Consider the following 110455-nt stretch of genomic DNA (forward strand, 5'->3'; position numbering starts at 1 on the left):
TGCCGCGTTATTCGAAAATTTGATGGAACAATTGTGAAAAGTTGAATGAACTTTCTTCTAATACTCTGTGTTTTTAACGTCCTTAATGTCCTCTAATGCTCTAGCAACCATGAAAGCAGCATAAAGATGACATAATAATATCGTTCCACAGTAACATTTACAATATTCATCCATTAAAACTTTGCAACAAAAATTATTTACAACACAACGATCCAATCGCTACTTCCTTCGACCGTAACCGAAACCAAAACCACCCATTAGATCGGATGCATAATAGCAGGCTGCTCCTGTGGCTGGGTTCATTCCATATAGGGTGCTCAAAATTTCGCATTTGAACGTGAACTCGCCCAATTGGAACAGGTTCACGCCAGCACAATCGAACTGTCGGCATGCTTCCTTGCATTGTTCAATGTCCTGAACGGAGAATATATGTAGATGTACAGAAGCGAAGTAGTAATGTGGGATTGACTGATCATTTCAGTCAAAAAAGGACAACACCGTTTGAACGGTAACCTTTTATTTTTATTTTTCTCTTAACCGAAAAATAGATCAGCTTTCGAATTTGCGATATATCCGTCAAAAAATAAAATGAACGAAAAATCACAATGGCATATCTACTAAAAACTAAAAAGGCAGAACTTTAAAAAACTTTGAAAAAGGAGATATTGGAACATGGTGGGACTTTTAAGCTCGGATAGGGTTGGAGTCCACCCATTTTTCACAGTATTTAAGCAATTACAATATTAGAATAATGCCAATTCTCTTTTTACATTTTTTTCTCTCAAAATTAAGCATTTCAAGTTTATAACACACATACACAAGAACTATCTTGCAGTTAAAATTAGAGAGGAAATATTCAAATTCATAAGAAGCAATACATAATTGTTTTAAAAATGTTTAGAAAAAAAGCCTTACATCACTTACATCCTTTCCCTTTCACGTTTCTGAAAGATTTTTGGTTTATTGCAGTGGAATTCAGATATCTTTATCCGTACAGAATTCGCATAATTAGAATATGCAAAGATTTCAAGTGGGTAGAAAAACTTTGAATGCTCACGAAATTTGAAACAGCAGGAGAATTCAGAAGTTCGAGCAACCAAAAAATGAAGTGAAAGTATTTTGGGACTTCCGGAATCAGATCATCCAGGAAGTAATTTTTCAAACTTAAATTTTTCATTTTCAATTTTCCAGAGAAATTTTTGCAAGTATCCATCTAAAGAATGATAAAAAGTTGTAATCCAGAAAAAAAAACGTCTAAAGAAATGCAACTTTATTGCTCCGAAAGACGATTGAATACATAAATAAGAACGATTGCAAAATTTCAGAAATCGGAAACCAAAGTCCGGTTATCCATAAGCTGTTAACAAAAGATTTACAATTTTATGAAACAAAAACCCCTCTAGGAATAGAAAATGACACTACTCTCAAAAAGGTCGGATCAACCACATAACGGCAAGGCTATGCAGTCCCTATTAGCATCCCTAGCCTTTGCTCTTTGCGATCATCACATGACCGTCTCCAATGATCTAATACAATGTACGGGAATAAGCTCGTATCAATGAAACAGTGGTCGTACGCTTGGCGATCCAAAATCAAGGCAACATGAGTTCTCGGCAAAGATTAGGTGATTGCTGGCTGACTGTTGCAGTTTTGTGAAAATGGACGTTTTTCATCTCTTTCGAAACAATTTGAAACATTCCGGTCACATATAGCTATTGTCGGATCCAAACGACCTGAAGCTTAATGCAGTTGCGAAAGGAGTCGCTCAACTACGTTCTGGCGAGGAACATTCCCCAGTTAAATATCCGAAAATCTAGAGCTGTTTGGGACGTCGCGTTCGACTCTGACCGCCCAGTTCTTCTCAGCTTCAAGATACGCTTGCACAAGAGAAACCGAGGAGTTCTTCTCCAACCAAAAATCGACATGGCAGGTCTGAAAGACGATGAATGCAGAACAAAGTTCCGCCAACGTGTGTCTATTCATGTTGGAGTACGGACCAAGAAGAAGCTTAGCGATGCGGATTCCTTAACAAAGTGCATCCAGGACTCTGCAAGGGAAACGCTTCCGGTTGTATTGCCGCGGAAGAAATTTGCCTTTGCATCTGCGGAAACAAATTCCAGGTACAATTCTATATGTGTCGCAGCACTGGTGAATTCAACCGAGAAAAAGCGTCTTAGAAGAAAGTTGCGTCGTCAACTGCAACAAGACCGCGATAACGGGTTGACGTCAAAAGTAAAGCAGTTTGAAAAGGCGTGGGAGGACAAGGACCCGCGGAAAGCCTATACTTTACTAAAACAGTATAGCGGCAAAATGAAAATATGTTCTCCTGTCCTCAACACTGTCAATGGAGTAGCTGTTGGTGAGGCAACCCTTCCAGTTTAGAGGGAGCACCTCAAGACCTCGCTGAACCGGCTGGCACCGTTAGCTCCTGAACTCGAGCACGTTCATAGACCGACATACGCGGTTAACGAGGGGCCACCGACCGAGTCGGAGGTTCTAGTCTGTATTCAAAAATTGAAGAATGGAAAATCTGGTGGAGACGACGGGATTAGTGCAGAAATGCTGAAATATCTTCCTCCGTCTGGAATTCGTGAGATGACAAAGATCATCCGTTCAGTATGGATAGACGAAAGGATACCTGATTCGTGGAGACACGTCATTATAATTCCCATTCACAAGAAGTTATCCGTCACGGACTCTAGGAATTATCAAAGAATCTCTTTGCTGCGTGTTATGTGCAAAGCATTGGAGCGGATTATCCTGGACCGACTCATTAGCGAAGACATCGCGAAGAAACAACGCGCGACGAGCAAGCTGGCTTTCGCCTTTCCTATCTACGATTGACCAGGTGTTCGTCGTCAGAAGAGTGATCGAAAAAGCGGTATTCGATGCCAATGCAACCAGCGTTTCTGGACTTTGAAGCCGCTAGATGTACAACACCTTTTGAGGTGGTAACTGGAGTAAGACAAGGGGCAGTTGCAGAACCATTCCTGTTCAATTTCGCCATCAACGACATTATGCGAGGAACAGCAGATCAGTGTCCTGCCGATATCATTCTAGCACCATCAGAACACCCCTTGATCGATCACTGACTGAGTACGCTGACGATGTTGTTATATTCGTGGAAAGTAGTACGAAACTTCAACATGTTGTCAACCTTGAGAAAGATATTCAGCAAAGATGAGCTAAGGCCGTTTCCGCATTCAACTCCTTAACGAAATGCCTGTGGTTGACCACCATCACCAACGAAGTTAAGCTTCGAGTCTACCTATCCGCAATTCGCCCCATCATGATGTACTGATCGGAGACTTGGGCAGCACCATTTGCAGTGATGGAGAAGCTTGATTGCACGGAACGAAAGCTGCTTAGATGACTGCTTGGCTACTTTTGGCCTAGGGTATGTCACAGTGAAGATCTTTACGCAGAAATTGATGTGGTATAGCAGCGAATGACACGTGGAAGACATCAACATCTTGCACTTGCATCTTTCAATTCGCCCCATCATGATGAGCGGATCGGAGACTGGGGCAGCACCATCTACGGTGATAGAAACAAGTAACAGAATAAGAATATTATAGAGCATGATAGGTTTTTCCTGAGTAGATCTACTTTTATAGAATGAAATTATGCCCTTCTAAAGAAATCTTCTTGCTGCGGTATGGGCACTCTCAATGTCTCACTAAAATCACTATGTCTGACAACTTCTTTTTAAACTGTCAAGTATATTAAACTTTAGAGAGATCGCTTACTATAAAGAACGGATTACTATTGACTTGATGGTCTAATACTATACGATGGCAAGATTGCTATAGGCAGCGTATCACGAAGCTGGCTTAATTTAGAAACAAGTGGGGAAATATAGAGTTCGGAGTGTAAATTACGAGCTTGAGCGCGGCCCCGCCTAATTTTGTTAATCGTTCTTCAAAAGTTCTCGTGAGGACGGCTAAAACGCACTCCTGCGCACGCGCCGCGTCCAAGGGAGCGCGGTCGATGATCAATGAGAGCACCAGCCTATTCTAGTAAAACCAATGAATACTCTGCTGGGGAAAACTCATGTCCAAAAGGGTGAAGGATTTTCACGTCGATTGTGAGAACAAGCACCCTTTCCCATGCTGTTTTTCAAAACGATTAGAAGGTATTGAGCGAGGGAACGTTTCTACTCGTAATCAATACTTTGACTTCTATATTCCTGCACAGGTTTCCTAAATATGTCAATTTCCTCATACGCTGCCTTTGAGGTACCTTGAGGAAACAATAGGACTCGGAGACCATTTCTCGTCTTATATTAAAAGTCGTAATAAGTATAAAGCTCTGAAATTGATGTAGATGCCTCCGAATCTATTCAGTAGTAAGTCACCTGTACATTGTCGATATCGTACACTTTCAACCCTCGACATTCCATTCGTTGCTGTAGCATGTAAGCTCTGGATCCAACGTATTGCGTTAGTGGAAGGTCTGAAAGCAGTCTAAGCGGACATCAGGATGTGTTCACGAAACTGTTCGGACCCACTACTACCCACTATCCAATCGCTCAACTCTGCGTTCTTCATACATGCTGTCAGTTCTGCACCACCACTTTTCCTCTGCTAAGCTACGATACAAAGGGATGGAGATAGGAAAGAAAGGAACTGACGGTTAGTGTGAAGAGCGTAGGGGTTGGTTAATCGGTTAGTGACTCACTCTGACACGCACCGGCAATGCATGCCAAAACCGTGATCGACAAACAAATTGACGCAAACGACGACGTCATCTTCTTCTACTTTTTCTTCTAAAATAAAGTTTTTTTTCGACGATAAAGATCCTATCGTCTGCTGATCCCGAAGGTGATGACAATACCCGACATAGGTGAACATTACAACCTCGTCACTAACAGTTCCAAATATCAATTCGGGAGTAATTGGGACTGGACCGGATATGGGCGTGGTCTGCGTTGAGTCTCGAGATCAAATTGTACGCATGGATTGTCGTGGATACTTCGCAATTGCGCGATAGGACCGGGAACGGATGCTCTTTTGCACTTATGCTTGATACACGAGATCAATTTTTTTGCACTTGATACGCGAGGTTAAATTGCATCCATATTTCGGTAGTATCGGTTACTTTTTGACAACGAAAATATACAGGAGGGATATTTCTTGTCAGTAGGAAGATGTACATAGGTCCGTGGAGGGAAAAATAGAGGAAAGGAGATTTTAAAGGGCGCAAATAAGTGCCGAAATTTTCTTTTACAGGCCAATTAGTAAACCCAATTAGTTACAGTTCAATTTAATGAGAAGACAAAAAAAAAAACAGAACGAGAAAATAGACACAACACTAATGATTTATATCTACTTTAGTTTTCTTTTTTTTCTTTTCTTTCCTTGATTAACACGCGGCAGTAATGATCGAATAACTGATTGAGAAATATCTCAACCTATTTATGTGCCGAGAGAAAACACAATGATTGCCAAAATTTTTTGAGAAAGTAGGAAAAAATAGAAAACCCGAATAAGAAGCATATTTTATAAACAACGACACTTATTAACGAAACACTATTTCCAGGACAAAAAATCCAGCACGAAAAAAATCCTTGCTAACTATCAGTAGGATCCCTTTTCTTATCCAATGGAGAAGTACCAAAGTACGGAAAACGGAACGAAATCGCTCTCGTTCTCCAAGATTTTCTTTTTCGAAAACCTCCTATCCCTTTCCTAAATGGTCAGACTTGAAATTCACTTAACTTTTAAGGTCCTAACCTAAGCCCGTAAAGAAAAATCAGATTTTGAAACAAATTAAAATCAAATTTAAATCCAACCCCTTCTTCGCACTCCTGCTTTGCCTCTAGGTAACGCACGAGTACTCGCTTACAATCGCCAGTACTCTTGCGTCGATAAAACAACACTAGTAGTGTTTTGCACGTAAGTGCAGAATATCAAAACACTTCGAGGATTAGCATATTATCCAGTCGTGACATTCGTTTGCATTTGACATTTCATCCAAACTAAGATCGTTTATTGATCTATCGAATTTGGGCAAAAAAAAATCAAGAATCTACACTACCCATCAAGAAATCCTAGACTTGCTGAGATCTCTTGGATTTCTCAAACAGTGTTCATAATATGTTTTGTCATGCTGCGTCGCCCAAATACGCCGAAATTGTGTACGTGAGTGTTTTCGAGCGATTACGCATGTTTTTGACTGTTTAAGGATTATTTTTATAAGTGGTGACTCACTTTTGAAACAGTTATTCCGCAAAATATCAATTTTTGAATGTTTCCTCCGTCTACGGGAAAAATTCGCCTAAAATCCGTCCCGAATTAGTTTTGTATCATCGATACATGAAGAAGTACTATTGAACCGCAAAGTAGTACGGAATCACGATCCTTAATCCCCGCGATCGCTTGATCGCACGTAAATCACATGTGGCACTGTGTGAAACTGTTCAATAATTGTAACTTTTTATAAATCCACATCGATTCTCAGTGATGGTTAACGATGTGCGAATAATTTTGATGCCGATTTATTTTTCCAGATATATTCCCACATGTTATTGAATTAGCACAAGGATTTGTTACATTACTTCGAATCGATATTAATTGAGTGATCTAGAGATCAGATGATCTGTCAGATCAAGCGATAACTCATCACCTTGATCCGTAGAAGTGGAGAAACATGACTGATGCGAACGATGTCTTCTGTTAGCATTCTTTATTTCTGCTCAGAAGAAGCTTCCACGATCAAAGAGAACAATTAGGGAAAAGAAAAAAATTAAAAGATATGATATTTAACAAGTACGTATAGTACATGGACTAGTATAGAAATCTGTGCGAGCGGCAAAATGGCTAGGATAAAATCCTACAAAAAGTATTAATGCATCGTTCCATTGTTCTCGTTAACATTCAAAACATAATTCAGCTGCTGTTCGTTCGATTAGCATGAATTTTCGTCCGTCGTTCCTATCGCTGCGCTGGATGCGCTCGAGATTTCAAGGAGTAGTAGCAATTTTTTACTCTGCAATTCCATGTACGTTCGGGACTACGGTAGCCTCTAAAAATCGTCTTAGCATCGTGAAATTTCCACACTATTTTGGAAAAACTATCTGCAACCACGTGCAAAAAAAGCTCTCTTTGGCTTGACATAATTCAGCTGCAGTTCGTTCAGATTTTATAGCGAACGTTAGAATGAAATTGCTTCTGCATACAACTTTAACAATTCCCCAAATCACCTACGTATTCCAAGCTCATATCTGCAATCATTACACTTCCGAAAGAGTGGGAACAGGAAGGATGTTTAGAGAAACATCTCTTCGCTGCAGTTATTTTACAGTAACTGAAGTTATTTTATTTGTTTATTTATTGGAAACACCTACATACAGGTGTACCACAGAACAAAAAAAGACAAAATGGAACAGAGATCACCAAAATTTCTAAATGATTAAATTTTACCCAACAAGACTAGTCCTTCAAAGCCTAAAGGAGATGAGGCAGAGAAGACAAGGAAAACTTACATACCTCCAAAACTCCGATAAGAAGGAGACTTACGAGACCAATTTTCTCGATAACTCTTTTCTGTTGTGCTCTGCTACCGTAGCGTGAAAAAGAAAAAAGTGAGCGGAAAGAGAGAAAAAACTAGCGGAGCATGTGACGTGATGGAAGATTAAATAGTGACCTATGCATGAACACAGAAAAGTACCCGAGAACTGGTAGCGACATCATCGAGCCGACGAGCTGTCACCCGACAAACGATACCGTTGAGCACACATATCCATGAAGTGCTTTTATAACGGGAACAGGTGTTTAGGTGTTGAAGAAAAGCAAACAATCACAAAGAAGATCGGCGGAGAGTCGCAGAGCTGCTCGATAGCAGACAAAGGAGAACGAGCGTTCGTTGTCGTTTTAGCGTCGTGAAGGTGTTTTCAGGAGAAACAACGTGGCTATCCAGGAATTGAAAAGAAATTAAAAGATCGCGCATAAAGCGTCACATTTCTAGACGCAGCTTCAACGAGAGCTGACTAACTGTGCTGAACTTCTTCGCACGTCTTAGTCACGACCTCAGGAGGTGTCAAATTTCGCGCGCTTCAATAAACATCCAGCCAGAAAGCGTTAAGTGGAAGCGGACCACGTTGTCTTGCGGACGGAATGTCGACATAGGCGGTTGTCGACAGATGTACGTATTAACCTCGAGGCTAGTCAGTGTTTTTATACCTACGAACTACCGGTCTGGTTATGTTAATCGAGACCGAGGCACCGTGGTGACATCGGTGACACAGGAGCACAAAAACCAACGGTAATCTGCCAGCTATCAGCCTCGAGACTGATAGCGCTAGTTTCCGCCGTTTTCCGCTGTTATGATCCACTTATCCGCTTACCGCGGGGGTGGATCAGCATGTCAATTGAGGTATTGTCCTTTCGGTTTCTGAAACGTATGAAACTGTCAGTTACACTCATTTAACGTGATCTTTGAAGTTACATGGCATTGTGAACCTAAAAATTGCTCGACAATCACAGATTTTTCTCTTTTACGTTCTATAATAAGTACATATTTCCTTCCAGAAAGGTTGAAAAACCAGCAAGAATTGCTTTTTTATTCCTGCAGACGCATGAGCCGTTAAAAATTGGATTCATGAGAGTATGTTTAGAAGATAAAGAGGTAGTTACATACGATATTTCACCAATTTTCCTTCGGAACTGCTCCACAACTTCCATCTCGATTTTTAGCCAAAATTCTCATCGCCTAGATTAAAAAAGTCTGATTTTACGCTTCTTTGTTCACTAGTCACTAGTAATGATAAGTTACTATATACGAAGGTTCATTATGGTACGGTAAGGCTGTCCCCTCAGATGTCAAAATCGAAAGTAGTCGAAATTAAGGGAAGACAGCGTAGGTGTATCTTATGGTTCTCTTCTTTCGCTCATAGAGAATTCATCGAGTTACTGTGTAATCATGTGGTGGGTATAGCACAGTCGGCAAGAGGTTCGGTTGTGACTGCACGATCAGTGGTTGGAGACCCCTCTGGTGCCAAGTAAGCCATTCATAGGCTCGGAGTCGACAAATTGGTACCAGACTTGTGAAGGTGAATAAAAAGACTGATTTGACATATTGGTCAGCTCCTTCAAGTCATTCTATAGGCTAGACACTCGTTCATGAACCTTAAACGAATCTGTACTGAAGTCGAATCGCCTCAGCAGCGTCCTCACAAATATTGATCAACTCCTCCGTGTCTTCATTCTTTACTTTATCCGTGTGCTTCATTCTTTACTTTAACTGTATAATATTGCCAAATGATGAATTCATCAAAGGATATAGGAAGAGGTTGTGACTAGATGTCCATATTACTTTTTCCCAGCAGGAATGTTGTAAGTTGTAAATTGAATTTGTAAATTCGCGGACACGTCTCTGGATACCAAGATAACCAAGCATGATCTCCTTTCACAAAGATTATGGCATGAATAAACAGGGGAATGAATTCCATAACACTATTAGATGCCTGAGTTGTAACAGGAGCGAAAAAACTCATCGGAAATTCTGCATACACATGAACAGCGGATCACAATATTCTCCTTCATGATATTCTCTAACTTTAGGACAACATAGCGTAATGGTAAGGAAGAAACCAAAGCAAAGTGGAATGAGCATGAAATAGGAGAATGGTGACTCTTTTTTTGAGTTGACAGTTACGTTTTGCAACTTTTAAAGGAATGCAGTAATGACCATTCATTAAATAGTAGTACATATCGTCGTCCTCAACTTCATCCACTTTCATTTTTTCCATTTTTCATTTGGTTTATAGCTCCCTTTTTTGTAAAAAAAAAACGTTTTCGATTTATCTTTGTTTACTTTTTCTATTCTATTCTAATTCTATCCTGTTCTTCTTTATTTTTTAATTTCAGTTCGGCTACCATTGGAGGTGGTGCGACTATTTGGCATCTACGTAACGGTTTAAACATACTAGTCTTTACTGTTAATTGGAAAATAAAAAATAATGAAAATTGATAGTAATAAAAATAATGAGATCAGCATAATGTGAAACCCTATTGTCTATTGTACCCAAATGTCGAGGATTAATAGATCATAGAAATAATAATAATAGTAATAATAATAATAATAATAATAATAATAATAATAATAATAATAATAATAATAATAATAAATAAATAAATAAATAATAGAAACGGTAGCTTAGGTGTAATTCGAAGTATGAATATGAAAAGAAAAGGACGTGACGCTACAGAAAAACCAAAACCATTTCCTATGGCATCACCTATATGTAGTTTTAGCCGAAGAGGCGTGTGGATTCTGCCCCTGATGACGGATACACGACACCTCGTTGAACAACAACAACAACACTATTGTGATTATGGACACTCATTCAGTGTCAGCCTGTCAGTATCTCTCTCTCTGTGCTGACACAATCTAATCACACCTTTTGTCGCATCTCTGCCGACATCACTTTTAGTTTAGCCGCAGCAAGTTCAAGGAACCAGTAATTTAGTGAGAAAATCTGGTTTTTGACAACGATAATCAGCTATGAAACCAGGAATCGGACAGCTTGGATGGATTGCCGGCCACTCATTCGGATTCGGAGAAGCTTTCAATTTCTCATTGTTTACTTTTTCTCTTCTATTTTATCTCTTTCTATTCTGTTTTTTTTTTATTTTTTAAAAACTACTTAAACTACACATATTATATTACTTAAACTTACTTATATTATGTTAAATATTATTTAAGCTACACGCGATTTCGGCATCGTTTCTACTTCAGCAGCTTTTTATTTTTTTCTAAAAATTCAGCAAAAAAATTGGTCGGAACTATTACAAAAAGAGACATAAAACAGACAAAAATCACAAAATGACAAAAACTAAAAGACAGAATACTGCGATTTTTATGTGGAAACCGCTGAAGTGCCGCAGATTCAGATTAATACTATATGGAAACGGTCGTCAAGTGACTAAGTGTTCATAATAAATTTTGTTTCCTAAGGTTTCCTAGGTTTTTGACTTTTTTCTCATAGAGACATATCCACGTGTTTCCTTAACATTTCGTCGACGCTTCTTCGAGTCGTATTGGGAGAGAATGAGGTTCAAGTTACTGGATTTCGAGAAGGAGCAAAGTTATCATCATTTTAAGGTTGTTTCTTTAAGTTAGAGTAATTTGTTAAAAGTGTCCCGTACTCACAGGGAATGCCATGGTGATTTTTAAATCCCAGGTTTAGAGAGAAATTTGGGGAGATTTTTCAATATTTCCCTCCAGTTTTTGGAGGAAAATATTGAAAAATCTCTCCAAAACTGATGCAAAATTCAACTTCAGATCCCAATAAAACAGGAGAAAAATTCTTTTTGGTGTTACATCTAAATGTTTTTCCTAATCAAAGAAAATTCGTGTTTTGTGTGTTCAATTTTTTTTTTGTCTGTTTGTTTGGTTTGTTCTTACTCCCTACCTAGGGGACCTATATCCACGTCTCCAGGAAAAGTTAAGGAATACTGCCTAAGACAAAAAATAGGTGATCTGATTTCCCTGAAGGATCAGGGAATTCCTGAAAAGGTCATAACAAGCACTTACAAGCACTTTTACAAGGTTGTTTTTGGAGTTTCATTCAGTTCCCGTCAAAGCCTAGGTGGTCCTATACTGCACGCAATCGAAATATTCCCGTACGACCAAACAAAAATGTCTGAATCAGGCAGATCAATGTTTTTTCTGAATTTTTGAATAAATTATTTTTTTACTTGGCACCTCTCGATCGGGATTAGAGTCGGATTCGGCACACTCCGATTATTCGTATTTTCCGATAATCGTTGATAAAATAATCGTATAGTGTGTGGTTGCCTAGAACTGTTCGTGTGATTCAAATAGTACGAACATCCAGCGGACTCATGAACGCTCGTAATTTACGGAATGCGGAAATTTACGTCGATGGGTGCGGCACGTTCAACGCGCGACCTAAACGTGCGCGTGTGTACGTAGTGCTATTGTCTCGTTTTCTCTCCTTTCATCTTTTTTATTCGATATTTTTTGGACGTATTTGTTTGTTCAGCAATCACCATGGCCATTGTTAGATGAATCAACGCCTATAGCAAAGAAATACTATTGCAAAACGATCGGCTATGATGGCTAGAACGTCTCATTTTGTGAAAAAGTATAAAATCACCCTATTTCTGCGCCAAAAATGAATTCTGAAGACCAAAAATTGAAGTATAATCACCGTTCTGCACCAAAAATGAATTCTGAAGACCAAAAATTGAATTACCAAAAATTCTTAAGAAAAATTGAAAATAAAAAGCTAAAAAAAAGAAAAACTAAAACGAAAAATAGTAAGGGATGTATCAACTCCTAGATTATTTCTCTCTAACTTCTTCACTCTAAAAAGGTCGTCATGATGGGATATTCTATCAACAAAAGAAAGTATTAATGCATAACGAATCAGAAAAGTTGGTCCTAACTTATTTTCAAATAAGAATGGCATATTTTATCCACAGAAAAATGACGTGATGCACAAGTAGGCTGCTTGATTTCCACTAATTCCTGTAAGATGTAAAGAAAATGGAAAATGTATTACAATAACATGTAAACAATTAAAATTAAAATTAAAATTGATCTAAATGAAAGTGTTACTGGTGCCCGCTCGAGCAGAGCCATGAGCAACGGGAGAACAGCTAACAAAGGTAAAGAGGTAAATAGAAAATATAAAGAGAGAACACAATTCCCGCTTTTTCCGCGATGTACTTCTGAAACTGAACTATAACAGGCAATTTATCTAAATCAGACTACATTACGTGAACGGCATATTACCCTTGGAATTTCGACTTAACATCATCACGCCTGAAACTTCATTCTTCAGATTTAGGAGGATGAATTCCATTTTCCAGCCGCTCGGGGATATTCGAGATTCACATGCAACTGTAACCGGTCTAGTAACCATGATTCGAAGGTGCCAGCCAAGAAGATAATCCACTCACAAAATTTTCGATGATATGCTTATATGCTTGCGAAATTCGACCACGGAAAGAGCTCTGGATAGCATGATTTCGACACGTGATCTGAGACGAATTGGGAATGGATTGGCAGGGGATCAATTATTTCTGTGCTTTGCAGATCCAACCCCAAAGAATACCAAAATAGCCGAGCTAGAGCGCAAGGGACAGTATTCCAGTGAACAAACAAGGTGCCTAATGTATATGTCGTAAGAAGACGTCCTAGGGTACATTTTATGGGATGACCACCATTAAAGGCATCACTACACGAATCTGAACGCTCGAAGTCGTATCTTCCTAGTCGTTGTTTAAGGCAATTAGAAAGAAATGGACGGAATCACTCCTCTCTTCATAATCTACTATGCCGTATGCGAATACTCCACCTGAAATCCGTACCACCTCAAGTTCGTGGAGTGATGCCTTTAAACTGACAATCAATTAGCCCATATTCTCTTCTGGACCATTCTCAAGGAGCAACTTGAAGAATTCATGAATCATTCCTTGGCTAAAAATGTTTTTAAAAAGAGAGCATCGTCCTATTGGCGAGTATAGTCGGGCCTCAACAGTATGAAGCTCGATGCATTTACGTAAACGACTGCGCTCGAAGCGGTACGGTGGAGAGTAGCGGTAGGGGTCGAATGGGATCCTTGCTAGCACCACTCATAAATTTAGTCCGCTGTAATCCCGCTCGATCCCAACAAAAAGCTTCGAACGCAGTTTGCAGCGAGCTTCACGTCATTTTGACCTGACTGTAACATTACGCATAGTAGGCACCGAGTGTGTTTAAAGACATCACCCCACGAATCTGAGGTGGTACGGATTCCAGGTGGAGTATCCGTATACGGGATGGAAAATTATTGAGAGAAGGGTGATTAAGTTCATTTCTTCCTAATTTTCGTAGAAAACGGCCCGGAAGATACGGCTTCGAGCATTCCGGCGCAGTATTTCCTACAATGAGTTCGATCGAAGCGCGCTAGCCTTGTGCACGCGCCGCATCTTCCGGGCCGTTTTTTTACGGCAATTAGGAAGAAATGGACGGACTCACCCTCCTTTCCATAATCTACGAACCCGTATACGAATATTCCACCTGAAATCCGTACCACTTCAGATTCGTGGGGTGATGCCTGTAACCGGGTGTTCGGTACGCGCCATTGATTAATCGATTAGAGCCGGGCAGATGGAAGAGAAAGTTTGTGTCAAACAGAGAAAAATTCCGCGTTGCGGTAAATTTGACCAACCGGATGAACATATCCAGCCGCCCCGCCTATGCGCACCCTGAAGCGATTGAATCGCAATGACTGAACCTAACGTTGAGTAGAAATCGAAACGAAAACAAGCTACGGTTAGGGGACTGCAACTACGAGCACTTTATGTCAAGAAAAAACCAGCGTAAGAACCAGTCAAAATTTCTGAGTCAATTTGTGAACGACCGCTGAATGTTTACCTACACAACCAAGCTATTTGCAGAGTGGATCACCAGTGCATTGCTGCAGAAAATCTGACTCAACTACATTTGTAGACAGAATTGGAGAAATTTCTATTGAATTCGATTTTATCGCAAGAAATTTTGCCTTTCTTTGAAAGTACAATTGCAAGTATTCGCTAATTTAAATGCATTAGATGCACAGAAAAATCCTAATTTTTGAACTTTCTTTTGCGAGAAAAAAATGTTTATAAAAGGTAAATGAGTGGTGTTGAGTTATTTCCATGAGATACGATGCTTTGGTGCTTCAATGTGGAATTGGTTGTAATTCACGAACTTGAAGGAGACCTATAGAACGACCTATAGCACCCATCTGAGATGTGGAGGCTGTGTATCCATCCGCGCAGACAATACCACCTGGCTATTTATCGACCTCGAACGGATAAAAGGCTTTGTTGGCGCTAAGCGGTTTCGAACTATCGACCCTTCAATTCCAGTTGAACACCTCTTACTGGTTCACTGAAACATTCTTTTTAATATTTGAATATGTAACTCCAAGTACATCAATATTACAACACAATTGATAGGAAGCGTTGTTGTGTCTAAGGAAGAGTAGTTTCAAGCGTTAGTTGTGTACAACGCTGAAGAAAAAGTTAAACATAAATAAATGTTAGATAATAAATAATCATGATATATAATAACGAGCTTAGTCCGTGTGTGTGTGTGTGTGTGTGTGTGTGTGTGTGTGTGTGTGTGTGTGTGTGTGTGTGTGTGTGTGTGTGTGTGTGTGTGTGTGTGTGTGTGTGTGTGTGTGTGTGTGTGTGTGTGTGTGTGTGTGTGTGTGTGTGTGTGTGTGTGTGTGTGTGTGTGTGTGTGTGTGTGTGTGTGTGTGTGTGTGTGTGTGTGTGTGTGTGTGTGTGTGTGTGTGTGTGTGTGTGTGTGTGTGTGTGTGTGTGTGTGTGTGTGTGTGTGTGTGTGTGTGTGTGTGTGTGTGTGTGTGTGTGTGTGTGTGTGTGTGTGTGTGTGTGTGTGTGTGTGTGTGTGTGTGTGTGTGTGTGTGTGTGTGTGTGTGTGTGTGTGTGTGTGTGTGTGTGTGTGTGTGTGTGTGTGTGTGTGTGTGTGTGTGTGTGTGTGTGTGTGTGTGTGTGTGTGTGTGTGTGTGTGTGTGTGTGTGTGTGTGTGTGTGTGTGTGTGTGTGTGTGTGTGTGTGTGTGTGTGTGTGTGTGTGTGTGTGTGTGTGTGTGTGTGTGTGTATGTGTGTGTGTGTTGTGGGTTGTGTGTGTGTGTGTTGTGTGTGTGTCACGAAATTGGAAAAAAGGAGTGCGACGGGTCCCCCCCCCCCCAGTTGGGGGCCCGGGGGTAAAAAAAAAAAAAAAAGGGTTGCGAAGAGCCCCGCGGTGGGTTGGTGGTGCCGCCCCACAAAAAAAAAAAAAAAGAGACGACGACGCCACCACAACCACAATAGTAATAAACACCCAAAAATTGAATCATGATCTACTATATAATAACGGGCTTATTCTGTCACGTGTGTGTGTGTGTGTGTGTGTGTGTGTGTGTCAGTCCGAAATTCAAAATGAGGGGTGCGACGGGTCCACCGGCGTCGAGTTAATGCCTCGAAGCTAGGAAGCTATAAAATGAGGTGTGAAGGGGTCCACCGGCGTCGGATACCTATAGAAGGGGGTGCGACGGGTCCATCGGCGTCGGATACCTATAGAAGGGGGTGCGACGGGTCCATCGGCGCCAGATAGCCTTAGAAGGGGGTGCGACGGGTCCATCGGCGCCAGATAGCCTTAGAAGGGGGTGCGACGGGTCCATCGGCGCCAGATAGCCTTAGAAGGGGGTGCGACGGGTCCATCGGCGTCGGATACCTATAGAGGGGGTGCGACGGGTCCCACGACGTCGGATACCTATAGAAGGGGGTGCGACGGGTCCATCGGCGCCAGATAGCCTTAGAAGGGGGTGCGACGGGTCCACGGTGTCGGATACCTATAGAAGGGGGTGCGACGGGTCCATCGGCGCCAGATAGCCTTAGAAGGGGGTGCGACGGGTCCGGTGTCGGATACCTATAGAAGGGGGTGCGACGGGTCCATCGGCGCCAGATAGCCTTAGAAGGGGGTGCGACGGGTCCATCGGCGTCGGATACCTATAGAAGGGGTTGCGACGGGTCCACGACGTCGGATACCTATAGAAGGGGTGCGACGGGTCCATCGGCGCCAGATAGCCTTAGAAGGGGGTGCGACGGGTCCATCGGCGTCGGATACCTATAGAAGGGGGTGCGACGGGTCCATCGGCGCCAGATAGCCTTAGAAGGGGGTGCGACGGGTCCATCGGCGTCGGATACCTATAGAAGGGGGTGCGACGGGTCCACGACGTCGGATACCTATAGAAGGGGGTGCGACGGGTCCATCGGCGCAGATAGCCTTAGAAGGGGGTGCGACGGGTCCACGGCGTCGGATACCTATAGAAGGGGTGCGACGGGTCCATCGGCGTCGGATACCTATAGAAGGGGTGCGACGGGTCCATCGGCGCCAGATAGCCTTAGAAGGGGGTGCGACGGGTCCATCGGCGCCAGATAGCCTTAGAAGGGGGTGCGACGGGTCCATCGGCGCCAGATAGCCTTAGAAGGGGTGCGACGGGTCCATCGGCGCCAGATAGCCTTAGAAGGGGTGCGACGGGTCGACGTCGGATGCCTATAGAAGGGGGTGCGACGGGTCCATCGGCGCCAGATAGCCTTAGAAGGGGTGCGACGGGTCCAAGACGTCGGATACCTATAGAAGGGGTGCGACGGGTCCATCGGCGCCAGATAGCCTTAGAAGGGGGTGCGACGGGTCCATCGGCGCCAGATAGCCTTAGAAGGGGGTGCGACGGGTCCAGGCGTCGGATACCTATAGAAGGGGGTGCGACGGGTCCCACGGCGTCGGATACCTATAGGAGGTGCGACGGGTCCACAGCGTCGGATTGCTATAGAAGGGGTGCGACGGGTCACCGGCACCAAATACCTATAGAAGGGGTACGACGGGTCCAATGGCGTAGAGTTGGTGCACCGATGATAGATACCTTTAGAAGGGGGTGTGACGGGTCCAATGGCGTCGAGTTGGTGTGCCGGCGTCGTAAAGCTAGGGACGTTGTAAAAGTTTTATAGTTGTAACCACTTTCGGCGTTGCGCTCACCTACTCGGCTCCGCTGTTCCTCAGAAACTGGATATACACGTTCAAACAGCTGCTTAAAGAGTAGCACGCTGTTTATGTGATCTGACGTGGAACGCTATCTTTATCAGTACGATGATGTTGTCCACGTCATTTCATGTTAAACATTATTCTGCCGTAACTGTTGGGGAGAAACAACAGGAAAACCCATTCTTCGAATACCACTTTCAAATCGTGTCTACACTGTGTAGGGAACGAAAACGAATGAGTGTTTTGAGCTAAAGTTTGCGCGATTTGACGTGGAACTTTATCTTTATCAGTGAGATGACGTCTTCCACGTATTTTATGCAAACTTCATTCTTTGGTAGCTGTTGAGAGAGAGGAGGTTATGTGTGTATGTATGTATGTATGTATGTATGTATTTGTTGTATGTTTGTATGTATGTATGTATGTGTTGTTGTTGTTGTATGTATGTATGTATGTATTGTATGTATGTTTATGTATGTATGTATGTATGTTGTATGTATGTATGTATGTATGTATGTATGTATGTATGTATGTATGTATGTATGTATGTAGTTGTATGTATGTATGTATGTATGTTGTATGTATGTTGTTGTATGTATGTATGTTGTATGTATGTATGTATGTATGTATGTATGTATGTATGTTGTGTGTATGTATGTATGTTGTATGTGTGTGTATGTTGTTGTATGTATGTGTATGTATGTATGTATGTATGTATGTTGTTGTTGTATGTATGTATGTATGTATGTATGTTGTATGATGTATGTATGTATGTATGTTATTTTTGATTTTGTATTGTTGTTGTTGTTGTTGTTTTGTTGTTTTTGTATGTATGTATGTATGTATGTATGTTTGTATGTATGTATGTATGTATGTATGTATGTATGTATGTATGTATGTATGTATGTATGTATGTATGTATGTATGTATGTATGTATGTATGTATGTATGTATGTATGTATGTATGTATGTATGTATGTATGTATGTATGTATGTATGTATGTATGTATGTATGTATGTATGTATGTATGTATGTATGTATGTATGTATGTATGTATGTATGTTGTATGTATGTATGTATGTATGTATGTATGTATGTATGTATGTGTATTGTTATGATGTATGTATGTATGTATGTATGTATGTATGTATGTATGTATGTATGTTGTATGTATGTATGTATGTATGTATGTATGTATGTATGTATGTATGTATGTATGTATGTATGAATGTGTGTGTGTATGTAGTGAGTGTAGAATGTTGTATGTATGTATGTATGTATGGGTGTATGAGTATGTGTTGTATGTATGTATGTATGTTGTATTTTTTTGTGTGTGTGTGTTTGGTTTTTTTAATAAAGAAAATGGTCGATTACGAAGATTTTGTTCCTGCTCATTTGTAAACTTTTCCACAACCTAAATACGTGGAGAGTTGCTCACAGTGTCGCTCCTTTGTTTCAGGTAAAATGGTCAACATTACTTTGAACGAATAAACTTTTCGATATACTATTTTGTTTCGTTTCTGTCTTTTTTTTTAAATAAATCCACATGTTGCTTATGTTCTACATCCTACATTCTACTACATATGTGTGGTATTCTGGAACAGTTAACGGAAATTTTGATTTAAAAAAAACCTTTAGGGTCAGAGTAATTTCAGTAGAAGTGCTGTTCAGCAGTAAGAAGAGCTGTGCAAGCGAGGGGAGCACATTGAAAACCCGAAGCTGTGAAATTGGGTGCGACGGACAGCGTGGAACTGTTGTACAGTATTATTTTGCAGTAATTTTTTTTGCGTGTCGCAGAAGTTAAATGGCACGTTGCAGCCGTTTGATACCCGTGGCTACTGCGCGCGTTGTTCATCACCTCTATGACTCCTCCGTGCGTTTGTTTCCTTGCACGTTTGCCTCAGCTTGGTATTGTGCTCCTCAGAAAGTGGAAACACGAATGAAACCGGCTGCTTAAATAGTAGCCAACAGCTTACATAATTTGACAAAGACCTTTATCAGTACGATGATCTTCACATTATTTTATGTTAAACATCATTCCTTGATAGCTGTTGAGGAAAATAGGGAGAACACCCATTCTTCGCGTAATGCTTTAAAATTGTGTATATATTATATTCGAACCGAAGTAGTGTTTGAAGCTAAAGTTTGAATATTCTCAAAATGTAGAACTGACGCGTTTAGAAAAAACTATGAAATTTTTTGTCTTTATATACATTAAAAAAGAAAGAAGAAAATAACAAAACAACATGAAAACAGAACTCTTATTATTTAAAGAAAATATCACTACCACTAATTTTTGAATTTCAATTTAAAAGTATATTTTGGTTAGTTGATGAAAGTGAGCGAAGCGAACACCACACAAAGTCTGAGAGTCCGGCGTAAGCCGGACGATCAGACTTGTATATAATAACGGGCTTATTCTGTCACGTGTGTGTGTGTCAGTCACGAAATTCAAAAAATGGGGTGTGACGGGTCCACCGCAGCCAGATATCTATAGAAGAGGATGCGACGGGTCCACCCCGCGTCGGATTGGTGCGCCGGCGCCAGGTGCTATAAAATGGGGTGCGACGGGTCCAACGGCGTCGGATTGGTGCGCCGGCGCCAGGTGCTATAAAATGGGGTGCGACGGGCCCCACGGCGTCGGATTAGTGCGCCGGCACCAGATGCCTATAGAAGGGGTTGCGACGGGTCCACCGGCGTCAGATTGGTGCGCAATAACTTCGTGTGCATGACGCAAAAGATAGATAGTTGCAGCCGTTTCATAGCCGCGGCCACTGAGCGCTTTGCTTTTCACCTTTATGGCTCCTCCGCATGTCTATTTCATTCTTCGTTCGCCTCAAGTTGGTAGCACGTCGTTCTCAGAAAGTGGAAACAAATGGAGACATGTAAACGGCTGCTTAAATAGTAGCAAGATGTTTATGTGCTCTGACGTGGAACGATATCTTTATCAGTAGGATGATGTCTTTCACGCCATTTTATGCCAAAACATCATTCTTTGATAACTGTTTATAGAAAACAGGAGGAAAGCCCACATTTCGCGTGATACTTTGAAATTTTGTCTATAATATATTGATAAGGAGTGTTTGAAGCTGAAATTCGAATGTTCTCCAAATGTAGAACTGAAACGTTTAGAAAGAAGACTATGAAATCTTTCGCTTTTAGTTATAATATAAAAAAAGAAGAAAGATTGTTGGAGATACACAATCAGTGAACGCGACCGAAGCAAACACCACAGAAAGTCTGAGGTCCGGCTTTAGCCGGACGCTCAGACCTTCTGTGTTCGGCGCCAGATACCTATAGAAGGGGGTGTGACGGATCCACCAGCGTCAGATTGGTCCATAGGCGCCAGATACCTATAGAAACGGGTGCGACGGGTCTAACGGCGTCGAACTGGTGCACCAACACCAGATAGCTTTGAAATGGGGTGTGATGGGTCCCACGGCGTCGGATCGGTAGGCAGTAACTTTGTTCAGATGTCGCGAAAGGTAAATTAGACGTTGCAACCGTTCCATATTCATGGCCACTGCGCGTGTTGCATTACACCTCTATGAATCCTTCACATATCTATTTCCTTGCACGTTTGCCTCAACTTGGTGCCATGCCTTTTTCAAAAAGTGGAAACACCCACACAAACGGCTGCTTAAATAGTACCCAACAGCTTACATGATCTGATGTGGAACTTATTTTTATCAGTACGATGGTGCTGTTTACGTCATTTTATGTTAAAACATCATTCTTTGATAGCTGTTGGGGCAAACAGGAAGAACACCCATACTTCGAGCAATGCTTTAGAATTGTGTCTATATTATGTAGAAACCGAAGGAGTGTTTGAAGCTAAAGTTCGAATATTCTCAAAATGTAGAGCTGACGAGTTAGAAAGAAGACTATGAAATCTTTTGAATTTATTTATAGTAAAAAGAAAGAAGAAAACGTTGCTAGAAAAAGAGAATTCTGATTTTACAGAAATTGTCGCTACTATGAGCTTCTATTGATCAGTGAAGGGGAGCAAAGCTAAAATCACAGAAAGTCTGAAGTCCGGTTTTAGCCGGACATTCAGACTGGTAATAACAATAATGTCTATGTCTACCCGCCCGGGGCGGGTGTAATGTAGCGGTTAGAGGTTCCGCTTCCTGCAGGATCGATCGTAGGTTCGAATCCGCCATAGTGCTCACCAAGCCTTTCCTCCTTCCGGTGTAGATAAATTGGTACCAGACTTATTTGGGAGGATAAAAACACTACAACAATAATGTCTACAACGATAACTTCACACATCGGCTAGCTACCGCAAGTCATTGTTATGGGCCAGTTACACGTTCGTAAACCTCAAACGATTCTGAATTGAAGTGAACACGTTGGCGCATTCTTAGTCGTAGTGGTTAACATCTGCGACTGTCACGCAAATTGGATTATTTATTTTAGGTAACTGACAACAAGACTTGCCCATGGTCGACTGTCTTTGAATCGTAGTTGTTGAAACGTAGTTTTTAACTGATTTTCTTGAGCTGTAGCCAAGATTGGTGTTGATCTTCTTTATTAAACAACAGCTAACGTTTCGGCGTTATCGCCTTCGCCAGAGCCTCGAAAAGCAAAGCCATTAATGATTTATCCTCTCAAGCGCCTCATCACCCTACAGAAAGCATCCATACGGTAGGCAAACCCAAACAGCAACACATTGGCTAATGCTTATCTCATTAGCTAGACCTGGTAACGCAACAGACCACCACGTACCACAACTATGAGTCACAAGGATTTTATATAGGGACCTCGCGGCCCGCCACGTAGATCAAAACCCGCATAGGTCTTGATATGGGGATAACTCGTTTGTGATAGCAATGCACTCATCCTTCTTGTTCATTTTTGGACTTTTGGCGGTTATCCAAAAGGCTTCTAGTGTTAGCATTGATGAGCACCAATGAGGTAAGCACTAGCCAATGTGTTGCTGTTTGAGTTTGCCTACCGTTTAGATGCTTTCTGTAAGTGATAAGGCGCTTGAGAGAACAAATCATTAATAGCTTTGTTTTTTCTGTTCTGACGAAGGCGAAAACGCCGAAACGTTAGTTGTTAATAAATATCAATACCAATCTTGGCCACAGCTCAAGCAAATCAATAAACAAGACTGTTTTCAAGACATAAGTCTTAAAAATGTTCATTTTATTTTAGTTTGGTGCTCAACTTCTTCTAGCTTGGCATTCAAATTCTTTTCTATTTGCATACCCATCTTTTCAACAATCTCACCAATTATTCTGAAGTCATGGAAATACAGGACATTGGGTCCCAACTAATTTTTAGTGCTTTGCATATTTTGGTAAGTTATCAGCATATCTACAGTGAGTTTTTTGCGGCCCGATGGATCTTTTTCTTCTTTCTGATAAACTTTGGAATGTAATTCAGCCGATAGTTTTTTTTTCCCCCGAGCTTCTGTGGGTGTTACATTTAAATGTTTCTCTTAATCCAAGAAAATTAGTGTTTTGTGTGTTCTTTCGATTCCACTGCTTCGTGCTTCGTCATCCAATGCAATGCTTCTTCCTGATAAACGAAAAATATTTGACATCCTTCTTACGTGTTGCCGTCTTGAACTCCAATATGTGTTCCCTTTATTGCTTCCAGCGACCTTTATTGTATCAGTCATCTGTGGCTTACAAAAATGTTTACCGTCCTTTCACCACATGATGGACATTGACGCAATGATTTCTATGCTTTCACATTTCATTTGTATGGCTTTTCCCATTTTAAGATATGACTCATGCAATATTCATGCAGTTCAAAAGATCCATATCAGTTCTTCCCGTATCAATTCTTTCTAAGGGGAAAAAATTGATTACTTGTTCCGGTTACCGAATTACCTGAAACTATCTTCCAGAAAAACTATCTTTAATCAAGAAAGACGGCAAGATATTTGTAACTAATTCGTTCCGCACTTTCCATTGTTCTATGGAGAATTCAAAGAGGAAAAACACACAGATTTTCCGGTCACGAATCTATATCAATATAAGGAACATTCTTGTAGACGGAAAAATGGCACGTATTTTATATCCATGACCAGATTGACGCGAGGCCACTTCTTTCAGAAGAAAACCAGTCAAGGACAGATTTGATATCCGAAATTCACGGGTATATCTGCCAGAAGGTTACTCAGGATCATATAAAGTGTCAGAAGTCACAAAAATATTCCTGCTGAGACCAGAAGAGCTTCCAAATGGAAAACGGGAGCACTAACAGGCTAACTATAATAAATTCCGATTGCGGAACTTCCACCATACATCAAGCTTTCCATTCCACCTATCGCACAGAATTGACCACATAGATACTTGTTGTGACACAAACCAATAAGAATGCTTTATATCTTTCTATAGAATTTTCATAAATAGATCTAAGATAGTCAAATCACTCACAAAAAGAGGTAAAAGAAGAGGTTTGTATAACGATGTGCCAAACAGAACAGCGTCTAGCACGACATCAGGAGCCTTCATTCCACGGTGACCGACTTCGCCAGGTTCCGTGGACGATCAACCTGTAGTGAAACTGTTAGAGATGAAATGATGGGAAAATGTCATTTTGAGAAGTTTTAAACCCGCATAGGGTCAGTTTTTCCGGCTTACTTTTTCTAATTCACACATATCTATGCTCATTTCATACGTTCTTGACCATCCAAAACTTTTTTTGTGAATTTTAATCTTCGACGACCAATGTAATGCCAAAATCACTATGGGAGAAGTTCCCTTAGCAGCTTACTGCCCATTCGAAACAAGTGTGCAACAAGCGTACAGATTAAGGTTATGCAAAAGGTGTACCCAAATGAACCGATCGAAATTTTCGTGGTAGGACCTGAGCCTTAGGTGTCCGAGTGCTTCTCGGGCATAATGTCCATGTGTCGCGGAAACGATTTGTGCCGCTGCTCTTGAGCAGAATCGCCGAGGGTCATGAACAGAGCCTTCTTCCCATTCCCCCAGTGATTCAGACGTATCATTGTGCTGACTTGCTTCCCGCACGAAGGCGGAACTAGGTGAAGTATAAAAGTATAAAAGGTTTTAAAAGGTGAACTTAGAAAATTAGAAACTTTACAAAGACTTGGCACGAAGACAACGAAGGAACTTACGTTTTGCCCATTGAGTTCAGCGATGTGGTACGCCATCAACTGAAGAGGAATTACAGTGAGAATGTTCTGGACACAATCAACGGTCTTTGGAATCCTCAGCACATGCTTCATACCCGCCAAATCCTAAAAACAGTAACGATTCGGTTAGAGCCTTAGCAAACAGACTATTGATAGAGCTGACTTTTTCTGGGACAGTCTTGTCAGCAATGATAAATGGAGCTCCACCGCGGGCAACTACCTGCTGAAGGGCATTCAGAGACTTCTGGAAATATTGAGCATCCATCAAATGGTAGGGCACCGTTTACCTCACAACAGAAGTGCAAATAAACAAACCTTATAAACCAAATCATTACAAATGATCATGCAAATGCGGAGATTTTCATCTACCATAGCCAGAGGACCATGTTTTAATTCTCCAGACATAATTCCCTCACAATGTAGGTAAGACAACTCCTAAATTCTAACGATTTCACGTCAAAATGAACTCATCAACGTCTGACAGAAATTACCTTTATTTTAAGTGCACCTTCAAGACATGTAGCGAAGTTGAAACCTCTTCCCATAATTAGAAGCGACTTCTCTTTATAGATTTCTTGGGCGATCGCCAATGTTTCCTTATCCAGCTCCAAAACTTCCCGAATTAAACCTGGAAGCAGAATCAAATCAATTCAATAACACAGTAGGGACAAATCTATGCACTCACTAGGTAGCTTATTAAGGGCTTCAATAATCTCTCGCCTCCTGTTCATCATAGAAATGCGATCATCTGACAAAACCAACGCAAACATGAGAAGCGACAAAATTTGCGACGTGTAGGCCTAAATGCAAAGCTGGCTATCCTTAGGTACACAACTTACTTAGGGTTAATTCTGATTTAGAGTTCTAACCTTAGTGGATGCGACACCAATTTCTGGTCCTGCATTAATGTGAACTCCACAATGAGATTCACGGCAAATCGATGATCCGACGGTGTTTGTGATACCAATTAGAAGGGCACCGCGAGGTTTACAGTACCTGATATACAGAACTAGAAATTTCAAGAGCAGAACTCCGAGGTTCACAACATAATCACACACTGGACATTGACAGTGTGAACGTTAGATTTTAAAAAATACACAAGTACAGTCGCACACAGGAGTGTTCAACAAGGTTGACGCTACGCGTTCGCGGTCGAAGTGTTCACAGGTCCCCTCCCTCTGAACCACCAATCGATGGATTTTGCTGCGTTCGATCGATAGATATATCGGGGCAACCTTTCCCGCGGATGCGAGGTGCCGTTCGAGCTGAGCGAGTCTAGCGGCGACTACTGTATACTAAGATCAAAACAATATGAAGCACGGTGCAGTTGCATAAACGGCTGCGCTCGAAGCAGTGAAGTAAGAATCAAGGCGACCCTTGCTAGTACCACTCACGCAAATGCACTGACCACATTTCTTTTTCACTCGACTATATGTACATACACACCTTAGAGCCATAAGTGTATCAGCTGTTTCGCCACTTTGTGAAATAAATATACAAACGTCATCGCGGAAGATCGGTGTCTTACGATCCAGAAAATCAGATGCTAACTCCAACACAACCGGCAGCTCGGAGAGCTCCTCGAGAATCTCAAATAATGACAATTTTAGAGGTAAGGTAAGGGGTGTACAACGGCTAAGGAGGATCTAACCTGACGACAAGCGATGGCTGAATGATAAGAAGTGCCGCATGCGATCATTATGAGTCGTCGACATCTTTTGATGTCTGCTACGTAGTCCTGTATACATAGTGTATTATACTGCAGGATTCGCAGTCTTTAAGGAAACTACCTTTATTCCTCCCAGCACCACTTGTCCACTTTGCTGCACGCGACCACGCATTGTGTTGATGACGGACTCAGGTTGCTCAAAGATTTCCTGTAACTAATTAATATTGAAGTGGGTCTAGCTTGAAGGTCAGGCTTAGATCCTTCGCTCAAATTCACAAACGGAATTGTGACAAGAAAGTAGCATAGTATTTCTATGCTGTACGTCTCTAATACTATCGCAAAAAAGTACATGGTTCAGAGCTACATCGGTTATCGTTGATCACACGGGGCAAGCCCAATAGTACAATCGTTCAAATAAACCTTCAACTTCCGGATCTTCACAATTCCTATAGTCTGGTCAAAACGATATGAACCATAGTGCAGTTGCGGCTGCGCTCGAAGCAGTCATGTTAGTATCGAGATAGGACCATCGGGAACTCCAGGGAGGAGTGGTGCTAGCAAGGGTCCCCCTCGAGCACAGGTCCCCCCTCCTAATCGTTGAAATTCACCGCACCGCTTACGTGACTGTAGACCATCAAGTCGTTTTGACCCTATTATACTAATTCCTCTGCCAAGCAGAGACTCTCAAAAGATTTTCAGAGCGTTCACTCTCGTGTTTAATGCGTTAATATATAGTACGGTTTACTAATGTGCATATAGAACCCAAATCCCATTCCGAGTTCTTGGGTCGACCGACGAATCTTTTTTTGCTTCTTTTGCTTTTCACCATGCTGCTATGCTCATCCTGAGTATTTTGTGCTTGTTGCTTCATTCTGGCTACAGCACTTTGTTTAATAAGCTTATTTTTATATAACATGTGTTGCTTGTCTTTTGAGCGATTTGCGTCTCATCTAAGCATTGATTGGTGATTTATTCAAAAATTTCAACATTAGAACTACTGCCGCACTACGATACTCTTATCAATAGTTTCGAGAAGGCCTTACGTCGTCTGCAGCGGTAGCGCCGTTCTTTGAATCTGTGTGAAACAAGCGCGAAATCGTCGGACAATACAACTATAGCCGGGTCAAAGCGAAATGAAGCGTGGTGCAGTTGTGTGAGCGGTTGAGCTCGAAGCGGTGCGGCGGAGATAGCTGTTGGAATCAACATGGGACCACAGCGAACTGCAGCTATGGATGGTGCTATCAAAGGTCCCCAATTGATCCCAATCGCTACGCCGCACTGTGCAGTGTCGAACGCGTCCGCTTACGCAACTGCACCGTACTTCATATCTACTATACTAATATACTCTTTGACTCTACTATATGTGTGAGGAAGTGTTAAGGTCTATTCCAAAAAGGAGCACGTGCGGTGATTATTTGATGTGGTACGTTAGCGGACTTCGTTCACAGATCACAAAGAAAACGATGATCATCAGATTGTTCCTAACACGTTTTACGTTACATGCGCAAAATTTTCGAAATCTTTAGTATGAGTTGCGCGTCATCCACTGTTTAATAAGGGATATCCGGTTCCTTTTTCGTTACCGAGATGAAAAGGAAAAATTTCTTTTAGATCGAACAGGAACGAAAAGAATTTCAATGAGTTCAATGAACAAGAAGGAATGAATTTCAAACGACTAGTGAGATATTCGTAAGCAAACTTAAGCAAGGAAACTTTAAAATGTTCACAGTTTCGTAAGGTCATGATCCCGCATTCTCGATATTAACAAATGGAACGCATTGCCTTCTCTCTCAAAAAAAAGTGCTAAGAAAACTAACTGAAAGAAGGAAAAAAACGCTTACCTTCTGCATAAACGTTTTGAAGTTGCCTTTCATTATCTGTTGTAGTTCCAAATTTAGATTCTGAACATCTCTTGTCTGCTGCTTGTCTTCAGAAGAGAATTTGCGAGTGATACGATGAATTGATAAGGCTAAAATACTGCGAACTAAACAAACATCTTTTTATTAGACCACAAGAAAAAGCATATGATATACTTCTTGGAAAATGAAAAGCGTATGATATACTTCTCCGAAAATTCAGCAAATTTTGTGCATATTTCTCGTTCTGCGCCTTTTTTTCACCAACCATCTACTTCATACAACTTTGCTGTGCAGCAAATATTCCATAACGACTTTAATCAGTTAGCTTCACGCTGTAGAAAATCAACAATACCTCCGTCCTCAACAAACGCGATATCGTCATCCTCAAGGAACAACACCTGCTTGGTGTGCTCAACGATAGCGGCGGCATCTGACGCGATGAAATATTCCACCTGAGGAAAGCAATTCCTAATAGTAGTATTTCCCGTTTATTTATGCCTCACCTCCCAATCTTCAGAATCAAAAGGTCGAATGTTTGCAGGTCCCCTGGAATGTTCAAGGATGTGTGCAGAGCGAACACCTAAACACAGGCAGTCCCAGGAAAGTTCTGTTTTTATTTCAAAAACGAGACGTTATCAAGCTTCTTAATCTTCCGAATTCCGCAGTAAGAAGTGAGCTCTAGGCGATCCGAACACAACCGCTTACGTAATTACAACAAATCAGCTCATTTCTATCCGACTGTACGAAAACAAAACCCTTCCTGTAAGGATTAGTCAACTCATAGATGGCACAAGACAACAACAAAACTCCCTGCAAGATCAATGACAGAACGGAAAAATTGGAGGAGAAACTATTCGTAGATGGTAAAAAAGAATCTGCCCGTAGGAAGACAAGAAGCTTTCTCTGACTAATCACCCAACTTCCTCTCTCAGCCGCATTCCCATTCTCTTTTCTTACTCTTTCTTTCCTCCCTTCTCCCTCTCTTTTCCTCTTCCTCTCATTCTCACCGTTTTCGCCTGTCCTTAGCACTTACTCCTCGAACTGAGATGTGACCCTGCCCTCTCTACCTGGGATATTTCCATGATCTGAAAAGGTAACCGCGGTAAAAGTGAGGGACACTCAGCGTCCTTGAAGTAAATAATTAAATAAATCGAGGCCGTAAGACTTAAGCAGTGGTCTTAGAGGATCTATGACTCGTAAGCTAAAGTTACTCTAAAGCTAAAGTTAAGGAGAAAAAAGTGAGATAGAGCGTCCAGAAATAAGCGTGCCACCGAGTGCTCCCTCGCCCACAACTACATTTTCTCTCAGTATTCGAAATTTCACCAAACAACAAGAACAGTTATTAGAGTCTTAGAGGATCTACGACATGTAAGCTAAAGTTATTAAGAGAAAAAAGTAAGTCAGAAAACTAAGAAATAAAGGCGCCAGTGAATGCCTCCCCCTCCCCCAAACTGCACTTTCCCCGGCAGCTGCAGTACCGACGCATAAGTTATGAAACCGCACAGGAGACTATTTCCACGCATCCACTCCCCCTTTGCTCGGGCCTAATCGTGAAGACCTTCCGGAATTGAAAAAAAAAGTACGGACTGAACACAGAAAACCGAAAACCAGGTAGAATAGTGAAGGAACTTGTTGATTTGAGCGCTTTAACAAGTGCTTTCATAAAGTGGTTGTGGTACAGACGGGTCAAAACGAACTCTAACTTAGCGCGATTGCGTAAGCGGCTGCGGTCGATGCGATGCAGTGGAGTGCAGCGATTGAGATCAACTGGGACCCTCTTTAGCACCACCCATCATCTTCGCAGCTCAATTGGAGCTAGCGATGGTTCCAGCTTGATAACAACCTCTAACTTTCTTTAAAATTAATTTTCAAGTTTTAATTTTTTTGTTTTACCTAACTACACGCAAATGAGCCGATCTTCGGATCGTTTTGATCCAACTGCATCTTCCTACATTTTTTGCAAATCACCATGTCCCACTGCCGCACCGTATGCAACAAATTTAAGCGGGATTATGGTATGTAGTGACGTGAAACAAATGCAAATGAGTGAAGCATGATGCAATCGGATTATGAGAATGAAAACAGTATCTACTGTCACAACAGTGCTCACCCGACGACAAATCTAACGCATTGGGAGTTTCAGCGAATGATTCTTCCGTGGATTGTTGGCGAACTGAAATTTACAAATGTCATTTGATTCTATTTCTATTTTTCGGAGAAAAAAAACCGTGTGTAACAATGCGGAAAAAAAAACAAACTACTTACTATGAGTTGCTTGAGTTGAGGCAAATCGTCGAGCTGAAATACGAACATTATGAAGAGCAGTCAAACAGTCGTACTAAGCTGAGACAGGAACAAACTACTTCCAAACGTAGGATGTCTCCACTACAGGCCAATTTCCTACTTATTGATGTTTATTATAAGTGTTTATCCAACATTTATCGCTCACCTCTGCTGAAAGAAACTGGGAAATGGTTTGTCTGCAGTTCGCTGTTACTCTTTATTCCTACAAGAAGAGGAGATCCTCGTCGAGTGGCAACTAGTTGTCCGGGAAACTTGGGAGATTTGAAGGCTAACGCAAATGCACCTTCCTGGAAATTTTACAAGATTTTTCTGCATATGAAGTCTGAGAAACAATGATGTACTGCAACACGGAAGCATCGAAACAAATCCTATGCGGTAACTAGTTAAATCTAAGTGCAAACTTATCAGTAGATGTTAGTGTTAGTTGATTAAGAGCAAAGTAAAATGATTTCTGGAAAACTCCTACCAGTTGCTGGACGACAACCTCAACCAGCTGCCTGAACGAGAAATCCGGGTAGCGGTCGTGGATGTGCTGGATGAGCTTAGCTATCACTTCGGTGTCCGTTTCAGACTGAATTTAAAAGAATAATTGTAACCACTGTAAGAGAAGTATGGGAGCATACCATAGAATCGACGATTTGGGAATCTTTCCAGGAAAGGATAGGACCATGGTGTGGTTCACAAATAGGAGCACGATCACGTTCAATTCTCCTTAGCTCGGAATTAGATCGGCGTGAGAAACGGACATATCGAACTCTTTTCCCTACGAAGCACATTGAAACGCCCCACGTTTACGGGAGCCGGCGTCGCTCTTGCTGCGAGAGTGGCAGCATCCCATTGGTTGCCGCTCGCTCGTAGTACCGACACGTATGCTACTCCGAGACGCAGAGAATTGTGATGTGACTCGTAGGGAGAAAAGTACGACGTGTCCTTTTCTGATGCCGTTTTTCTGAATAAGTAGGGGGAAATGATTGTGATCGATCTCATAATAATACATCCCAATCCTATCTATTCAGGCAGATCAGACGTCTACAGTGGTCCTATGCACAACATTGGTGTACGAGGTGATCGAGGATATCTTACCGGATTGTGCTTACCTCGAACTTGTGTCCTTTCTTTTTCAGGTACTCCTTGATTTCACGGTAGTTAGTGATTATTCCATTGTGTACAACCAGGAATTCTTCAAAGAAAAAACCATTTGACCTATGATATATGAAGACGTATTATTGCTTCGTGCTACTTGCCGTTCTTCTCGTTACTCCTTTGCGGATGACTGTTAACGTCTTTCGGCGAACCATGAGTGGCCCATCGAGTGTGTGCTATTCCGCAATGGATGTTGTATTGCATATCCATGTTCAGCGATGCTGAGCACTCTTAAAATATCCAAATCAGACCCATTTTATAAACATTTTGTTGACAACGCAATTCAAAAAGTGGTATAACCTAGAAATTCTTGTTCTCTTACGGAATTATTAGTTCCTTAGTTCTTCATTAAATTGAATTTCAGAGCAAATATAGTGGACTCAAAACGAAACGGCCCAGCTGCGTAAGCGGCTGCGCTCGAAGCGCTGCGGTAGAGTGCAGCGGTTAGGATCCAGGAAGGACCTTTGAATGCTACCAGTCTTCGTTGCAATTCGCGATAGTCAGAACTCCATTCCTACTGATATCTGCACCGCACCGCTTCGAGCCTAGCATTTTACACAGCTGCTCCGTACTTCATACAGTCATTACCTTACCGTACCCTCGAGTTGGGAATTTGAGATGTCTGGTGCATTTGAACAACTACAGTGTTCTGAATTCTCGATGTTGGTTCAAAATGGCAGGCATTACTCACCCAATTATCCTTCAAGAGGAAATCAACGGAATTCTCTAAGTTTGGCGTTTAATCCTCAACAACTTATTGCACTATTGATTTCATCTAGCCACCAAACGTATTAGTTTTCTTCACTGATCTACTTTCTATTTAATTTTAGGTCTATTTATCAAATAGGCTTTACTTCTAGTTGTTTTTAAGCGTTCTAGTAGTCTTGTGTTGAGTTTTTCTCCAAAGAAATCCTTTATCTTCTCACCTCTGCAACTGGTGATTTTGTTTGTCCGCTCCAGTGATTTTATCTTACCAGCTGCGATTCATAAATAAAATCCGATGAGGTGCATCTATACTCTTCAAATAAAGGATAGCAAAATTAAATTAAAATGATTCAGGACAAAGTCACTGGTGTATCAATGCGCCAACGCGTTTTACTGCAATTCGTAATCGTTTAGGCATTTGGAACACGTATTGGCCTCTACAATGACTTTACTTGATCTCTTTACAGACAATTTAACGCATTTCATGTCTTTTCCTTTCATCCATAGCTACAGTCGTCCCAACACCAACTGAGTCCTGGCGCAATTCTATCAAGCTCGGAATGGGACCACGCCCATCAAAAGTCCAAAGATAAGTAAGAGATAAGCGTATCACGTCGAACTTAAGATCGTTTCGATTGGTTTGGTCCATGACCTTTCGTAATGATAAACTCACCTTTAATTGACTCCTCCAGTACTGACACCTTCCCGACTTTTTTGAGCAGCAGCACTTCATTGTGAGGAGCATCAGGCTCATTCCCACCATCGATAGCAATACCTGAATATAGTGTTATTCCTGGGTAAATGTTTGCTAAAAATCCTTCGAAAAATCAGACCCACCAGCCGAGTCGTACCCTCGATATTCCATACGTTGGAGGCCCTTGATCAACACGTCAATGATTTCGCTACGGGTTTTAGGGGTTAGGAAGTTTAGGTAAGCGAAAATACCACACATGGTTCACCTCTGGAAACAATTATGAACCTATTATTCATCACTGATACCACAATTTTCGTAGAAGGAGAAAATGAATTTAAAAAAAAAACAGCTCCACATGAACAATAAAGATTGGATCGTAGGAGGTAACGCTATGGATGACTGAACGGTGACACAATGAGAGACAGTGGCTTCCTTTGGGCGGGAGAATTCAGTGTTAATCAAAGATCAGATCGAATGCGTAGATCAACGACATAGCTCTGAAGGGCAAAAGGAAAATCTCTGAGATTTTGAACGATTCACTTCTTCATTTGTGTGTCCAATGAATCTCGTTACTTAGGTCTAGTAGAGAAATTTTCTTCTCGACTTGTAGCATTCCCACAAAGTTTCATTATCCTCGGGCAGTATACCAATCTGATATGATGAGAAAATCCTCGGAAAAAGCTAGAGGTTGGTTATAGGTTGCGAGATCCGTGATGGTTCCGCTTATCCCTCTCTAATCGTCGTAAAAAAAACACTTATCCAGCGAGTATGTGAGTTAATCAGCGAAGTTAGCTTTGATTTATAAATTCCATAAATAGATAATAAGTAAATTCATGAAGAATTCCAAAGAAGTCATTCATACCATAATCATACCGCTCAACTCATCATGATGTCGTGATCAAGATGTGCCGGCTAGCGACGCTCTTATGACCCTATGATCCTCCCATGACTCACGCATTTACTCACCCTCTACCCTGACTTAAAGGCATCACCCCGCGAATCTGAGGTGGTACGGATTTCAGGTGGAGTATTCGTGCACGGGATGGGAGACTATGGAGAGGAGGTGATTCCGTCCATTTCTTGCTAATTGCCTTAAAAAACGGCCCAGAAGATACGGCTTCAGGCGTAATGGCGCACTATTTCCTACAGGGAGTTCGACTGGAGCGCGCCAGCCCTGTGCCGCGCCGCATCTTCCGGGCCGTTTTTTACGGCAATTAGGAAGAGATGGACGGAATCACCCCCTCTCCATAGTCTCCCATCTCGTATACGAATGCTCCACCTGAATTCTGCATCACCTCAGATTCGTGGGGTGATGCCTTTAAAAGCAGCGTATCGCGAAATTCACCTGGTAGGGAATCCCCAGAGAAAACGTAGAGTTGGGCCTGTAAATTATGAACTGACTTCAGCCAACTTTTTCTAATAATCGTAAAAAATGGCGTGGAAGAGATTGTGAGAGATTTATTGCAATGTTGTGGACCATAGCTATTCTTCTTCTTCTTAAGAGCTTTCTTTTTATTTTTTCGTCTTCTGCAATTGCATGATTTGTCTGTGCAACGGCAAGAGTTAATGTGACCGTTTGAAATTTTCGTTTGTTCCGGGATAGGCATTCAAAAGCCACTTTTCTAAGTCATCTTTCAAAAATCTCAAAACGCCTTAACTACGGAGATTTTCGTGCACAGGGCTGTTCGCGTCGGATGGTTAGGTTTTGGTACATCTTAAGCCGAACCCGTTAGGTACATCTTAAGCCGAAGCCGAGTCTTAAGTTTTCCTGAATTGGAAAACTTTTTGCATGCACTTCATTTAGAACAAATGTTAAAGTAAAGAAATAAAAAAGAATTAAATAAAAAAGAACGATGGCAGCGAAGAAATTTGCCTAGGGCATTTTTTCTTGACAAATATTTATTCTTTTCTGTGGGAAAATGTTCTTTGTTTTGAAAGTTTTCGGTAAACGATTGATTACACTAACAAGTCATTATAGAGTGAAATTTCGTCCAAAATTTAGGGTTTGCGTAATGCTTCGGTAGGTATTTCTGCGAGGATTTAAACTTGCGCTTTCTGATATTCACACGAGGCGTCTAAGGAAAACGATAGGAAATCAAATCGACATTACGACTTTTACGATACAATCAATCACAGAAGAAACAACTTCCAACGACCGGGCTCTCGTTTTTACACTTTTTAACTTTTATTTCGTTTTCAGCTTCAATTATGTTTTCTGATGTTGTTCTGTTCTTGTACAGATCCTCTTTGTTTTTGCTTCATTTTGAGCATTTTTCATTTCTTTTTTCACGTTTTTTTCCAATTTCTACGTGGCTACGTTGCTGCCTTTTTCCCCTTTGAACCTTCCTAAAAAGTCAGCTACATCACGGTACTGCGATACGAACAGAGCGGCATATGACCTAGTGATGTGGTGATGGATGGGCGTGGCTTGCCGATCACAGCTAGCCTAAGCTATGCCTGCTCTGACCTACCGACAGCCTCTTCTGCAGGCACTTATTCGGCTGCAGATAGTCGGCTGTGGGTACCTAACGACCGTCCCCAGCCTTTCCTGTAGAAAGACAAGATGAATTGTGCAGAACGCGACTTACCGCAACCACACATTTAGGCGTGTAAAATGTGCAGTGTGTGCAATCCTCACGCATGGTATTTCACGGTATAAATTTATAACCCTCTGCAATTACAGAGTTTACGTGTTTTCAGGACCATTGGGTCATCCAACTATTTATTTACCTGTAAACATGCGGAAACTCACATGAGTCTGAGAGGTAGGTGAGAGTAGCAAAAGTATTTCAACATCAGCAACCACCCAAAGATGTAATAAGTTGTCATTTTCCAACTTTGAAGTGAAATACCATGCATGAGGAGTGCACACACTGCACATTTTATGCGTCTAGATATGTGGTTATTGCAAGTCGCGTTCTGCACAGTTCATCTTGTTGTAGAAAGCTCATAGTGCACGGCAATGAGGCGAAGAGAGGACGATCTCGTCTTGTATCCGTTGCTTTGTATCTATGGGCACTCATTAGCTAGCATGTGTTGAGGATGAACTGCTGTCCAATCCTTTGTGATGAGACGATCGACTTCAAACTAGGATCGTACGGGTTTAGAATCCAGTGTGTGAGCTATACAATAACTTGTAGTTCGTTGGTCTCCTTCCAATGAGCTACGTTCTGCGTTCGCTCTTACAATCATTTTTTCTGTCCGGTTGCACAGTTTCCCCTGTGTATAGAGCATGACAAGATTTCCTTCCGTAGTACAAGTTCAAAAATATGGTAAATAATGAATCATGAAGAAAGTTACATCTTATGAAGGGATGAAGTTCTTAGGCGTATAAGTAGGTTACAGTTGATCATACTCTCAGATGCAGCTGCAGAAAGGAGGATAGCCTTTTTGAGAGTCTCGTTTCAAGTAGACCACACACACTTAAGTCCTTGAAAACTTGCAACTTAGAACTCATTCTCTTTCCGCTTAATATACTTCTGCTCAATATTAGAATTTCATCAACCAGTATTTCCATTAACTGTAATCAAATAATTTCGAACAAGTCTTCACAACCTTTATAAGTTCAAAAAGCACTGGAGTTGTGTATCGTATCACGTGCAGCTTGTGCGATGATGCGATTGTATAGAGGAAACGGGACGCCGAATGTATGCTTGGGTTGAGGAGCATCAGCTACTCTCCACCCGCTCGGAGCACACCTTAGAATAAGCCATCAAAGCTCCGGAATGGAGGTAGAAGTTACTATACAATCGCTCGCGTCCGAGATCATAACACGCAGAACACCAGAGGCATTTTGGACAACCGCCAAAAGCCCAAAAATGAACAGTAAGGGTGACTGCATTGCGTTCACAAACAAAATATCCTCGTATCAAAATTTGAACGGGTTTTGAGCTACGGGCGGGCTCTATGAAAAAACCTTTGCGACTCATAGTTGTGGTACGTGATGGTCTGTTGCGTTACCAAGTCTAGCAAATGAGGTAAGCATTAGCAAATGTGTTGCTATTTGAGTTTGCCTACCGTTTGATCCCTTTTGTAGGTGATAAGGCTTGAGAGAATAAATAACTGATTGCCTTGATTTTTCCAGGTTCTGAAAGAGGTGGAAACGCCGAAACGTTAACTGTTAATAAATATCAATACCAGCCTTGACCACGGCTCAAGCATATAAATAAAAAGCTACGTTTATAAGTTCTTCAATTTAAATATTGTATGAGTTTTCGGTTTATTATTGCTTGAGAACTTTTCTTCATTTCCGAATTTTCTTTAACTTCTTAGTTTTCTGAATTGCAGCAAATCTTCCGAGATTTTTCAGGTTTTTCTTCTTCTCAACACTAAAAGCAATGAAAAATGTTAAGCTAATACAGCCTGAAGGCCTCATGGCGATCTTTCAAAGCTTAACCTCTGCTGTTTGCCTATTGCTTCGGATTCACGACTGTAACTGGATCTTCTTGTGGAACTTTTAGAACTTCTGAACGATGATGAGCTTCTCCTGCTTCCTCTCGATTGACTTGAAGATCTAAAAATTGTAGCTGACTTCAGTAAGCTAAACCACTCCCAGTTGTTTACGACTCGCCTGGTATGATGTTGTGCCGACGCCGTGTCAACCACGTCATCATTGAACGTATCTGAATCAGAAATTAGCTCTAATTCGCTGTTCTAAATGGTCAATGTCGAGACTGTTAAATGTCATTGTTGGAATGTATTGGATGGGTGTTTGCAGTAGAAGGTTCCGTTGAGACCGCATGGTCAGTGGCTCGGAACCGCCGTAGGCCAATCAATCTTATCCTCCGTTCGGAATGCATAACTTGGTACAAGACTCGTCCAGGAGGAGAAAACATTGACTCTTCGCAGCAAACGACCCGAATAGAGCGGTTGCACAGTTTTTCCCCTGGTTGCGACTTGTTGCATTTTACTTCTTGTGCTGTGTCGTCTTTGGAAAAAAAGCTACTGTTATTGTTATTTGTTGTGTATAAATTTTTTTGCAAAATTTAAAACAACTAAGACCGGGGCAGAACGGATTCTAAAAGCATTTTTCATTGCTTTCTACTTTCTGCATACAGTTTTACTCAATAACAGTGATAATGAATAATTCGATCCCCGTCGGAATTTCGATTTTTGAAAGAACCTGAAAAAATTCCTGAGAACATTTCATCAGCACTTTTTCTGAACTTGTATTCAGAGCACTGCTCAAGCATGTAGGTGTTATTTAGAGACCAGTCTGAACGTCCGGCTAAAGCCGGACTTCAGACTTTCTGTGCTGTTTGCTTCGCTCGCCTTCACTGATCAACGAAAATTAATATTAGTGCAGTTTTCTATGAAATTGGACTTGTGTATCTCCAACAATCTTTCTTCCTTTTTTATATTATAATAAAAGCGAAAGATTTCACAGTTTTCTTTCTAAACTCGTCAGTTCTACATTTGGAGAACATTCGAACTTCAGCTTCAAACACTCCTTACCAATACATTATAGACAAAATTCAAAAGTATCACTCCAAGTATGGGTTTTCCCACTGTTTTCCCTAGACAGTTATCAAAGAAGGCATAAAATAACGTGAAAGACATCATCTTACTGATAAAGATAACGTTCCACGTCAGATCACATAAACATCCTGCTACTATTTAAGCAGCCTTTTGCATGCGTGTTTCCACTCTCTGAGAACGGCATGCTACAAACTTGAGGCGAACGAAGAAGGAAATAGACACGCGGAGGAGTCATAAAGGTGTCCGACCCCGCGGGACCCGTCGCAGCCCCTTCTATAGGTATCTGGTACCGGCGCGCCAATACACACACACACACACACACACACACACACACACACACACACACACACACACACACACACACACACACACACACACACACACACACACACACACACACACACACACACACACACACACACACACACACACACACACACACACACACACACACACACACACACACACACACACACACACACACACACACACACACACACACACACACACACACACACACACACGGACTAAGCTCGTTATTATATATCATGATCATTTTAGCGATTAGAACCAAGCCTTGATTGGAAATTACTGCTGGACTGGTCGGATTTTAGCAGCTTGAAATGGACATGAATAACAAACTTTAGAAGAAACGGAAGAAAACAGAGGTGGCCGCTTTCTGCAGAGGAAGATTTGCCCTATGAAAAGTTTAAAATATTTTTCTTCAGGTATCCTCTGTTTCTTTTGAAAGCTATTTGAGAAATTTAGCATTATTCTCAACTTTTTCTCAACTAGCTTTTGTAGAACGAAAACTGTCTGGAAAAAAGTAAAAATAACTTATGATAGCAAAAATCTTTCTCTACAACATATTTGCAACCAAGTTCTTTTTTTAATGAAATAAGAGCTGAGTTATTGGACTTTTGTTTGAAGTCACACAGATTTTGACGCGTTGCCGAAAATCTGAGATCTCGCAGTTTTTTCCATTGCGAGTTTACGGTAGCGTTGTATTTCAATTGTTTTGTTTTCTTTTAAATATTTTAATTTTAATTTTATTTGACATCTTGATTGAGCATCAAGGAAAACCCTTGACTGCAAATTTTGGGCTTTGTAGGTGTTATGGTTCTCTCAAAAGCTATTTGAGAAGAAATGCTATTTGAAAAGAGGAAAAAAAATTTGAGGCAAAATTTAGAATTTTTCTTAACTATGTTTCAAAAAAAAAACTAGGGAAGCTAGAAGCACCAAACTTTGTAGAAAGAAGCCTCTCCCTACAAATTGCAGCCAGCTCTATTGGTTGAAATTCACCTTGAGCGACGATATTCAGAAACTCGTGGATCCTTCTAATAATTTTATTCCTAATTGCTCCTGTAGATGTCTTTTTCGCTCACTGGCAGCATCAAAATTGCTTTTTTCGAATAGTAATAATAACTTTGTTACTGCCGGATGTGAAATGCACTGTTTTAACTCAATTAGAAGCAAGCCCGCAAGGCTTCGTTCAGAACGCGTGTATAATTTACACTTTTTCCCTTTCCTTCGTACTCCTGATCCCACGCACTTATCCTAATCCTGATGTCTTTCATTCATATAATATTTTTCTAAACTAGTCTTGAACGGTGTGAAACTATAAAAGCAAATATTGAAATTGGCCATCCACTCGTCTTTTTCTCCTTGCTCTCTTCCTTTTTTTTTCCTCTGCTTACAAGCCTTGGGATCTCCTTTTCTGACGCCCCTCTTACAACCCCCTGACCCCTTGTTGAGGAATCCTCAATGCACGCTTGACCCTGAGTATGAGCGTGGCCACACTTAGTTTCACCGTTTTGGAAAACCACGTACGAAACTGCCTTCTTAATATAAGGTACGTTAGAACGCTCCTTGTTTGTACAGACTCTTTCTACTCACCAGTCTATTCATGCGTTTTACTTGAAAAGGTTTACCTGATTGTCGACCGCTCGCTCGCGGACGCGGCGTGTCTGAAGGGGCGGTACGTTTAACGGAACTACGTCGCTTCTCACGGTGTTTTTGAGTACTATTGGGAGGGATGGACCGTAGCCACGTTCATACTTATAATCTAGAACTCTTTTTGTGTACTTTCCCATAGAGGCCCCAACATCGTCATTCTCGTGATATGTTGCCTTTAATCAGATAGTACTTTTGTCTTGTGATTCTCTACCATTTTTAGAAGAATAGCATCTTTTTCTTGATTTTCCGTCTGATATCATTTTAAAACTAGTTTCTCGTTATGAACTTCATTTTTAGAAGTTCTACCGAGAAGATCATGCCTTCTACAAGGTCATAATTGGCGATTTCAACGCCAAGAAGAACGCCGGAGGAACTTCACATCGGGACCCACGACCTACAATGGAATGACCAGGGGGAGAGGCTCTCCGAGTTCATCATGACGACTAAGACCATCCATGGGAACTCGCAATTCCAGAAGCCCTCCTCTCTACGCTGGACGTGGGAGTCACCCGGTGGAGGGTACCGTAATGAAATAGACCACATCATTGTCAATAAAAGGTTCTGCCTGACGGACGTCGCTGTTGTACCAAAGTTCAATACGGGATCGGACCACCGCCTCCTTCGAGGAAGATTTTCCTTCACAAGGAGAGCAGAGAAAGCCGCCAAGTTCAGAGGGAGAAATCCCAGGACTATCATCAACTGGGCGCTCTTCGCTACGTTAGCCGGCTTTTGGGAAGATTCCGCAATGGACAACATCGACGAGGAATATGACCGGCTCGTTGAACACCTTCACAACTGTGCGAAGAAGGCTGAGAGTTTTAAAACGACAAAGAGACGCCTGTCTCTTCAAACTCTTGAGCTGATACGCCAGCGTGGAGAAGCACGAGCCGCAGGGAACCAAGAACTCACGTCCGAGCTCGCAAGGCTTTGCAGAGAGGCGATAAAGGAAGACCTTAAAGAGAGAAGAGCAGAAATGCTGGCTGAAGCTGCAGAGGCGGGGAAAAGCATCCGTCGAGACTTCGCCAGTCGCAAGACGAGGATGACTGCTCTCCGGAACTTGAAGGGAACAACCATTGCATCGAGAAGAGGGATGGAGAAAATCATCTACGACTTCTTCTCCGATCTCTTCGACAGCCATGTCCACTTGCCTCCTCACCATCTGAGGGAAGACGGACAAGTCAATCCAGAGGTTCTCCCGTCCGAAATACGACATGCTATCATGTCGGTGAGAAATCGTACGGCACCCGGTCCCGACAGAATAAGACCAGAACACCTGAAGAGCCTTCCGCCAGTACTCATCAACACCCTGGCGAGGCTCTTTACACGTTATCTGTCGGAATGCAAGGTTCCTAAACAGTGGAAGACCAGCAAGACCGTGTTGTTGTATAAAAAGGGAGATCCACATGACATCGGCAACTATCGCCCAATCTGCCTACTGTCCGTCATCTACAAGCTCTTTACAAGAGTGATCCTTAATAGGATTGAAAAAGTCCTGGATGAAGGACAGCCATGCGAGCAAGCAGGGTTTCGAAAAGGATTCAGCACGATTGACCACATTCACACTGTTTCGAAACTCATCGAGGTATCACGAGAGTACAAGATGCCGCTCTATCTCACCTTCATCGACTTAAAGAAGGCCTTCGACTCAGTTGAGACGGAAGCGGTCGTGGAAGCCTTGGACAACCAAGGCGTCCCTACTCAGTACATAACGTACTTCGAGAGATGTACAGTAACTTCACGACCGGAATTTCGCCATTTTACAAGAACGTCATCATTGACGTGAAGAGGGGGGTCCGACAGGGCGATACAATTTCACCCAAAATATTCACAGCCACCCTCGAGAACGCAATGCGAAGGTTGGAATGCGACGACATGGGAGTGAAGGTTGATGGTCGGCAGCTACACCATTTGCGCTTTGCTGATGATAACACCTAGCATCAGCCAAGCGGAACGAATGCTGACCGAATTCGACGAAACATGTGGATGCATCAGTCTTCAGCTGAATCTACAAAAGACGATGTTCATGCGGAACGGATGGGTCTCGGATGCCCCACTCACGCTCAACGGAACGAACATATCCGAATGCACCAGCTACGTTTATCTGGGTCGGGAACTGAACATGATGAACGACCTGACCCCCGAGCTGGGCAGGAGGAGACGAGCGGCTTGGGGAGCGCACAAGAGCATCGAGGATGTAGTGAAGAAGACCAGGAACACCCGGCTCCGTGCTCACCTCTTCAACACCACCGTACTTCCTGCTTTGACCTATGCTTCGGAAACCTGGGCATTTCGCAAGCAGGAAGAAAACGCGGTGAGCGTCATTGAACGCACAATTGAGAGAGTGATGCTAGGAGTATCCCTTTTCACGCAAGTGAGGGACGGGATTCGAAGTTCTCTCCTACGTCAGCGATCGAAGATTAGAGACGCCGCCGCGTTTGCCAAGGAAAGTAAAATAAGGTGGGCTGGACACGTGATGCGCTTTAATGACAACCGTTGGACCAGAGCCGTGAGCGACTGGGTTCCCCCCGATATTAAGCGCACAACAGGAAGACCGCCGACCCGATGGTCAGATTTCTTCACGAAGTCCTTCAAAGAAAAATATGATGCTCTTCGTGTCCCACGCGAAAGGAGGAACCACTAGGCTACTCTGGCACGCGATCGGGACAAATGGAAGAATTACTGGCGCCCGCTCGACCAGTTCGAAGATCAACGGGAGTCAAGATAATCAAGTTAATCATCTAAACAGAAACATCGTGCGCCTTCACTGGAGTGTGCGGACCCATAAGACGACCAGCGCGCTAGACCGGGGTAGCAACCATGTCTGCTGTAGGCACATTGTCGGCTGCATATAACCAGCTTAGGTTCTTCATGATTTCTTTTCATTCGGATGACATAAAAGTTGAGCCCACAAAAATATTACGACAAAAAAGTTGGGATGGCTGAAATAGGTACTTTTCCATGAGAACAATGAGCATATGAAAGCTTAATGCATCACATAGTATTCACTTTGGGCGAGGATAAACGATAAAGTGCAGGCCGTTGATCAATCAGTATGGATCGATCTGAATCGTTCGAAGTTCGAGAATGTCTGTTTAGCCTATGCGCTGAATTGCTGGTAAAAGTCAATCAATAGTCAGTAACAAGTCAACGTTTTTATCTTCCCAGATAAGTGTGGCATTATTTTATCGATAACAGAGGGATGAAAGGTTTGTTTGACATTAGAATGGTTTTGGACCAACGATCGAATTGCAACCTATCCAGCTCATGGGCATGAACAGGTTTAAAATTAGAAAGAAAGCGAGATTACCTAACTTTTATTATAAACAATCCCAGTTAAGTAGGTCACAACCACTGTATCATTACATATATCACGTTATTTAAAAAAATTTTCTTTAAACTAGCCACTCACTGAAAGTTTTTATGACCTTCACATTTCCGTCAACGATACAGGATTCATCATTTTTGTTCTTGAGTATGGACTTTAACACTTCTATCTTTTTTTGCTTGGGCTGACGTTTCAAACGGGTTTTGTTCGGGATCTGTCTTCGACCTCCTCTCGAGAGCAGCATTGTCAGTAAATACCTAGGTGACTCAAAATCAAGCCTTTTATACAGTGTGCCGTGTTTACATTATTTCGTTTTGACTTCTCTTGTGTTGGTGCCTCTAGCCAGTGTATCAGCTATATTTATGTTTATAATGAATACAGGAGCCTCAATACAACACCTTTCCATTCATATCATTACCGAGGAATCCTTTTGCCTGTACAAGGTCGCTCTGTACAAGGTATCTGAGCCGATTATCCTGTACCGAATCATTGAATATCGCAAATAGACAGCGCGACAAGCAAGCTAGCTTTCGTCCTGCCCGATCTATGGTAGACCAGCCATTCATTGTCAGGAGAATTACCAAACTCTGGCAGGCGCATTCAAAGCCAATGCGACTAGCCTTTCTGGACTTTGAAGCCGTTTTCGACTCTCCTCATCGAGGCCGTCTTCTCAAAGTAAGCGAATCTGGTACCACATCTGTGCGAAGCGCTTAGGACATGAATCAAAGAACAAACAACAGAATAAAACAAGGGCAGTGGCAAAACTCTTCCTGTTCAATTTCGCCATCGATGGCATCATTCGAAAAACAGTTGGCAAGTTGGCGTCCTACCGACGTCGTCCTCGCACCATCATATTCCCCCTTGAACTACTATCCTGAGTATGCCGAAGGTGTTGTTCATCCAAATCTTTAAGGAAGGGCCTGTGGTCGACTCCCATCATCAACAAAGTCAAGCTGTGAGTTACCTATCTGCAATTCGTCCCACTGTACGGATCGGAGACGTGGACAGTACAATATATGGTGATGAAAAAGCTTGATTGCGCGGAACGATAACTGCTTAGACGGCTACTTGGCTGCTTTTGGCTTAGGGTATGCCATAATGAAGATCTTTACGCAGAAATTGATGTGGATTACCGGCGGCTGCCACTCCACCAGCTGGACATCCTCCACGACCGCCTGAGATCATCTAGACCCCGCCCCCCTTATTGCCATCTAATCAACGCTGCGCGCGACGTTCGCGCCGCGACGAAGCAGTGGATACTGCGAATTTAGAACGTAGAGGAGTGTAGAACGAATTGACGCACCAAGTTCTGGTGTACGAAAATAGTAAATTAAAAAAATAGAATGGAAAATATGATCGGGATTTAAGGAGAAAAACTAGATCCTTTCATCCAATTAAAAGATATATTATCAGAGACATATCATGGAGTATCAAAGTGTCAAAGATATGATGATTGATAGGAGTGATATGCATGTCCTACATTGACCTCACTTGAACAACTTCACACAAATAAAGACTATCTCAAAAAAATGCTGCAGGCAAAAGAATAAGAAGAATAGAGAAAAAGAAATGAAAAAATTTTTATACACCTCATAATTTTACACATTTCACGCCCAAACTGTTCTCGTAGTGTACATAAACTCGTAGTGCATAAGTATGTGTTTGTCAATTCATGTTCAACTTTCGACTGCAGCAACTATATGCCTGGCAACTTTATTTCCCTATTACTTTGTATGCATTCTTTGAACTCCTTTCTACATTTTACATTTGCAAAATTTTATATAGATATAATGTTTATATGGAGAAATATTTCAAGACTTCCTTGTACGTTTTATAGAATAAAACTTTATATGGTTCTTCAAACTTCTTTCAACAGCGTTTTATCGCCTCATTTGTATCTATTCTCTACATAATATCAATGTGACAGGTTAGGTGTATTAGTGGCGAACCTTTGCATCTTCGAGATATACCTTTAGGTACAATGTATGTCTGCGAGGCATTATTTGCGCCTCGTTAGTCGTTGGATGCAACTTTTACTCAGCTAGATAAGCAAAAAGAAATTCCTAGAAAGCGAAAAAAAAGTTTAAAAAATAGCATTACACCGATCAGAGGAGATTCTTTGAAGCATCTTTTGCATTCCAAGAGATGGATAATTAATTTCCATCTAACAAGTCAAAACAGGATATTTTCATTTTCACTCGCATTTTTAAATGGCATATATAAAAACCTCTTTCATTTATATTAACTTACAAGTATACTTTATATAGAGTTTCAAACAACATCTAATATCAGACATTATCGTTTTCCTTTGATTCTAAAAGCGCTTCGTAAGAAATGCGAGCGCGGCGGAGAAAACTCCTCGTAAGAGCAGCAGATGCGGCGAAATGGGCAGGGAAGGTAGTGTGGGAGGGACGTCAGAGAGACGTAGCACAAGAGGAGCAACCAGGCTACTGTAGCGATCACGACGCTGTCAGGAGACGCGCGGTGCACTTAACGACGCTCATTAGCCTCTTGGATATGTGGCGGCACATCATACGGGTACCTCTTGACCGTTCCCCAGGAAGCGAAGCCACTTAGACGGCTGGTTGGCTATTTTTGGTCAGGGTATGCCACAATGAAGCTCTTCATGTGGAAGCCAATGTGGTATAGCGGCGGTTGGTCGCGTTCGCTTTTTTGGTCATGTACTGAGGGGACCAGCGACAGACAAAAGAAGGAAACGATCAAACTCGTCGATGAGTTCTTTTATCTGACGTGCTCTCCGCACTGTCACTGGGACAACGAAGTATTATAAACGATCACTGGGTCAGTGCCCAACGGTGTCATTGGGACAGTGGTGATCTCGCCACAGTCATTAGGGCAATGAACTTTTCTACCCAATAGAGTTTGCGGGTGAGCGAGACGTGAGGTTCCCCAAGATATGGAAAAGCGTGGAATGGAGTGATTCTGTGCAAAGTCTCGTAGAAGACCCAAAGGGTTGAGCAGAGCTAAGTTCAAGGACGGCACACCTCGGCGAAGATGCGGTATAAGACGTCAGACTTTAATATCAGCCCGTCGATTAAGTAATGCAAGTCAAGTAATCGCTATAGTACTCACTTTTTGTTATGTCGCTTCCATTTTTTTTTCAGTTTCTGAGACCTCGATCTAGAAAATCGGAAGAGAATGTCCGGTCTTAGGGCTTACTAACGCTTTCAAAACAAACGATAACAAAAGAGATAGATCGTCTGGCGTATCAATCCATTTGGGATGCGCCACCACGTTTCTTCTGCTGTTCGTATTCGTTGAGGTGTTGCAACGTGTGCTGGCTTATACAAAGAACTGCGGGAGCTAGCCAATGTATCAAGTCACACTTCTTCCCAGATAAGTATGATGCCAATTTATCAACCCCGGAACAATGGAAGGCTTGATTGGCACAAGGGCGGTTTCGAACGATCGATCGTGCGGTCGCAGCGAAACCGACTTCTTACCGACTCCGCTACACCCGCCCCGTCAAAACAAAAGTAGAAGAAAACACTCGGAATAAGGCACATCTAAGGGGATCACACAGATGTTTGATATTCCTTCCTAAAGTGTGTTTCACAGTTGCGAGTGACGTTGTGTGCGAACAATTAATTATTAGGATTTTTGGCTAATATATTCACGTGTCTGAGTAAACAAATATTCTCTTCTAGTAACTCATATCTCCTTTGGTTATTTTGTCTATAAGAAGCTAAAAAGCCTTCTTATGATGAGCATGAGGGTGTGGTCATTTCGCAAAAACTACGAGGACTTTTCTCGCTCCACATATGTATTGGAAAAGTATTGAGCTTATCCGGTACAAAAATCACTAAACCTTCTTGAAGAAAATTGGGTAATTATCACCCATTGGATACGGAACTGAGGAGAAATTCTCAAAAATCATCAGCATGTAATTACAACAAAAATTACGACGTTTTATAACATTCCAATATATGCATAATTAATGTAATTTTAAGTGAAAAGAATGGTGAATGTATAAAACTCTGAAGAGGCACAAATGAGGGGTGCGTAAGCATATGGAGAAGCTATGCTGGAACGTAATAGGAGTACCCAGAAAACTCATTCAACCGTCACCGACTTTGCCAAATTTCGTGGGCGATCGACCTGAAATACTGTGATCTCGCAAAAGGTAATCTTGATCGTTGAGTTAGCAAATCACTTAAATAATTACTAAATTCGTCATTATACAATTTCGAATCAAAATTGCTTACATTTTGTCCATTGAGTTCCGCAATGTGATAGGACATCAGTTGTAAAGGAATTACTGTCAAAATGTTCTGTACACAATCCACAGTCTTTGGTACCCTCAGCACATGTGTCATACCGGCCAAATCCTAGTAACATCTATGTTAATCGGAGTTCTGTTTTCTTCTATAACACAAATACTCAGTGTCGAATACGTTAAAGGCATCATCCCACGAATCCGAAGTGGTATGGATTTCTGATGGAGAAACTCTTCACGCGGTCGTAGATTTCGCGATCAGAGGTGGTTCCACTCATCTCTTCATATTGTAAAAAAAAACGGCGTGAGAGACCCCGTTTTTTTATGACGATTTCAGTTGCAACGCGCCAACCTTGCACACGTGCCGCATCCAGCGGCGCAGCGGTCGAAAGCCAGTGAATTCTCCTTGACTGCCCATTTAAGTGAAACCAATGAGGAGACCAGAACGTTTTCATAGAGGAACTTTCTAACGTTCCTCGTAAGAACTAAAGCGGTTCCGGCGCCGGTTTTTGGGACGACTAGGGAGAGGTGAGCAGAGCCACTCCTGATCCCGCATTCTACAACCCATCTCTAGCTTTTGCCGTGGATTCCCTCAGTACGTCAGATTCGTGGTATGCTGCCTTTAAACCGAGTGGTCGCGATGCGCCTTCGATTGGTACAGGGCAGACAGAAAAGGGAATGTGTGTTTCGAAGCAAAGAACTAGCGTGAGCGGCGGGCACACTCACCGCGGCTACTCGATTGAACGCACTTGAAAGTGACTATGCATGAATGACTGTGAAAATAAAACTAATTTCAGAACATGAAAAAGGGACCACATACCTTCTCTGGAACACTTCGATCAGCAATGATGATTGGGGCACCGCCCCGAGCTACTACTTGTTGCAGAGCGTTAAGCGACTTCTAGAAAAACGCTAGCATTTTCCAATAAAGAAATACTCTTGGATGTAGTTCCGTTCACGAACCTTATAGACAGAATCATTACAAATAACCATACAAATGCGTAGATTTTCGTCTACCATTGCTAGTGGGCCATGTTTCAATTCTCCGGACATAATTCCTTCACAGTGCATATAGGATAATTCCTGAAAGTACATTTGTTACGTGGTGACAGCTAATAATTACCCACGTAGAAAAGTTACCTTAATTTTTAATGCACCCTCAAGACAAGTGGCAAAATTGAACCCCCTTCCCATAATCAATAGCGACTTCTCCTTATAGATTTCTTGAGCAATTGCGAGTGCTTCTTTGTCCAAGTCCAGAACTTCACGGATAAGATCTGAAACCACTCCGTACTGCTGAATAGTTTGACGACATTGCTATCGTAGTACTTTTAAAGGAAATACGTGTTCTTCAGTACATCGTAGTAGTAAATAAAGGTTCGGAAATGAAATTATTATTATTTTTCGAAAGCAAGGTTACAAGGATCTGGGAGTGAGTCCGTTAGCTGCAACAAACGAGTAAGCTAAGTCTAACAAGTGTCGGATGTGTTCAGCCTTGTGTGAGCGTTACGCATTCGCCGCTACGCATCCTGTTTCTCATCCTAAGTGCAGCAGAAGTAGAGAGTGTTGGAATATCTAAAAAGGGTTAGGACCATAGTTCACGAATAAGAGCCCGATTACACTCAACTACCTAGTTATCCAGGAAAACGGCATGAGAAACGGTTTTCGCACCAAATCCCTCTACGAGGCACCTAATAGCGCGCCACGTCTGCAAACGAGAGGACTATCAACCACCTGCTAGCGCTATCTGTCCCGCTAGCGAACGCGGTAGCGCTCCAAATCGTAGGCTATACTCCTGACCCTGATCTATTCGTGGCGAGTTACCAACACTCTCACTTTCATAATACACTGCCTTTAGCACACAGCACACTTCCCCACCCATTCATCCTGCTCCCATAGAAGCTGCATTGTGGTCGCCAAGTCTTGCACATTCTCCTCCGGCTATATACTGGTGCAGTTTTGCGTAAAGTGTTAGAAGTGCAGTTTGGTCAAAACGGCCTGAGTTCTGGTGCAGTTGCGTAAGCAGTGGCGCGCAAAGTGACGCGACCATTCTAGGTGGTCCGATATTAACCATAGGATAGGAAGGTTCCGCGGATGTAACGGTTTGCGCAATTGCAGTAGTGTTACAAGCTACTTAATTTTAGGCCAACTCTGCACATAACAGGGTCAAAACGAGACGAAGCACGGTGCAGTTGCGCAGGCGTCTGCGCTCGAAGTTTCGTGGTGAAGCGTAGCAGTAAAGATCGTGGTAGGACCCTCACTAGCATCATCCATCGCTGCAGTTCGCGACATGAAAGTACACAAGTGTCCGTGCTTCATGTCGTTTTGACTGGACTATACCTATGGTCACTTACCTGGCAACTGATTGAGAGCATTGATGATTTCCTTTCTCCTGTTCGTCATGGAAATACGATCATCTGACAAGACAAGTGCGAACATTAAAAGAGCTAAAATTTGTGATGTGTAAGCCTGAAAGAAATATTTTGAGTTCATGTCAAATGGCGTGAGGAAATCGCTAACCTTCGTTGACGCGACACCAATTTCTGGACCCGCATTAATGTGGATACCACAATGAGACTCTCGGCAAATCGACGACCCGACGGTATTTGTTACACCAATTAGAAGGGCACCACGAGGTTTACAATATCTGTAAAGTTGTGGTTTGAGACTCTCCGGGAAACACCTTTTAATCCGTGATTTGAACGCGCTAAATACTAAGAATTTGTCAAGAAAAGATGAAAACGACGAAGTTTTGATGTGACTTAGGTGAGCTTTTTGAAATTTTGAAATTTCTAGGCGAATCAAAAGTATGCGCTCACCTTAAAGCCATAAGTGTATCAGCTGTTTCGCCACTTTGTGAAATAAATATGCATACGTCGTCGCGGAAAATCGGTGTCTTACGATCCAGGAAATCTGAGGCCAGCTCCAAAACTACCGGCAGCTCGGAGAGTTCTTCGAGAATCTTGAAATAAACATTTCTAGTTAGCAGTAATAATTTGACACACAACAGCTGGAAAAACGAACAAACCTGGCGACAAGCGATCGCTGAATTATACGATGTGCCACAAGCGACCATGATAAGACGCCGACATCTTTTGATATCCGCTACATAATCCTGTACTACTCACTTTTTTGAAACAAATATGTAATTAAGAGATTTTACTACTTTCGGCATGTTTTTTTTTTGAAGAAGGACGTTTTCGTGCTTTTACCGTACCTTAATTCCGCCTAGAACCACGTCACCACTAGGTAGAACACGGCCACGCATTGTATTCACCACAGATTCTGGTTGTTCGAAAATTTCCTGTAAAACTTTCCATGGTGATTATGGATTCGTTCCAGTCTCTGGCAAAAAGAAATCATAAAAACAGCGTCCGGAAAATTATTTGATGCCAGGGTCTCTCCGCCAATAAACAAGGTTTATTCGAGGCAAACTTTACAGATCCTAAATAAATGAAACTAAATACATAAGGAGGTGACCAGTTCGTCTGACGAAGCAACTCCTTACTTCTGCGACTGACGAGATGAAGGCGTAAAAAGTGTATTATACACTTCATTCGCACACTATAAACAGTTCCTTGACAGAGTGAACTGATTTTTGTAGTTTCCTGATACAGGATATTTCTGGATTTAGGGTAGGAGTTGTCGTTGTGACTACGTACTTGCTACCTTTGTTCGAAATAATTTATACTCAGTGCATCGATGTCACACCTAACTTTTCTACAACTAAAAAATTTAGCAGAATTTTTATGGAAGCGGAAAAGCAGGTTAACCATGAGTTTTCCGTTAATTTTCTAAGACAAAGCTCTTTTTTACCTTTTGCATGAAAGTCTTGAAGTTTCCTTTCATAATCTGTTGCAGTTCCATATTCAGATTCTGAACTTCTCGTTTTTGTTCCGTAGTTTCGGTCGAAGAACTGCGAGTGATGCTGTGGATTGTCAGTGCTGAAATGTCCCTTATTTAGTTAGATTCCATCCTGAAGCTGTTTTAAAGAATCTGCGAAAATTTGTGTGGATCGAACAATTAATGATTCGGACTAACAGGAGACCCAATTTCAATTCGAATCCGAAAATATTTTCGAGATATTATCAATTTATTCTGTTTGGTGCAGTTTCTGTTGAATGAAATTTGGTAGTTATTCTCCTTTCTCTTCTTCGAGAACTTGCAAACTAACACGAAATATGCCCAAAAATATGAAGTGGTTGGCGTTTTCGCACGCTTTCGTTCATCTCCTCGAAAGCGCCAAAGCGTAGGCTTCGAACCGGGAATAGGGTCAAAAAGGAATCCCCACCGATTCTGTATTTTTATCTCTTTATTTATTTTTGTCCCTCTTTTTTCAGATAGTAATGTTGCCAATGGACCAATGTTCGGAATAACCTGGCCGCTTTCGTTCATCCCCTCGAAAGCGCCAAAGCATAGGCTTCGAACCGTTATTTTTTATTTTTTTTTTTTATTTTTGTCCCAATACCTCCATCCATCACAACTGCAACGTCGTCATCCTCCAGAAACAGCACCTGTTTTGTGTGTTCAATAATTGCAGCAGCATCCGATGCGACGAAGTATTCCACCTTGAGTAATGAGGATTTTATGAGAATGTCATTAGACAATACATGAATAACCATCTTCAACTCACCTCCCAATCCTCAGAATCAAATGGACGCACATTTGTGGAACCTTTACGCAGATTTGTTGAACCATTGCAGAGGTCGCGTATATGAGCAGGTCGTACGCCTGAACGACACCTTAGTCCTCGTTTTTTTTGCGCATTTTACGGCACTTTCAAGTGTATTCAATCAATATTCTCCATATATTTGGTACAATATATTGGATTGCCTTTCTGGGCTTTGCAGCAAGAGTTGAGAAGCAATCAGAAATTATTCTAGGACTTTATTTCTTTAGGTACAGGGCGTCCTCAGTGTCATTTACCCTAATTGCAAAAGCTTTTCCTAAGCACCTTTCCTTCCATTCATCCCTTCTTTGTTTCCTTTACCGGCAATGGTTCAAAAATTTGAGATTAAGAGAAGAAAGTGCATGCTTAGACGATTAAATATGTGCTTTCTGTTACGATTTTCACTGTATTCTGATTCTATAACTCTAATTTGTTAGAAATAGAAATCTACCGTCGTAAGAAAAATAGTAGTAAAATTGTAGAAAAAATAGTTGTAGAAAACAATGAATAAAAGCAGGTTAAATATCTTGAATACCTCTTAAAAAAATCGAAAATTGAAAATCTGAGATCCTACCACATTAAAAAAAGAAAACAAAGTTGAGATTCATCTATGAGCTTGATTTTTCAGTAGCGCAGCAACACTAGTACTGTGTGAATCATTTCATTATAATAAGAATTAATTCTGTAGAATTCCATGTGTGGCCGCATGGACTCACCAGGCGAAAGATCTTCTACACTGGATATCTCGTCCAACAAGTCATCGCTGGAAGGTTGACGTACTGAAACGAAATCGAGAACATCAAGAAGGTTTGGAAATATGTAACAGTTAAGAAAAGTGAGAAAGAAACGGAAAGTAAGCGATAGACGGAGAAGTGGCTTACAGTGAGTGACATGATGTGATGGAAATCGTCGAGCTGAAATCAGAAAAAAGCATGAATTGATCAGAAGCAAACTAAAGTATAGCAGGATAAGCGACCAACAGTAGGAATATCAGCAATACCCAATACCACTTAAGCACTAATCGAGGCCGATGGGACCCAAAGCTATGCACAGAGTGTCTTGTGAACGTAAGGATAATATTTGTTAGTCACATGTTTCAGTAGGACGACTTGGGATCATAGAGGTTCCAGGCTGGTCGGGAAATGTGTTAGATCCAAAGACTCACCATCATGCTGTTTAGTGCTCGCACCTAAGTTTCGTTACGCATCGTAACACTGATGCAATGCGAAGGTCCCGAACTGAATGGGCGTGTTCATATCTCATGAATCTCCTGAGAATTAGCGAGAGTATTTTATGCAAAGAAAAATTCTAACTAAATGGTCTTTAACTCATTTAGGGTCGATTTCGTAGTCAGGTACGATAACTACGCCAAAATTCAGGGAATACAGATTTTTCCATTGAATTCATCCAAAAGATTTGCACAGGGTTGAGGAGAATAAGATCACTTTCCCTTTCGGCCCTTACGACCAAACTTCATCATTATTTCATAGTGACACTGGAAATCTTATTTAAATTAGAATTGAAACAGACTTCCTACTTAAATTTGGTCATCTAAAGTAGGAAGAGTCATCCCGAGAAAAAAAAAATAAAATTCGAATGGCTACAAAAATGGAGTGAGGAAAAGTTTCAAAGGAGATGTAGGTCCCCTCCAGAATTTTTCAGTGTTAGAAGCACTAGCTATGTTGAGAAGGTATCTCGTCATCTTTCGAGCAACGGTCAATCAACGGTGTTCGCAAAAATTCTTCCATTATCTTCCCATTATTCTGTAACTAATAACTGCTCAATTATGTCTTTATCAGGAAAATAACCGTGACAGAAATTGCTTCTCTTTTACTGCTTAATCAGTGCTTATATATGGATTAATTCGTTATCACTGCTTGCTTTCAAGGAAAGAAGTGAAGTATAAGTTTGTCTCATGATTAGAATAATACGGTAAGCTACACTTCCTTAATTTTTTTAAATTGAGATAAGCAAAACTAACATTTAGCTGGTAAAAGATGTAGAAGTTCCGTGACACCACTAGGATGCACAAAATTGAGAAACATGCTGAAAGTGAGTTTAAAATAAAGTCTATGTACGATATCAGCTCACAGGAAAGAGATATCTGCTAGTAAGTCATTGAAAGCATTCTGGATTTCCGCCGTGAATCGATCTATGAACAACAAAAAAGAGTCTTTACCAGCTACTAATGGCTTTACGCCATTCGTAACACTCTGTGACGTAAAAAGGTTGTCCAAAACACACTATCCAGTATCCAGACGGCATTACTAAAGGTTAATGCACCGTAGATAGATCTTATTCGCCTTGGGTAACAATCTGTAAGACGCGGTGGTCTCTCGTAAAGAGGAGGTCGCGGAAACATCTGGTCACTAATAAAGTTTCATCAAAACCATGCTGGCATAACAAGAAAACACAAATAAGCAGGATTTTCTCTCGAAATCTAAAATATACTCTCTTCCTCGTTTTCTGCAGTCCTCTTTGATGTTTCGGATACATTTCTAATGTTTTCGTTAGAATTTGGTCTCTCTCTCTCCGAAAAAAAAACACAATATTTATGTCGTACTGATAACTGATTTTACCGGCTTGATTTTCGGCAAATCGCCTTCTTCAGACCTTGAAATGATCAATCAATACAGTATCCATGCGACCAAATCTCTCCACAACTAAAGAAACAAATTCTAAGGCTACTTTTTAAACCACTAGCGTAGCGATTACACTAAATGCCCACCGTGGACGAGATCCAACCTTTCAGTCTCTAAAGAGGGCGATTTTGCCGAAACGTTAGCCAATAAAATTATTTAACATTCTCGCGCAGCTCCTACAGCTCACTGAAAATCAATACGGCATCTTACTATGCCGAGGTTCTTTGAAAGTCGAATTTTTCAGTTGTAATGTTCATGGGGTGGAGCCCTACAATGAGACCAATTTTGATCCCGAACTGTTTCGAGGCATTGCAGTTGGAGCACGATATGAAAACGCCCATACAGAATCTCCATACAAACGATTACCAGGCTGGGAATATCCGTACAGTTTTCGGAACACTTCATTAAACTCGTTTCTCACTTTCTTGGACTGCTATGGCAATCGATATGCATGAAGAAGAAAATATGAAGGTGAAAAGGTGAAAATTGTGTAATTACCCTCTTCCAATGGTCTATGCTCATCGGCCCACGGAAAACACGAGCCTAAAGAGGAAATAATGTCAGTGTTTTGATAAATACTATGAACACACCTTCCTTTCGGGAATGAATGAGAAGCGGCTGATAGCAGTTGTTGAAGTCTATGGCAATTTTTACGGGTTTCTATGGGAAAAGGATTGAATTTCGTCTTAACTTCTTCATTTCTAAGTTATTACCAGTTATTCCACATGTCAAGTACTCCTCTAGTGTGTTTTCCCAGATCATTAAAATTTAATCATCAATTAAAACTCAAAATTAATTCAATTTACCAACTTAATTTACTTTAATTAACTTAATTTAAAATTCGGACCAACATCTACTCTTCACATGGAAAACACTTGGATAATGAAAATATTTGGGGATTGCATAGAAGTGAGATTTTTTCTTGAAGAATTGATCCTGTGCATGCAGTATTGCCATTACAGTTTATTGCTAAGGATCCGAATACGTGAACGAATTTTAGTGCCGCAAAAAATCGCAATGAAGGAAGAAGTTGATTGTTTCTTTTGTAGAAAAATGGGAAGATTCGTAACTCGAGGTCCACATTCCAGAAATACATCTAACCACAGTTTTTCAAGGACATAAGTTTAATCTCTCAGCTTTATTGATCTCTTAATGTAATATCCTGCTCGATTGTTAGCTCTGTGCTGAGAATTATGGTTTCAGAGGAGTGCTTACTCTTAGTATCGCCATAATACTGTGGAAAATACGTAAGTGAATATCCCAGGAGACCAGTTCTCGCACTGTCCTACATTCCCGAAACAACGGCTTACCACGACTGAATAAAACCGGGAAGTAGTTCGTCTGCAAACGACTATTGCTCTTGATTCCAACCAAAAGTGGAGATCCACGTCGAGTGGCTACTAGTTGTCCAGGGAATTTAGAAGATTTGAAAGCTAACGCAAATGCACCTTCCTGAAAAATTATATTAACGATGACGAGAACCAGTGGAAGACCAGAACTTCTTTGAAGGACCCACCAATTGTTGAATAACCACTTCAACTATTTGTCGAAATGAAAAGTCCGGATAGAGATTATGGATATGCTGCGCAAGTTTTGCGATAACCTCCGTGTCCGTTTCGGACTGGAACGAGCGTCGTTGGTTGATCAGAATTTGTATTGATTAACACGGATCAACATGTAGATCACCTCAAAATTGTGTCCTTTTTTCTTCAGATATTCTTTGATTTCGCGATAGTTGGTGATAATTCCATTGTGAACGACCATGAATTCTTGAAAAAAAATTAAACTTGTAATTGAGCTTGAAATTCAAGGGAAATACAAGGGAACAGTTTGGACACTGCTGTTGGAGATTGAACTCTGAACTAGCAATAAATGCGTTGGTTTTTGATTTGAAGGAATTTTTAAATGCTTTTTTTCAACTATTTTCCTTCGTACTACGACTTGTATCGTCAGCGACAAGTTCCCTCACTTCTTACTTATTTAAGCAGAATGTTTCTCTTAGCTTCTTAGATGGCTCCTACCAATTGCAATAGTTAAAGCCACCAGCCAGCGGACGCATTTCTCGTCTTTTGGAATCCTGAATGGAAACTTAACTAGCGCATTAAAGGCGGCGCATAGACATGGTAGGGAAACCAAAGTAAAACGTGCAATCCAGCTTAAATAAGCCTGGCCACCTTCAATTCCTCCTAGTCATCCATGAAAACGGCGTGGGAACCGCTTTATTTCCCACGAGGCACATTAGAACGCTCCGCTCACCCCCTTTCACGTTCCGGTGCCCTCACAACCCTAGTAATTGATTTTACTTGGACAAGCTGTGGGGGAGATTCTTTTGGTCCTTGACCAGTCGCACACGGATGCGGCGCACTGCGACGAATTTCGTAGGAAAGGACACCGTCTTCCTCTCCTTCTTTTTACGACGATTAAGGGAAGTTGAGTTGGGCAACGTTGGTTTCCGTAATCAACAACTCGAACTCCACTTTTTCTTCCGGCCGTACAACGTCAAAGTCGTGACGCGCCGCCTTTAATTTCAAAGAAAAGGTGACTAATGGACTGGTCACACTACAATCCACACTTTCTCTAGGAAAAAAATGCATTAGTGGAAACGTCAGGAGCAAAGAAGTGAGGGGTGTTCGTACTGGTATTGCTGTGACTATTTACAAAACTTAAAAGATTACAAATAGCACCTAAGAGAATAAACAAAAGAGAAGATAGGGCAGATTTGGAGAAATGCTGGGATGTAACGGAAAGCAAGTCCTCGGATTTTTCCACAACGCATGTTAGTGGAAGCTGTCGGGAAAGAAAATCCTAATTGATTCGATTTGAAATGCTAACTGTAAAACATGAAGGATACGGTAAACCTCTCAGAAGCTTCCGTTTAAAAAAATTAAAGGACGTTAACTTTGATATCTTCCGAAAGCAGAAAAAAGTTTTTAAAGCGGATTTTTTCCTAGCCGTAATCTCCACAGAAGACTCATGAAAAAGGTCATTTGGTGAATTTTGCCCTGATTTTGAAATGTGAGTGGTTAATTCTGGTCATGGTTGCCTGTGGTTTAACCTAATGACGTTAATTTCTATTATTCTTAAATTAGAACTCCTTGTGTCCTTGAACCAAGAAAGTTGTGGTCGAATCGATTTAAATTGCTATTACCTTTTGATGAAGAAAGGCGACTCAGAGAAAAATTCTAACCCTTGAAAAAAAAAATCGAAATCTGTTGTTGTAGTTAGAGAACCGGATCGCTCCCAAGCATAACTGAACTCGAATTTAGTGCTTCAAAAAGTGTTGGATCAATTCCATGATTATTTCCATTCTTCATATTTTATTTCATAGTGGATCCCACTAATTATTTTCACTTTTCGGTAGCTGGCAAAATACATAGTCGTTCTTTTTTTGCGAGTTCCCAGATCTTTTCCTTGGAATGTTATCTTAGAAGTAATCAAGAGGTTATTCCTGATAAAATCCGGAATCGTAGAGAACATACAATCTCCCGTGTCAGTGTTTCGTTTAAGAAAGTCAATCTTCCCGCTATGTTGAATGCTTTCCTTATCTGTACCAATGAGAACATAAATTCAAATCCTTTTTTCCGAGTTATCGGTTCAATTAATGGTAAATATAATCGGTAACAGTTTCTGTTCGGAGTGTATTTACATATAGGTACCTAAACAAAATCTCTAGAGAGAGTGCAAGTTTTGTTGTAGTTTACGGCGCAGGGCAGGTCTTATTGTACAGCGAGACCGTGCCACAACGGACAGCTCATAAAGATCGTTCCTTTTTTCTTTTCTTCTTTCTCTGTTTGCATTTCGTTTCCGATTTCTCAGACAGACGGACTTAGTGGTGTGGGCTGGTCTTGCAGGGTGAGTGAATGAATGAATGAATGAATGAATGAATGGATGAATGAATGAATGAATGAATGAATGAATGAATGAATGAATGAATGAATGAATGAATGAATGAATGAATGAATGAATGAATGAATGAATGAATGAATGAATGAATGAATGAATGAATGAATGAATGAATGAATGAATGAATGAATGAAATGAAGAAAAATGGGATGAAACTCCCGAACGCAGCGAAGTCTCCCGGACCTCGGCGCAGACGACGCCACGAGAACGTTCCTTTCAGCAGCGCTGTCAAGGTCCTATCGAACGAACTCGAAATTGTGGTTCGCAGAGCTTCAGAGGAGTTCTGGATAGGTTCAGGAATGAATAGAAAGGAGTGCACAGTCGCCACCAACGAGCAGGCTCAAAACTTCTGGAGCTTCGACCGTCGTCCCCCGTACGAGGTCTTATATACGAGTTGCATCCTAATCAGTATTTGCGAGTCTACTCCACGATCCGCTAATACCACGGCGGCTCGGCTTCTGCGATATCCACAACGCTTTTGGGGCATTCAGTTCTGGTCTCAGATGTGGTCTGTTTAGGAACGGTAACTTCAGAGTTCTAGAGAAGAAATTTGAGAGGATATTCCTTGTCTAGAGCCCTAAATACTTCGATACTTTGTAAATATTCTGACTTTCCAGGCTCTGATTCGCAAAGTTAGTCCTAATAAAGAGTCTAAATAATCTTGGCTGTTGCTTGAAATACATTATCGACAGGCTGCAAGCGTTAAAAGATTAAAGATTCAAGATCAAAAGAATTAGAGATTAAATTAAAAGATCCAAGATTAAAAGAAGCTCGAATTTTCACACTCTTCAGGACAGTTCGCTGTATATCGGACAAATTCTGTGCCTACCGTTCTTCTCGTTACTCCTTTGTGGATGACTGTTAACGTCCTTCGGTGATCCGTGAGTTGCCCATCGAGTATGGGCAATTCCACAGTGGATCTTGTATTCCATGTCCAAACTGAGGGATTCCGAACATTCTGAAAAATCTCATTGAGTCAAATCGGCAAAAAGGGAGGGAGAAGATAACAGGTCACTGTGATCTCCCTTTTTCTTTATCTTCCTCTCATTGCGCAGGATATAAGGTTTGGATTTTTGACAAGTTTTGAAGGTCAAATGTTCAACATCCACTGAATAATTACTGGGCGAAAAGTGAACATTTCGAAGAGAAAGGAAAAATCGAATGTAAAACTGGTAACCAAGTAATTCGTTAGATTCATTGATCGTTCACTTAACTCTGAGGTGTGTCACAAATATAAAACAGTTCCTGTCGACGATTTTGTGCCCAGTGACGTTCTTTGAATTCGAATTTATCGCCTATTTTCCGTTATTCTCGGTTTTCTTCAGCACATAGCACTTTTTTGAATACGCTTTTTAAATTGAAATATATCGTTGAATTTTCTCAACATAACCAAATGTTCTCATCCTAATATTTTCCCAATTTTTTCCACTTTTTGAATATTCACTGCCAACATTCTTTGTCCACTGAGCCAAAATGCGCCCATGGATCTTTACGTAGTCATAGCTACGCATGTTCCTTCATAGTTGTAAGAGTGTCCACAGAGTTTGTAGAAACCGTAGCTTCTCTACAATTTGATGATTGTCGACCGAAATTTCCCACATCGCGGCACTCGATCGATAATCAGCAGTTGGTAGTGAGACGATCGCGTGACGACGTTCGTTTGAGCAAAGTTTGCGAACGTCTAAGTTGCATACAGTGACGTAGAGGTTGATTTTGCTGAGTTCGCTGAGATGGGAATAGTTAGAAGGGGTGAATTTGTAGAAATATTGTAATAAGGATTGGAAAGCCAAAATTGAGGGGGAGATTGAGGCTGAGGTAACTGGAGGAAATCACAAACGACGATGATGTCTCCGAAACGTCATCCATAAGTTGTGACCTCAAACTTTTCGAGGGTTCAAGGAGCGCTGAATGAGTCTTCTACACGGATGATCGGGTAGTTGGCTGAGGACGTAACTGGACCTTCGGATAGAATGCTTTGATCAATTTGCTAGTTTGGATATGTGGTCACGCATCTAGTCCTTGCCTATATATACATGAAACCAGGCCAAAGAGGTGGAATGGGTCCTGTTGAGGTGAGTGCGTATGTCACGACGGAATAATGACTTAATTGGGCATTTTCAAAAATCTCTTCAAGTGCAGCAATAAGGATTGGAGGGAGGGATGACGCTGGCCTTTTCTCACTAGTAAGCAGATAGAAGAAGCCGCAGCGGAAACAGCAGTGATCCAAAAGTGAGGAGGGTCAATTTATCCAACGAGACAACTCTTTTCACCCATAAAGGGAATGAAAAATTCACAAAATATAAAACCGCATGAAGAGGATTTCAACATTAACACGGGTGTGAGGGAATATCCATTCCTCTAATTTCACCATTTATCCACTTTAGGGAGTCTTATTTCGTCATTCTGGAGGTGTAAATAGTGGCATCGTTGGATAAACTGAATTCTTCGGTGCTATTGAAGTCTCCGGAAAGGACTGAAGTCTGTAGTTCTTGGATTTGTTGAAGAACCTTGCTGTATGCACAATACTTGCGACCTTGTACATCGCTAACCCTATCCACCACCTAACGTTGAAAACTTTTTCGAACGCTTCCGCTAACAAAGAACTTGCATGCCGTTGAAAACACTCTAGAAATGACCTTAGTTGCTAAGTAACTAGAAACCGGAAAGGCCTTAACTACGCTCCTACTACCATACCGTACGATAATGGGACAGGAACGACGGCACATAGTTCCGAAACTTCGCAGACGAGCGCTCGCGTAACTTCGTCAAGTTCCACACGGCGGGGAGCTTGACAGAGTGGATCATCCTGGCGAAGAATTCCGAAACCAGTGCAAGAACTATTATTCAAGCCAACTTTGCGATTCGCTCATGCCAGACGGGAAAAATTTCCAGAAAGGCTACAAAACCAAGTCTGAGGAAACTCAACCTCATTCTGTCTTACAGATTGGATAGAGATTTTCATAGAGCCCATTTTCGGCGCCAATTATATTGCAAACACCTTTTCGTAGGGCTAAAGTAACTGCGGTATGCATTCAAGCAGAAATGAAGATTATAGAGGAAAATTGAAAAAGTGACTCCACAATTTCCCTGGTGGAACTAGTTTGTTCCGAGGAAAAAAGAGCACAGTGGAATGAGATGTGATGCTACGAGAAAAAAAACGAACTTATGGCGACGCTATTACGAGAACCACCTCATAAAAACATTGAGCGAACGTTCGTAATTAAAACGAAACAATAGGACCTATTAATCGGAAAATACTCGGTTGTAAACGAGAATTTCCGTTACAGTTTCTCCCCGAACGAGGTTGCAAGAAAAACTGACATCTACGAAAAACCACATTTTCATAGTGGAACGACTTTCGTTACAGTAGCTGCAGCTGTATTCATTTGTTGTTGTTTTTTTTTCTTCTTACTAAGCACTCAATGAGAATTCGATGCCGGATGTTGAAACGGATCACGTAGGACTGTACGGTCGAGTGAAACAAGACGTACAGCATTCGCTAATAATAATAATAACAAATACCATTTACCAATAATATAATAAATAATAATGAATGATGCCAACTTTGATTAATTTGTCTTTGAATGCGTAATTTATACATATGATACAAATGAAACATTTTTTCAGTCTACTCTTACTCGAATTCTGCAGAAATTGTTGACACCTCCGAGGTTTCACCTCCAGAAATTGGACAGGAAATGACAGAATTCCAGGAGTCACAGTTCTTATGAGTCTTCAATTTTGCAATCAAAAGGAAAAAATTAAGCTGTGCAATGGCACAATGATACATTAAATGCTTTACGATAATAGAAGTGATTGATAGGTTCCAACGTACGCATTTGAAACTATTGCAGAGAGTAGGCGGTGAAAATACTCGTTCATCACCGTGACCAGCGAGTTTTTTCGTATGAAACTTCGCTAACAGATTGTAATACGACTAAAAAGTAGGTTTTGCTGAAGATAGGCTTTTACAGTCGTACGTATAAAAGCGGCGCTTTTCCACACAAACGGCACCTTGCAATATGGGGGATGAGAGTCATCGCTTGGCAGCATATCGCTTCGTCGCCTACTCTGCCGTGACCTTTTCGGTGATCGCGGTTGTTTCCATTTGCATTACATTGCCGATGGTCTACAACTACATTCATCATGTGAAAAGATCCATGAAGACGGAAATTCACTACTGCAAGGTGCGTGTTTCATATTACAGCTAAGTATTTACTAAATCCTTAAGTTAATCTCATTTCTTTTCATAGGGATCCGCTAAGAGTATTTGGGGCGAAGTCACTCATATCAAAAACTTCCCCTCATCCAACAGAACCACTCGACAAGTAGGAGGAGAATGCGATGACTGCTGTGCGCCAGGACCAGCAGGCCCTATGGGAGCACCAGGGAAACCCGGACGTCCCGGCATGCCGGGAGCACCGGGAATGCCAGGAGCACCTGGACGTCCACCACAGAAACCATGCGTGCCAGTTCAACCTCCACCATGCCCACCATGTCCTGGAGGTGAACCTGGACGGCCAGGACCTCAGGGACCACCAGGACCTCCTGGAGAACCTGGAAGTGCTGGTCGTGGAGCTGGAGCAGGAGTTCCAGGACCTCCTGGTCCCAAGGGACCACCAGGACCTGCAGGAAAACCAGGAGCACCCGGAAATCCAGGAATGCCCGGAGAATCTGCTACTGGCGAGTCACTACCGGGACCACCAGGACCAGCTGGACCTCCTGGACCAGTCGGCCCACCAGGACCGAACGGAATGCCTGGAAGTGGTGGAGGAGCGGGTAAAAAATTTACTCGTTATTTATTCGCTCAAATGTTCTGTTCTGAAAAGTGAAAAAAAATCACGTTTAGGAATTCCCGGACCGAAGGGACCACCCGGACCTCCTGGACCTCCTGGACCACCCGGAAACCCTGGCGCACCAGGTACACCAGGTCAAGCTGGTGCCGGCGGAGAGCGTGGAATCTGTCCGAAATATTGTGCTCTCGATGGTGGAATCTTCTTCGAAGATGGTACAATGCGTCGTCGTTGATGAGTTCGCGATATTTCGACGTAGTTTACAGCCTTTTTTTGTTCGCATTTGTCTTCAAAATATGATGGAAGCTACGCGAAGGAATAAAAATGTGCAAACGAAAGTCGTTCAAGAATTATGGAGCATTTAAGATATTTTTGCCTCAACAACAGGGAAATGCAAATAATTGAGTACTGTACTGCCAGTACTAAAAGCCAATACTATATATACATAATCAAACTACAATTAATATGTATCATTCGTACTGTTTTTTTTTACAGTAATCAAAAATCAATATACCGTCCTATCATGCTGGATATAATTGAAAGTGGAACATTTTTAACCGTACTTAATTTTAATAACTTTGCGATTGTCACGATAGTAACTGTCGAAGCGAACGCAGTAAAATACACAAAACAAGTGCATTAAGGTAATAACGACTTAATTAGTACAAATCTCAAATTTTAAATTCAAAAAGATTCAATTGTTCAATTTATTGGTTTATATAGCTCCTGCTTCTTCCTCCAAACGTTTCCGCTTTCCTATTTCCTTCTCTAAGGTTTCTCGTTTTTCTATTTCCTTTCCTGAGCTTTCTCTTTTCCTGTTTCCTTCTCTATTCTTTCTGGCTATATTCATCATCACATCGGGGCTAAGTGGCGAATATTATCGTTGATAATGACGTTTTAATATTATAGTTATTCATCATTCACCTTTAAATCTACATAGTTCTGTGTTATCGTCGTTATTGGCATTGCGATTGAATACATAAACCATATGCAACTAAACAACAAAGAAACAACAATAAAAATAAACAAGAGAACGAAATAAAGTGAAATAAATGAGAAGAGAGTGGGTTCTCTTGAGATTCCATAAGTTTAAAAGGGATCATAAATTCTGGCAGCAACAACGTTTACTATGATTTCGCTGTAACTTATAGATTATTGGGCAAAAGTCGATTTTGATTCGCAGATATCGTATTAATACAGAAATGCATTAACAATATAAATATAAATATATATATATATACAAATATATAGATAATATAATACAAATCCTGTTGGAAACCAAATTATTGGAGAAAATCTCTTTCAATCAAGACATCTAGCAACAACTATAATTTAATTTATTGTAACCATCTTCGTATTTATAATTTCCCGGTGTTCTATGAATTATCGCACTCACGTTTAATCGAATCGGCCAAATTAGAGACTTTTCCAGCTTTTCGAATCAGCACCGTCTCATCTCCAGGAATATCCGGTTCGCCTCCGAATGCAATACCTAAACAAAGGCTCGGATGAGGGGAATTTTAGTGAATTTTGGAGGCGGGAAATGTGGAACCTACCTGCTGAATCGTATCCACGGTATTCCATTCGCTGTAGACCTTTGATGAGCACATCGATAATTTCGCTACGAGTTTTTGGGGTCAAAAAATTCAAATAAGCAAATATACCACACATAGTTTGCTGCTGAAATCAAACTTTGTCGGTAGCATAGACGTGAACCGCTAGAAATGACGGAAATGTAGAAGTATTACACGACAAAAAAAATCAAGTATTTGAAAAAAAAAAGCAAGAAGAAGAGGATATTTCAGAGTGAAAGGATCAGAATCATCCAAGCGAGCAAAAATGCATGTGAAACACGAAGAAAATACGACCCATTTTGGAATAATTTAAGCCATTTTGCATATCGATTGATCATATGCTAACAATGAGATGACGTATCTGTAATACTCGTCACTCTGTTTTGGCATGGAATCGTGGATTCCGGCGCAAGCGGCGTACCCACAAGTCTTAGGTACAGAAATTGAAACTCTGTTGTACCGTAACTAACAGTGGAACAATAACTAGATCCTCCTTTCGCCGCTATAGCGTTCAAATCAATTGATCACTAGAAAAATCCATTTCAAGGTGGGATGGAAAACAATTTAGTAACCATTCTGAAAACCAATATTCTTGCATATTTCCTCCTTTAAAACACTAAAATTAGGAATTGTTTTAAGGCAGACAATGCATTTCTATTGATCCACTCAACCCGAAATCGACTTTTTTTCTCTAATTTGTGGTCTTCGGATTCAAATTTTGGGAAAAAGAAGGAGAAGAAAGAAACAGCCTTGTATGATCACCTCTCACCCCAGCAATACAATTTATTACGCGATAGAACGCAAGCAACTCTTTCGTTCGACGATTCGATTCAAAAAAGCAGCAGGAGTTGCTCAATAGTAGACACGTTGCGGATCTCTATTGTTCTACGATCTGTACCTAGTTGTGTCGTTGGGGAGACGAGATCACAAACGGCCTTTTTCCAAATTACTAAGGAAAATTTATCTCATACTCGCAAACTGCACCTATCTGTACACGAAGAGATCGTAACATCGTCAACTCTGTGATACGCTACTTTTAATCACACGCAAATGTATATTAATAAAATAAATACAGAATAGAGAATGAAAAAAAGAAAAGAAAAAGAGAAACGAAAAACAATGGAAGAATAGAATAGAATAATATAGAACCGTTTGTTAGAAAAGTAAAAGCTGCCCAAATTAAAAATCAGTCAAATTTATCTATTCTCATTATCATCCACCTCATCCTAACACAATATTTCTTTATATGGGCCTTGGCAACACGATTTAGGAAATAGAAAAAAAATAAAAACTTCTAAAAACTGAGTTCTCAGTCTCGACAGTTCATTTCGTTGTATCAGTCATTCACTAACTTATTCATTCATTCACTCATTCACTCACTCGTTCAATCGGCCATTTATTTACCAATCTGTCCAACTATCTCCTTGCTGATTAATTCACTTATTCATTCACTCTTTCTTAGGCTCATTCATTAATCCACCCGTTCACTGATCTATCCACTCATCTATTCATCCATTCACTCACTCATTCGGTCAGTTTGTGCGTTAGAACATATGAGGGCAATGATAAAGTATTGGAAAACTTGTCAAAGTCGACCCAAAAGGGAATTTATGGCAAACACATTTTTTCAGTTAAAAAACAATGTTATTGACGACGTTCGAGAATTACGCCGCGTGAACAGTGCTCGGCGAAATTGAGTTTCACGCACTCACAACAAAAAGTAACTGCGATGGTTCCCGGCTGAACAATATGGATTCATTGATTCGTCGGACATATGCATCACGTAGACAATAGAGATAGTAAGAAAAATAGAAAGAAGAGCTCTAGTTCCATTCAGAATAATGAGTTGAGGTGAGAATTGAGTTTAGCGGCAACGAATCCGTAGGTTCCAGGAAAACTTCGTAAGCATAAGCGAACCCACAAATCAACAGTTGAACTCCCAACACATTTCCGAATCGATTCTCATTTCCGTTACTTTTCACATTACAATAATCACATCAACAAAAACTAATGTCGACAACAAGAGAAGATTTTCGATGGGGATTTTCGAGTTCTGAAAAATTTCACAAATGCCTGAGAGAGTTATGCTAATTATGTATGAATTAATGGGAATAGAAATGAGATTAAGCGATGGGGCGAACGAAATATTCATGGAGAAAAATCTCATAAATTTACAAATCGATCGAAAACTCATATCTGAAAAATTTTGTTTTATTCTTGCGTCACAATTTCGAATATTTGATTCCTTTACGTGTCACAATAAATTCTTGAGAATTTTTGAGGATTTTTCCAGCTAGGGTTAGGGTCTCAGAAGGAGAAATTCCATGATATCTTATCTGGGGTCGCGCACAAAAGTCTGATTGCTACCTTTTGGTGGCCCCGATCGTACTAAACACAATAAGACATTCGAAGGTGCGTTCTAGTAAGGTACTGGTTGTAGAGCTTGCACAAATTTATGGGACAAGGTCCCCTTGTAGGATAAAGGATAAAGTGTCTGAGATTAATCACGCCGCTTCAGGGTGCGCCGACGCGCTCAGAATCGTGGGAGGTTTATGAACATGTGTCTACTCTATGCAATGACTCGCGAAGGGACCTACGATTAATTACACGCTTAGGTTGAAATGGACCCAATGGCTATGTGATTCAAGAACTGCCACATCGATACTGAGGATTTCTGGGTACGCAAGCATTAGCTGCACTGGCCATTGATCTCTACGTGCATGTGTCCTGCACAAAAGCGTAAAGAATATACATTATTTATAATATATATTCAATATATTTTATTTACGCTTAAATGCTTATTTTTCATTTTTTTATTTATATTTTTATATACACTATATCATGCTATATAATAACGCGCTTAGTCCGTGTGTGTGTGTCTGTGTGTGTATGTGTATGTGTGTGTGTCTGTGTGTGTGTGTGTGTGTGTGTGTGTGTGTGTCTGTGTGTCTGTGTGTCTGTGTGTCTGTGTGCCTGTGTGTCACGAAAATACTCCATAATGATGCAAAACTTCTCACCGGTGAGGTGCTGAACCATCGCCATGCGGCTGATGGACGAGCACCCTACCTTTTCACCATCGTCCAAGATCATTCATCACTGTATGTTGTATTTGATAAGGCAAATTAGTCGCCCATATGTTAGTGAGGGTAAATAAACTTTTATGTGAACCTATACTTCCAGATTTGCAAACTATCCAGCTATATAATAACGCGCTTATTCACTCACGTGTGTGCATCTCTGTATGTGTGTGTGTCTTAGTCAAGTAATTCCAAAGAGAGAGACGAATACTATGGCGTCGGTTTGGTGCGCTGGAACCTCAACGCGGTAAAATTGGGTGGGACGGGTCCTAGCGTCGAATTCGTGCTCCGGAGCCAGATAGCTGTAAAATGAGACGAGTTCCACGGGGTCGGAATGGTGCGCCGGTGCCAGAAAGCTATAAGATGGGGAGGGACGGGTCCCACTGCGTCGGATTGGTGCGCGGGACCCCAAGGCGATAAAATGGGTTTCTGTGGTCCCTTCGCATATCTATTTCCCAGCATATCTCCCTGATGCTGCTAACATCCTTTCTTGAGGAGGAAACACACGAGCGAACGGCTGCTTAAATATAATACATAGTGGACAGCAGTTTACGCGATCTCACGTAGAACGCTATTTTCATTACTACGGTAGTGACATTTACGTCATTCTATGCTAGCACATCATTCTGTGCTAATAGTTGAGAACGGAGGAAGCTCATACTCTGAATGATGTCTCCAAATTGTGGAAATTTGAGAGAAACATGGATGTAAAATTAAGTTTGATTGTTCTCCAAATTTAGAACTGAGCATTTAGGGAAAAACCATAAAATCTTACATCTCTGCTTAAATTTTTGAGTAAAAAAATTTGAAGAGAACGTTGATAGAAAAAACAGTTCTTATTTTACAAAAAATTTCGCGACTCTCATTCCCTACTGATCGGTGAAGGCGAGCGAAACGAACACCAAAAAAAGCTTGAAGTCCGGCTTTAGCCCGAACGTTCAGGCTGGTGAGATACATAATATATTATCAAAATCCTATATTTTTGTAAATGAGCAGTTTTTCACATTTGTGCTTGACACTATGTAATCAAATATAACAGATACAGGATCTATTTTTAAAGGGAACAGCTTACCTTACATCCATCGGCACCTTAAAATTAGTGGATTAGCTGTCATGGAATATTTGACGCCAGTTTAACCCGAAAACAGGTATTATAGGAAATAACCACCATCGAGTGCTTCAAGATGTATCAAGTCAGTACTTTTATCCTCCAGGACAAGTATAGTACCAATTCATAGACCCCGAACGGATGAAAGGCTTGGTTGACGCTAGGACGGTCCCGAAGCGACTGCTCTACACACAATGTCCCCATGTACTGAGGAAAGGTGTTGTAGTTTAGTACATCGCCAAAGTCCAGAACATGAAGGGTCAAGGAAGCACGGGATCTTTGGCAACAATTATCCGTTTCGTTACGATGAACCGCCGGACAGTGTCCTTAGAAAGTACACTCCTTCAAGCAGCCCTCTCTAGACTTTTGCGACTTCTCAGTGTGCGGTTTGCTGCACTTCAAGAAGCACAGGTCGTAGACTGTTACATCGGTATCGAAGGCTATACCACCTACTACTACTACTAATGCGATGCTAGTGAGAAGAAGGTTGTGGGGTGCTCGATAGCTCTGGAGAACGGTAAAAATCAGCCTCCATACAACTGCGGGATCGCAAAGGATTCGACCTCTAAATCGTAGGTGCTCGTTCACCCTCGAAAATCACTACAAAGAACAAGTATGCAGGAAACAACAATCTAAGATTAACCAAACGAGGCATTAAGTGGCCAATGCCGGAATTGATGCGATTGGGAAGATGCGACAACAGCAAGGACGGGATGTGTTACAAAAATAGTATTCTCTCCAAAGTTTGCATCAAAAAAACAGTCATCGTCTGGTCGACCATTGTGAACAGTCTTCCTCATAAATGCTTTCGAGAGGAATTACCTGCTTACACAGCAAAGTTCAATCCATTCAACTTCTTAAGAGCAACGCAAGCGAAAGACGAGAACTTACAAACTTCAATACAAATACGTTCTGGTGAGGAAATCCTTAAAGGCATCACTCCACGAATCTGAGGTGGTACGGATTTCAGGTGGAGTATTCGTATACGGGATGGAAGACTATAAAGAGAGGGGTAATTCCGTCCATTTCTTCCTAATTGCCGTAAAAAACGGCCTGGAAGATACGGCTTCAGGCGTGTTGGCGCACTATTTTCTACAGGGAGTTCGACTGGAGCGCGCCAGCGTAGTGCGGCGCCGCATCTTCCGGGCCGTCTTTTACGGCAATTAGGAAGAAATGGACGGAATCTCACCCCTCTCCATAGTCTCCCATCCCGTACACGAATACTCCACCTGAAATCTGCACCACCTCAGATTGGTGGGGTGATGCTTTTAAGTCACCCACTCAAATTTTAGAGCTGCTTTGGAGGGCGCATTCGACTCTGACCACCGTCCACTTCTCCTAGGTTTTGAAGTACGGCTTCAAAAGAGAAAAGAGGAGTTCCTGCCTAACCGAAATTCGACATGACGGATATTAAAGACGGAGAGTGTAAAACGCAATTCCGCTAAGGTGTACCTATTTATGTTGGAGAGGTGAACTGAAAAGACCCTAAAATGCAGATTTCTCCACGAATTGTGTCCAAGAACTCTGCAAAAGAAACCCATTCCCCACTTCTAGTGAAGAGGAAGAAGTTCACTTTTGCATTCACGGAGACAAAATCCACGTATAATTCTGTATGTGCAGCCGGCAACACCAGTGATTTGAAGCAGGTGAAGAATCTAAGAGGAAAGTTGCGTTCTCACCTACAAAATGATTGCAAAAACGAATAGACGATGAAAGCGACACAGTTTGAAAAGACAGGAGGACAAGAAGCCAAAGAACATCTATGTTTTATTGATTAATTATTTGAGTCATTTGTCACAAACGTGACCATAGATCATAAAAATGAAGAAGTAAGGAAAATATGTTTACGCTGGGTGGGTATGCTCAAACAAAGAGCATTTGAATAACAGGCAATGAATGAGAGTTGCACTCTCGCGCAGCAGGCGCATCTGGTGTGCAAAAACTACTCGAGCACAATCAGATTGTGAGAGCAACACTGTGCCGACGGCAGACAAAGAACTTGGAACGTATATAAACGGTCCAAGAGTGTTTATTGCTCAGAGCATAGTCGAGCATTCGCCTAAAGCATCTCCTTTTCTCTTGCCTCCCTTCTTGTGATCCCAAGTGTGCTTACATATTTTTACCTCCCTTTTTGTGATGTTTGTATTTTATGCATTTCTGTTTGTGCATTATTATATCACGTCTGCTATTTTACATTCGCCATGTAACGTGCCTCTGATATTGGTGTATATTGTACGTGATAAATAAAGGTTTAATTACCCAAGTTTGAGGCCTATTCACGTGGCATCTAACGAACAACTGAACCACCCCTGATTCATCATTATGTTTTCATTATTACAAAATGAAAACATGCTCGCCACCCCTCATCATTGCTGTTGGTGACTACCTTACCAATTTGGACGGATCATATCAAGCCACACTTCGAGTCCTTCAGCTCTACCGTGATGCTCACTTAGGGAGACTTGAACAGCACCATTTACAGCGATGGCAAAAATCGACTGCGTGGAAAGGAAGTTGCTCAGATGGCTGTTCAGCTAATTTTTGGCTAGTGTATCCCACAATAAGGATATTCACCTGGAAGTCGATGTGGTACCGAAGGGCGACATGTGAAAAGCATTAACAATTAACACTATCTCTGAAAGTGACTACAGAAATTGGTTTTCGTTTCCTCGGTCACATTAGGAGGAGATCACCTAACCGTCTTGTTCAATATGATCTTAGGAGCTTCTCGGATTCAAGGTGGAAGAGGTCTGATGGATGCGGAAGCGGAAGTTCTGATCTGGGGCAGTGAACGAGGACCTGAGAGTGTGAATAGACAGTTTAGGTGAGCCATTGGGTTCTGCATTATGTAAAATAGTAGCGAATGGACTGACACCATGCAAGTTTTGCAGAAATTCGACAAGGTTGGGCAGAACCAGGCTTAAGGACGATATACACGCCGAGCATGTGTGCATTCGCGTCAGACCATAATATCAGCTCGCCGATTAATTCAAGGAAGTAGATCATTTCTTTCGTTGATGAAGCGAAAGAAAACGCAAAGGAAAGCAAACGTAAGCAAACACGTCTTGGTATTTTTTGCCAATTACGATTAAATATCATTTCTATAAAAACTTGATCGCTTGATCGAATATTATTGATCGGATAAAAGAAGAAAAGTAATCAATACACGATATACGACAGACTGATGGAAATAATAACAAACAACAATACAAAGGATGAACAAAAACAGAAATAGTGAATAAAAATAATAAACAATGAATGAGATAAATTGATGGAAATGATTGCAAGTTTCTCCGACGATATTAAACTGTTCCTGATGAATGTGAATAATATCCATTTCCTTTCCTTCTATTTACTAAAAATAAGAGCAGATACGAGGAGAACAACATACATCAGATGTGCACGTGTTTCCACTTATCCATTAGTGTGTGAGATATGTAACGACAAGCTCAGCAAGGAGTTTTTATTTTCTTAAACATAACACCTCCCCCTCTCCATAACTTTCAAATGACTCTGTATGGAGTTCTTCCAGATTTCTAGACCGTTCCTGTTAAGGAAAATAGTACGGAGAAATTTTGAACATCATGACGCGAAATGTCCAATACTCTAATTTTCGGCTTCAAATCAAAATTGCTAAAGAATAAATATTCGAAAGTATTGATCTAAAAAACATAAAAATTATAGACGAAAATAATGAGAAACGTCTCACATTCTTTTTCTTAGGGCAATTTTCATTTAAAGCATTAGAAAGTTGAAATATGAAAACAGTTATTCCATGTCGTCAAGTACATTTTTTCAGGAACAAAAAAATGAGAAAGTGAATAGAACTGCGTAGGAAACGCTTGATAAAGAAAAGAAGAACGGAAGAAAGAGAGATCCGGAAATAGATTCTCGTTGAGAAGCGGACTTTGCACTTTCAACGTCGGCTCGATCACTCCACGTGAATGAGTGCGAGAGCGCGATGAACGACCACCACGCTTTTGACCCTCGCAGTGCGCTGCAGCATCCGGAGGCGCAGACAGGAGTCTCGTACGAGGCTCGCACCTCGCTCGTTGTAATAGGCATATGTTCCCTATGGTCACTACTATTGCAAGAGTAATCGTGGAATTTTCTGGATATTCACCTTAGCCGAAATTGGATGTAATTTTCAGTCTTATTTGCACTGCAAATTAATGAATAAAAGCAGTGGTAATCAGTAGTAGCAATCACAATTTTATAGAATTGTAGAACCGTTTGTATCCAAACGATTTTCTGAGGTTAAAAGTTTGAATTTTAGAGGAGAGTTGAGGTAATTTCAAAAATCAAAAATTAAATTACGATTATTCAAAGAAGGGAGAGTATTACACACATTTACAGCGTAGCACCTTCTCTCAATACACCTGCCCTGTGCTTGGAATTCTTAAAATAAGAGTGCTTTAACTATTGAATTCAGGTTTCCTTTCCACTTCTGCCCTCCTCCTGGACGATTGCAACAATGATAAATGTCATCTGGATGTTCATGTGCACAGATACGGTAGATGCTTCACAAAAGAATCCACTCTATCGATTAACGTATAGAAATTCAGATTTTAGCTCCAAAACCTTCTGAAAGTAGTATGCCATTGGAAAGCTTTAGGTTGGCTTTTTTTTTAGGAGCCAAACGAAGATTGAACGTAAAAATATGAGTTGAAGCTATCTTGCTCTTTTTTCTTCTGCCAAACGAGAGCAATACGGAAGACCTTTAAAGTTAGCCAATTGAGGGAGGTTTGAAGAAAAATTCGTTTATATACAGAGAACTTAGCAAAACCTCTGGAAGAAAACCACAGATCAATATCATCAGAGAACATCCAGGAAACGCAGCGGCGTCCGATAAAATGTGTAGTAGACGTATCGCAAGTATCTCGCAAAATACTCTACGAACACCTGCTTGAGTTTGCACTTCCTACTCGTTGAATTTCACTGCTTTGCACGCGTGTAATTAATTTCGTTGTTAGGATTTCAACCGTTAAATTTAGAAAGTTAACAAGAGGATTATTTAGAGTAAGTTAGTCGGATCGGGGAATCTCAGTCTAGTCTAGTCTAGCAAATATTCGACCATAAAAATCCACATGATTACTTCAAGCGAAGGATTGGATAAAGGGTTTGTAGAGGAAAGGAAATCTGCTGAGGTTTCTTTCTTCAAATGGGCTCACTCGTAACGATTCCAAATTCGGCTCTAGTAAGTTGTTAATTTATCTCAGCATTTAAAAAGGCACTACTTTACTTGAATAACTCTTTATATACATGATGGATCTTAGGAACGATAAGATATTGAGAAGATAAGAAACATCCAGAGAGATGACCATCAAAGATATCCAGAAAGAACGTATTCATCGGTGCAACTGCATCCAAAATACAAGTACCTGAAGGAACCAGGAATGTTCGGGAATTAAACGAAAGGATTCAACCATTCTGTACAGGTAATGAAGCGTGTAGTTTCTGCGGATTTCGGTGGTTCCAGCAAAACTGTCACGGATTCCGATCTCGCAAACACGATGAAATGTTCAGAGAACAGCTGCAAAAGCGAAATAATTTGCATATTCTGATCAAAGCTGATTTCTGGTGCAATATCGCGCAAGCGGCTGCGTCCGATGCGCTGCGACATGGCAGCACCGTCAATGTTTGTCTTACTGCCCAATGACCGCGTTAGGCGATGATCCCACTACCCAAACGTCTGGCGCGAATCCGATTTGGAAGCACCGCAGCACCGAGGTCGTAAGTTTCCAAACTATTTTTTTCTCTAAAACATGAGTACGTAAAACATTTACAGTACAGTATGCTCTAGTCAGGCGATTATGACCGCAGGTTGCGCGACGTCGCGATTCCAACGGATCCACAGTGTCTTACTACGCAATGGGACCCGGGAACGGCTAAAGGTAAGCCACTAACTGTGTTACACGTTACGTTACAAGATCATAAAACGCCCTGAATGATACGAATTTAAACTTTTCGATTGTCAACTTTTACTTTTAGTTTCAATTTGACAATGGACGAGTTGGAATCTCTATGCCAAGATCCAACGAAGGTCGAACTTTCTCGATTCGAATTTATTTTATTCGACCCTCGTTTTGCCTTCTGTTGTCTCCATCAAGTCAACCGAACTGCGCAACTCCTCCGCAACTGGAAAAGATGTTCGCTGTAAATCACCTCAGTACATCCTGTTCCAATCTTTTTACCCGTCAAAAGAAATCTTCGAGACAGCAACACCCTGTCTAATGCGTCTCCATAACTAGGAATTGATTGTCTGGAGTTCACATAAAGTGAAAATGGATCTATTCCCAAACATTAACTCAAAATAGGGTATAGGATCATGAGGTTTTATTGGAGTTTTTTTCTATCCATTCCATTAAGACGATGAAAAAATCTCAAACCATAAAAAACGCTAAAAAAAATTTCCCTTTCTTCCTTCCTTCTGCCAAGTTCGGAGGAATTTGGAAGAAAAGAATTCAGAAGGCACAGAAAACAAAGCACAGAGATTTACATTGTTCTTCTATCGAAATCTACTGAAATAAGGCAAAAAAAAATTACATCAGTGCTAATCTGTCCGGTCAGTGGCTCATAGTGAAAAAGCATGTTCGAACAGTGTCGTTACGTAGACGAAGGGTGTGGCCGAGAAGATACGAAGAAGGCTGTCAACGTCGTTTTCGTTGTCACCAGGGGTGGCGATGAGAATTTAAAGCTCCAAAGTACTGGATGGGCAAGTAAAAGAGAAACAGTATCGATCCCACCGTACCGTACCGATAACACACCAGAACAGTGCGCTTGGTGATCAAAGATACAGTTGAGCAGCAGTGCAGTGATCAGACGATCCGGCGGCCCGTAGAAGTCACGCCCGCCCTTCCTCTCCCCGTCAGCAAAATTCTACTAATTCCTAGCCAAACATACGGCTAAATTCGTCGTCGAGGGCTGCTGCTGCAGCTCACAAAAGGAGCCGAGCCGAGAGTGTTCGTGTATGCGACAAAAAGCACAACATGCACGAGTGTTTCTGGACACATCGAGCTGTTCCCGAGTTCTTCAGGATGTCCACAATACAATAGCAATAGTGCATAAAGCAAACTCGTTCATGTGGTGTTTCTCGATTCTCTTTGTTTCACGATGTTACACAATTTGTTTACCACCTTTGACTGAAGTGCACTCAATTGCGAACGGTAGATTGAATTTTTTACAATAAATTTTTTTCATAAGTAGAATTATCTGTAAAAAGTTACTGGACATCTGGTGTCCACAATATAATAGCAATAGTGTTTTCATAGAAATAAATCAAACTCGTTCATATGCTGCTTCTCGATTTAGAGAACTATTTTTCCTAAATAAAAAAGTTCTCCTTTAAGAGAAAAAGAAAACTGTTCCGCGATATTGTCCATGTTTTACTGTTAATGAATCATGACATGTTGAATACGTAGTTTTTTTTTTTCAATTTGCTTCAAGCCGTAACCAAATTTGGCATTTTTCTCTATTAACAGCTAACGCTTTGGCGTTATCGCCTCTGCGGAAGCCTGAAAAAATTAATGCCATAAGTTAATTACCCTCTCAAGCGCCTCATCATCCTACAGTAAGTAACGCGAGCCAAACCCAAAGAACAACACTTCGGCTAGGGCTTACTTGATATGAGATAACAAAAACTTCAAAAGAGGATCACAACTGCGAAGTAATTTCTGTTTGCTTCAGCATAGTTATTTTGTTAGTTAAGAACGAACTAAAGTCGTAAATAGCAGTTATATTTCCCATTTGTTATAAGTGCTCATTAAAGTGTAACGACGTCCGTAAAAAATTCCCTCTTCAAAAAATATTCGAATTCGAATTCGAAATTCGAAATTTGAAAAAGCAAGGTCACGAGTGAAGAATGGACTGAAATTTTCTTCTACTAATTAACTTACAGACAAAGAACACAGGTTGGCTAAGGTTGCTACTGCAAAAACAACATGGAAGTAAAACTTTAAAAAAAATGTACTATCCTTCAATGCAAAAACTGTTTGTTGCGTAAAAAAAAAGCATTCAATAAATTTCTATCTTTTTTTGTTTTCCCTCAGTTTATTCTCTTTCGCTACTTTCCAAAAAGTTTTATTTTTTTCATTTTTCCTCTCATTATTATCTTTCGCTAAGTACGATTTTTAGATTCAATCATATATATTATTACTATTATCTTATTATTAAATATGATTGTATCGTACAATAAATATATGTCATACATACACGAGCGCAATGGAACATCAACAGAGAAAAAACGAAAAAAAATCCTAACGTGAAGAAACTTTTCATATCTCATGTCTCATTCAGCGAGAACAGTTTACGAGAGAAACAGAAAATGAGAACAAAGAGAATTTCTAGCGAATACTCTTGCACGGCTTCTGTTCCGGGTAGATTCCTATCAGATTCTTCCCATCAGATTTGACGTGTACCACGGTGTTAATGTTCTTCGCAGAATAAGTTGGAAATGCGAAAACACATTTAAAAAAACGTAAATTGCGTAAAGTTTTCTATTTGTTTCTTCAAAACTTGAAGAATTTCAGTTTGTTTGCTCGGAATGAATTTTAAAAAATAAGAGAAATATCCTGCACAATGGTCCTTGATAACAGTACAAGTCTTGGATGTATGCGTCTAGGCGTACGAGACAATACGTAGTTACGTTTATAACTCTATTTCTGCAAGAATATGGAAAAAAAGTCGAAAAACTACCCGAAGCGAAAAAAAGAGCATATAAAGAACTGCACTATTAGGGACAATACGTGATATAATATATCGATGCATTTATAGTACAATATATAAGTGAATAAAGAAAATAAATAACGTGTTTTACGAAGATTAGGAACGCAAAATCCTCAAAGTACCTACAAATACATAATTACCTCCTACATCTTAAGGCGAAGTATTAAAAAAATGCGGCGAAACCAAAAGTGAATAAAAAATAAGGAGGATCTACGTAGATGCATATTTCCAAAACGTTCATCAAATCCCATTTTATTGATACAGTTTTAAAAATAACTCGTGGAAGATGGTGGCCGTCGTTGTCAGTACATTGCTGAAGATGTTCCCGGAAATTTTTCATCACTTTTCGGGTTAGGTCAGGCGGAATGGCGTCGACTTGCTGCCGAATCCTGTCCATCAAATCTTCAAAACGATAGAGGACGATACAGGACATCATTTCCCTCCGAAAAATTCCGAAGGAAAAGTGGTTTTAAATCTGGTGGCTGTGCTGGTCTACGCCTACGTCTCCCTTTGGGAGGAATTAAACGTCCCGTGAAAATTTCTCTTAAAAGCATCACCCCACGAATCAGAGGTGGTACGGATTTCAGGAGGAGCAATCGTATACGGGATCGTAGATTATGGAGAGGGGTGGGATTCCGTTTATTACTTCCCAATTGCCGTAAAAAATGGCCCGGAGGATGCGGCGCCGCACAAGACTGGCGCGCTCCAGTCGAACTCCCTGTAGAAAATAGTGCGCCAAAACACCTGAAGCCGTATCTTCCGGGCCGTTTTTTACGGCAATTAGGAAGAAATGGACGGAATCACCCTTCTCCCAATAATCTACGACCCCGTATACGAATACTCCACCGGAAATCCGTACCACTACAAATTCGTGGGGTGATGCCATTAACCCTCACAGCGAACGTGGAGCAGTGAGAGCTATGGCAGCGTGTTGTTGAAGCAGCACATGCTCCACAACACATGAACCAATGATCGAAATCGGCCCGTTTCAGGCGCAGAATTGTGTCCAGTACTTCAAAGTTCTAGTCAAAGTTACCGTTGCACGACCGGTTTCCTCAAAAAAAAAAAACTATGGGCCGATCATGCCAGATTTTAGAAGATAAGGAATAAAATGGCATTTCATGTGTCTTTCAAGAATGAATTGAGCTTTTTTTTTATAAAAATTCCTCTGATTTTTTTAGTGCTCTAAAACTGGCAGATCATTACAGCCCTAACGGTAGCTAAACGTTTAATTTTACTTTAATTGTTGGCTGTGCAGTGTTTGCCCTTATCTGGACCTTTAGTTGTTTGCAGTTGAATTCATAATATTTGCACGAGCGGATTGCGTGTTCTACGATAAACCGGGAACGGCTACGATCAGAGAACCTGCAGTCCCCACCCATCTTATCAACTGGAAAATGTGTAAAGAAAGAAAGGACACGCGCCACCAACGGACTCTCGACAACCACCCAACTGTGCGTGCATCTGCGTTTCTCAAAACTGGATCATCTGTAAACATTGAATAATTATTGGAAACAGGTGCTCTCGGACGCCTGCTGAGCAATCGCTTATTTAGAACGTGGAGGCGACAAAATAAGGTGCATGTGGAGCTTTTGATGCAATTCCTTCGCCTATTTGTTATGAATTTTTATAGACAGGAAAGGAAAACTGAAAATGAAGACAATGACTTAGCGGACCACAATTTTCAAAAACGAAGGATCTGGAAAATTAATGAAATCCTGCCAAGAATATGTCATATATATCACTGATACGATTATTTGTCGATTATACAAACGTTAAAAAACATAAATAAAAATATTTGTGCACTGTAGGAGCTTTACGCTGATAACTAGGGCCATTATCTTCCGACACTGTATTCAACCGTAATAATCGTAATAATAAATAATCAAGAATAGATGATTTTATTGATTGGTATTTTGAGAACTACAACTTAGATCACCAGCAACCATTTTACAGTCAAACCTTCAAAAAAAGGTCATAACTGTAAGAGCAGTTTGGTCAACTCTCAAAAAAGTCGAAAAAAAAACCCAGGTAATTTCTTTGTTCACTGATATCCACAAGGTCTCATTCCACCAACGAAAAACGACTTTGAGTTTCGAGAAAACTCTCGTTAAATGAAAGTTGATCTAAGACGATAAACATGTTTTATATACGTGGAACGAATTGATTTGGAATGGAGAAGTTGGAAAAAAGGAGGTCCATTGCTTCAAGGAATCACGGAAAGACGGAAGAAATGTGCGAAATGTGTGAATTATCAGGGATAAGAACCATCAATTTTATGTAGGTTTTCTTGTGGATGACAGTAACGCACATAAAAAATCTGATCTCAACTCGCAATACTCGTTTACAATGCTCGTAGATCTCTACTGATAATCCAGGAGGAAAATGTAGCGTAGGATTCAATATGCCCGATCGCCTATGGCGGGTGTTATGCAAATATTCGCATTGGATTAAAAGCAAGGATTCTTTACCGTGATCTCTGGCCAACTAAAAAGTGGTGGTAGGGACGTGGCTGTGGCATATAAACATGATCACGCCCATTTCTCCCTGGCAATTCAGAAAAAGGCGTGTGGAACAACCTCGTGATACTGTCTTCCAGACGATGCAACTTATTACGCGATGAAACGCGATCAATTCGGCCGTCCAGTAACGTCCGCAACATAACAGATACAATTAGAATAGGCAAAGAGGTCGCCCTAACATAACAATCGTGGACGCCTTGCAGCCTACCCGTTTCGGATCACCTGTAATAAGTTGCATCGTTAGACTGACGGAGTCACACCAGACCTTTTTCGGAATCAATAACGGGAATAGAGTGTGATCGCGCTCATTTTCGTGAACTCCGCCCTGCTCATTCGCGGAGAGGTCCCAACATCGCCAAATTTTTAATATGCTGCCTTTGCGCATAACACGATGATGACAATCTCATTGAAGCAAAATCCAACACGACGTTTAGAAAACCCAAAAAATTGAACTGATTTTTTTCCGAAAATCTCATCTTCAAGAAGAAAAAAGAACTTCCGAGCTTTGTGCGCGAAAAAGATCCAATTGAATTTTCTCCATGAATTGAATGACTAATGACTGACTATGAATTAAATTTTCTCATTAATTCTAAATCTCGAGCAAGAATAGCGGTCGATGGAAAACGGCTATAGATGGAACGAAGTTTCCTGCGATTCGATCGCGAAGGATCTCCGTTCAAATATTTTCCCAATCCGAGCATTTCTCCAAAAATATCTGCAACCAAAAATTTTAAATGAGGATTTTTGAGGCAATTTTTTCCTCCTACGTGATGATACGGTTTGCAATTTCAACGAAGCGAAGAAGAATCTTTAATAATTTCTTTTCTTCGACTCGTATTCTTCTTACAACATCGCGTCACGGGGAAGGCTTACAATTTCCACGTAGTACTCGTTTATGGTTTTGCCGTCGCCTTTGTCCGCACGTTAATTTATGGAGATTTTTGTCTCCGTTACACCTTTCGAGTGCGGGCATTGTTTGGCAGCAAGAAAAAAAAAAGAAAAAGGGGTTTGAACGTCGCTCAGCAGCAAATCTTTCCAAACAACCACCAACAACTTGCAATCAACTTTTTTCACATTCTTTATTTTGCATTCGCAGACTCCGTTTTGTCATTTTAAAAGGAATATATAATAATATATAATTTAAATTATATAATATATAATTTAATTCAATATATATATATATATATATATATATATATATATAGAAAAGAAGAAAACTGAGGACCAATGCAGAAATAAACAGACAGAAAGACTTTGAAAAGCAAAGAGTAGGATTTCATTATTCAGTCTGGATATTTAACAAAGCTCTTTCTGGACTCATTAAAAAGTCTCCTAATAGACTCTTAATAACCCATCAGGCTCCTGTAGTCGTTTCAGAAAGATCAGAACAAAACAAATTTCTTTTTCTTGAATCTCTTGGATTTTTTTTTTCAGACACGGAGAGCTTCCAGTAGAGTGATCTGATACGTACGGAAGTGAAAGTGATAGGAAAGTGAAATCCAGCGGATAAGGAATGATTTCATATGTTGCCCCAAAACTTCCTTCAATTTTTCAAAGATCGTTTTTTTCTCAAGTAAACAAATGTAATTAGTAGTCAATCGCTTCCCGAAAATCAAATTGCCAAATTTTACAGTTAATATCTTTGTCTTAAAAGTCACTGACGTCTCAATCCACTCGGAATGCGCCAACGCGTTTTACTGGAATTCGTAATCGTTGAGGTTTTTGGAACGCGTGTTGGCCTATACAATGACTTGCGGGGGCCACCCGATGATCAAGTCAGTGTTTTTATCCTCCCAGACAAGTCTGGTACCAATTTATCGACCCCGGAGGGATGAAAGGCTTGGTTTGCACTAGGGCGGATTCGAACCCTCGACCGTGTGGCTACAACGGACCTCTAACCGACTTCGTTACCCCGGCTCAACTTTGTCATTTTGAAGCAACTATTCAGAAAAACGGCACCAAATGGATTTTGGTGCATGCCAACGTTCGATCTATTGCTGGAAACTCGTCGAAGATTAGCCATTCAGGTGAGGAAGTTTCACCGCTTCCACTCTATCTTCCTTATCCTCCAGAACTCGCTACATCGAACTTTCTCCTTTTCCTATCCCTGTCAATCACTATGCGCACAGAAATTTTTATTTTTAAACAATTTTTAGTCAAAACTAGCTCTCCTTTTCGAACAACAAAGTTAGTTGAAACATATGAAACATATGAGACATAGAACATATGAAACCATTAATAAATAGTACAGAAGCGAATATAAGTGATTGATTTGTGATTGTTACGCTCGATATTTCCTACCTTCTGTCTAATAATTGGATAGTGTGTTATTGTTTTAAAACAACCCCAACAATGCTTCTCCTAACAGCCATTACGACCGTATTTTGTTAGTTAGTTTTGTTTTGTTAGTTTAAACGCAATTTAGTGGTTCTTTTTGGAAAAAAAAATAAACGAAGTTTTCTCTCATCTTCTATAACTATGGTTTGTAGAAAAACAACACAATAATAGCAGTTTAGCTGTGATTTCGGCTTTTTTAATTGAATCTTCTGATAGAATTTTTTAAGCAAGTTTCTGAAAATCAATCAAAAACCTACATAATGCAAGGTTTGGGTTTAGAAACGCTTTCCTTAATCATTTAATTGAGGGATTCCATCGAGATTCCTACAAAACCCAGCACAGAACTAAAAGCCACGTGAAACTGCACGTGCAGAGCGTACACAACCACATAAGAAAGATTAGGAGAGTTAGCGCTTTGAGACAGTAGATAGCTATGGTTGTCGTATCGCAATCCGACAACGGAAATGCATCACCAAATATTATTAGGTTGAGATACAAATAATTTCCACCCACGAACATGGTACCCAGTGCTGTTTACACAGGCAGAACATTAGTTAGTCTATGGACATCAGTTTGGTATTGTGCACTCTTTTTTTTTCTTTTTTTTTCTCTACCTTGAAAATAGAGAATCAAAAAATACGCTTACGCCATGTAATAGTTTGGGAATTTAAAGGCACCACCCCACGAAATCTGAGGTGGTACGGATTCAGGTGGAGTATTCGTATACGGGATGGGAGACTATGGAGAGGGGGTGATTCCGTCCATTTTTTCCTAATTGCCGTAAATAACGGCCTGGAAGATGCAGCGCCGCACAAGGCTGGCGCGCTCCAGTCGAACTCCTTGTAGAAAATAGTGCGCCAGAAGGCCCGAAGCCGTATCTTCCGGGGGGTTTTTTACGGCAATTAGGAAGAAATGGACGGAATCACCCTCCTCCCTATAATCTACGACCCTGTATACGAATACTCCACCGGAAATCCGTACCACTACAGATTCGTGGGGTGATGCTTCTAAGCGAGGTAATAGTGCTGCGGCTACGGCTGTCAAAATATGCAATATGTATGGTAAGGAGTGATAATCGATCGGGCAGTCAGAAAATGGTTTGTCAAGTTTCGTTCTGGAGATGTGACCTTCAGGGACGAAAGGGAGGGGAAGGGGGCCGCCCTTCAGAGTCTGATGACCACATTTAGAAGTCAATATTGAAACAAAATCCACTTCCAACAACGAAAGAGCAGAGAAGCTCAACACGTCACAATCAAATTTTCTCATTATTTTTTGTGTTATCGAGAAAAAATGTATGAAAACAAAACAGAAGTTATAGCGAAAAATCTTCGAACCATAGTTTATTTCATCTTACTGGTGACGAGCCACTTATATCGTCTTCTGTGTTCTGGTTTATTTACCCAATTTTGAGTATTCTTCCTGTCCACATCTTGCATCTTGCGTATTGGGTATATCCTGGCCCGCCGATACCATTTGGTTAATCAACATTCTTATTTTGTCGGAAATATATGGGGAATTCTCGGCATTATTCCTTGCACGTGGAAGATCGATTAGTTTCCGCACGATCTTGGCTCTGTTTATAGCGCTGTCTGGGGAGCATGATTCAAAGGCGCCCTGCGCTCGGAAGGTGCATCTCTCAATATCAGTGCCGTCCCATGACTACGAACAAAACAAAGCTTTATCCTTGAGACTTTTTAGAAGTTATTTGTGGCTCAATCTGATAGTTGCTGTACTTGCGCATAAGTAAAATTTTTTCCAACTGCAGTGCAATACATCCGCCCTTGCGTACCACGACGTGATGCGCGCACGTGGTGGCACGTGACGAGCGCCACTGAAAAAATCATTATTGGATTGTGATGAATCATGACTATAAACAGTATTGCAGACAAAAAGTCTTGTCGTGCGATGCATGGATGTATCCAGCAAAGAGTTCTCATTACATCTAAAGGTACAGAAGTCGAGGATATGTCTTGAGCGACTAGACTCGGCGTCGAATATGTTCAGCCATAAGACCGCAGCGCGACGTCCACGACGTACGGTCTTCTTCTGCTTGACATTCACCCTATCTCTTTACTCCTTTCTAATTTATTGGAGAGGTATTGCACTCACTTGGTTGGACATATTTGACGCGACTTATATGTCCAACAAACATTGCTCACTATGACTGACTTTATCGAAGTCGTCCTGGCTGGAAGAGTTTTGGAAGATTTTGCAGGAGCGAAGTGAAACTGAAGAGAGAACCGAGACAGGACCATAGGATTAGAATTGTTCTCGATAAGCACAGCAGGTGTTGATTCTAGAGATTTTAGACGGTGATTCCGGAGAAAAAAGAAGTGGGTTAGGGCAGTAATGTCCATAAAATCCAGGGGCTGCTTAGTTCGTTTCTCCCCTCCATTCGTCATCCTCATCAGATTTGCAGGAATGTCTCATGACGCCATAGGCGTTTTTTTCTCCTCTGAGTAACTACGTCAATTAGGATCCGGCATTCTTGTGCAAAGAAAAGGAGAAGCTCGTTTCGGTCAACGTCAGCACCATGGCTATGGCGCATACAAACACACCTATGTATGTATTTCGGAAAAGTAGGAATATTTCGTTGACGTACGGAAGCCAACCAACCTAAGGATGCAATCCAGTGAAATTATGGAAAACGAAAGCTGCGGTAATGAGAGCGGCAGAAAAATGGGTAAGAATTCGGACAATTCAGACGATGCTAGTGAAACGAGAAAAGCCGAAAATTCCAATTTCTGACTATGAGAGTTTTCAGCCGAACTTCCGGGTCGATTTTTTTTTCGTCTCGTTCGCTTCCTTTTCAAAATTTCTCGCTTCACGCAAACTCTTATTTCAGTTTCAATACACTAGAATTTAAGCAGCAATATATAGGTAAATACCATTAAAGTTTAGTTGCTGTCACTGTTTTTTTTTCAAAAAAAAATTGTGTAAAAATTAGGTCCTTTGTAATCAGTAAATTGATTTCTATATATATCTAGAAAGGAGCAATTTTCTTGAAATTTTTCCCAAAAACGAAAAAATATGAACTTGTAGAAGTCCATATCCAATCTAAAGAAACCAAATGGTCTAGAAAATAGAGTCTATTACAAACTTACAGTAAAGCCGTCCTACTAACAAAATACCAGCTAACGAGATACGCTGAATGTCATGGAAATCCGCTATCTACGGGAGAAATCGGTGTTTTTTCGTGTTACCTTGTCGTTTCGGCTTGCAGACGTGCAATAAATTATGCCGCATGGGCGGTTTTTTCACGAACGAACCCAGTAACCACAAATAGAAATAGCTAGGGACTACGGATCCAATTGGAAACATATAAAGCGAGTAGCTTGCATTAGAGTTCTGCAAATCCGGCTCAATTATCCATGCACCATAGACTCCGCAATTAGCCCAGTAATCGAGAAGAAAATAGGAGAAAACAGAATTTATTTAGCGGAACGCGACGTACTGAGATTCATCGATAATGTAAGGCTGTAATAAATTCAGAAACGAATGGAAAATTAATAAAATAACCAAAAATAGCAATGCAGGCCATATGTGGTTTCGTCGAAAAAAAATTGCTGTGTCTGCCATTCACAATCGATCGAGAGAAGAGCCTACGTAGTGACGGATGCTTCGAAAGCAACCATCTTCACATATATGTATGTATTTATTCGCTTTTCGTTTCCATAAAGATTCATTTCTTGGAATTTCATTGATCAAAACCATGTGATAGCTGAACTGATCCTTAATGGACTGTGTGCTATGTCATGTACCCGTAGCAATCCTTAGAAACACTCGCAAGCACATATTAATGTTGCGACTGAGCTAAGACGCATTTCTGCAGACTTAGTTGGATTTATTGGAAATTAACGACATATTTATCTGAGATTTCCGGAAGTGAAAGAAACCGTAACTTTGCAAAAAAATTCCATGTAATTTTTATTACCCTTACACTCCCAGGTAGTTTTTAAGTTCTTTTTTCTCCATTCCTTCTTGTTACCCTTGACAGAATAATCATTTTATAATTATTACTTTATCATTATTATTAAATATCGCTTTTATTACGGGTGGAATAGATATTGACTCCACTAATTTTTTTTTATTTCATATTGATTTTGTCTACTCTTTCAGGTTGTGCAAATCCATTTTCAGCTATTTCCGTCGTTCTAATCTTGTTATTTTGATTTTTCAACGTCACTGGTACATAAAAAAGTAAAGGACCACGCCCTTTCACATATAGCTGAAATGACTTGAAAATAAACAAAAACGGTTGGAGAAAAAAAAAACTTCCACTACCCGCCGCTTGCGTTCAGCTTCAAGAAAGATTCTACTGAAAATAAAATAAAAATTACCCGGAAAATTTACATTTTGTTTTAATAAGTCGCGGATGAAACGTGCAGGTAATAAGCAGTAGAAGAAGTTTGCCCTGAAGCATAAAAAGATGGAATTCAGAATGTTTGATCAGAATAAAGAAGGTGGACAATGATGTTGTGAGAATGAAATAAATTATTTCGAAATATTTCCTTATTACTTCCGCTGTAATATGTTGAATAAATACCAGTAAAATTCTGTTTGTGCATGTGCAACAGCGAAATTAATGGAATATACAATTTAAATTAGAAAAAAATCGAGGGAACTACGACGAAACCATGGTGATGGTGAGGAAACGAGTCCGTTAACTAACCATTCGGATGGTAAAACTTCGATTCGGAAAAACTGGGAAAAATCCGAGCAAACCTATAAATCAGTCGAATCTAGATAGATACATATGTATGTAACTGGAACAACGAAAACTCTTGTAACGGTCTTCCATTCAACCAGCCAGCCCCCACCATCCCATTTGTAATCTCGGGAACGAATCTCCCGATCGATTGCCCCAAAATACATGGCTGAGTTCGACACACGACATTGCCACGTATGACATAGCAAATACACGGAAACATGGCACATAGAAGCATTTCCATGACATCGAATGAAAAAGGGAAGAATTTTCGGCCCGATGAAAATGTTCTCGAGGAACAATAGGTGAGCGAAGCATCCGGGTACGTTACATTTTGCAAGTGCAAAAAAAAACAAAGGAAAAATCACAAAAAAAATTAGAGTAAAGAAACAGAAGTATGAAAGTGTTATCCAACGTCAGAATCTCATACAAACAATTGTTGATCTCCCTATCAATCTGCTTTCTTTCTCTATTTCTCTCTCTATTTCTCTCTCTCTCTGTCGACTAATCCTAGAAAACTTCAACCTTCACTTTTTTTCAGGATATTAAATGATAAAAATTTCACCTGTTTGAATAGGTACTTTGCAGTCATATTTTACAATATTAATGGAAGTTACGAGAAATTTTATTTATAATTTACAGCTCTCAGTCCATAATGGATCACATAGATATCCGTGAAAACAAGAGAACTACCGAGAGATGAAAAAAAAATCCTAATTTTAACAACACTATCTGAATCTTTATTAATTACGAAAATAAATTCGATCGCATTTTCACGCAAACATCGCTTACGCAGAAACGAGACATATTTACTTTATATGTATATGATTCAGAAGAAATTCGGATTTCTGAGTCTTTCTAAAAAGTTCTGAAATTCTACAGGAATTCTCCAAAAAACTTCTGAAAATTTTGAATGCTGTAAAATGCTTAGAAAATGGTTCTGCTTAAGAAGAATCCGATTTTTCGGTTCCCTCCCTTCCGAAAATCACTAGAAATATTTATCTTTGGAAAAAAAAGACAAATAAAAAGAAAATTTTGAATAGAATAAGATAGGCCTAGAACAACGTTAATTTTCTAGAGGAATATAACTCCATGAGTAATATTATTATTGGCGTGAATTACACTGAAGCAGTCCCTCAACAGTCTAAAAATTGAAGAACCTTTGAACAAAAAAAAGCTCTGCTACGTATACCTCAACCAACTACAGTATCCCTAACAGAGAAATGTGATTGAGGAGCATACACAGATGCAGTAGGAGGAGATGTAGCCGATTACACGGTGACCATGACCTCTCCTCATCCATGGAGAATCATGAGTGGTTAAGTTCAGAGATAAAGTGCTCTTTCTTTCTTTTTTTTTTCTCGGAGAATTTTATGGCACGTGTCTACTAATACTTGTTCTATAACCCCTATTAAAATTCTATTCTTTTTAATTAATTTTATTCATAATCTTACCAACGATAAAATGAATGTACAAAAAAGAGCGTGTCAAATGTTCTTACTTCCTGATTAGAATTCCGTGAGATTATTTTACTATAGATTCTCAGAAACAATGATTACCATCATGATATGATAATTTGTTGAACTAATCTAAAATTGTGCCTGTCAGATTCTCATAGAAAGAACTTTGTTGAGTTGAATAAAAAGGTCTTGGCGCACTCAAAACGAAACACGGCTGAAACATAAGGGTCCATTTAAAATTATGGTGACCAATCATGACTGAAATCTAAAAATTGAACTAAAAAATCAGACCCTAAAGGATTATGTGTTATCTACATCACGCAAGTAGCAACTATTAAAAAAAACGCAAAACTGGGAGCACTTTCAGAAATAAGAAGAAGTGAATAAGTAAGGATTGAAATGAAGAGTAGAATGAGAGAAATATTAATAATTAAAAAAAGATCTGTTTCTAAGGTTTCAAGTAGTTGTTTCATGTAGTGGGAATTGAATGCTTATTTATCTGGCAAGGTTCTCCTAACAAAACAAGGTATTGCGGACGGATTGGATAAAACAGTGTTTGTGAATCACTAAGCGTAACTACATAATCACAAGAGCTATGCATCAAAAATCGCGTAACTACATAATCACAAGAAAATCCACGAATGAAGAGAAATACATTCTTCTGGCATGTCTAGTAGCCATTATCGGATTAGGGACTATGAGCAGAGTGAGGCAGGAATAAGAACGTCAGCTAAACCTGAACGCAGGAAATTTCTGCTGATTTTTGAACGAGTTCAGAAAGAAAAAGAATGAGTTACAAAAAATTTGAAAAAGAAACGCAACGAATTTTGTTAAATGAATGAGTTGCTTTTTTTAACGTGAAAAGAAATGAGATCATATTGCCCTTCGACTGTCTTTGAATCTCGGCATGTTGAAACGTAGTTTTTAATTGAATTTTAAAAAAATCCATTGGAATTTAAACAAAGAAAAAAGAATAGTGACGTTCTTTCAGCAACAGATTCTAGATATATGATGTGCAAAACATGGAAAATAGCGATGTTCTCATATTCTGTGAGTTCGTGAGAATAAGCTTAATAAAATGGCTAAATTTAAGGGAAATCTTTAAAAAATTACAAAACATCAATCTTAAAAAAAAATACAAAAGATCAATTGCGTATAATCAAACAATGCGCATCTAATTCTACCTATGGCTGGAATCACAAAAAAAAAGACTAAAAATGTTTAACTGAAGAGGGCTAAAGAATGAATGTGGTTTAGTTCTCCTGGAAACCAAGGTTGTCGATAAAATTAAAAAACAAATGTCCGCCAAAGATCTTCAGGAATTGCTAAGCGCTCAACTATCCGATGTTGAGAATATTTCTAATCAAAAAATCAAAGGAAATTTCGTCAATTTATGTCAAAAATTTTGAGTTCGAGAAGAGCTGATTCATCATGACGTCCAAAGATTCAGAGTGGCCACTGCTTGGTTTTCAGAGCTATGCACTTCTTATCTTCTCATCTTTTTTTTCGTTAAGAAGTTATCAAAGAATTGAATGCTGATGTAGTGCTGCTTGGAATCATGGCATCATTCTATTGTTAGCTGAAGCCGCCGACAAACAAGTGATTCAGCTTCATTCGCTTTGCAGTGCAAGCAAAACACACAGAATATTTCACGATGATACCGTGGTTCTACAGAAAACTGACTCACCGTCCCAAACATATTGAACATCTAGTTCTTAAAAGAAACACAGCTCAAAATTTGCCGATTTTGAGATTTGTCTAAAAAAAAACGATGGGGTTAGAGCTAAATTATGAGCGTATGTTCACGCTCAATTCCCACTTATTGTCCCAGAAACGGCCTTTCCCTGTGAATTCTCCAACCTTGAGATTCCTTATAACGCCACCTACGTATATGTACATACACGTCGGTTTCCTCAGTAGCCTATCTGGTGATTTTACTTGAATAGGCTTCTGGAGAAGCCTCACGGTGTATTGTAAATGTTATTACTGATATTATTATCGTTATTATTATCTCGTCGTTCCGCAGACTATTTCGCAGGGTCCGCGCGTTATTAGGTGTCTCGTAGAAATATTCGTACAGTAAGGCCGTTTCAGACGCCGTTTTTTTAGTATTGAGGGGAAAGCAACGTAAGCACGATCATACTCGTATTTCCAGTCTCAAATCCTATCTTTTCCTGAAGGGATCCCATCATCGTCAACAGTTTCGTGGTATGCAGCCTTTAACCTAAAAGCTCGCATGCAATCTTTCTTCTCAACGCGTTTGTAGTCATGGGTGTTGGACTTTGAAGCGCAAAAGTTTCATTGGTGATTCGAAATGTTTGAATTATGCTACAGCGCCAAGAATATTGACTATTCCCGTGCAAAATAGTACGATCGTTGGAGCGAAAACGTTCTCTGCACACTCGTTTTGCAAGTATTGTGATTTTTCTCTCTTTTTTTGTGAGATTCCCGATAACAAAGGCCAATTAAAAATGATGTACAAAGTGAAGTCACCACAAAAACGTCAAACTGGCATCAGGGAGCAAAATTTCGAATTGATTTGAAATATCGCTGACAGCGCCGAATTTCCTAGCGACTGCTATCTAAACCTCTAGAATGAATATATAATAATATAATGCTGAATATATAATAATATAATAAATGCTTATGTAATATTTGAATAAATATTTTTTGAGCATGTATTGCGATAGAACGCTAGGAATGAATGCACTACCGTATTCATTCCCGGCTGATTCCGGGGACCGAGTAAGGAAATAAAAATGAAGGAAAGATTATAAACTTACCCTAGACCTAGAAAAATAAGAACTAATATAGTATATAATGAGGTATAATAATATATAATATATGATATTATGATAATAAAGATAAATCGTAAAAAACCACACAGAAGACTCCATTTGTTGATCCCCTCAGTATTTCTGAATTTCACCAATCTTCTCCGTTCATGGCACTCGACACCTGGACCTCCACCACCGCATACAACAACTGTAAGTTAATTGGCAGAAAAAAATTAAAATTTTCCTACTCCCTCATAAAATGGCGATTTCGGAGAGAAACCAAATACGTCAGGTGCTGTTTTCCAGTTTAGTTTACGTTTTATGTGTTATGTACGTCAGTGTAGATGAAACGCGTAAATCAGGATCGATTTTTCCCACCAGGAGCGGATTTAATAGCGTCGCTTGTTTATTTTTATTGCTTTTTCTCAAATCAAGTTTGCCAAATTTCATTCTCTAAAGTTAGCCACATTCGGTGTTCGAAAATGACCCCTAGAATTAGAATTATAACCCCATCGAATATGGGAAACTTAGAGGTATATTTTAGAGGTCGTGAATTCGCTTGTAGAGATCAATATCAATCCATAAATCGATCCATATCCTCCTGTACAGGTTAGCGAACCTATTTCAACTTGTGGTATCAGACCTTAAACAAACAAATAAAAGGAGCAGAATGTTTTATCGCCAAAAAATTCTGTTCATCAAAACTAAGAAATAAATTAAATTAAAAATTCCATTCACTTGCAAGAGAAGGAAGGAAAATTTTGCACTTAAAGGTCCAAAAAAAGATTTTAAATTATTTATTCTCAGTTAATAGAATTATTTCAACATTAATTTTTTTTTCAGGGGTAAAATGCTTGCAACGTATGATTTCCTTTGAAAACATTTCGTAAAATAATATTTGATTGTTGACGTGATTCAGAAATTCTTTGATCGTTTCTCACGCAACAAACAAATTTCAACGCGGTCAACAGATGTTTCCACAAAATTGCGTACATCAGTGCCGTTCGCGAAGAAATTTGTTCAGGTGCGGGTAGTTTTCATCGCTGCGAATGACCGGACACTCCTATGGTATCGAAAGTGACGTCAACATCATGCTATTATCGTTTTAAGGCTATTTTTTCAAGGGGGACACGTTGATCAAATGCTATCTTTCCCATCGTATGCGTCTCAACTGAACTTCCATCACCATGTCACTCTTTTTTTCCTCAAAAAAAGAGTTTTCTACTAATTAAAGCTGAACTTTGCAATTTGGAAAGATTTTCATGAATAAAAGTTAAAGGATAAAGTTTCTGGCGTTAATCAATCCGCTTGGGATGCGCCCCCACGTTCACTTCAATTCAGAATCGTTTGAGGTTTACGAACGTGTATCTGGCCTATACAATGACTTGCGGTGGCTAGCCGATGTGTCAAGTCAGTGCTTTTTTCCTCCCAGACAAGTCTGGTACCAATTTATCGACCCCGGAGGGATGAAAGGCTTGGTGAGCACTAGGGCGGATTCGAACCTCCGATCGATCGTGCAGGAAGCGGAACCTCTAACCGCTACACCACACCCGCCCTTTTCATGAATACCTCTGCAAAAAAAGCATACATCGTTCTCGAAAATAGCTCCAGTCACCCAGCCTTCCCGCAGATTCGACGATTTCTTGCTCTCTTATCAACTCTCTCTGCTTGTAATTTCATTTCTTTCAATTTTGTAATTCGTAAAAATTACACTGGCTGGAATCCTGCATACTGTGTTGAGCTATTCCTTCTAAATTCTTTCATAACTCTTTCGAATTAGTACGATAAGTTATATCAGCGCGAGAAAGAAAGAATGTTCCTGCAAAACTCGTTCTGTATTACTAGGGATCTGTGTGGTGCAGGGTAGGAGGTTTCTTGGTTGACCTGAGAGCGGTCTTGAACCAGTGACCGTACAGTAGTTACAGCAAAACATCCCACCCCTGCTTTGCACCTGCCTTACGCGCTAATTAAAGACATCACCCCACGAATCTGAGGTGGTGCAGGTTTCAGCTGGAGTATTCGTATACGGGATGGGAGACTATGGAGAGGGGGTGATTCCGTCCATTTCTTCCTAATTGCCGTAAAAACGGCCCGGAATACGCGGCGCCGCACAAGGCTGGCGCGCTTCAATCGAACTCCCTGTGGAAAATAACGCGTTTTTTTTACGGCAATTAGGAAGAAATAGACGGAATAACCCTACTCTCCGTACTCTACAACTAGGCATAACCCACATGAAACCCGCACCACCCCAGATTCGTGGAGTGATGAATTTAAATACGCCACTATCCACGTTTGTAACTAGAAGGTTACTTCAACCTGTGGTTTTTATGAAGAATCCGTGCAGGTTCGTAAAGCCGACGTGAAGTTGAGAACTGCATGAGCAGGCGAGTTGACAGCGCTTAACCAACACCGAAACAAGGAACATAGAAATCTAAGAGCAGCATACCACGAATCTGACGTTGTATGGAATTCCCCGTGTAAAGCTTTTATACAGGGTCGTAGATTGCGGAAAACCAGGTGGTTCCGCTGATCTCTCCGTAGTCGCTGTAAAAAAGCGGCCCGAAAGCAGCCGTTCTCTACGTTGTTTTTTTTAAGTTAGATTCTGCGGTGTAAATTATGAAGCGCGGCTCTGCTCGTCTTCTCTCCTAAAAACTCTTCTAAAAAAAAGCGTGGAAGACGGCATTCTTTCCTACGAAATCAGTTGCAACGCGCCGCCTTTGTGCACCCGCTGCATCAACGAGCGAACCTTCGAGGATTAATAAGGTCTCCTCACCAGCGTATTCAAGTTAAACTACTGAATAGACGGGTGAGGAGAACGGATCGTGTACATAGAGGCGCGTTCTGACGCACCTCGTACGAAATAAAGCGATTACCATACCGTTTCTTACGGCTATCACGGAGAGATGAGCCGCACCACGCGGTTTTCCGTAATCTACGACTCCGTACAGAAGCATTCCATGAGAAATCCATACCGCATCAGATTCATGGCATGCTGCCATTAATGTCAGTGACATGGTTTGCAAGAAGTACGAAGTACGGTTTTATTTCCTTCGTTTTTTTTGTTCTTCTCAAGGATAGATATACCGACTCCTATCTGTTGTCCTACATTGTTTCGTTTTTAATCTGTGATCCTGGAATGGTCAGAAAGCCGTTCACCAATGGCTACTACCGATGTGAAAGTTCACTGAACAAGGCGGTCTGCTTCTCTCCTCATAAGGTTTGACGAGTTATTCATAACACTTAGTTTCTTATACTGCACTGTACTATGTACTACACTATTACGTACAACTTGTAATATTTTTTGGATGCGATAACACTCACAGGTTCTTTATTCATTGGAAGAGGATGTTTTATCCATTTATTTGTTTATTGAACGATATCACAATTTTACAATGTGTCGTTGCATGCTTCGTCTCCATCTGCTCGCAACAGTACTGACGGTTCGCACCCAAATCCGGAGATTCACGACGATGGTCAAATAGTTCAGCATCAGTTTGTTAAATTCGAATTTGCGAAGATTCGAGTACGAATCTTGTGAGTTGGGCGATCTGAACTTAACCTTGAATTTTCAATTTTGCGCACTGTACTGTTGCTTCGGTTTCAAGAGGGTGTTACTCTGCAACAGTAGAGCGGCTCAAAATTGAAAATTAGAGGTTACGTTCAGGTCGCCCAACTTACAAGATTCTTACTCGAACCTTCGTAAATTCAAGTTCCCCGCTGGGGATCAACTCTTTTTCTCCCATTACACTACATATAGTAGGGTCAAAACGATATGAAGAACGATACTTGATACAGTTGCGTAACGGCTGCGCTCGAAGCGATGCGGTGGAGGTAGCGGTTGAGATCAAGAAGGATCCATGGTAACACCACTCACTGCTACAATTTGCACCATGGTCCCACCTCGATCCCAACCGCGCTGCTTAGGAAACTGCACCTAGCTTCATATCGTTTTGACTGAACCAAAGAATCTGTTAATCGAGTCTCTGCAGTGACCAGCACTTATTCTTGCCTGCGTGGCACGGGAGTAGGGCGAGTAGAGCTTCTCTACTCTGTCCTCAGTTCTGCATCTTGCGACGGCCCAAACAACCATATAGTGGGGTCCAAACGACATGAAGCACGCACGCAATTGCGTACGCAGCTTTTCTCAAGGTGCTTCGGTGAAGCGTAGCGGCCAGGAGCGTGGTGATATCCTTGCTGGCACCACCCATCGCCGCAGTTTGCGACGGTCCCACCTCGATTCCAACTGCTGCCTCTACCACGCCGTTTCGAGGCAAATGCACTTCAACTACACTCGTGATTGTCGTTTTGACCCCACTATATATAGTTGGGTCAAACGACACGAATCACGAGTGTAGTTGCGTACGCGCTCGAAACGGCGTCGTGGAAGAAGCATTTGGGACCGTCGCAAACTGCGGCGATGGGTAGTGCCAGCAAGGATATCACCACGCTCCTGGCCGCTACGCTTCACCGAAGCACCTTGAGAAAAGCTGCGTACTCAATTGCTTCATGTCTTTGTGACCCTACTGTACGTCGACGCTGAAAATTATTGGGTATAATACCTCAAACGTTTGCCGTTTTCATGGTGGATTTTCCCAACGGATGTACAGTAGACACCTGTGCGATGGGATAAGGGATGAAGAATAAAGGATAAAGCGTCGGGCACCAATCAATCCGCTTAGGATGCGCTGACGCGCTCTGGATCATGTGTGGTTTATGAACGCGTGTCTAGCCTATGCAATGACTAACGATGGGACCCACGCTTAATTCTATCCTTGGATTCGAATGAAGGCAATGGCTGCGTGATTGAGGATCTGCCACCGCGATATCAAAGATTCTCGGCTTTAATGATAATCATTCCTGCATGTGCCCTGTAAAAAATCATATATATTATATACATATTTATCTATTTATTTGAAAACGCCCACAGGTCTGGCACCAAACAGAAGACAGAAACGAAAAACAGCAGAGCTCACTAGAATTTCTCCAAAGTCTTGGTATAATTCAGAAACACTGGCCCTTTATTCCTATTGTGTGATGGCCGTTCTCCTGCTACAGAAAGTGGAAAAAAATCCTCACCCGAGATCTTTTTCCCAACACAAAACGCTAGAGTAGACGGTATCATAACAGTACAAACATTTTTGGCAGTCTGCAGTTTCCTTTTTTACCTTGTTTTATACTCTATAATGGAATAGTTATAGGATCACTTTTTCAAGAAAAAAAACAGCTTACCCCACATTCACATAGTGGCTGCTGAATATTCGTGGATTAACCGTCATTGGATATTTGAGGCCAGTTTAACCCAATTACAGATATTATAGGGATTGAGCCGTCGAGAGCTTCCACCGCTTACGCCGTATCATAAACGGTTACGCCGTTACTGTTAACATCTCTAGCTCCCTCCCTGTTGAAAAAAATTTCTGCGCTCTTATGCTAGTAGTTCAATGACAAAAAAAATGACTGAGCTTCTATTTTTGTAATCAAAGAACAGGATCGGTTCATTCTATAGCATTAGTGTAAGATACTGGAGAAATGTTTGATTGATTATGTGTAACGAAAGTGATTCTGAGGGATATACGGGGTTTTTCACATGGATTTGACAGAGTTTGAGTCTCCGTATGCGTCAAATACTTCTAATACGTCACCTAATTGTAATCCGAGATACGTCCACATGATTCGTCAGTGCTACAAGCGGAAACACTTCAATCTTGCGAAATTTCTTGAGATTTGTATCCTTTGAAACAAGCAAATCTGATTATTTTTGCTCTCATACCAGCGAAAAAAGCTGCACAACAGAGAAAGTAGTATCTTTTTTTGTAGTCTTTTTTTCGAATGTTCTCGAGAGTCGAATGTTCGAGGAGTCCAGATTTTTATTTTCTTCTATTTTCATTTTTTTCGGACCGCTCGCTCGTGGACGCGGCGCGAGTACAAGGGTATCACGTTGCAGCTGACTTCGTAGGTTTTTTTTTCTTTTTTTTTCTATTTTCTAAATCCTTTTCTAAGATTCTAAGAGCAGAGGAAATACAAAAAATAGAAAAATCTAAGATTTTTCTATTTTCTCTGCTTTCGGCCCGCCACTTTGTGAAATTGTCGAAGAAAGCCATGCTAAGAGTTTTTTTAATTCAAAAAATGAATTATTATGAAGTGTAAAAATGAAATCTTCTATGAGTCCTATTTTGCCTTCTTTCATTTTTCCTCTCATCGGTGTCTTATCCATTATCTCACTTCCTTATCTTTACAGTATAGTCTTTAAATTCATCTTCTTATACTGTATTCTATTATTATTTTTAATGACTCACTTTTTGCCACGGGTCATACAAAAGTGATCATCGCATTTCCACACAATCACAACATATAGTAGGGTTAAAACGACATGAAGCACGTACGCAATTGCGTACGCGAGTTCTCCCGAGACGCTTCGGTGGAGCGCAGTGGCCAGGAGAATGATGAAACCCTTGCTGGCGCCACCCATCGCCGCAGTTTGCTCGGTTTCAACTCGGTTCCAACCGCTGCGTCCACAGCGCCGTTTCGAGCGCGTACGCAAATGCACCGCAACTACACTCGTGATTCATGTCGTTTTGACTCGACCACAAAGGCAGTGTATCACTAATTTGACGTGGTACGTAACAGCAGGGAAAACGCGGTCTCCGATTGCATTGTAGATTACGGAAGCGAGGTTGGTTCAGCTGAATTTCTCTTAATCACCCCGTAAAGAACAGCGTTCTTTTCTACGAAGTCAGCTGCAACGCGATACCCTTGTACACGCGCCGCGCCGCTTCCACGAGCGAGCGGTCCAGGATCAATGAGGTCTCCTCAGCAGCGTATGAAAGGGTTCACGTTCTGACGAACCTCGGCAATGAACCAGTTCTGAGGCCGTTTTTAGGGGCTATAGGAGGAATAAAGCTGGCCCACGTTCGTTTCGTTCGTTTCCGTAATCTACAACCCCAACTCTACGTTTTCCCTGCGGTTACGTACCACGTCAAATTCGTGATGCGCTGACTTCGGCGCAGCAGCAACGAAGCTGTCAAATTTCTCATTTTCATTTTTTCAAAAGAATTTCCTTGGTTATGACCAATTAAAACCTAAAAATAGAGAAGGAATTTGACTAGGAACACGATAGTTTTAACTGATCATTTCTTTACATTTTTCCTTTTTTAACCCAGGATTATGCTATTTGGATGCCTCTGTTTCCTCATTTTGCTAATTGTTCGAAAATTCTCCACTTTGCTAAACTTCTTCATCCCTGAGATCTGTTGCTATCCACTCTCGCACCTTTTAAGAGGAAACACTAGAAATTACTCTTTTTTCCCTGCTAGAAGTAATATGTGAGACAGTATTCGTCGCACTACTCCCAGAAACATTTCTGTAGAATCTGCGGGGCTCATGCTATACCTGCTGCTATGAAAATCATGCCACTTCTATCATGGACTAATTCTCAAGTTTGCGGTAAAATCCGGCAGACCAAAAAATTGGCAGTGTTGGTGATCACGCTCATTTCTTTCCAATCATCCTGGAAAACAGCTTTACTGGGGCCTTTTTCCTAGGCACCTCAGAACGACACTTTTTAGTATCCGTGCGGGCTCCATCAGCAGCATATCCATCGGTTTCACTTAAATAGACTACCGAGGAAACCTCATTGATTATCGCTCGCTCGTTTGTGGGTGCTGCGTGCGCAAGGATGACGCGTCCTAACGTGCCTCGTAGGGAGAAACATCCAGTAGAGTCATTTCCCACGCCATTTTTCAAAATGGGTAGAACAAACTGCACCTCATCATGCTAATACCCATGATCTACGCCCCGAACTCTTTCTTCTCCTGAAGGATCCTGAGTTTAAGGGGTAGCGTTCAGAGTATTTCTTTTTCGCCATTGTTCGAAAATCGGATGTAGTCATCTCATTTTCTGAGGACGGAAACATCGGTCATTCAAAAAATCTGGACTCTTCGAACATTCGACTAACCGAATACAGCTGGCAATGGACCCTTTGAATAATTTCTAGTTTTCGAACGATTCACGTTCGGTGATTGGTCTATCCGATTATTCGAATATTCGCTGAATAGCTCTTAGTCGGATTCATTCACAACAGTGGTGGCGCTCTTTCCTCCCTCGTCGCACTCATTCTTTCCATCAATGTACAAACAAGTCGTAATTTTAAAATTGTTGGGACTTCTGCACCAGTAGATCAACATGTCTATGGCAGCTGATGTTGATTGAGAATTCTGTAACCTATCCTTAAACGTCGGTTGCTGCACAATTAATGGACTTATTGATCGTGACACCACGTAATGGCATAACAAAGTCCTCGAAATCCGTTAAAGGCTGTATCAATGGCAGAAAAGGGTAGTCGGAGTGGGTAAACAAAAGAATGGCAAATATTAGACGAACTAGTTAACTCTATACTCGCATCGTACGTTGAAGAAAACAACCACTTTCCGTGGTTCTTCTGGAATTTTCATCTCGCTGACGAAATGCGTGAATCATAGCGGTAGTGAGGCGCATTTGTTGGGTTTGCCCGACAACGACGTTGGCGAGAAAAAACGGCTGCTCTGCTTTTCGGATCGACATAACCGGACTTCGGTTCTAGCTGTTCAGCGGCAGCAGCACCGACGATCGAGCGCGGAACGCTCTCCGCTTTCCTCGCGAACTCTCTCCGCACACGCTGCTTCAACTTCCGGTAGTTGGATGTGGTTTTTTCTCTTCTCTCGCGGAATCGTCTGTGTCTACTATCGTTTCGCTTCTGCTTCCGCTTCTGCTTATACAAGGACGATTCGTCGTCGGCGTTGCGTTCAGATGCTGCTATGTGAATGACGCAATCGCGTCGGAATGCGACGTGTGTTCGCCTGGCACACGCCGGATGATTAACGTCGTGGATTGTCTTCACTAACACTAACTCTGTTCTATGTGACGCATTAACCAGCAAAGAGCTGTTCCGTTACTGCCGTCTTCAGCAACTTTTTGACACATCGCTTTTTTTTTGTTTTCTCAGGGTAAAATAGACATATTGATGATTTAATTTGATTAAATTTCATTTGTAGATTCTCAAGGAAAGATAAATCCTATAAATTGTGTTATCTTTGGGAAAATCGTGATTTCTCATTCTCTCACTTCAGTTTCAACGACTACTAGGCAACCGTAAAGTTTGTTCCATTTGATTCTCCGAGAATTCGCATCCCGAAATCCGTTACTATAGCTACGACTGCTTCAAATTTTACCATTCTTATTATTCATACTGTGTTATTTATTACTAACTTTATTATTTATTGTATCATGGTACTTAGTATTTGTGTTTATTTATTTATTTTAATTGTATTTATTTTTTTTTGCAACTGCAAATTTCCGGTTTTCCTCATAAGATTTCTTCTTCACATTCTTCTAGATTATTTCGAAACATGGAAGGACTCAATCATTTCTCCGAACCATTTACTATTGTTAATCCGATAATAAATCATCAAAATGATGCTTTTGTTCTTTTTTTCCCTATTTCCTAAGAAATCGAATATTTTCGAAAAGAATATCCAAGAAGACCAGCTACAATACCGCTACTAACTTGTGTCCCAAAATCCGTCGCCGACGGATTAATCCGTCGCAAACCGTCGGAATTCTTGGAAGTGGTCAAAATTAAATTTTGAAAGCACCATTCGAAAGTAAATGAGCTGCTGATTTCAAATATACTTCGAGAATTTACTTTTGACAAATGTGTGGCCTGAAAATGGGCAAAGTTTCCTCAAGCCCCGTTAATTACTTTCACACCTCCGCAATCCTTCCATTGGCATATCCCGCGGATACATCTCCATGGAAGGAAGGGGTGTTCATAGGATTTCCGCTTATTTCTCGAAATTGGACAAAATGTTCATTACATCCGTAATCAGGAGGTTATTTAGAGCATTTTGGTACCACATCATATGTTGGTCCGAAATTTCCATTCTCTTCGAAATTCACGAAAGTGCTCCATCGAAGATTAATAAAACGTCACACTTTCAAGGCTGTAAAAAATCTTCTCGGAAATTTTTCAGCAAACAACTTGTACTTGACAATAGTTCATATTGTAAGCTTCTAGCTTTGAAAATGTCCAGTTTTTCCAGTGTCAAACTTACAACATTATTCTATTTCGTTATTTGCTCCAATTTTTGAACAGCTGTCAACAGCTTAGAATGAACGCTTAAGTCTCGCGATTCGGTGCTTGCCTAGAACTTTCTTTCCTTTACGAGAATTGAATTAGGCGCTAACATCGGATGAGAGCTAGACATGGTTTTCGAGTGACCAAATTGAGGAAATTTTCGTCTGTTTTCACAAAACAGAAATTTTTGCAACCTGTATGAATTTCTTCAGTACCTCAAATACCCAGTTCTTCTCACAAAAAGACGCTCTTTCGAATGATGTTGAATTCACTCTTATTTACAAACTTCAAAATTTCGACACTGACTCCGCCCTCTTATAGGGCAGGCGATATTCTATAGCTGGAATGGTTATCGCGGCCCAGGCACGGTCTGCCAGGCATCTCACACCTTCGATAGGTGACTCCTCTGGCGATTCGGCGTCACAGAGACAATAATGTTTGAACATAAATGAACGGTGACGAGAATTCTACACAGTTTTTAGTCATCGGAACCATACAGCTACTTCAATTTCACAAGCTTTCAGAAAGAAATAGAAACAAACGAAACAAACCTCCTGAAAAAGACAGACATGTAACAAATTAAGACGTTTAGGAGGAAAAATCGAAATTTTTTAAATTTTTGAATTTTTCGTGCTTGCAGTTCAATTCGAATAATATTCACTTTTCCTTTTTTCCCTCTCCTTTTCTTTTTGTTTCTTGGTTTAGTTTCGTCAGTCATTTTCCTTCCTAGCCGTTTCAAATTATCACTGCTGTTTTTACAAATAAGAACTCTTTAGAGTTCTCGTCACCGTTCATTTATGTTCAAACATTATTGTCTCTGTGACGCCGAATCGCCAGAGGAGTCACCTATCGAAGGTGTGAGATGCCTGGCAGACCGTGCCTGGGCCGCGATAACCATTCCAGCTATAGAATATCGCCTGCCCTATAAGAGGGCGGAGTCAGTGTCGAAATTTTGAAGTTTGTAAATAAGAGTGAATTCAACATCTTCGAAAGAGCGTTTTTGTGAGAAGAACTGGGTTTTGGGACTGAAGAAATTCATACAGGTTGCAAAAATTTTGTTTTGTGAAAACAGACGAAAATTTCCTCATTTGGTCACTCGAAAACCATGTCTAGTCTCATCCGATGTTAGCGCCTAATTCAATTCTCGTAAAGGAAAGAAAGTTCTAGGCAAGCACCGAATCGCGAGACTTAAGCGTTCATTCTAAGCTGTTGACAGCTGTTCAAAAATTGGAGCAAATAACGAAATAGAATAATGTTGTAAGTTTGACACTGGAAAAACTGGACATTTTCAAAGCTAGAAGCTTACAATATGAACTATTGTCAGTACAAGTTGTTTGCTGAAAATTTCCGAGAAGATTTTTAGCTTGAAAGTGTGCGTTTTATTAATCTTCGTGGAGCACTTCGTGATTTCTGAGAGAATGGAAATTTCGGACCAACATATGATGTGGGGTACCAAATGCTCTAAATAACCTCCTGATTACGGATGTATGAACATTTTGTCCAATTTCGGAAATAAGCGGAAATCCTATGACCCCTTCCTCCATGGGATGTATCCGCGGGTTGCCAATGGAAGGATTGCGGAGGTGTGAGTAATTAACGGGCTTGGGAAACTTTGCCCATTTCGGCCAATTTGTCAAAAGTAAATTCTCGAAGTTTTTGAAATCAGCAGCTCATTTACTTTCGAATGGTGCTTTCAAAATTTAATTTTGACCCCTTCCAAAATTCCCACGGTTTTGGGAGGAATAAACCCTCCGCGGGGGGTTTTTGGAAAAAAATTTATTTGGGTTTTTTAGACAGGCAATGAAGTGGTCCTGGCAAATTACGAAACTTTTCCGGATTCGCTCGCCCCTCTCATAATTTCACATCTTACATTCGTACTTTAATGTCCTTTCGTGCTATGGTTGTCCATACGGAAACCAGTTTTCGTCCGATTTTAGATGTTCAGCATCAAATTGCTGGTGCCTGAACAGGCGACGAAAAAACGTTTGTCACGTCCTTCTCTAATTATGCTCTCGAATTTCTCCTCCTTTAACATTAAGAGCATCCTGTTCTCTTTTTTTCTTCATTACCGAAGTGAATTTCCTGTAATATTATTTCCCATGAGTAATTATCGTCGTATGCTTTTTCTGGAACCGAAAAAAAAGAGACGCGTTCGTCGGCGGAGAAAGTTCTTGTCCCGTCGTAATCGCTACGTCGACGCTTGTCGGCACCATTTTCTCTCATTCCACCAGGTTTTTTTTTATCTCCCATCATTCTTTTCGTCATTGTGGCATATGTACAATAGAGCTACGCAATTATTTGGCTGAATATTTCATGGGAGACGCTCCAAAATAATCTCCCATATCTATCGATCGATTCCCGATTCTGCGTAGGAAATTTTATATGCGAATCAAGGGAGTATAGTTAATTTATAATGTAATAATGTAACTATGGCCTTCTAGTCTTTTAGCAACTATATCTGAAGTAGTTCAATCGTGGAACAAATCTGCAAATTGATTGGACTGATTCGATTGGTTTTCAAACTCTATTCAAATTCCAGTAATTTTATTACTTATCGTATTACCGTATTATTTTTGTTTATTGCCTATTATAAATTTTCGTATTTATTATAGTATAGTATTTGTTGCTATAACTATGCTATTATTATATTATGTTATATATTATTTTATATATTATTGTATTTATTATTATTTATAGTTTTATTACATTAGTCAGTTTCCATTCTATCAAACACGAGTCTTACTCGGATTATTCTAGTTTCCTACAACTCAGTTTTAACAAAATTCTTGCTTTTTTGTCAGTCCTCAACTCTGCGATGACTAAGAGTATGCGAAAGGCAACCAACACCAGCATTTTTCCATTCCCTCAAACCCGAACTACCAAACCGCTCCAATATTTCATTACTAAGGTTAGAAACCTACTACATTATGTAAATTCACTTGGAGAAAATTCTCTACGTCACATTTCGTGTGGTAGTCCTCCTATTTTATCCTGGAACAACGCTTGTAACGTTGTATTCGGTCATACCTACGCCTTTCGATCGGATTTAATAACTGAATATGACAAAAATATGCAATGCATCAAAAATACATCCTGGAATGATCACTGTATTGTAAGGAATTCCCATAACTGATTCAATAATTGAGAAGAATTGTGGAGAAGTGCGTCCTCATAGCTTTTTTTTCTTGGATAGTGATGGAACTGTTCCGAAGAACTGACGGAAATGGTGATTCCTCTATTATTACCTGTTGTTCGAAGAGCAGTAGTAGATATGCGAAAAAGTACAGGAGGGTGTTCTTCTTCCAACCAGATTAATTCTGAATAATTTTTACCATCGTTTATTCAATTCTTTAATATTTCTTTAATAATTAATTTAGTATTTAATAATAGAATAATTACTGTTTCTAGGAAAGATTTTCACATTTCTAGTACGTTGGTCACAATTTTCACTGCTGATGACCAGATATGGTCGTAGAAGTACAGTACATTTGACATGGATTGTCGAAACAAACTACCGAAAAGATTACGTTTTCATCATTTCTATCTTTATCCTGCCTCTAAAGAGTTTTTCACTCCAGAAATCTTCCAGTTGGACCCTTTTCCATCCTTTTGTAGTTGTCTTATTTATGCTTTTTCTAACGTTTTCCTCCCTGCTATTGACCTCAATCGTATCACAGCACAAACATTCCCATTCCCATTTCATGAAGTCATCCAGGTCCATGTCGAACACAGAAACAATAAGCGAGACCATCGAAGCAACCGGAGCAAACTACCTCAATATTTCCGTATCCTGGAGTGAAGTGCCATTTCCCTAAAATGGCACTTCACTGCAAAACCCAGCCGATTGACCTTTTTTGTCCTTGATCTTTTCTAAACAAATATCCTGAATGTAGTAAAGTTGAAACTACCTGAGGCTCAGTGTAAGCTTCCGCGCTCGCAGCAGTGCTGTGAAATTAGCTGTGGGACCCTCATTCGTCCCACATACCTGTGTAATCCGAGTCGCCGGCAACCGCCAAGTCAACCGCACCGCTACGACCGCAGTCGCCTATACCGGGCTTGCAGTTCTTTTAAGCGGATTATATAATTTATCACGAGTTACTTCCACTACGTTCGTTTTCGTTCCTTACGGAATCGTGGAGAAACTAATTCTCTCATTGCATCATGGCTGTTTTTATAGGATTGTGACATTCCCATTAGCCCACTTTCTGGTGAATCAGGTAACGCTTGTTTCCGTGAATACCTGTCAACGCGATAAGAAAAGTGAACGCTAAGACGTAGCGCGTTTCATTTTCTTGCGTGCTCTTATTCAGAGTATTCGTTCTAGAGTTTCTCGTTCGTTGCACCCATTCTTTCCGTCGATGTTCGCGCAACTCGTAAATTTGATGCAGTTGGTGTATTTGCACCAGAAATCAACATGTTTGCAGCAGCTAACGTTGGAATTGCTGGATATGATGATGAGGTTCTCAGATTACAACTCAGTGATCTTTATTTTAATTCTTCTGTTTTTCACTTCATATTCTTTCCATCGTCTTCTTTACCCTGCTGAGGAACCTCGTAGGAAACGGAAAGAACGAACCACACTTTCTCGGCTTTTGTCTCTCTGTTTTGTAATTTTCTTCATTTTTGACTTATAAGCAACCACAGCTCCCGTGTAGCTGCGCCAATGATCCCTCTCCGGTACATTGATGGCGGTAGGATGCATCGGCAGGTGACATGCACTTGGACATACGAGACAAGACGTGATTACGTACTGTCGGTGCTTATACTTGGGTCACGGACAGTTGCGTAAGCGGCTGCGCTCGAAGCGTAGCGGCACCCATCTCTGCAGTTCGCCATGGTTCCATCTCGATTCCAACCACTGTCTCCACCGCACCGCTTCGAGCGCAGCCGCCTACGCAACTGTCCGTGCTTCATGTCGTTTTGATCCGACTGCATGCTCTATTAGAGGAGGAAAAAATAATGCGAAACTGCCTAAAACCAGTAAAAAGCACCTAATACAATAGGACTGACATTGGACACAGTACCTTCCATTGGTGGTCCTACACTAGAATTCAAAAATAATGTTCTGGTCCCATTTTATGCGAAAATTGAAGAGTATATGGTTAATAGTGCACTAGAATCCACTGTTTCTCACTTGACGTAATTTGTTTTCATGATTGCTAATATGGATTAAAAAATCTACGACCTTCGAAGATCACTCATCTTAGGACATGAAAATAACATCAGGAATAGAAATATTAGGAGCAGATTCTGTTCAATGGCATATCGGACATTCTTTGATAATTACGTTCCACCATGACGCAACCACTGGGATTTGTTCTTCTTGAGTGTACTTCCTCTCTTTCTCGCCGAACACTTCTCATCTCGCTCGAACACAAGCGATTGGTCTTTATTGTGGAATTTGAGCTCCTTTGAAAGCGCAGCGTTCAAGAGCTTCAGGATCGCTGCCTAAGCCTCTGCCGCTCTGACTGTCGATGATGTTCTGGTGTTGAGTCACTCATTCTCTTGAATAACAAGGCGAAAAATAGCTGAGCCTCAATCCTCCTCGCCATTTCCATCAACACACTCATAAGACTTGCGCAATAATCCCCATATTTTCTCTTCTTGGACCATTAAGAAATGAATTTGTATGGTTTTTTTGTTCTTAAAACGAGGTTTCGGTGGAATTTTTCTCAAGACCTACGTTTTTTTTTTCGTCCTCATTAAAGTCCTTGAAATGTATGGTTTTTGATTATGTGTAGCAGACCAAACTTCTTCTCTCTCACTACCAAATATCGGCATGAAATTCGAGATCTTTGCCAAAGACAAAATTGTAAGATCTTCAGGCCTTAAATGAAGTCTCACTGAAATCTCGTCGGAAAAAAAAGAAAACTCGCGTGGCAACTTTGTAAAGTAATTTAAAGTAAGGTAAAGTTTGTAACTCTTCTGTAATTGTTCCCTGTGAACTGTTAACTGTAGTGAGAAAAACAAACCACCTTCACCTCTTTGTGCCACGTAAGGTCGAGACTAAATGTATTCAACCGCGCGACCGCAACGCGCCTGACGCATCGCACGCACTTTCTGTCTTTAGCACGTTCCCCTTCTTCCCTCTGCCCTGCCTCCAATCAGAAACATACCCAATTTCTGATTCCAGGACAACTAGACCCCGACCGTTCCATCATCTGTATGGAAAATAATATCGGATCTTTCGTCTGTCTTGTCTCATCGTCACGTTTACAGTAGGGTCAAAACGACATGAGCTCGTACGCATTTCGTGCGCGGCTTCTCTAAAGACGCTTCGGTGGAGCGCGGCGGCTACGAGCGTGGTGAAACCCGCGCCGCTTCGAGCGCGTTCGCAAATGCACCGTTCTTCGTGTAGTTTTGACCCGGCTATACTACACTGCTCAATCATATTGCTTACGGACGTTACCACAAGTATGGTATCCATTCTTTCATTTCGATGCAATCATGACACCCTTACTGTAGGAAAAGCATCCCTATCGATCTAAGCAAATTTTACAGTATGATATTGGTTGAGGTATTAATCACGAGTGTAACATTAATTTTTGTACAGTAACTTTTTTCAAAGGTGTGCAACGCTTTTGATAAATAGTAACTGTTTGAAACTTTTCAAGAGAAATATGTAGTTAATTTGGGGATTGTGTTTGTAATGAAACCCAGAAATAATTCCAATGCAATACGTATAGGATAAAGGATAAAGTGTCTGGCGTAATCAATCCGCTTGGGATGCGCCCCCACGGTTTCCGGTGTTCTGGCGCACTATTTTCAACAAGGAGTTCGACAGGAGCGCGCCAGCCTTGTGCGGCGCCGCATCTTCCGGGCCGTTTTTTACGGCAATTAGGAAGAAATGGACGGAATCACCCCCTCTCCATAGTCTCCCATCTCGTATACGAATACTCCACCTGAAATCCGCACCACCTCAGATTCGTGGGGTGATGCCTTTAACTTCAATTCAGAATCATTTGAGGTTTACGAACAGTAGTCTATACGGTGACTGGAATGGGGATGGCTAGCCGATGTATCGAGTCGGTGTTTTTATCCTCCCAGACAAGTCTGGTACCAGTTTATTGACCCCGGAGGGATGAAAGGCTTGGTGAGCACTAGGCCGGATTCGAACCTGCGATCGGGAAACGGTAAAGAGGGTCCCGGCAGATTCTCCGGGAATGCCTCCGAGACATTACGTGCACAGTGGATATGCCGTTGGATAAACATACATCGATGAGGACATAAAAATTGGGAATAACATTGATCTTGATTTATAATTATTGCATCATCGTCTTTTTCTTTGGCAGAAGCCTCAAAAGGTAAGATAAAAAAAAACACATGATTGATCTTTCCAATCTTGACTCACTTCACAAACCCTCTTCGCCAAACAGCCGTGCAGGGGTCTGATCACCCTCGAGCATGCATAATACTGAAGTCCAGAAAAAGACAAAATCGACGGTCGTGTTGAGGACCTATTTCAGTTGTTTGGTATAGTTTCGCTCGGTATTTCTAGAATAGGTTCTTTTCCAAAGAAAAACAACTCCGAAAAATCATCTGTAGCAAATTTTCGGGGTTTAGAGTCTTGTTTTGGGTTCACCTTATTATAAATGAAATCATTAGCTAACAGTTAACCTTTGCAAACCCGAGCATCTCCTGGAAATACAGCGCTCTAATCTCCACGTAATCTAAATACGTGAAGTAACGCGGTTCACTCCCACAAATTGAACTCCCTCGACTTTTGTTATCTCCCTCTCTCGTATTGGTGATGTATTAGAATTCTTCTGTATTAGAATTAGTGATAATTCGTTCTGTTTTGAATTAAATTGATTTTCTCTTCCATTCCTTTCATTATTCTCATTTTGGTTAAACGATGTGAACATTCCCGAAAATCCGAGTATTTGAAGAATTTTAAACAGTATGGATTGTTATGTTACCTCATTATTTATGTCTTAGCGACCTAGAATCTCTTAACTCTAGGTAGACGTTCTTTGATTTTCTTTGTTCCTCGTTTGTGCCTGTGGTTTTTATACTTTTTCT

The 110455-nt window shown here is 40.8% G+C and overlaps 10 protein-coding genes across 13 annotated transcripts; 4 read left to right on the forward strand and 6 right to left on the reverse strand.

The window, feature by feature from the left end:
• Positions 1-219: 219 nt before the first annotated feature.
• On the reverse strand, positions 220-4750 carry RB195_001090 (uncharacterized protein; the record flags this gene model as incomplete). Of its 2 annotated transcripts, none has more annotated exons than XM_064197700.1 (3): positions 220-414; positions 4358-4455; positions 4693-4750. In XM_064197700.1, 3 exons carry the CDS (start codon positions 4748-4750, stop codon positions 220-222), a joined length of 351 nt encoding a protein of 116 aa, XP_064053580.1. The 2 variants fall into 2 exon arrangements, with proteins under 2 accessions (XP_064053580.1, XP_064053581.1); XM_064197699.1 differs by having other exon boundaries at positions 4681-4750.
• An 8066-nt stretch (positions 4751-12816) lies between these two features.
• On the reverse strand, positions 12817-22139 carry RB195_001091 (uncharacterized protein; the record flags this gene model as incomplete). The annotated part of the gene is made up of 4 exons (XM_064197701.1): positions 12817-12873; positions 12933-13013; positions 21985-22046; positions 22094-22139. The coding sequence occupies 4 exons, from the start codon at positions 22137-22139 to the stop codon at positions 12817-12819; spliced, it is 246 nt and encodes an 81-aa protein (XP_064053582.1).
• Positions 22140-24010: 1871 nt separating this feature from the next.
• Positions 24011-33290, reverse strand: RB195_001092 (uncharacterized protein; the record flags this gene model as incomplete). Of its 3 annotated transcripts, XM_064197704.1 has the most annotated exons (21): positions 24011-24055; positions 24641-24763; positions 24822-24902; positions 24974-25093; positions 25150-25286; positions 25344-25458; positions 25528-25654; positions 26105-26247; positions 26310-26396; positions 26449-26535; positions 28169-28296; positions 28539-28638; positions 28690-28766; positions 30297-30359; positions 30452-30484; positions 30636-30777; positions 30957-31061; positions 31588-31670; positions 31735-31863; positions 33012-33113; positions 33176-33290. In XM_064197704.1, 21 exons carry the CDS (start codon positions 33288-33290, stop codon positions 24011-24013), a joined length of 2142 nt encoding a protein of 713 aa, XP_064053583.1. The 3 variants fall into 3 exon arrangements, with proteins under 3 accessions (XP_064053583.1, XP_064053584.1, XP_064053585.1); XM_064197702.1 differs by lacking the exons at positions 31588-31670; positions 31735-31863; positions 33012-33113; positions 33176-33290 and adding an exon at positions 31114-31266; XM_064197703.1 differs by lacking the exons at positions 24011-24055; positions 24641-24763; positions 24822-24902; ... (12 more) ...; positions 30636-30777; positions 30957-31061 and adding an exon at positions 31495-31530.
• A 3985-nt stretch (positions 33291-37275) lies between these two features.
• On the reverse strand, positions 37276-40418 carry RB195_001093 (uncharacterized protein; the record flags this gene model as incomplete). The annotated part of the gene is made up of 4 exons (XM_064197705.1): positions 37276-37360; positions 37429-37545; positions 37603-37685; positions 40407-40418. The coding sequence occupies 4 exons, from the start codon at positions 40416-40418 to the stop codon at positions 37276-37278; spliced, it is 297 nt and encodes a 98-aa protein (XP_064053586.1).
• Positions 40419-40902: 484 nt separating this feature from the next.
• On the forward strand, positions 40903-42249 carry RB195_001094 (uncharacterized protein; the record flags this gene model as incomplete). Its single annotated transcript, XM_064197706.1, has 1 exon — positions 40903-42249. The coding sequence occupies one exon, from the start codon at positions 40903-40905 to the stop codon at positions 42247-42249; it is 1347 nt and encodes a 448-aa protein (XP_064053587.1).
• A 105-nt stretch (positions 42250-42354) lies between these two features.
• On the forward strand, positions 42355-43107 carry RB195_001095 (uncharacterized protein; the record flags this gene model as incomplete). The annotated part of the gene is made up of 1 exon (XM_064197707.1): positions 42355-43107. The coding sequence occupies one exon, from the start codon at positions 42355-42357 to the stop codon at positions 43105-43107; it is 753 nt and encodes a 250-aa protein (XP_064053588.1).
• A 4758-nt stretch (positions 43108-47865) lies between these two features.
• On the reverse strand, positions 47866-62274 carry RB195_001096 (uncharacterized protein; the record flags this gene model as incomplete). Its single annotated transcript, XM_064197708.1, has 21 exons — positions 47866-47910; positions 48018-48140; positions 48849-48929; positions 48992-49111; positions 49169-49305; positions 50383-50497; positions 50549-50675; positions 50848-50990; positions 51057-51143; positions 51246-51332; positions 51845-51972; positions 52497-52596; positions 52662-52759; positions 53414-53476; positions 53579-53611; positions 53863-53886; positions 55838-55882; positions 56650-56791; positions 56856-56960; positions 57026-57108; positions 60072-60174. 21 exons carry the CDS (start codon positions 60172-60174, stop codon positions 47866-47868), a joined length of 1989 nt encoding a protein of 662 aa, XP_064053589.1.
• A 990-nt stretch (positions 62275-63264) lies between these two features.
• On the forward strand, positions 63265-64270 carry RB195_001097 (uncharacterized protein; the record flags this gene model as incomplete). The annotated part of the gene is made up of 3 exons (XM_013447403.2): positions 63265-63429; positions 63496-64021; positions 64092-64270. 3 exons carry the CDS (start codon positions 63265-63267, stop codon positions 64268-64270), a joined length of 870 nt encoding a protein of 289 aa, XP_013302857.2.
• Positions 64271-64991: 721 nt separating this feature from the next.
• On the reverse strand, positions 64992-65706 carry RB195_001098 (uncharacterized protein; the record flags this gene model as incomplete). Its single annotated transcript, XM_064197709.1, has 3 exons — positions 64992-65029; positions 65432-65527; positions 65592-65706. 3 exons carry the CDS (start codon positions 65704-65706, stop codon positions 64992-64994), a joined length of 249 nt encoding a protein of 82 aa, XP_064053590.1.
• A 9743-nt stretch (positions 65707-75449) lies between these two features.
• RB195_001099 (uncharacterized protein) lies at positions 75450-80169 on the forward strand (the record flags this gene model as incomplete). Its single annotated transcript, XM_064197710.1, has 4 exons — positions 75450-75527; positions 75598-75688; positions 80037-80095; positions 80152-80169. The coding sequence occupies 4 exons, from the start codon at positions 75450-75452 to the stop codon at positions 80167-80169; spliced, it is 246 nt and encodes an 81-aa protein (XP_064053591.1).
• Positions 80170-110455: the final 30286 nt, after the last annotated feature.

The sequence above is a fragment of the Necator americanus genome, chromosome IV (genome assembly GCF_031761385.1).
Source record: "Necator americanus strain Aroian chromosome IV, whole genome shotgun sequence".
NCBI classification, from domain to species: Eukaryota; Metazoa; Nematoda; class Chromadorea; order Rhabditida; family Ancylostomatidae; genus Necator; species Necator americanus.